The sequence below is a fragment of the Zea mays genome, chromosome 1 (assembly GCF_902167145.1).
Source record: "Zea mays cultivar B73 chromosome 1, Zm-B73-REFERENCE-NAM-5.0, whole genome shotgun sequence".
Taxonomy (NCBI): domain Eukaryota; kingdom Viridiplantae; phylum Streptophyta; class Magnoliopsida; order Poales; family Poaceae; genus Zea; species Zea mays.
The window spans coordinates 69,087,708-69,230,757 of record NC_050096.1 but is presented as its reverse complement, the minus strand read 5'-3'; the positions used below and the strand labels follow the sequence as shown (position 1 = coordinate 69,230,757).

General features: G+C 51.9%; 2 protein-coding genes and 1 pseudogene across 6 annotated transcripts; 1 reads left to right on the top strand and 2 right to left on the bottom strand.

Moving 5' to 3' along the window:
• The first annotated feature begins 46,686 nt into the window (after positions 1–46,686).
• On the top strand, positions 46,687–58,086 carry LOC100278465 (uncharacterized). Of its 4 annotated transcripts, none has more exons than XM_008673797.4 (6): positions 46,687–46,824; positions 46,907–47,026; positions 56,370–56,570; positions 56,672–56,852; positions 57,117–57,217; positions 57,747–58,086. In XM_008673797.4, the coding sequence occupies exons 2-6, from the start codon at positions 46,988–46,990 to the stop codon at positions 57,786–57,788; spliced, it is 564 nt and encodes a 187-aa protein (XP_008672019.1). In that variant the 5' UTR covers positions 46,687–46,824; positions 46,907–46,987; the 3' UTR covers positions 57,789–58,086.
• A 1,650-nt stretch (positions 58,087–59,736) lies between these two features.
• LOC103644705 (9-beta-pimara-7,15-diene oxidase-like) lies at positions 59,737–110,774 on the bottom strand (annotated as a pseudogene).
• Positions 110,775–111,238: 464 nt separating this feature from the next.
• LOC100274068 (uncharacterized) lies at positions 111,239–122,994 on the bottom strand. Of its 2 annotated transcripts, none has more exons than XM_008669959.4 (7): positions 118,120–122,994; positions 117,785–118,029; positions 117,560–117,707; positions 113,642–113,828; positions 113,252–113,560; positions 112,471–113,159; positions 111,239–112,342 (listed from the first exon to the last, which is right to left on the bottom strand). In XM_008669959.4, exons 1-7 carry the CDS (start codon positions 122,647–122,649, stop codon positions 111,650–111,652), a joined length of 6,801 nt encoding a protein of 2,266 aa, XP_008668181.1. In that variant the 5' UTR covers positions 122,650–122,994; the 3' UTR covers positions 111,239–111,649. The 2 variants fall into 2 exon arrangements, with proteins under 2 accessions (XP_008668181.1, NP_001335596.1); NM_001348667.1 differs by having other exon boundaries at positions 111,375–112,342; positions 113,252–113,566; positions 118,120–122,959.
• Between the last annotated feature and the right edge of the window lie 20,056 nt (positions 122,995–143,050).

Below are 143,050 nucleotides of genomic sequence, written 5' to 3'. Positions count from 1 at the left end.
TCATTCGACCCACGGATATCCCAGCTACGCTGGCCCTCTGTCCTCGGCACGTACCGACCAACGATCCACACCGCCCCATCCTCCACCTCACGCACAAAGGCGGCCGGATCGCGGTTTTGCAGATCCAGCGCGAAGGCAGGACTTCGCACCATCTTCCCACCATGGGAAGGCACCTGGCGAGGGCACACTTCGCCCAACGCCCAGCCATGCGCCAAGGGCCATACCCCGTACGCCACAAATTCTTCAACCAAGTCGCGCCCACTGCTCAGGCCGACGGCGCACCGAAGGGCCCCTTCGTCCGCATCCTCCTCCGCCACCTCAAAGGGCGGGTATGCTGAGTAAAAATGCGAACACATTTTGGACACGGGGAGCCCCTCATGGTCTTCGACGGTACCCTCCGCGACGTAAAACCAAAACTCATTCCAATTGCCCCACTTGTTGCGGGCGCAAGAAACCAACTCGACTACCTCCATCGTGGTTTTGCCGGTCTTCGGCGTAAACGTACAGGACCCAAACTGGGCAACTTCATCTCCAATCATCCTCTTCTGCTAGTGCAGGCAATAGTACTTCGCAAAGACTTCGACTGATGGTTGTCCGTCGTACGAAGTCATCGCCCAAACATACTTCGACAGAGCCACCACGGCATTCGGAGTCAGCTGATGGATCTAAACGTTGAATCTGCGCAGCACTTCGCCAACGAATCGGTGCGCAGGCAGGCGAAGACCGGCGGTGAAGAACGCCTCGAACACAACCAACTCCCCTTCCGGCTCGGGAACTTCCTCCGTCCCCGGGACGCGGGCAACTCCGCCGCCAAAGTAGCCCAGCCACTGCATATCTTGCACGCGGACCGATGACATCCGCGACAAACCAAAAGCCACTGTATCGCCGGCGCGCAACTCCTCCGCCACCAGAGTACTCGGCGTCCCCTCAGACGAGGCGTCGGCCGGCGGCGAGGCGTTGGCCGGCGGCGAGGCGTCGGCCGGCGGCGTAGCGGCAGCGGAAAAAGAAGTGGTCGGCATCGCTACGTACCGTCGACGGCGGCGGGCGGTCTGCTTCACTCGAGCCAGATCTCCGGCGAACAAGAGCACGGCAGGCAGACGAGCAGCAAGACGGTGGAAAAGGCGGCTAGGGTTTTCACGGAGCGCGGAAAGTGAAGTTCAAAAACCGCCGACCCCCGCCCCCTTTTATAGACAGGGCGCGGCTCTTCGGGAAACCCGCAATCCAACAGGGCGCAGCGCTTCGGGAAACCCGCAATCCAACAGTACGGTGTCAATCAACGGTCATGTCAAAAACCCCCGCGGAACCACTTCGAGCGAGGGCAGCGTCTCCGCCATCTAGCGACGTCTTCGGCACCAGGTGACTTTGTCGAACTGGTCCCTCGAAGGGCAAATGTTGGGGCGAAGGCAAAGACACCACCCTTCGCTCGAGGCCTTCGCCGCAGTCGCTGGTCCGACGGAGACAAAACGGGCAGGGACACCCTTCGCTTGATACGACATCAGACGAAGGCCTGTGACGCGGTCATCCCACCGTGCGGCCTCGTCCGGTTTAGAGGCCCACATATGATCCGGCCCATTGTAATGGGCCCTGCGTGGCCGCTGCGTGTTACGGGCCTAATTTATAAAGGCATTCCTGTAATTACAGTCTGTAACCCTGCTTTATGGGAATATTCTGGGGATAAACTAGGTGTCTGAGGGCACATGCGTCCTTAACACAAGGCGCTGGGCGCTCAGATACCTATAAATACCCCCGCACAGTGCCCGTGAGAGGCCAGATTAACAGAGCTATTGCCTTCTAGCACGTAACCCTGTTAACGTCACTGTTCACCCTTGTTGGCCCCCTTGCGACCGAGAGCAAGTGCCAACACCTTGACCTGAATCGCGCCCATCAGGCCTTTGCAGCTTTTGTGCTGATGGGGGTTACCAGCTGAGATTAGGAGTCTTGGGGGTACCCCTAATTATGGTCCCCGACAGTAGCCTCCGAGCCTCGAAGGGAGTGTTAGTACTCGCTTGGAGGCTTTTGTCGCACTTTTTTGCAAGGGGACCGACCTTTCTCGGTTGCATTTTGTTCCGGTGGGTGCGCGCGAGCGCACCCGCCGGGTGTAGCCCCCGAGGCCTCGGAGGAGTGGTTTGACTCCTCCGAGGTCTTAGCTTGTTTCGTGATGCCTCGACCGGTCTGGTTGTTCCCTCATGCGAACTGGTCGTAGCCCAGGTGCATAGTCAGGTTCCAAGTTCTCGGGCTGGTATGTTGACGCTGTCAACGGTTTGGCCGGAGCCGGGTTTGCGAGAGCAGCCCCCGAGCTTCCGCACAGAGCGAGAGGACGGTCAAGGACTGACTCGGCTTTTTTCATACGCCCCTGCGTCGCCTTTCCGCAAGGAGGAGGGGGGAAAGCGCCATGTTGCCCTCGGAGGGCGCCGAACATGGTGTCTCCAGTGAGTTGCTAACGGGTGATCCGAGTGGACGCCCGTGCCCCGTTCGATAAGGGTCGGCTAGTGGCCTAGAGGCGCGCTCCAAAAGTACCTGCAGGTGATTTGCTGGACCTGGTCCCATTTGATAGGGTCCGAGGGCTCGATGCCTCCCTCTGATGGGATTTCGTTACAGAATCGCTTCTGCTGGTCTCAGAAATGTCCTAGGGTACCTCGGGAGCGTAGCCCGAGCCTCGGCCATGTATCGGACGTACCCAGAGTCATCCCTCGCTCTGCATGCTCTGAGGCGGCTGTCGAACCCTTCGGTTGGCACTGTTGGGCCATGCGCGGGGTTGCCTCGAGTCGCAGCACTGGTTCCACAGTCGAGAAGGCGCAGTACTGGCGCAAGTGGCGGTGCAGTTTCCCGCACGTAGTAACCGGCGCGCCGGTTACATGACGTGTGGGCCTGGGCCCCCATGCTAGACGCGTCGGAGTCGAAAGGGTGCTCCCCCTTGGTGCGGTTGTATGCCGCCTGCATGGCGGTCCGCCCTTTCACCTGCCGGTCTGGGCGAAAGTGGAGGAGCGCTTGTAACCGCTGGGCAGTTACTTGCACCGCGCGCGGCGGTTTGGCCTTTTCTTTCCTGGGCCAGCTTGCATGACGCGTGGGACCCAGCCCCCGTGTCGTAGGGGGAAGACCTTGGAGCTTGTCGGTGAAGAATCCATCCGCGACGGCTGAGGACGCAAGTGGGGAGAGTCGCCTTTAAAAGGAGGGCGACCCCCTTGGATGGCAACCGTGTCTTCGCACTCTCCCCATGCATCGCGCCCTTCCACCTTCTGAGCCCCCGGATGGGGAGCGCCCACGTCGCTTTCGTTTTGTCGTCGTTGGAGGAACGCAACTTCGCGGAAGTTGGTACCTTTCAGCCATCGCTCGGCTTCAAGGATTTTCATCAGGCAGCCCGGCTGCATCCCCTTGCCGATGGTCACCCAAGACGATGACCACCAGTTCGATGGTGGGGAGAAGCAAACCGGGCTGTGGCCTCTGCCCCGCCCTCAGCTTCAAGGATCTTCATCATCCTGGCTGGGGCGGAGGCCGGGCTGAGCCGGAGCTCTACCTCCCACGCGGGTTCGTGGGTCACCTTCTCCCTCAGCACTCAGGGGAGAGGGTGCTCACTGGCTTAGCGGGAGGGGCAGACTTCAACAACGCGGGGCCGAGCGGCCGCAAGCGTCGTCAGCTCCCGCGTGCCCGGTTCGCTGGCTCAGCCGACTCTGGCATAGCTTCTAGTGCCACCTTCCACCGCTGGGCGGAGCGCGGCTATCTGCCCGACGTACGGGTGGCTATCGCGCCGCGCGCACCGGGGGGACCGCCCAAGATGTCGCGCGCTGCTAGGGCGGCGTTCGTGTTCTTGGGTTGTCCTGCTTTTGCTCCGGTACGACGCCCTTGCGCGGAGGTCGGTGTTTGCCCATCCAGGAGGACCCGAGTGGGGATCTGCCGGTGGGCAGACAGCTGCCGTCGTTGGCACCGAGGTGGTGGCGGCTGAAGAAGTCCTCGTCGCCGACGGGATCGCCGCCACCATCCGTGCTCCGGGCCTCTGGCTCTTTGGCTTTGATAGCTTGTCCTCGCCCCTCGAGTGGGGATGCGGGCGAGGACCTTATCGCAGCAGCGTCTGCCCTGAGGTCATCGCTGCTGCTGTTTGGCCGCCCGGAGCGAAGGTCGTTGGCGCTGCTACCGGAGCGGGCGACGGTGAGCCACCTGTCGGCGCTTCGTTGTCCCGCAGGCCCTCCAATGTGGGGGGTTGTTCGTACCTGCGGGAGTGGAACTGGAATTCTGTTTGTAATGGCACCTTGAGTGCCGGTGTCTGTTCATTGCGGCTGTCGGGGCCTGAACATTTATGTATTTTGGCGTAAAGCCGTGTTTCTTCCTCATTTCGAGCACTAGGACTCGCCTGTCGGCTAGCTGAACCGCTTAACTAAGTGTGAGTTGCCTCGTGCGGAAGGTGACGAGTGAGGTATCCGTATCCCGGAGGCGTAGGAGTCCCTCGGCTCGGTCGGCCTTGCCGCCTGAGTCTTCTCTTGCTTAGTTAAAGAAACCCTCGGCCGCTCTGCGATGAGCCGGAGCCGGAGGCAGCGGTGCCAGCACGGACAGAGGCAGAGTTGGCTCGAAAAGAAGCTTTGTCGGCCGAAGCCTGGCCGGGCCGTCCACTGGCGGGACCGACGCCGGAGTCGGGTTGCCGAGGCCACGAGCCGGGCTGATGTCCTCGGGGGACAGCTGGCTGAGGCTACGGAGTGGCCGGTCGAGCCGTCTGCTCGGGCCAGGTTCCTGGAGGAGACCTCGGCGACGATGGCCCAGGCGTGGTGCCAACAGGTTCCTTCGAGGTGGAGATCCTCCGGCCGTGTTGCCGTCCGAGGCCGGGTCAGATTCCGTCGAAGGTGGAGTCGACGCCGAGGGTGCTGCTGCTCCCCCACTGATGTCTGATCCTGCAGGAACAGTTTATCTGTAGTGTGTGTATGTTTTTTGGCGGCCGCCGAGGCCCAAACATACCGTCGTCGTGTTGTAGAGCTGTGTTTCTTTTCCCCTTGTTTCGAGTATCATGACTTGTTTGTCGGTAACAGAATTGTTTGTCCGAGCGAGAGTTACTTTTCACGGAAGGTGATGAGTGAGGTATCCGTATCCCGGAGGCGTAGGAGTCCCTCGGCTCGGTAGGCCTTGCTGCTTACGTGTACTCTTACTCGTCCGTTGGATTCTGTTATCGATATAGTCGAGAAGGCACGAAAAATCGTTTCGGCAGAACAGCTTTCGAACGTTAAGACTTGTTCGGCCAGCGGAATCGCTTATCCGAGCGTGAGTTACTTATCGCAGAAGGTGATGAGTGAGGTATCCGTATCCCGGAGGCGTAGGAGTCTCTCGGCTCGGTCGGCCTTGCTGCTTACGTGTACTCCGTCGTTTTCAGGATCCCACTTTCGAAGTAGTCGAAAAGCACGAAAGATGTTCTGGCAGAAAGACTTTTTCCGAGGAAAATTTTGACGCAGAGGGGGTGCCCCCTTCTAGCCCCCGAGGGAGGGTTGGGCTTTGCCGAGGCAAGGCTGACCCTTCCTTGTGTGGCGGAACTGCCCGAATTATTCCAACTTAAGTGCCTAAGTCCCGCCTTAGAGGCTAGACCACACTTAAATGGGAATAACCCGTCAATCCCTCGGATCTAGTCCGACACGGCCACTGACAGGATCAAGTACCACAATCTCACTCGATGGTGAGTCACAGAGCAAATACAATAAAGCATAAAACCATACATTAAGGAGTATTAAATTATTACATCATCATCGGAGTTTTTGCAAAAGTAGTCATCATTGTTCGAAGTGCAGCGGAATAAAACTAACGATAAATAAACAGAGAGATGGGGAAGCCTGTCCCATCACTCCTCATGCTCCTCCTCAGCCGAGGCGGGGTCCCACTCGACAGTCCAACCCGGTGGCAAGATGGACGGCCAAGTCACTCCAACAACCATTTCCTCCAGAGAACCTGTAAAAATTATGCCACAAGCAAGGCTGAGTATACTAATACTCAGCTAGACTTACCCGGTGTGAGGAGTCTACTCCTCTACCTCTAGACATGCAGCTGTTTGGCTGTGGGGTTTGGTTGCCAAAAGCACTAGCTGAGTTTCTAAGTCAAGTTTTATCTTTGTCAATTTAAGTGTGACTCTCTTAAGGCTAAAAGTGGACTATCTATTCATACATGGTAGCAAGCATTATTAGCAATCAACATCTTATATCAACTCATCATATTTCCACTTGTTACTCAATGCAGTACAATGGATCAAGCAGTCTCATTAGCTGCGAGAAGCAGACGATTCGAATCGAGTTTTTATCCTTGCAAGGTAAACCTAAACACACGACGTGTAGGGGCACTCCGTCCCCACACACATCAATCGTCCCCATCGATTCCCCGTCAGCAGATCAGGGCTCACCGCCTTGGCGTACAATGCCTCACTGACCCCGACTGCCGTCGTGCAGTGACCGCACTTGTACCCACCATAACCGGAATGGGAGACCATGTCTCAGGTCACGTGAGGGGATATGTCCACTGCCAGGTTCACTCAGGTACTAGGCTTACCGATTTACCATATTTCTCGGTATGTGCTTAGTACGTTCAATCGCTTGACACAGGTATCCGCACGTTAATCCTTATTCCAATTTCACCTCGTAGACCACGCATCCCCATGGATCCGTGTCCACCAACCAACTATCAATATGATAAGAAAAGTGGGTACAACCAGTTCCTGATCTCGCGCGAGTGCTAGAAAAATCACTCGTCTTCTACCGAGGTCCTAATTAAATAAAGCAACTACTCGACCTAGCATACTAGTATCCATCTCAAAGGAATCCTGAGTTCATGCAACTAGGGTTTCAGTCAACTCCTACAATTAAGTGCACAGTACAAGCCTACAAACAATAAGTGTAGTAAAATAGCATATATAAACGGTTATGCATAAAACCGGGGCTTGCCTTCCAAAGCAGTGGCAGGCAGGTCCTCTAGTGCAGGCTCTGGTGCTGGATCTGGGGCTACCTCCTGAGCAGCTCCTTGCTCCGGCACGAGGACGTACTCTCCGTCAGCAAGGTTACAGTCTATCGAAATGCAATGAACATGTATGTCATGATTATGCAGGATTTAATAATATTATGCTAAAAAGAAACTGAGTCAAGAAGTAACTTAGGGTTTCTTAGTCATGCGGGGCTTCCAGTGGGTTAGGCTTATTACTTTTTAGGCTTAGGTTTTCAGTGAGGATAACATAGTGGATTTGTATTGTCTTGATACATTTCAGTGGACAAATTACAAAGGTTTTGGATGAAATTAATTTACATTATTCATTTTTCCTTTCTTTAATTTCTACTTAGGGTTTCTAGTGTAGGTTTGAACTACGACAGGGGTTTAATATTTTCCAAAAATTCTGCAAAAATTACAGTGGGTGGCCATTTGTTATTTTAGCATGTTTTAAGAATTTGAGGCTTAAAATATAAAGGTTATGCTTTTAGACAAAAATAGCAAGAGTGGTGTAAAATGGGCCACTTACACTACATCTCCTAATTAAGGGTGGGTTCTACCCTAAAGGTTATTTTTGCCAGCATCTAACAGCAAGAATAGGCTTCTGTGTCAAAAATTACAGAAAGCTAAGGGGTGGTTATTTAGTTATGATTTTCTAAAGTTTAATGCCTAAAAGGCATTTTCTACTACATGGTTATTTGAAAAATGTCAAACAGCAGATTCCATATTTTTCTTAAGTTCTTAATAACAAAACATTCACTATCCCAAGGGTGGGGGTGTTTTTACCTTGGGGTTATTTTTGTAGGGTTTTTCTAAGTTTCCCTTGTTTTATTAAAATAAAAGATATCCTACTTATTTTATACTAAAACAGGGTATGATATATTTTTCCAGTGAACTCCCTTGAATAAGTATCCCAACAAAAATAGGGGTGCCCTCTGGTTCATTATTTAAATCACATTTCTTATTTTTCTTAACCTTAAGCATATTATAGAATAAGGGGTAGAAACTAACTTGATGGAGTGGACAGAGAGGTTTAACATTTTTAAACAGGTCAGTAGGTAGATATACACTTCTCCAAATTTTTCTAACCCTAGTCAAATAGCACAACTATTTTTCTTTCTATTATTGAGCTTTTGGCTAAAACTTTAATTAATTCAGAGCTTGCAAGTTTTCTATAGTACATAGGTGGTTTTATATTTTTCTTAAGTAGGTTACATTATTTAGAGTCTGACAAAATTGGTTTGACCAAATTTGGATGAACTAAACAGGAGTTATGAATTTTCAAAGTCTCTGTTCAAATTAAAAACAGATTTAATAAGAGTTTCCTGGAAAAACAGTTTACACCGAGGTCCCTGGGTTAAAGCTAAATCAATCTTCACAGTTCTACCCTTGCGCCACTGTTCCCCTGGGTCGCTGACAGTTCAAAAAGCCCCCTGACCTTTCCTTCCTCTCACCCGCAGTCCTTCCCCCAATGTAAACAGTACCCGCGGGAAAGAAAAGGGTGGCGCGGCTTACCGGCGGCGAGATGGGTCCGGCGAAGGGCAGGGTTGGCTCGGGGAGGTTCTGGCGGTCACAGCGAGGTGCGGCTTGACGGCGGGGATGGTCGGAATCGCCCGGTCTACGAGCGCAGGCGGGTGTTCTCGTCGGCGGCGAGTGTACCGGCCAAACCACGGCGATCTGGTTCAATCCAAGGGCACGGTGAGCTTCCTGGGGTGACGTATAGGCTATCTGTGCAGTGAATCGAGAAATGGCTCAGTGATTTACCCGGTCCACGTACTCCGGCGGGGTTGAGAGCTCCGGCGACCGTGGACTGGCCTCTCCGGCGAAGTAGGCTTCGATTCCTCGCTCGGGGAGCTTCACTGGGGCGTGTACATTTGTCTCAGAGGGTTGGATGGGGCTGGGGGAAGCTGGACTGGCCGGTCTACGGCGGCAGTGGCTTGGGTGGCCGCGGACACGCCGCGCACGAGCAAACGGCGGTGAACTGAGCTCCGGTGAGGTTTGAGCGTGCGCGGAAGAGTGTAGCCGACGCCTGGGTGGGCTTTATAGGCGCGGGCGCGGGACAGGGCGCCGGCTGGCCGTTGGCGCGACGCGGGGCGCGCGCGGGCGTGCTCTGGCAAGCTCAGGGCACGTCGAACACGTGGAGCTTTCAATCTGCCCGTGTTCCACAGCTCACCCAAGTCGCAAACGTGCGAATCTTGGCAAAAATCCGGCGCGAGTCTTTTCCTGGCACCTAGGGCTGTCTCTCATCCGTGAGCTGCCATGGCAGATATGGCCTAGGTAAGGAGATCTCTGGTCTCCAAATCGGGTGTGTCACACTGCCCACCTCGCGACAAAAACCATGCCAAGGCATGTCAAACGTCCCAGTCTCGGGCTCAGCTTTTTCCAGTGGGTGCCTTGGGTGGTATGCCACATTTTTGGTATAGGACATAGGTGGATTTGATGCCAGCTTCGAGGTGAACACAACTGATCTTTAGTGTAGGTGTAGTTTTTAACTTAGAGAGAAATAGAGAGCTCTAGCTCTCTCTCCACTTGGAGATTTGATTTGGGGTTTCTCCAGGGGTCCTTTTGCAATATTTCCTTCCCCTAATTGCTGGTTATAAGGTTACTTAAGGTTTGGGTAAATATTACTCATGTTTTGCACACTTGATCACTCTCTTTTCCCTCTTATCTAGGGTTTTGGGAGATAGGGTTTAAGAGAGGTCTAGGGTTCTTCTCCCCTCTTATCCAAGGTAGTAAGTATGCAAGGATTAGAGTAATGCTTTTGGTTACTCACAATCCTTGGTTAAAATCTAGCTTTCCAAGGCTCTCATGCTTTTGCTCCTTAAGTTCTTCCACATGTGATCATAGCCTTTAGTATCAAGGTGGGCTCTAGCCATGGTAACACCTGGGGTGTTACAGCCCTCCCCCCTTAAAGGAATCTCGTCCCGAGATTTTAGGTAGAGGCCCTTGGAGGGTGCTTGAAGGTGTGTTGGTGTTATTCTTCCTTTACACTCAAGTTTCTCTTATTAACTGCTCTTCGAATGTCATTCTCTTTGCAACTTCAGAAGGAAGCCCTTCTTAAGTTAAATCCACAACTTAGACTATCCTTGTTATCTAAGTTTTTCTTATAATTGAATTCAAAGGGCAGGTGGGGGTGGGGTTTTGGGGTTACGTACTGACTCCTTTGGGTAGAAAGTCGGGGAAGCGAGAGCGTATAAAATCCTCAGTCTCCCATGTAGCTTCTTCTGCTGAATGGTGACTCCATTGAACTTTATACATTCTGATTGACCTTGCCCGAGTTGATCTTTCCTTTTGATCTAATACCTTGACGGGGTACTCTTGGTAGGACAAGTCTGGTTCTACCACAATGTCTGGTTCTGGCAGTACTTCAGTGGGTAGGCGAACACATTTCCGCAGCTGAGATACATGGAACACATTGTGAACTGCTGACATGTGAGGTGGCAATTCCAATTGGTAGGCCACAGGTCCACAACTTGCTTTGATCTCATAGGGCCCGATGTAGCGAGGAGCTAACTTGCCCTTGATCCCGAATCTCTGGACACCCTTGGTTGGCGATACCTTGAGATAAACATGATCTCCCACCTCAAACTGTAGAGGCTTCCGCCTCTGGTCATGATAGCTCTTTTGCCTGACCTGAGCAGCTTCTAAGTTCTTGGTAATAACCCTGACCTTTGCCTCTGCCTCAAGTACCAAGTCTAGCCCAAAATCTTGGCGATGATGAATGGCCCTTCCCAGGGAGGCGTGAGCTTGTGGCGCCCTCGGGCGTCTTGTCGTAGCCGAAGCACCAAGTCGCCCACCTGGAGGTCTCAGGACCGAACCCCTCGGGCGTGGTAGCGTCGCAGGGACTGCTGATACCGCGCCGAGTGTAGTAAGGCCATGTCCCGAGCCTCTTCCAGCTGGTCCAGTGAGTCTTCTCGGTTGGTTCGATTGCTTCGGTCGTCATACGCCCTCGTCCTCGGGGATCCGTATTCCAAGTCCGTGGGCAGGATAGCTTCGGCCCCATAGACTAGAAAAAATGGCGTGAAGCCCGTGGCTCGGCTTGGCGTCGTTCTTAGACTCCAGACCACCGAGGGGAGTTCCTTCATCCACCGCCTGCCGAACTTGTTGAGGTCGTTGTAGATCCGTGGCTTGAGTCCTTGCAGAATCATGCCGTTGGCACACTCTACTTGCCCATTCGTCATGGGGTGAGCTACGGCGGCCCAGTCCACCTGGATGTGGTGATCCTCGCAGAAGTCCAGGAACTTTCTGCTGGTGAACTGGGTGCCGTTGTCGGTGATGATGGAGTTCGGGACCCCAAAGCGATGGATGATGTTGGTGAAGAACGCCACCGCCTGTTTGGACCTGATGTTGTTTAGGGGTCGGACCTTGATCCACTTGGAGAATTTGTCGATGGCGACCAGCAGGTGCGTGTAGCCCCCGGGTGCCTTCTGTAAGGGACCGACGAGGTCCAGACCCCACACAGCAAACGACTAGGTGATGGGTATTGTTTGCAGAGCCTGAGCGGGCAGGTGGGTCTGCCTTGCGTAGAATTGGCACCCTTGGCAGGTGCGTACAATCCTAGTGGCGTCGGCCACCGCGGTTGGCCAGTAGAAACCCTGTCGGAAGGCGTTTCCAACAAGGGCTCGAGGCTCTGCGTGATGACCGCAAGCCCCCGAGTGTATTTCTTGTAGTAGCTCCTGACCTTCGGCGGTGGATATGCATCGCTGGAGGATGCCTGAGGGGCTGCGGTGGTAGAGCTCCTTCCCGTCACCCAGCAAGACGAACGACTTGGCGCGCCGCGCCAGTCGCCGAGCTTCGGCTCTGTCGAGGGGTAGCTCTCCTCGGTGGAGATATTGAAGGTACGGGGTCTGCTAGTTTCGATTAGGCGGGACCCCATTCCGCTCTTCCTCGACGCGCAGTGCCTCACCCTCGGGGGCCGAGGGCACCTCGGGCTGAGCCGAGACCTTCTCGGGCTCGGGCGTGTCGTCGGTCTTGACTGAGGGTTGATGTAGGTCTCGGGAGAAGACGTCCGGGGGAACCGTTGTCCGCCCCGAGGCTATCTTAGCCAGCTCGTCCGCAGTCTCGTTGTATCGTCGGGCGATGTGGTTGAGTTCGAGCCCGAAGAACTTGTCCTCTAGGCGCCGAACCTCATCGCAGTAGGCTTCCATCTTCGGGTCGCGACAATGGGAGTTCTTCATGACTTGGTCGATGACAAGCTACGAGTCGCCACGAGCGTCGAGGCATCGGAACCCTAGCTCGATGGCGATGTGCAACCCGTTAACCAGAGCCTCGTACTCGGCCACGTTGTTGGATGCCAGGAAATGGAGGCGCAGCACGTAGCGGAGGTGCTTCCCGAGGGGTGAGATGAAGAGCAGGCCCGCGCCCGCTCCTGTTTTCATCAACGACCCATCGAAAAACATGGTCCAGAGTTCCGGTTGGATCGGAGCTGCTGGAAGCTGGGTGTCGACCCATTCAGCCACAAAGTCCGCCAAGACTTGGGACCTGATGGCCTTCCGAGGGGCGAACGAGATTGTCTCGCCCATGATCTCCACCGCCCACTTTGCGATCCTACCCGAGGCCTCTCGGCACTGGATGATCTCTCCCAGGGGGAAAGATGACACCACAGTCACCGGATGAGACTCAAAGTAGTGTCGCAACTTTCGTCGCGTCAGAATTACTGCGTACAGTAGCTTCTGGATTTGCGGGTAGCAGATTTTGGTCTCGGACAGTACTTCACTGATGAAGTAGACCGGCCTTTGGACGGGCAATGCATGCCCCTCTTCTCGTCTCTCGACCACGATCGCGACGCTGGCCACCTGAGTGGTAGCGGCAACGTAGATCAAGAGGGCTTCTCCGGCAGCGGGGGGCACCAAGATGGGTGCGCTTGTAAGGAGCGCCTTTAGGTTCCCGAGGGCTTCCTTGGCCTCGGGGGTCCAAGTGAAGCGCTCGGTCTTCCTTAAGAGGCGGTACAGAGGTAGGCCTCTTTCGCCGAGGCGCGAGATGAAACGGCTCAGGGCCGCAAGGCATCCCATGACCCTCTGTACTCCTTTCAAGTCCTTGATGGGCCCCATGTTGGTGATGGCCGTGATTTTCTCCGGGTTGGCCTCGATGCCCCGCTCGGAGACGACGAACCCCAGGAGCATGCCTCGGGGGACTCCGAAGACACACTTCTCGGGATTGAGTTTACGCCTTTCGCCTTGAGACACTTGAATGTCGTTTCAAGGTCGGAGAGGAGGTCGAAGGCTTTCCGCGTCTTGACTACGATGTCATCGACGTAAGCCTCAACCGTTCGGCCAATGTGTTCTCCGAACACGTGGTTCATGCACCTTTGGTATGTCGCACTCGCATTCCTCAAACCGAATGGCATGGTAATGTAGCAGTACATGCCAAAGGGTGTGATGAAAGAAGTCGGGAGCTGGTCGGACTCTTTCATCCTGATTTGGTGATACCCTGAGTAGGCATCGAGGAAAGACAGGGTTTCGCACCCAGCAGTGGAATCCATGATTTGATCGATGCGAGGCAGAGGGTAGGGAACTTTCGGACATGCTTTGTTTAGACCAATGTAGTCTACACACATCCGCCATTTCCCTCCTTTCTTTCTCACAAGCACAGGGTTGGCAAGCCATTCGGGATGGAATACCTCTTTGATGAACCCTGCAGCCATCAGCTTGTGGATCTCCTCGCCTATGGCTCTGCGCTTTTCTTCGTCGAATCGGCGCAGAGTCTGCTTCACGGGTCGGGCTCCAGCTCGGATATCCAGCAAGTGCTCGGCGACATCCCTCGGTATGCCAGGCATGTCCGAGGGACTCCACGCAAAAACCTCGGCGTTCGCGCGGAGAAAGTCGACGAGCACTGCTTCCTATTTGGGGTCGAGCTCGGAGCCGATCCGGACTTGCTTAGAGGCGTCGTTGCTAGGGTCGAGGAGGACGGACTTAACCGTCTCGGCTGGCTCGAAGTTGCTGGCGTGGCGCTTCGCATCTGGCGCCTCCTTGGAGAGGCTCTTCAGGTCGGCAATGAGGGCCTCGGATTCGGTGAGGGCCTCGGCGTACTCCACGCACTCCACGTCGCATTCGTACGCGTGTCGGTACGTGGAGCCAACGGTGATGACCTCGTTGGGGCCCGACATCTTGAGCTTGAGGTAGGTGTAGTTGGGGACGGCCATGAACTTGGCGTAGCATGGCCTACCCAGCACTGTGTGGTAGGTTCCTCGGAACCCGACCACCTCGAACGTGAGGGTTTCCTTTCGGAAGTTGGAGGGAGTCCCGAAGCAGATGGGCAGATCGAGTTGTCCGAGGGGTTGGACGCGTTTCCCAGGGATGATCCCGTGAAAGGGCGCCGCGCCGCCCCGGATCGAGGACAGATCGATCTGCAGGAGCCCGAGGGTCTCGGCGTAGATGATGTTGAGGCTGCTGCCTCCGTCCATGAGAACCTTGGTAAGCCTGATGTTGCCGATGACGGGATCGACAACGAGCGGGTACTTTCCTAGGCTCGGCACACGGTCGTGGTGGTCGCCCTGGTCGAAGGTGATGGGCTTGTCGGACCAGTCAAGGTAGACTAGCGCCGCCACCTTTACCGAGCAGACCTCTCAGCGCTCTTGCTTGCGGTGCCGAGCCGAGGCGTTCACCACTTGCCCACCGTAGATCATGAAGCAGTCGTGGACCTCGGGGAACTCCTCCGCCTTGTGATCCTCCTTCTTGTCGTTGTTGTGGGCTCTACCACCTTCCGCCGGTGGCCCGGCCTTGTGGAAGTAGCGCCGAAGCATGACGCACTCCTCAAGGGTGTGCTTGACGGGTCCCTGATGATAGGGGCATGACTCCTTGAGCATCTTGTCGAACAGATTGGCGCCTCCGGGAGGCTTCCGAGGGTTCCTGTGCTCGGCGGCGGCGACAAGGTCTGCGTCGGCGACGTCGCGTTTCGCTTGCGACCTCTTCTTGCCCTTCTTCTTGGTGCCGCACTGAGCGGACGCCTCGGGGACGTCTTCCGGCTGACGCCCCTGAGGCTGCTTGTCCTTTCGGAAGATGGCCTCGACCGCCTCCTGACCAGAGGCAAACTTGGTGGCGATGTCCATCAGCTCGCTTGCCCTGGTGGGAGTCTTGCGACCCAGCTTGCTCACCAGGTCGCGACAAGTGGTGCCAGCGAGGAATGCGCCGATGACATCCGAGTCGGTGATGTTGGGCAGCTCGGTGCGCTGCTTCGAGAATCGCCGAATGTAGTCCCAGAGGGATTCTCCCGGCTGCTGGCGGCAGCTTCGGAGATCCCAGGAGTTCCCAGGACGCACGTACGTGCCCTAGAAGTTGTTGGCGAAGGCTTTGACCAGGTCGTCCCAGTTGGAGATCTGCGCAGGAGGCAGATGCTCCAGCCAGGCTCGGGCGGTGTCGGAGAGGAACAGGGGAAGGTTGCGGATGATGAGGTTGTCATCGTCCGTCCCACCCATCTGACAGGCCAGTCGGTAGTCCGCGAGCCATAATTCCGGCTTTGATTCTCCCGAGTACTTGGTGATGGTAGTCGGGGTTCGGAACTGGGTCGGGAACGGCGCCCGTCGTATGGCCCGGCTGAAAGCTTGCGGACCGGGTGGTTCGAACGAGGGGCTCCGATCCTCCCCGCTGTCATAGCGTCCCCCACGCCTGGGGTGGTAGCCTCGGCGCACCTTCCCGTTGAGGTGGGCTTGATGGTCGTGGCGGTGCTCGTTGTCGAGGCGACCCGGGACCGCAGGCGCTGTGTTCCGCGTACGCCCGGTGTGGACCGAGGCTTCCTGCATGAATCGGGAAGTCGCGGCGCGATGCTCCGGGGGGTACCCCTGCCTTCGGGAGGCAGAGCTCTCGACCCGTCGGACCGCGGCATCTTCCAGGAGATTCTTGAGCTCTCCCTGGATACGCCGCCCCTCGGTGGTGGATGGTTCCGGCATCGCTCAGAGCAGTATCGCTGCTGCGGCCAGGTTCTGGCCGACCCCACTGGAAGCTGGGGGCAGCCTCGGCCTGGCATCGTCGGCAATGCGGTGCTGGACGTCCTAGGCCGGATGACGCGCTTCTCCGGCTGGTGCTCGGCCTGCCCACTCCTGCCCGACATTTTGCCGAAGCTGCACAAGTTGTCCTGCTTCCTCGTCGAGCCTGGCGTGCATCTCGTGGATTTGCTCGAGCTGTGCGTCCTGACCCCCCACAGGGACTGGGACCACAGCTAGCTCACGAAGGATGTCAACGCGAGGCGCAGGCCTAGGGGGATCACCGTCCTCTGGCATACCAAGATGGTTGCCTTCGTCGAGACCCCCTAGATCGACGTGGAAACATTCACGACTTGGGCCACAGTCCTCGTCGCCGAGGCTGTGGCTACTATCGGAGCAATCGGAGAGGTAGTAGTCACATGCGGTCAAGAAGTCCCGCATGGCACTAGGGTTATCGAGCCCGGAGAAATCCCAACTAGAGTCGGGCTCATCATCTTCCTCGGAACCCAGGGGCCCGTAGGTTGAGACGGCTGTCAGTCGGTCCCAGGGTGACCGCATATAATACCCCGGAGGGTTTGGACATGCCTTTATGAAAGCGTCCACCGAAGCGGGGTCGCTTGGTGGGTCGCAGCTGAATCTAAAAGGCATGGGATGGGAAACGGACGGTACCTCTTGGTCGACGGGCGGTGACGAAGTCGCGTCGGGGACAAACTGCACCGTTGTCTCAGGTACGAGGCTAACGCCCAGCAAGTCCTTCGCGAGCGTACTGGCGTCGTCCGTCTGCTTGGGGTTGGTGTGTTGCGGGGAAACGACGCTCGTCTTCGTCTCAGACGCGAGGTCAACGCCCGACGTGTCCCCCGTTGGGGCGCCGGCGCCGTCGACTCGCTCGACAGCCGACGAGGTGCCGCCTCCTGCTTGGCCATGCTTGCCCCGCCTCCTCCTCCGTCGGCGGGAAAGGTGACGGGACAGACCCGGATGTTGCTCTTCCGCCACGTGGGGAAGATGTCGTCGATTCCGCCGCCGGCGGGCGGGCTGACGGCCGCCATTGTCGTTGTCGTGCGGCGGAGGAAGGAGTATCATGTCGTAGCTGCCGGCGAGGGACATGAACTCAAGACTTCCGAAATGGAGCATCGCTCCGGGTTGGAGTGGTTGCTGGAGACTACCCATCTGGAGCTTGACGGGAAGCTGTTCATCAACACGCAGCAGGCCCCTACCTGGCGCGCCAACTGTCGGCGTTTCGACCCCGGGGGGTCCCTGGACCGACGAGTAAATTGTTGCTGTGTGTCCCAGCCCAGATGGGTCGGCGCGAGACGGAACACAAAGGGGGGAGAAACAGTAAGGGGAAACTGTGGCCTTCGTGTTGTCTTGCGTCCAGGGCGGATGCGCTTGCAGTAGGGGGTTATAAGCGTTCGCGTGGGAGAGAGAGAGAGCCTTGTGCGTCGGCCCGTTCTCCCGCGCGGCCAACCTTCTCGTATGAGAGCCCTGGACCTTCCTTTTATAGACGTAAGGAGAGGACCCAGGTGTACAATGGGGGTGTAGCAATGTGCTAACGTGTCTAGCAAAGGGGAGCCAGAGCCCTATGTACGTGCCGTCGTGGCTGTCGGAGAGGTTTTGGCGCCCTGTTCATGCGATGTCGTGGCCGTCGGAGGAGCGCTTGAGCCCCGTGGAAGAACAGCTGTCGGGGCTGTCGGATCCTTGTTGACGTCTCCTTGCTTCCGTAAGGGGCTGAGAGCCGTCGTCGTCATGGAGCACGCGGGGTGCCATCATTACTTGTTTACCGGGGCGAGCCAGATGGAACGCCGGTCTTGTTCCCCGTAGCCTGAGCTAGCTAGCGGTAGGGTAATGATGCCCCCCCCGTGATGTGGTCGGTCCGAGCCCGAGGTCAGGCGAGGTAGAGGCTCCTCCGAGGTCGTGGCTGAGTCCGGAAGCGGGGATCGGGCGAGGCGGAGACCGTCGTCCGAGGTCGAGGCTGAGTCCGAGCCCTGGGGTCGGGCGAGGCGGAGTCCGTCTTCCGAGGTCGAGGTTGAGTCCGAGCCCTGGGGTCGGGCGAGGCAGAGTCCGTCTTCCGAGGTCGAGGCTGAGTCCGAGCCGTGGGGTCGGGCAAGGCGGAGCTTCCTATGGCGCCCGAGGCTGGACTTAGCCTCACTCTGTCGAGTGGCACAGCAGTCGGAGCAGGGCAGGCAGAGCTATTTTCCTGTCAGGTCGGTCAGTGGAGCGGCGAAGTGACTGCGGTCACTTCGGCCCTGTCGACTGAGGAGCGCGCGTCAGGATAAGGTGTCAGTCGATCCTTGCATTAAATGCTCCTGCGATACGGTCGGTTGGCGTGGCGATCTGGCCAAGGTTGCTTCTCCGCGAAGCCTGGGCCTCGGGCGAGCCGAGGTGCGTCCGTTGCTTGAGGGGACCCTCGGGCGAGACGTGAATCCTCCTGGGTCGGCTGCCTTTGCCCGAGGCTGGGCTCGGACGAGGCGAGACTGTGTCCCTTGAGTGGACGGAGCCTTGACCTGAATCACGCCCATCAGGCCTTTGCAGCTTTGTGCTGATGGGGGTTACCAGCTGAGATTAGGAGTCTCGGGGGTACCCCTAATTATGGTCCCCGACACCTTCAGACTCGAATAAAAACCATACACGATGTGAAAAGCATGGTCGTGACGAAGGCTGATGTTGCTCCGAAGCTACGCGCAAGGGAGCTTCGGCTCAATGGCAGAAAAAGGAACCGACTTAATGGGGAAAAGGCTATTTAGTCCCCGTTGGGTTGTCCATAAGTCAATAGTAAATATGAAGGGCATGAATGTAAATTTACACAGACTACGCCCTGTGCCTATAAATAGATGAACAGTACCCCCGTACTGTTCACGCTGACTTGTACTCGCTTGTGCGTCACGCTTGTACTTTTGCCCTTTATCAAGCCGAAGGTACAAATGTAATCCTGTGTTATTCTTATTCATTCATGATTATATAATAAAATATATATTATGATGTCATATGATTATCCATGTTGTTTCCCATGCTTCATATGCTTCGTCTTTCATTAGTATATGGTGTGATTATGAAGGTAAGTCCTTCATAACCTTCGTCCGAAGATCATTATATCCTTAGGGAAATAATGCTTCGAAGGACGAAGGGCATTAGCCATTAATCTATTTTCGTGTTGCCTTGTTCTTAATTCATAGCATTTGAGAACAAGTCCCCAACATTGGCGCCCACCTCCGGTGTACTCACTTCCACGTCCTTCGGCAAAGCACTGACCTTCGTCATACCGCCGAAGAAGATAACAGCGCCAGGGGCTGCTGCACTGCAACCACTAGACACAAACCAGGAGACTCTCTCTCTCTCCGAGAGGCTCGAAGCCAGAAGAGAAAGGCCACCAGTCCAACACTCCAGGAGGAGGAGTTGGACCAAGAGATCAGGGACATGGAAATCATCCATCAACAAGTGCAAAGGAAAAAGGAGAAGATGGCTTGGTTGGCCGATCTTCAAACGAAGATCGATGAAGCTACTGAGGAAGTGCGTCAGCTTGCTCAAGATGACCAAGACCGAAGGCCCCAATACAGGGAGCTTCGTCAAGAGGGCCTATTCAACGAAGATAGATGGTATGATGATTTTCATCATGATACCTTTACTTTTGATGATGCTTCTCCCTTAGCAGCATAATTGTAGGCTATCCCATGGCCACAATCCTACAAGCCACCCCAGCTACCCATGTATGATGGGCACTCGGACCCAAAGCAATTTTTGATGAGTTTTGAGGCAACAATATCCTCATACGGAGGCAATGCAGCTATCATGGCAAAGTCTTTCGTCATGGCAGTCCGGAACGTAGCCCAGACATGGTATTCTTCTCTTCGGCCAGGGACAATCACGTCGTGGTAGAAGCTCAAGGACATGCTGGTTACCAGTTTCCAAGGCTTTCAGACGAAGCCAGTCATAGCTCAGGCCCTGTTCCAGTGCACACAAGACCATGAGGAATACCTTCAGGCGTATGTCCGAAGGTTCTTGCGACTGAGGGCACAAGCGCCCACAGTGCCCAATGAAATTGTCATTGAGGCCATGATTAAGGGTCTTCGGCCAGGACCTACGGCCCAATACTTCGCCAGGAAGCCCCCACAAACACTGGAGAAGTTGCTTCAGAAGATGGATGAGTACATCCGGGCTGACAATGACTTCCGCCAAAGAAGGGAAGAAGCTTACAGATTCTCGGAGATGACCAGGGGCTTCGGAGGAAGAATCCACCTGAGGCATGTCAGGTCAATCCACAGCTCCAGTCAGAATGAGGACAAAGGAAGCCAGCTTCAGAGGCCACAGTACTCCTCACAATCTTCGGGGCAACAGCAAAGCTCTTTCAGGCCACCAGCTCCAAGGGGCAGAGGCGCCAGGGGCTTTGGAGGAAGATATGGGGATCAGCCTAGAAAAATTTATTGCCTATTCTGTGGTGAGGATAAGGGCCATACTACAAGAATGTGCCAAATCACTATTCTGAAGCAAAAGGAGATCGCAGAAGCCGAAGCTCAGAAGAACCAGCCGAAGCAGGTCTTGCACACTGCTTCGTGCCATTCTCCCTACATACCAGAATATGTGGGCAATCATCCTGCAGCTTCTGTTGCTTCGGCTAGCCATTCATATGCTTCCTAGCCACAGCTCCCACCCCCACCACCACTGCAACCGACCTATTCCTGAAGCCAGCAGCCAGAAGGGCGCCAACACTCCCAACAACAACGTGAATTCAGGGAGGAATCCGAAGCTCGCACAGTCAACAGTACTGTGCCAGAATCAAAGCACATTTATTGAGCGATATCCTACCTCTGAAATACTTTTATGTTTTATGTCATTTTGATTTTCAATAAGGAACAAGTAATGTAAATCTAGTTTTAATTCCTTGTAATAATTTCGCTTCTATTAGAATGGAATATATCTTCTTCACAGACTTACGAAGCTCAAAAAGTGTCGAAGCTCAAAAGTCGTTCCTAAGGGAATGCAGAGCTAAAAACTGCCGAAACTACAAAAAAAGTCGTCCTAAGGTAGCGAAGCGTAGGTTTTGCCGAAACTACAAAAAAAGTCGTTCCTAAGGGAGCGCAGTGTAAGTTTTCTGCTCAAAAGTCGTTCCAAAAAGAATGCAGAGCCAAATACCGCCGAAATATAAGGCGAAGAAGTTCAAAAGACGTTCCTAAGGGGATGCAGAACTTATACCACCGAAATAGAAGGCGAAGAAGTTCAAAAGACGTTCCTAAGGGGATGCAAAACTTACACCAAAAAATAAACGGTGAAGCCGAAAAATAAATGGCAAAGAGATTCTAGTCGTTCCTAAGGGGACGCAGAGATTGTGTGTTTCAGTGTGGGCGTGTGGGTGTGTGTCTTCGGTATTAGCATCATTTTTTGCATCATATCATCACATCATCCCGCATAGCATCACATCATATATCATATCGCATCAATGACACGAATTGAATACGAAGTCGATCTTCGGAGAATGCTTTGTAAAAATGAAAATGTGCTAAGGCACAAAGTAAGCTGAGAAATACAGTTTCATTAGCCCTGTTACAAAAGAAGGGATCCCTTGTTTACGAAGCATGGATATTTTCATGAAGCATGGATGTTTTTACGAAGCATGGATATTTTCATGAAGCATGGATCTTTTTCTTTACGAAGCATGAAAAGAAGGGAAGGTGTTTTTTCGCCGAAGGCTCAAAAACGGTATGTATATAAAGTTTCATACATCGCAAAGAAGTGAATTACAAATAATTTACATATTAGATTCAAAGATATACACATCAAATATTACAGTCTTGTTACAATAAAGCTACATTGACCATTTAAAAATGTTTTTACAATAAGTGCTAGTCTTCTTTCAGGATCTTCTCCGCAACTTCATTTAGCAATTTATTGACAACTTCGTCAACAATAGATTCAGCCATATTAATGATCTCCAGTGCTTCCTTCGTTTCTAGATCGTCCAGGGGATGGAACGGTTCCGGTGGCGGAGATAATTTAGCTACAGTGGAAAAAAATAATCAGTCTGAAGCCACAAAAACAAATTCTGAAGCTGAACATCAAAATATATTACCTATACGTTTTTCGCGCTCTGCAGCTTCTTCAGCTCGTCTTGCTTCTACTCGAGCGTCATGGATGTCTTTTTCACTTTTCTTCATAATTTCATGAGCCATCTCTCGGCCACCATTCACCCAGACATCATTATAGAATTTTCTGCCCATCAAGGTTGCTTCAGCTGAAGGATCCTTCGTGACATCTGTGGAGAAGGCAGCTTCGGCCTGGGCCATGGTCTTGATGTGATCGCATCCCGCATTCTCCAAGATAGCCGAAATCCCCCACGCACCGGAAAATGCACAGACATCCCCGCGATCACTTAAGATTTCTTCGAAGCTCTCAGCCTCCCCACTTATCCATTCAATAACACCTTCAGGGTCGCCTCGTATGAAGTTTTCTTCGGTAGAATAGGCGCCCACGTTGGCGAAACTAGTTTTTATTTTCTTCACACAGTCCAAGTATTTTTCAAAGCATCTTTCCTTGGATGTGCGAAGTTCTTCAACGTTTTTCTCTAAATGATTTTTCCAATATTCGCTGATTTCTCAGTTAGCTTCTGCGAGTGCACATTTTTATTTAGCTTCGGCGAGTTGCCTCCGAAGGTCTTCAATTTCAGTTTTTGGGCTTCGGCCTAGGTTTTGAAGCTAGCTTCATCTTCTTTGACTTTGTTAATCAGAGATAATAGTATTTTGTCTTTCTTGAGACCTTCGTTTCTCAGTTCAATTACCTCTGAACGAAGGTTATTCAGGGCCATTGTATAGCCTTCATCCTCTATATTTTTCTGTGCCTTGAGGGCATTACTAAGAATCAAGCCCTGCAAGTGGAGGAAAGAATAAGTATGGCAAATAAATTACCCCATTTTTAAATTCAAATGTAACTCTTATACCTTTATGCTATTATATGCTAAGCTGTCAGCAAGTTCATCCTTCGATAAAATTGAAAGGCCATCTTCCAGCTTCGGGAATCCCATGCTTTTACCTATCTCCCGGCAGACGGATATTTCTTTGTTGTCTGGGAGACAGTATAGGAAATCATCTTCATTGCTTCCATTAAACACTAATGCCCCCTTCAGATATTTCAATTTTTGGGCATAGTGCCGTGCTTCTAGCATTTCTTCTTGAGATAGTTCCTTTCTCGAAGCATGACGAATGATGTACTTAGTGCTTTCTTTTGAAGCTTCGGGAGCATGAGTTTTGACCTTTTCAGATGCAATTTGCTCTATCGCCTTTTCTTCAACTATGGTAGGATCTGTCTCAGTGGGCACTGAAGGCCCAGCTTCGGCTTCAGCTTGAACTTGCGCAGCTTCGGCTTGCCTAGTTTCGCTTTCAGCCTACGATTTAGTTTCGGCTCGAACGACTTTCTTTACGAGAACAGGACTTAAGACTTTCGTCGTTTCCAGCACAACATCCAGCACGTTTGCCATCCTTCTCCTCTTAGGAGTGGCAACAAAAGTCTTTTGTATCTTCGACAGATCTGCCTCTATTGGAAGGCTCAAAATCTCTGGCATCTTCATTGCTTCTTCAATTTTTGGCTTTTCAGCCTCATCAACCTTCGTTTCAACCAGCTTGACTGTAAGCACCTTCGGCATTACAGTCGGCTCTTCAGTCCTCTGTGCAGTCGGGACAATTTCTTTTATTTTGGTAGCAGAAGAGGTCCCTGCGCCAAACTCAGGCACCACGGCCGGTTCAATGTAACGCGACCGGTGCGTAAGAACCTTCACCTTTTTGCCCTTCGGCACATGTTCAACTGGGGTGGCCGAAGCAGCAGTTTTCCTCTTTTCCCCTGTCCCCGCAGCAGGTAGCGGTAATCGGGGTAAACGAAGCCAATGGCATCAAAAACTCTATTCAGTCTCTTCTTTCCCCAACCTCCGAAGGCTGTGGACAGTGCATTATCTTCCACCTTGGAATATGCTCCAAGCAGTTCATCACTTGTAGCTTCAATACACTTCAGCTAGTCGTCGTTTGGCTCATCAAACTTCTCCCTGAATCTGAAGGTATACTTCAGCCGGACCAGACCACCTTCGCTAGAGTCGGTGGTGGTCTCCTTCGGCATTTCCCAGCTGTCTATAAGCGGCCATACCCTGAAGGCTATATGTTCTTGAATCAAATCTCTTGTCCCAATAAAGGAGAAAACAGTGCTGAAGGCCCTTTGACATGCTTCAACTGTCTCATCAATTTCTATCTTCGACTTTCGAAGGCCGAAGCGGGACCAAATGGGGCGCATGATGACTTCCTTAATGTCTTCCCTCGCTTTCAAATCATTCTTCACATAAAACCATTCTTCCATCCAAGCTCCGGGCCATCTCTTCCGAAATGTTGGCACCAGGTGGCTTGCGTTGGGGCGAGCGATAAATCCATAACAATCGAAGTTGTTGTGGTACTGTTCTTTACCCATGGCCTTCGTCTCATATAGAAGTTCGTGCATACTGCAGAAGCACTTCGCGCTTGGCTCTAGCCCTTGACTCCTTATTGCCCAGACAAAAATCCCCATCCTTATTATAGCTTCGGGGGTAATCTGATGGAGGAAGATCTGGTAGGTTTTCAACACTTCAACTACAAATTTGCTCAAAGGGAACCGAAGCCCAGCCTTGAAGAAGCTTCGGTAAATTACAACTTTGTTTTCCTCAGGGGCAGGGACGTTGTTGTCTCCTCCAGCTCTCACAATAAACATGTCCCGAAAGTACCTTCCTCTCATGTTCTCAAGATGACTCTGTTTGATGGTTGATTTCCCGAAGATTGAATGACTTGGCCGCCAAGGCCGATCCTCAGAATCCTCATCCCCACTTTCCACATCGTAGCTATCGTTGTCACCAGTATCTTCAGATAAACCTTCCAGTATCTCTTTAGTAATTTTCTCTGTATTTGTTTTTGCCACCGACTCAACAAATCCAGCAATATAAGGATCCATAGCCTTCTTCTCCTCAAACAGCTTCGCTTCTTCAGTCAGCTTCGTCTCCGCAACAGCCTTCTTTTCCTGAGACATTTTTTCTCCAGACATGGTGAAAACGCCTCTTTTAAATCGAAGCTCAGAGAGCTTGAAAATCTAGCAAGCGCTAGTGAGCAAGAGCTATAAGATTGAGAAAATAATGCAAATGGCAGAAACAGCGTATCAAATGCAGCTGGTATGAGTTCCTATTTATACGCGCGGTGCGCTACAAAATGGAGGGCCCCATCTGTCATTGTTTATTGCTATTCTAGTAAAGGGAAGGTGTTTATTCGGACCTTCGGCTTAAGGCCTTCGTCCATGTCACAGTCTAAATTCGTTATCTTAACAAATTAATACTGCGAGGGGCTACTGTTGGGGGGCCTTCGTCTTCCGAAGGTCCTCAAAAACATGATTTAACAATGTTTTCCAAGTGTAACATATGAACAGGTACCTTCGGACTTGGGTTAAAACCATACACGATGTGAAAAGCATGGTCGTGACGAAGGCTGATGTTGCTCCGAAGCTACGCGCAAGGGAGCTTCGACTCAATGGTGGAAAAAGGAACCGACTTAAAGGGGAAAAGGCTATTTAGTCCTTGTTGGGTTGTCCATAAGTCAATAGTAAATATGAAGGACATGAATGTAAATTTACACAGGCTGCGCCCTGTGCCTATAAATAGATGAACAGTACCCTTGTACTGTTCACGCTGACTTGTACTCGCTTGTGCGTCACGCTTGTACCTTTGCCCTCTATCAAGCCGAAGGTACAAATGTAATCCTGTGTTATTCTTATTCATTCATGATTATATAATAAAAGATATATTATGATGTCATATGATTATCCATGTTGTTTCCCATGCTTCATATGCTTTGTCTTTCATTGGTATATGGTGTGATTATGAAGGTAAGTTCTTCATAACCTTCGTCCGAAGATCATTATATCCTTAGGGAAATTATGCTTCGAAGGATGAAGGGCATTAACCATTAATCTATTTTCGTGTTGCCTTGTTCTTAATTCATAGCATTTTAGAACAAGTCCCCAACAATGGGATACATCATATTGGATCAAGTTTATTGCCAAGTGGGTTAGTAAATATTTTGGACCCAAATTTCCCCACCCGTGACTAAGGTAACTAGATTTAATGTATTTCTTGTTTTTAGATATACGTATCTATTCTCATGTATCTAGTTTTACCTGGCATACCTAGTATTTCAATTGGTATTTACTTTTGATTAGAAATGCATGCATACTAGGTAAACCATATGGTAGGATTGCTTATTTTCAATTCATACTCTTGAGCAAACCTACATGGTTTAAAATGATAAGCACGGCACATAGCTTACTTAACATTCCTAAGAAAATGATACATCAATTGATATGGTGAAATATTTCAAGTAGTATAACACTTCAATTACACTTCATTTGGTATGCTTCAATTGGTATCATTTAACTTATATGTGCCAAAGCTCGGATTATGGATAATCTGCCCCTCTTGATATCAAATCAAAGTGCATGTCTCCTACAAGTATTCAAAACTTGTATGCACACTTTCAGGGGGAGGTTACTCTATAATCTAAGACTTTGAGACTAATACCTGTTTTCAAGTCTATTTCATGTACTAGTCTCATTGTAAGGAAAATGAAGTCCCCGGAGAAAGACAACAAGCTTCCACTGCAAAACTACAAGAACTCTTATGTCTTTAAAGCTTCCATTGCTCTTCAAATGGGTCGCCATTGATTCTCAATTGGTATCTTTGAGACTACATTTGACATCATTTATATGTCTTCTCCAACATTTGGTTAGACTATATTTAATATCTTATACTTCCCATGTTGCTATAAATGCATATGTTGTTAAATCATATTTTGTTACCTATGCATAAGGGAAGTTAGTTTAATCAAATCATGTCTTGCACCTCTCATTTTCACATGTTTTTCCTAAATAGAAGATCTATGTCAGGGGGAGTATTTCTTCGTCTCTAAAAGGGGAGAAGTTCCTTCCAAATGGAGAACACTCTTTTAGGGGAGTAATAATGTTGAGTGCTTCAATTGATATTAATTTATAAATCTTTTATGAGGGCAAGACTTATATGCTTCCAATATGTTTTTAATGTCATCCTTTTCGGTGGTTGATGCCAAAGGGGGAGAAGTTGTGGGGACCAAAGGAGTGAAATGTTATCAAACACCAAACACCACAAATTTAAAATTTTGATCCTTCAAGTGGTGGTTCTTTGGTCTAAAATAGGAAGTAAGTGAATTATGGAGTTAGGGAGAGGCTTAAGTCCATAATATCACTTTGTGGGGGACAAACATGCATCCTAGCAAGTAGATTGCATATTTTCATTCAAATGTTTGTTATATTTTTTTGCTTTGGTTGTGTTGTCATCAATCACCAAAAAGGGGGAGATTGTAAGGAAAATGGACTTCGGGCCATTTGGCTCAATAGGTTTTGGTGTTTGATGATCAACATAACATGTGGACTAATGTGTTTGCTAGTGTTTGTGTTTGTAGTTCACAGGATGCTAAAGTTACTTGGACAAAGGCATTGAGGAAAGCACCTCAAAAGAAGACATTATGAAGATCAAGTGAAGTCCAAGAAACGAAGGAAGTGTTGCCACGGTGGACTGTCTGGTCTAGAGCACCGGACTGTCCAGTGGCACACCGGACTGTCCGGTGCCACACGCCGAACTGTCCGGTGCACCAAGGAACAGTAGCCCAATGGCTAGTTCCAAGTGGCACTGTGGAGAGAAGACCACCGGACTGTCCGGTGTGCCGTCTGAAGTGTCAGGTGTAAAAAGCCTATGCGCCAACGTTCACCTGCGGTGTCAGTCCAATGGCTAGGCACACCGCACTGGGGGCACCGGACTATCCGGTGCACCACTGGACTGTCCGGTGTGCCGCAGAGAGCAGCATCTTTTCTCCAACGGCTAGTTTGTGTTGGAGGCTATAAATACACCCCCAACCAGCCATTCCAAGGTGTGGGAGCCCAAGCAACATACCAAGGCATATTGTAGACATTTCCAAGTGCTCATACACCCAAGCGCTTAATATAATCACTCGATGATTAGCGTAGGTGCTTTGCGAAGTGCTTAAGTTAGTTAGAGCGCATTAGCGCTTGCTCTAGGTGAATCCTAGTTAGTTGAGTGAGTTTAGAAAAACCACACAACCCCTCGAGTCTTGCGCGAGCCGTTGTAATTGTACCGAGTGGGGTGAGAGTCTTGCGAGACCATGACAACCGCATTTGTGTCAAGGCCGCCACCATGTACCAGAGGGAACGAGGCCCGCGGTGTTTTTGGCCGGAAGCTCGATAGTGGAGACGTCGGGGAGCGTCTGAGAGGAGACAGAAGCGGAGCACCACTTGCGCGTGGAGAAGGCACGTGACTCTCTACGGAGTTACTCGACCGAGGTGCTTGGGCCTTGCGTGGGCTTCCCTTTGTGTAGGGGCACCAACGAGGATTAGTCGGGACCTTGCGTGGTTCCGGATACCTCAGTAAAAATACAGGTGTCATCCATGACAGTTTGCATCTCTACCTTACTCTTTAGCTTCCGCATTTACATTAAGCATCTAAGTTTCAATCTTGTATTCATACCTACATTGTTTAGGATTGAAACTTAGACATTGCGGTAGAGATAGCAACACTTAGACAAAACCCAGTTTGCACATTCTGGTTTGATTAATTGCATAGGTTTTTCTCTAGGGATTTATTTGTGGCCTAGTTTAGAGAAAGCTTTAGAAGTCCTAATTCACCCCTCTTAGGCTTCACATGTTTCCTTCATTGCACTCACCCTATACTATGTTTCTTGCACCTTGGTTTCGTTTCTAACTCTCTTGTGCAAGAAAAGTAACTTTGGACATATTGCATACCGTAGTGAAATGGAAGATAAAAGATATGATTTCTACACTTGGTCAATTGTTTTATGAGCTAACTATGTTTGTCTATGTCATAGGGAACCACTCAAAAAACCAAAAGAAGTTGGAGAAGTTAGGCCCAAAAAAGCCTAACTTGGTATGGTCTGGGGAGCATTGGACCGGTCCGGTGGCGCACCGGACTGGCTCTGTGCCACCCAGCTGAACTAGGCGTTCTCAGGATTTTTCTTCAAAATTCACCGGACTGTGAACAGTGTTTGGTCCGGTGAACCGGACCACCTTCTCCAATGGCTACATCGGTGACCAACAGCTACATGATGTCACTGGATGGTCCGGTGGTGGACTGGACTGATCCGGTGCCGACCCGGTTTGGAAATTGCCCAATCAAATCCCCTAACTGGGGCTATAGGACTTGGTCTAGTGTGCACCGGACCGGTCCAGTGCCCCCGAAGAGTGCAGATTTTTGGCAATTTTTAGAAGGAAGGAGCAATAGCTCCTAGGCCCCTTGGGACTATAAAAGAGACCCCTAGGCGCCTTCATTTAGTACTCAAGCATCTCAAGAGCACATCAACACTCTGACACTCTGCGACCGCGCCTTCTAGTGATTTGAGAGAGATTCGAGCGCCAATTTTGAGTTGTTCTGGTGTGATCTTGTACTCACGCTCTTGTCTTGTGCGTGTGTTGCTGCGTTGTGCTTTTGTGTGCGTGTCATTTCTCCCTCCCTTACTCTAGTATTGGTTGTGATCATCTTTGTAAGGCTGTGAGAGACTCCAATTTATGGAGTTTCCTCAGAAACGAGATATTGATATAAGGAAGAAAAATTGTGGCAATCAAGTTGATCTTAGTGATCATTTGAAAGGGATTGATTGCAATCCTTGTACGAAGGAGGACACCACAACGTAGAGGTAGGGTTTGATCGAACCACGGGAGAAATCGCTGCGTCCATTGCCTCATTTACTTTATTGTGATTATTACTTCTTTCTAAGTTCTATATTCTCACTTGTGATATTGCTCTAAGTTTAATTAGTATTTTGATAGAGCAATCAAGTGAAAGAAATTTATCTCTCTTCTGACTCTCAAACTTGGTTTAGTTTGTACTAGTCTTAAATTTTATGCCAAGATTGTGTGTTTTAAGTCGTATTTTGCAGGATTTTCCGGCGACGGCTCAGAGAAGCTCAGCTACGTAGAGGAGCTCCGCTGGAGAGGACGACCACCAGAGATAGGCGCTTTGTTGCGGTGGCGCAGACTCGCTCGACGACGGCGGCAGTGTGGATCTCGGTCGGGGAGTACGCGCGGAGGCGCTCTGCTGCAGTGCTGCAGATTCGCTCGTCGGCTGCGGCGGCGGTGATGTGGATCTCGGCCGGGGAGTACGCGCGGAAGTTCTCTGCTGCAGATTCGCTCGTCGGCCGCGACGTGGAGAAGGTCGACGGCAGGGCTTTGAATCTCTGTTGGTGCGAAATCGCTCGGCGGCGACGGAGTCGCTGTTCCAACTAGCTGGACGAGAGCTGTACGAACAAGAAAAATCCCATTTTCTCTGAGAAATTTAGAATTTGCTATTATGGCAAGTGGGTTTCGTCACTTTGCAATCAATTTAAATGGTTTTGTTCATATGCCATTTTCAACGAAGACGCATACGCTAAAATGTCTTTTGGCTATTTAATAAAACGAAAAATCCATTGAATATAATTTGGCTGGCTGTTTCCTCGCCCGACGCAGCGTCCTCTGCTCCTCGCCGCCCGACTGCCTCGCTTTCTACAGCAACATTATTGCCAAGATCCACAATAGCATTATTGTCCGTAGCAGATGATGGCACTTCGCTGCTAGCACTAGCTGAAGCTTCCTTGACTTGAGCGGGAATTGGAGATGTCAGTGATTCCTTTGGGCCTTGGGTTTGCGCATCCTTCATCTAAACTGGGATGACAGCTGTTAGTGACCCACAAGAGGCTAGCGTTGTGTATCATTTACTAGGACAGAATTTGAGAAGTTGAGCTCTTTCTTGGTTGATCTTGCCTGGCCGTGTGCGCCGTGGAGGGCAGGCCGGAGTCTTGGACGATGTCTGATGTTCTTCTTTTAATTGATTTTTCGTTTCATTAAATAGCCAAAAGGCATTTTAACATATGCGTCTTCTTTGAAAATGGTATATAAGCCAAGCCCTTTAAAATAATGGTAAAGTGACGAAACTCACTTGTCATAATGGCAATATTCCAAATTTCTCCATTTTTTCCACAGCGAGCAAGGCTAGTTGTAAAAATATTTATTAGTACGAATAAACAAATTCGTACGAATAAACAAACGGTTTGGAAAACTTATATTAAATTGGTAGTGAAAATTTAGAAAATAGGATATAAAGAATGAAATTTAGAGAATGTTGTTGGAGATGATGAAGATAAAGAAAACAAAATCTTTTAGATGTTGCTATAAAAGGCAGGGAATATTTTTAGGTGATATAATTTAGAGAACGTTGTTGGAGATAACTTTAATAGTGTGACTAGGATGTCCACTTAGTTCAGGTGTCAACTGTTTTGAAACCATACTTTGTGTGCAAACGTGTAATCATATATTATAGTCCTTTAGATGTCTATCCAACGGTGGATCAATAACTTCTAATTTGTTCCTCCCATCAACACGTTCCATAAATGTGTTCCATTTTTATAAATAACCCCTATTTGATCAGATGTTGAATAGACATAGGAGGGACTAGGGGTATCTAATTGCATAACAGTAGGGGTGTAAATGGTATGAATATTATTCGAGCATTCGACCGTCCGAAGAGGCTAATTATCCGGCTGGATAGTTTTTTTGGATATCCGCAGCATATCCGGATTTTTGGATTCGGATCCAGATAGTATAGTTCAGATATCAGATACGAATATGGGATGACTGATATCCGGATAAATTTTGGATATATCTTCGCGGATATCCTAATATCTTTTCGGATACATCTTCCCGGATATTCGGATAGCTGTGTGCATTTTGATGATTTCCTGAAGAAAAAATTAATAATACACAAATAGCCTAAAAATTCGTGAAATTTTACGGAGGCACAACATATGTCCATATTTAATCCTGAAAAATGTTTGGACCATAGAATCTACAAGATGACATCATTTCTTCTATTTCACTTTAACTTATGCATAAGTGTCGGCGTTTCGAGACAGGGGGGTCCCTAAGCCGACGAGTGAGTGTGCTGCGTGCCCCAGCCCAGATGGGTCGAGCGCGTGGGCGAGCGCGAAGGGGGGAGAGGCGAGGTGGCCGGAGTCGGGCGTGAGAGAGGTGGAAGTCCCGCGGCCTTCGTGTTCGTCCCGCGCCCAGGTCGGGTGCGCTTGCAGTAGGGGGGTTACAAGCGTCCACGCGGGTGAGGGAAGCGAGCGGCCCCAAGAGAGCGCCTGTCCCGTCCTCGGTCCCGCGCGGCCAACCTTCTCTAAGAAGGCCCTGGTCCTTCCTTTTATAGTCGTAAGGAGAGGATCCAGGTGTACAATGGGAGGGGTGTAGCAGAGTGCTACGTGTCTAGCGGAGAGAGAGCTAGCGCCCTAGGTACATGCCAATGTGGCAGCCGGAGAGGTCTTGGCACCTTGCTGGCGTGATGTCGTGGCTGTCGGAGGAGCGACGGAGCCTGGCGGAGGGACAGCTGTTGGAGCGGTCGAGTCCTTGCTGACGTCGCCCTGCTTCCGTAAGAGAGCTGAGGGCCGCCGTCGTCACAGAGCTCGTGGAGCGCCATCATTGCCCATCCGGCAGAGCTGGCCAGATGGGACGCCGGTCTTGTTCTCCGTGACCCGAGTCGATTCGGGGTAGGACGATGATGGCGCTTCCTGTTGACGTGGCGGGCCTGTGCCCTAGGCAGGGCGACGTGGGGGCTCCTCCGAAGCCGAGGTCGAGTCTGTCTTCCGTTGCCGAGGCCGAGCCCGAGCCCCCGGGTCGGGCGAGGCGGAGATCGTTTGGCCGAGGCCAGGGCGGAGTCCGAGCCCTAGGGTCGGGCGAGGCGGAGTTTCGTCGTCTTCCGGGTCTTAGCCCGAGTCCGAGCCCTGGGGTCGGGCGGAGCGGAGTTCGTCGTCTTCCGGGTCTTAGCCCAAGTCCGAGCCCTGGGGTCGGGCGGAGCGGAGTTCGCCGTCTTCCGGGTCTTAGCCCGAGTCCGAGCCCTGGGGTCGGGCGGAGCGGAGTTCGCCGTCTTCCGGGTCTTAGCCCGAGTCCGAGCCCTGGGGTCGGGCGGAGCGGAGTTCGCTTATGGCGCCTTTGGCAAGGCCTGACTGCCTGTCAGACTCACTCTGTTGAGTGGCACTGCGGTCGGAGTGGCGCAGGCGGCGCTGCCCTTCTGTCAGACTGGCCAGTGGAGCGGTGGAGTGGCGGCGGTCACTTCGGCTCTGCCGGGGGGCGCGTGTCAGGATAAAGGTGTCAGGCCACCTTTGCGTTAAATGCTCCTGCAACTTGGTCAGTCGGTGTGGCGATTTAGTCAGGGTTGCTTCTGAGCGAAGCCAAGGCCTCGGGCGAGCCGGAGGTGTGTCCGCCGTAAAAAGGGGGGCCTCGGGCGAGACGGAAGTCTCTCGAGGTCGGCTGCCCTTGGCCGAGGCTAGGCTCGGGTGAAGCGTGATCGAGTCACTCGTGTGGACCGATCCCTGACTTAATCGTACCCATCAGGCCTTTGCAGCTTTATGCTGATGGGGGTTACCAGCTGAGAATTAGGCGTCTTGAGGGTACCCCTAATTATGGTCCCCGACAGTAGCCCCCGAGCCTCGAAGGGAGTGTTAGCACTCGCTTGGAGGCTTTCGTCGCACTTTTTTGCAAGGGGACCAGCCTTTCTCGGTTGCATTTTGTTCCGGTGGGTGCGCGCGAGCGCACCCGCCGGGTGTAGCCCCCGAGGCCTCGGAGGAGTGGTTACACTCCTTCGAGGTCTTAATGCCTTGCGTAATGCTTCGGCTGGTCTGGTCGTTCCCTCATGCGAACTGGCCGTAGCCCGGGTGCACGGTCGGGGCCCAAGCTCTCGGGCTGGTATGTTGACGCTGTCAACGGTTTGGCCGGAGCCGGGTTTGCGAGAGCAGCCCCCGAGCCTCCGCACAGGGCGAGAGGACGATCAGGGACAGACTCGACTTTTTACATACGCCCCTACGTCGCCTTTCCGCAAGGAGGAGGGGGGGAGTGCGCCATGTTACCCTCGATGGGCACCGAACATGGTGTCTCCGGTGAGCTGCAAGCGGGTAATCCGAGTGGACGTCTGTGCCCCGTTCGTTGGGGGTCGGCTAGGGGCCCAGAGGCACGCCCAAAAGTACCTGCGGGTGATTTGCCGGACCCGGTCCCCTGGCGACGGGGTCCGAGGGCTCGATGCCTCCCTCCGATGGGATTCCGTTACAAGATCGTTCCCGCTGGTCTCGGAAATGTCCTAGGGTACCTCGGGAGCGCAGCCCGAGCCTCGGTTATGTATCGAACGTACCCCTGGTCATCCCTCGCTCGGTGTCTGAGGCGACTGTGAACCCTTCGGGGGCCAGCCTTCGAACCCCTGATCAGTAATGGGCGCGGAGCCCGAGTAGCCTGAGGCGGCCATGGAACCCTTCGGGGGGCTGGCCTTCGAACCCCTGACCAGTAGTGGGTGTCGGGCCCACACGATCTGAGGCGACTGTTGAACCCTTCGGAGGGCCAGTCTTCGAACCTCTGATCAGTAGGGGGGGCTCGGAGCCCGGTTCCTTCGCGGAAAAGGATCCTTTTCGGGGTATCCCCCTTTCCCGGTCCCTGTTGCAAGAGATAGAGAAAGAGGAAAAAGGAAAAGGATACGAAATCGAACGGCGTGGCGTACCTTTTTTGACGCGGTTATTACGGCGAAGGCGAAGCGTCGTCCGCTTCTCCTGCCATAATCGCCGCCTGTCCCGCCGCGGAGTTAATGCGACGGGGCGAGTGGTTGGCGGGGCGGCCGTTGCGCGTGCGCGAGCCGTTCGAGGAACGGTTCACGGGTGCACCGTCTTCACGCCGTGGGAGGAGGCTCTCTTGCTGTCCCAGGATGGGACGTGAGCCTGGCTGACGACGTGACTGCTGCGTCCGCCCGCCTGCCACCGCCATTACTGCCGGCCCACTTTCGGCCGCTCTGACCAACGCGCCAGGCTGGTGCCGCTGGGTCGTGCGCTGGTTGCCTTGAGTCGCGGCACAGGCTCCGCAACCGAAGAGGCGCGACGGTGGCACAAGTGGCGGTGCGGTTGCTTGCATGCAGCAACTGGCGCGCCGGTTGCTTGACGCGTGGGCCTGGGCTTCCAAGCTGGCGTGTCAGAAGTCGGAGAAGCGCGTCCACCTGGCGCGGTTGCATGCCGCCTGCATGGCTGCCCGCCCCTTCCGCCTGTTGGTCTGGGCAAAAGTGGGGGGTCGCTTGTAACCGCTGGGCGGTTGTGCGCACCACGCGCGGCGGTTTAGCTTCTTCTGCCCTGAGCCGGTTTGCATGACATGCGGGACCCAGCCCCCGAGTCGCAGGGGAGGGCCTTGGAGCGTGTTGGAGAAGACTCAGCCCGTGGCGTCTGGGGGCGCACGTAGGGAGAGTTGCCTTTAAAAGGAGGGAGACTCCTTTCAGAAGGCAACCATGTCTTCTTCCTCCCTTATGCGTCGTGTCTTTCCATCTTCCAAGCCCCCGGATGGGGGGTATCCGCCGTCTTTCCGCCTCCTCGTCGGAGGAACGCAACTCCATGGGAGTTGGTACCTCTCAGCCATCGTTCGGCTTCAAGGATTTTCATCATGCAGCCCGGCTGCACCCCTCCACCGGTGGTCACCCAGGATGGCGACCTCCGGCTTGATGGTGGGGGAAAGCGAGCCGGGCTGCGGCCTCTGCCCCTCCCTCAGCCTCAAGGATTTTCATCACCAGGGCTGGGGAGGGGAGTGCGCCGAGTTGAGGTCGGCCCCCGCGTGGGCGGCGGCCCGCTCCTTCACTCAGTGATGGGGGGGGAGGAGCGGTTGTTGCCCGTGGCGCTGGCAGCTGCAGCGTGCCCGGTCTTCAGACGCGAGTGGCTTCGGAGCCGCTCGCGGCGCCGGCGTCTGCCACGGCAGCTGGAAGAGGTTCTTCCGCCGGCGCGATAGCCGGGGTCGGCCACGGACTGACCTCCAACTCTACGGCCTTCTGCCCGTCCTTGCCTTACGAGTTTTGGTGTGGACGGGGGCCTCCTGGCAGCAGCATCCGCCCTGAGGCCAGTGCTGCCGCTGTTCGACCCCCCGGAGCAGAAGTCGTCGTCGTCGTCGCTGCTGGAGCAGGTGACGGCGCGCCGTTCGTCGGCCTTCCGTTGCTCCGCAGGCCTTCCCCTTCGGAGTGGGGTTGTTCGTACCTGCGGAGGGGGAACCGGAGTTCCGTTTGTAATGGCATCTTGAATGCCGGTGCGTTTGTTCATTGCGGCTGTCGAGGCCTGAACATGTAATTTTGGCACGGAGCCGTGTTTTTTCCTCATTTTTGAGCACTAAGTCTCGCCTGTTGATTATCTGAACCGCTTTACCAAGCATGAGTCGCCCCGTGTCAAGGTGACGAGTGAGGTATCCGTATCCCGGAGGCGTAGGAATCCCTCGGCTCGATCGGCCTTGTTGTCTGGGGCTCCTCTAGCTTAGTTAAAGAGACCCCTCGGCCACTCTTCGATGAGCCGAGGCCAGGGGTAGCGATATCAGTATGAACAGAGGCGGAGTTGGCTCGAGAATGGGAACCTGGTTGGCCGGAGCCTAGCCGGGTTGTCCGTCAGCGGAGCCGACGCCGGAGTCGATCAGCCGAGGCCTCGGGTCGGGCCGGCGCCCTTGGGAGATGCTTGGCCGAGGTCTCAGGGGTAACCGGCCGAGCCGCCTGCTCGGGCCGGATTCCCGGAGAGGTCCCTGGACCGCGTCGCCGTCCGAGGCTGGGTCGGACCTCGCTGAAGGCGTCGTCGATGCCGAGGGTGCTTCGGCTTCCTTCAGCGTGAAGACCCGAGCCTGCAGGATTAGATCGTCTTGTAGCATGTGCCTTCTGCGGCCACCGAGGCCAGAAAAACACACCCTCGCCGTGCTTGCAAAGCTGCGTCTTTTTTCCTCTTGTTTCGAGCATCTGGACTCTCTGTCGGTAACAGGGATGTTTGTGTGAGCGAGAGTTGCTTCTCGCGGAAGGGACGAGTGAGGTATCCGTATCCCAGAGGCGTGGGAGTCCCTCGGCTCGGTCGGCCTTGCCGCTTACGCGTACTTTCACCCGTCCATGAGGCCCTGTCCCCGACTTAGTCAAGAAAGCTTGAAGGACTGCTTCGGCAGGAGAGCTTCCGAACGTGAAGACTTGTTCGGTCCACGGAGTCGCTTTATCCGAACGCGAGTTACTTATCGCAGAAGGTGATGAGTGAGGTATCCGTATCCCGGAGGCGTAGGAGTCCCTCAGCTCGGTCAGCCTTGGCTGCTTACGTGTACTCCGTCGTTTCCAGGATCCGCTTTCCGAAGTAGTCAAGAAGCACGAAAGAAATCCTGCTAAAAAGAGATCCTTTTTCGAGGAAAAATTCGACGCAGAGGGGGTCTCCCCCCTTTTAGCCCCCGAGGGAGGGTCGGGCTTTGCCGAGGCTGGGCCGACCCTTCCTTGACGACTAAACTTTGCGTAGGTGCGAGGTATATGAACAACTTGGAAACATCTTAAGGGTAGAAGCGACGTAGCTGTTTGATGTTCCAAGCGTTGCCGTAGATGTCGCCTTGATTGTTGGCCAGCTTGTATGTTCCGGGCTTCAGAACTTTGGCGATGACGAATGGCCCTTCCCAGGGGGGCGTGAGCTTGTGCCTCCCTTGGGCGTCTTGCCGCGGCCGAAGCACCAGATCCCCCACCTGGAGGTCTCGGGACCGGACCCCTCGGGCGTGGTAGCGTCGCAGGGACTGCTGGTACCTTGCCGAGTGTAGTAAGGCCCTGTCCCGAGCCTCCTCCAGCTGGTCCAGCGATTCTTCTCGGCTAGCTTGGTTGCTTTGATCGGTGTAGGCCCTCGTCCTTGGGGAGCCGTATTCCAGGTCAGTGGGCAAGATAGCCTCGGCCCCGTAGACCAGGAAGAACGGCGTGAAACCCGTGGCACGACTCGGCGTCGTCCTTAGGCTCCAGATCACCGAGGGGAGTTCCTTCATCCACCGCTTGCCGAACTTGTTGAGGTCGTTGTAGATCCGAGGCTTGAGCCCTTGTAGAATCATGCCGTTGGCACGCTCTACTTGCCCATTCGACATGGGATGAGCCACGGCGGCCCAGTCCACCCGGATATGGTGATCCTCGCAAAAATCCAAGAATTTTTTGCCGGTGAACTGGGTACCGTTGTCGGTGATGATGGAATTTGGGACCCCGAAGCGATGGATGATGTTGGTGAAGAACGCCACCGCCTGCTCGGACCTGATGCTGTTCAGGGGTCGGACCTCGATCCACTTGGAGAACTTGTCGATGGCGACCAGCAGGTGCGTGTAGCCCCCGGGCGCCTTCTGCAAGGGACCGACGAGGTCCAGACCCCATACAGCGAAGGGCCAGGTGATGGGTATCGTCTGCAGAGCCTGAGCGGGCAGGTGGGTCTGCTTCGCATAGAATTGGCACCCTTCGCAGGTGCGGACAATTCTAGTGGAGTCAGCCACCGCCGTTGGCCAGTAGAAGCCTTGCCGGAAAGCATTCCCGACAAGGGCTCGGGGCGCTGCGTGATGGCTGCAAGCCCCCGAGTGTATTTCTTGCAGTAGTTCCCGACCTTCGGCGATGGAGATGCATCGCTGGAGGATGCCCGAGGGGCTGCGATGGTAGAGCTCCTCTTCATCGCCCAGCAAGACGAACGACTTGGCGCGTCGCGCTACCCGCCGAGCCTCGACTTGGTCGGGGGGTAGCTCTCCTCGACGGAGATATTGCAGGTACGGGGTCTGCCAATCTCGATCAGGCGTGGCCCCGCTCTGCTCTTCCTCGACGTCCAGTGCCTCGCCCTCGGGGGCCGAGGGTACCTCGGGCTGAGCCGAGGGTGCCTCGGGCTGTGCCGAGGGCGCCTCGGGCCGTGCCGAGGGTACCTCGGGCTGTGCCGAGGGTACCTCGGACTCGGGAGCGTCGTCGGTCTTGACAGAGGGTCGATGCAGATCCCGGGAGAAGACGTCCGGGGGGACCGTCGTTCGCCCCGAGGCTATTTTAGCCAGCTCGTCTGCGGTTTCGTTGTAGCGCCGAGCGATGTGGTTGAGCTCGAGCCCGAAGAACTTGTCTTCCAGGCGCCGAACCTCGTCGCAGTAGGCTTCCATCTTCGGGTCGCGGCAGTGGGAGTTCTTCATGACTTGGTCGATGACGAGCTGTGAATCACCGCGGGCGTCGAGGCGTCTGACCCCTAACTCGATGGCGATCCGCAATCCGTTGACCAGAGCTTCGTACTCGACCACATTGTTGGACGCCGGGAAATGGAGGCGCAGCACGTAGCGCAGGTGCTTTCCAAGGGGCGAGATGAAGAGCAGGCCCGCGCTGGCTCCTGTCTTCATCAGTGACCCGTCGAAAAACATGGTCCAGAGCTCCGGTTGAATCGGAGCCGTCGGCAACTGGGTGTCGACCCACTCGGCCACGAAGTCCGCCAACACCTGGGACTTGATGGCCTTCCGAGGGGCGAACGAGATCGTTTCGCCCATGATTTCCACCGCCCACTTTGCGATCCTGCCCGAGGCCTCTCGGCACTGGATGATCTCCCCTAGGGGGAATGATGACACCACAGTTACCGGATGAGACTCGAAGTAGTGTCGTAACTTCCGCCTTGTCAGGATCACAGCATACATCAGCTTCTGAACTTGTGGGTAGCGGATCTTGGTCTCGGACAGCACTTCGCTGACGAAGTAGACCGGCCTCTGAACGGGCAATGCATGCCCTTCCTCTTGCCTCTCGACCACAATCGCGGCGCTAACCACCTGAGTGGTCACGGCGACGTAGACCAAGAGGGCTTCTCCATCCGCCGGGGGCACCAAGACAGGCGCCTTTGTAAGGAGCGCCTTCAGGTTCCCGAGGGCTTCCTCGGCCTCAGGGGTCCAAGCGAAACACTCGGCCTTCCTTAAGAGGCGGTACAGGGGCAGACCTCTTTCGCCGAGGCGTGAGATGAAGCGGCTCAGGGCCGCGAGGCATCCCATGACCCTCTGTACGCCTTTTAAGTCCTTGATGGGTCCCATGCTGGTGATGGCTGCGATCTTCTCCGGGTTGGCTTCGATGCCTCGCTCAGAGACGATGAACCCCAGGAGCATGCCCCGGGGCACCCCGAAGACACACTTCTCAGGATTGAGCTTGACTCCTTTCGCCTTGAGACATCGGAATGTCACTTCAAGGTCGGAGAGGAGGTCAGAAGCCTTCCTTGTCTTGACTACGATGTCATCGACGTAGGCCTCGACTATGCGACCGATGTGTTCGCCGAACACATGGTTCATGCACCGCTGGTATGTCGCGCTCGCATTCCTCAAACCGAACGGCATGGTGACATAGCAGTACATGCCGAACGGCGTGATGAAAGAAGTCGCGAGCTGGTCGGACTCTTTCATCCGGATCTGGTGATACCCTGAGTAGGCATCGAGGAAGGACAGGGTTTCGCACCCAGCGGTTGAATCCACGATTTGATCGATGCGAGGCAGAGGGTAGGGAACCTTCGGACATGCTTTGTTGAGACCAGTGTAGTCTACACACATCCGCCATTTCCCCCTTTCTTCCTCACAAGCACAGGGTTGGCAAGCCATTCGGGATGGAATACCTCTTTGATGAACCCTGCTGCCATTAGCTTGTGGATCTCTTCGCCAATCACTCTGCGCTTCTCCTCGTCGAATCGGCGCAGAGGCTGCCTGACGGGTCGGGCTCCGGCCCGAATATCCAGCGAGTGCTCGGCGACATCCCTCGGTATGCCGGGCATGTCCGAGGGACTCCACGCAAAGACGTCGGCGTTTGCGCGGAGAAAGTCGACGAGCACTGCTTCCTATTTGGGGTCGAGCCCGGAACCGATCCGAATCTGCTTGGTGGTGTCGCCACTGGGGTCAAGAGGGACGACCTTAACCGTCTCCGCTGGCTCGAAGTTGCCGGCATGGCGCTTCACGTCTGGCACCTCCTTGGAGAGGTTCTCCAGGTCGGCGATGAGGGCCTCGGACTCGGCGAGGGCCTCGGCGTACTCCACGCACTCCACGTCGCATTCGAACGCGTGTTTGTACGTGGGGCCGACGGTGATGACCCCGTTGGGGCTCGGCATCTTGAGCTTCAGGTAGGTGTAGTTGGGGACGGCCATGAACTTCGCGTAGCATGGCCTCCCTAGTACGGCGTGGTAGGTTCCTCGGAACCCGACCACCTCGAACGTCAGGGTCTCCCTTCGGAAGTTGGAGGGCGTCCCGAAGCAGACGGGGAGGTCGAGTCGTCCGAGGGGCTGGACGCGCTTCCCAGGGATGATCCCGTGGAAGGGCGCAGCGCCTGCTCGGACGGAGGACAGACCGACGCGCAGGAGCTTGAGGGTCTCGGCGTAGATGATGTTGAGGCAGCTGCCCCCATCCATCAGGACCTTGGTGAGCCTGACGTTGCCGACGACGGGGTCGACGACGAGCGGGTATTTCCCCGGGCTCGGCACGTGGCCGGGGTGGTCGGCCTGGTCGAAGGTGATGGGCTTGTCGGACCAGTCAAGGTAGACTGGCGCCGCCACCTTCACCGAGCAGACCTCCCGGCGCTCTTGCTTGCGATGCCGAGCCGAGGCATTCGCCACATGCCCTCCGTAGATCATGAAGCAGTCGCGGACCTCGGGGAATTCTCCTGCTTGGTGATCTTCGTTTTTGTCGTCGTCGCGGGCCTTGCCACCCTCGGCGGGTGGCCCGGCCCTGTGGAAGTGACGCCGAAGCATAACACACTCCTCGAGGGTGTGCTTGACGAGCCCCTGATGGTAGGGGCACGGCTCCTTGAGCATCTTGTCGAAGAGGTTAGCACCTCCGGGGGGCTTCTAAGGGTTCTTGTACTCGGCGGCGGCGACAAGGTCCGCGTCAGCGGCGTCGCGTTTCGATTGCGACTTCTTCTTGCCTTTCTTCTTGGCGCCGCGCGGAGTAGAAGCCTCGGGAGCCTCTTCCGATGGGCGGCCCTGGGGCTGCTTGTCCTTTCGGAAGATAGCCTCGACCGCCTCCTGGCCAGAGGCGAACTTGGTGGCGATGTCCATCAGCTCGCTCGCCCTGGTGGGGGTCTTGCGACCCAGCTTGCTCACCAGGTCGCGGCAAGTGGTGCCAGCGAGGAACGCGCCGATGACATCCGAGTCGGTGATGTTGGGCAGCTCGGTGCGCTGCTTCGAGAATCGCCGGATGTAGTCCCGGAGAGACTCTCCCGGCTGTTGCCGGCAGCTTCGAAGGTCCCAGGAATTCCCGGGGCGCACGTATGTGCCCTGGAAATTGCCAGCGAAGGCTTGGACCAAGTCGTCCCAGTTGGAGATCTGCCCCGGAGGCAGGTGCTCCAACCAGGCGCGAGCAGTGTCGGAGAGGAACAGGGGGAGGTTACGGATGATGAGGTTGTCGTCGTCCGTCCCACCCAGTTGGCAGGCAAGGCGGTAGTCCGCGAGCCACAGCTCCGGTCTCATTTCCCCCGAGTACTTCGTGATAGTAGTCGGGGGTCGGAACCGGGTCGGGAACGGCGCCCGTCGGATGGCCCGACTGAAGGCCTGCGGACCGGGTGGTTCGGGCGAGGGACTCCGATCCTCCCCGCTGTCGTAGCGCCCCCCACGCCTGGGGTGGTAGCCTCGGCGCACCCTTTCGTCGAGGTGGGCCCGACGGTCGCGTCGATGGTGCTCGTTGCCGAGGTGGCCCGGGGCCGCAGGCGCGGTGTTACGCGTGCGCCCGGTGTAGACCGAGGCTTCCCGCATGAATCGGGAAGTCGCGGCATGAGGTTCCGAGGGATATCCCTGCCTTCGGGAGGCAGTGCTCTCGGCCCGTCGGGCCGCAGCGCCTTCCAGGAGATTCTTGAGCTCTCCCTGGATTCGCCGACCCTCGGTGGTTGATGGCTCCGGCATCGCGCGGAGGAGCATCGCTGCGGCTGCCAGGTTCTGACCAACCCCGCTGGATGCGGGCGGCGGCCTGACCCTGACATCGTTGGCGACGCGATGCTGGAGACCTTGGGGCAGGTGACGTATTTTTCCGGCCGGGGGTTGGCCCGCCCATACCTGCCCGACGTCCCGACGGATCGGCTCAAGCGCTCCTGTTCCCTCGTTGAGCCTGGCCTGCGCCTCGCGGACTTGCTCGAGTTGTGGGTCGTAACCCCCCGCCGGAGCGGGGACCACAGCTAGCTCCCGTGGGATGTCGGCGCGAGGCACCGGCCTAGGAAGATCACCGTCCTCCGGCATGCCGAGATGGTTGCCTTCGGAGGGATCCCCTAGCTCGATGTGGAAACATTCGCGGCTTGGGCCGCAGCTCTCGTCGTCAAGGCTGCGGCTTCCGTCGGAACAGTCGGAGAGGCAGTAGTCACATGCGGTCATGAAGTCCCGCATGGCACTGGGGTTGCCAAGTCCGGAGAAATCCCAACAGATGTTGGGATCGTCATCTTCCTCGGACCCAGAGGGCCCGTAGGTCGAGACGTCCGTCAACCGGTCCCAAGGCGACCGCACACGAAACCCCAGTGGGGTTGCACTCGCCTCAATGAGAGCGCCCGCCAAAGCGAGGTCGCTTGGCGGGTCGAGGCCGAGTCGAAATGACGTAAGATGGGAGTTAGTCGGTACATTTTGGTCGACGAGGAGCGACGTAGTCACATCGGGGATTGGTTGCACCGTCATCTCAGGTACGAGGGCGACGTCCTGCAGGCTTTCCGCGAGCGCGCTGGCGTCGTCTTCTTGCTCGGGGCCAGCGTGTCGCGGGGGGACGGCGCTTGCCTTCGTCTCGAACGCGAGGTCGACGTCCGGCGTGCCTTCCGTCGGGGCGTCGATTCGCTCGACGGCCAACGAAGCGCGGCCTCCCGCTTGGCCTTGACGGCCCCGCCTCCTCCTCCGTTGGCGGGGGAGAGAACGAAGCGAGCTCGAATGTTGCTCTTCCACCACGCGGGGAAGGTGTCGTCGATTCCGCCGCCGGCGGGCGGGTTGTCGGCCGCCATTGTCGTCGTCGCGCGGCGGTGGAAGAAGTATCATGTCGTAGCTGCCGTCGAAGGACATGAACTCAAGAGTCCCGAAACGAAGCACCGTCCCGGGCCGGAGAGGTTGCTGGAGGTTGCCCATCTGGAGCTTGACGGGGAGCTGTTCGTCAGCACGCAGCAGGCCCCTACCTGGCGCGCCAACTGTCGGCGTTTCGAGACAGGGGGGTCCCTAAGCCGACGAGTGAGTGTGTTGCGTGCCCCAGCCCAGATGGGTCGAGCGCGTGGGCGAGCGCGAAGGGGGGAGAGGCGAGGTGGCCGGAGTCGGGCGTGAGAGAGGTGGAAGTCCCGCGGCCTTCGTGTTCGTCCCGCGCCCAGGTCGGGTGCGCTTGCAGTAGGGGGGTTACAAGCGTCCACGCGGGTGAGGGAAGCGAGCGGCCCCAAGAGAGCGCCTGTCCCGTCCTCGGTCCCGCGCGGCCAACCTTCTCTAAGAAGGCCCTGGTCCTTCCTTTTATAGTCGTAAGGAGAGGATCCAGGTGTACAATGGGAGGGGTGTAGCAGAGTGCTACGTGTCTAGCGGAGAGAGAGCTAGCGCCCTAGGTACATGCCAATGTGGCAGCCGGAGAGGTCTTGGCACCTTGCTGGCGTGATGTCGTGGCTGTCGGAGGAGCGACGGAGCCTGGCGGAGGGACAACTGTTGGAGCGGTCGAGTCCTTGCTGACGTCGCCCTGCTTCCATAAGAGAGCTGAGGGCCGCCGTCGTCACAGAGCTCGTGGAGCGCCATCATTGCCCATCCGGCAGAGCTGGCCGGATGGGACGCCGGTCTTGTTCTCCGTGACCCGAGTCGATTCGGGGTAGGACGATGATGGCGCTTCCTGTTGACGTGGCGGGCCTGTGCCCTAGGCAGGGCGACGTGGGGGCTCCTCCGAAGCCGAGGTCGAGTCTGTCTTCCGTTGCCGAGGCCGAGCCCGAGCCCCCGGGTCGGGCGAGGCGGAGATCGTTTGGCCGAGGCCAGGGCGGAGTCCGAGCCCTGGGGTCGGGCGAGGCGAAGTTTCGTCGTCTTCCGGGTCTTAGCCCGAGTCCGAGCCCTGGGGTCGGGCGGAGCGGAGTTCGTCGTCTTCTGGGTCTTAGCCCGAGTCTGAGCCCTGGGGTCGGGCGGAGCGGAGTTCGCCGTCTTCCGGGTCTTAGCCCGAGTCCGAGCCCTGGGGTCGGGCGGAGCGGAGTTCGCCGTCTTCCGGGTCTTAGCCCGAGTCCGAGCCCTGGGGTCGGGCGGAGCGGAGTTCGCCGTCTTCCGGGTCTTAGCCCGAGTCCGAGCCCTGGGGTCGGGCGGAGCGGAGTTCGCCGTCTTCCGGGTCTTAGCCCGAGTCCGAGCCCTGGGGTCGGGCGGAGCGGAGTTCGCCGTCTTCCGGGTCTTAGCCCGAGTCCGAGCCCTGGGGTCGGGCGGAGCGGAGTTCACCGTCTTCCGGGTCTTAGCCCGAGTCCGAGCCCTGGGGTCGGGCGGAGCGGAGTTCGCTTATGGCGCCTTTGGCAAGGCCTGACTGCCTGTCAGACTCACTCTGTCGAGTGGCACTGCAGTCGGAGTGGCGCAGGCGGCGCTGCCCTTCTGTCAGACTGGTCAGTGGAGCGGTGGAGTGGCGGCAGTCACTTCGGCTCTGCCGGGGGCGCGTGTCAGGATAAAGGTGTCAGGCCACCTTTGCGTTAAATGCTCCTGCAACTTGGTCAGTCGGTGTGGCGATTTAGTCAGGGTTGCTTCTGAGCGAAGCCAAGGCCTCGGGCGAGCCGGAGGTGTGTCCGCCGTAAAAAGGGGGGCCTCGGGCGAGACGGAAGTCTCTCGAGGTCGGCTGCCCTTGGCCGAGGCTAGGCTCGGGTGAAGCGTGATCGAGTCACTCGTGTGGACTGATCCCTGACTTAATCGTACCCATCAGGCCTTTGCAGCTTTATGCTGATGGGGGTTACCAGCTGAGAATTAGGCGTCTTGAGGGTACCCCTAATTATGGTCCCCGACAATAAGTTACACGTGAAATCATTATAAGTGTCCAAGTTTTAACATAATCAATACTTCTATTTGTCATTTTCATGTGGGAACATAAGTTTATCTTATTATAGAATGTTTATTAGTCTTATAACTTATTTGCATTTCTTGGCCGACACTAAATATTTTATGAATTTAAATTTTTTGTTGTTTCTACATAAAGAAATTAATAATACACAAATAGCCTTAGAAATTCACAAAATTTTACGGAGCCACAAGATATGACCACATATAATTCTAAAAATGTTTCATAATGAAATCCACGATACACCATCATTTCTTCTATTTCACTTTCACATGTTACATAATTTACACATGAAATCACTCTAAGTATCCAAGTTTTAACATAATCAATACTTCACTTTATCATTTTCGTACATGAACTTGATGTTATCTTCTCGTAGAATGTTTATTACTATTGGTAGCTTATTTGTATTTTTTTTTGTCGACACTAGAATATTTTATGAATTTAATTGTATTTTAATATTTTTCAAAAAAATTAATAATACACAAGTAGCCTCATAAATTGATGAAATCTTACAGAGACATAACATATGTCTACATAAATCCTTAAAAATGGATTCAAAGAGTGGTTAAATGATCACAACAACCGTGGTATGTGTGAAATGGTGTCTTACACGGCATCCGACAAAAAGTCCGTTATCAACGCTATCGTGTTCGATTAATTCCATATCCGATGCTCGACTATCCATATTTGCATTAAAAAACATCCGCATTTACATTCATATCCGAAGCTAACCGCATTCAAATTCAAATTTGAATAAAAATATAAAAACAAATATAGTTTTAATGATATCCATTCATATCCAATCCCATTATATCACTCCGATAGTCCGACTCCGACAGGCGACGGCGTGCCTGACCACGGAGGGGGCCCCAGCCTCCAGGTACTGCGGCCTGCTGGCGCCAGCGCTCGGCCCGCCCGTCCTGTCCATCCGCCCGTCAGATATTATCTGCCAGGTGTCTATCGCAGCGTCGTACGTCCACGTGGAAAAGCGCCCATGCCACGCTGGATAAAAAGGGTGTCCGGCCAACACCCTTTTCTGTCCGTTCCCCTCTCCGTCGCCAACCCAGTAACGGCCCGCTTGGCGTGCGTCGCCGTCCACCGCCGCGACCTCGAGGGTTCGCCGGATCCCCTTCCTCCACCTCCGCCCCCGACCCCGCCGCTGCCTCAGGACGTTCTGACGCTCGCGTTCCTTTGCAGTGTAGGGCCGGGTTGCTGACCGCATCGCCCGGCGTGTCGCTCGGCGTCGGTTCGGGCAGGCCGCGGCCGCGCGCGTGATCGATGGGGAAGAGACCGCCGACCGATCCGAAGCGCTTCGGGGTGGGTAATCGAGGCCCAGCTTCTTACCCCTTTTTCCCCTTCTCTTCTTTTTCCATCGAGGGGTCCGGGCGTCCAGCTCGGCTGCTTCCAGCCCGGGCCTGTTCTGTTTATTTTTGCTAGGTTTATGACCTTGCCTTGCAACTTGCGATACATGACCGACTAGGATGAGGTCGGTTCAGCTCCGTTCAGGCAAGGCACGGATTGGAGCTCCGGAGCTTGTTAGCTACCTTGATTGTGTTCCAAGAAGATGGATGAGTGGAAGAATTGATGGATGAGTTTAGTGTGTCTTTGTCCTTGTTTGTTCAACGACGTGCTGCTGATTTTGATTCAGTTTTATTGATATATAAATACAAGTAGATACATTCACGATAAACACATATACGATGCAGGTACAGAAGTTTTGGGTTGGTTAGTGAGATGGTTACAAGTATGGTTCGTAGCTTTATCCACATCCAACTCCTAGAGTGAAGGTTTTTAGATCTGAATGTAGGCTTACGTTATTGTCTGCCTGTGATTTTGAGCATTTCCGGCATTACTGAGTTAACAGCTATGGTTTTTCCCAGAGCAATTCTGGCTACCTGGTTCATATATATTACCTAACGATGGCTGATTTATTAGTGATGGTTGCTACTTGCTACCTCAGGTCAGAAATTACTTTTGTACAGGGTTTTGTTGCAGATATTTGATAGCCTTTTGGCGGGAATTGACGCTCACAGCTACAGAATGTTTCGTGTGGCTTGCCTGTGAAACCTAAAGCATAGGACAAGTCGAACATGAAGACAATATTGGCTTATTGAGATCCATGTTTGCATGGCAATCATTTAGGAACAAGTACGAGTGTCGGGCTGTGATTGGATAACAGTAGGAAACGGATAGCGTTACAAATCAAGTGTCTGAACTAGATTACTATAGTTGACCTGTCTACACCGGTGCGGCCGTTATTGTTAACCTGTGGTAACAGGCGCTTTCCACTATTGTTTAGGCCTATCCTGGTTACCAAGTTTAACTTTGGTTGTTCTTGCACATTATCTACTTAAAATATTATGTTTATAGTATTTCACAAACATTTAACACTAAGGATCTAAATAGGTATCTCACCTTGTACGAAGGTACCACCAGTTTTCATTTCCTGTTACAAATAGAATATACTCTGTAACAGATATTAAAAAACTCGACTCCCCCGGGCATTTTTCTTAAGAAGAAGATCTTCTCACCTCTGTAACAACTAACAACACATGGGGCAAACAAACAACGAGCTTTAGTCAAAGAGTGATGGAATAACTTTTACCTTTTGTTTTGTTTGAAGGAAGAGATCTTTTAGTTGGATGTAAGTATGGGATATATTATGCTTCATTGTTTCCAATTGTTCTATTCCAAAACGGTATCATAGTTCTATTCCAAAATTGGTGTTATAGTTTGATTGTTGCTATGCAACTTAGTGATGTTACATGTTTGATTAGAATAAATGAACAATGACCACCAAAGGTTGCTTAGTATTAGATACAGTTTTCACTTGCTTTTCTAATAGCGAAGTTTAAGATTTGATTTGCTGTTTGCTGAGAACCTTAGTTAGATTTGTTATTTTGTCAATGCATACGTGGTGGTCACTTGACATTCTATTCTTGTAGTTTTGTGCAGTTCTTTTGGCTAGTTTGGCGAAAGGGCCTCTAGCCTAGTGGTTAAGGGCTTCCGAGTAGCACCTCTATGTCCTGGGTTCGATCCCCCTCGGGGGCGAATTTTTAGGCTTGGTTAAAAAATCCCCTTGATGTGTCCCATCTACTATTGGGTTACGATGTCCTGTGCGCCACCCTCCGGTTGGACCGTTGCAGAGTGGACGATTGACGTCGCCCCATTAGTGATGGGAAGCCAGGGTTCGGGGATTTTCTCGGCCGGGACCATTGTTTCGGCCTCTTCTTAATATAATACCGGGAGGGTGGTCTTTCCCTCCCCGACCGAGTTTTTTTTCTTTTGGCTAGTTTTGCAGGGTACTCACTGGGATAGGAGCTTTGGTCGTTTATTTGTGGAGTGTGCATGACACAAAACATGAGTTCAAGAATAGGTCCAAGTCCAACTAAGAACAGTGACCAAGTTAATCTGTCTGAGTCTCTGAGATGCCCAGAAATTATTAACAGCTCATTAGGAACCAAGAAGTCAATATTGGCATGTAACTTAACCACCTGGTTATTACCTTAGGGGTATAAGAAGCTAATGCACTGACAGATTGGCTGCTACCCACACTTGATCCAGTGGTTCTTACTAATAATTTTCACCATAACGTTGGAAAGGATCTTGTGCCATTCATACAGCCCTCCTTGTTCTATTCTTATTTAATTTTCTTGCTTATTTTGGGTATAGTATTACTTTGCTTATTTTGAGGAACACTCAAGGTACAATGGTTAACAAACATATACAAGGTACCTATGCAAACCATGCAGAAACTGTTTTCGACAGAATGCTCCAAATGTAGGCCGTGTTTGGTTCGGCTTCTACACGATTCTGTCCGCCAAAATCCGTGGTAGCTACCCAAACGCAGAGCTTCTACCGCAGCTTTTGGTGAAAGCGCGTCGCGCAAAAGCTCTTCGTCAACTGCCAGATAGAAGCGGCTCGTGACCCGCGTCCTCGGGAAGCCGAGCCACTTTTCACGTGCCCGTGACCCATTCTCCATTTATCTCTACTTAAATTATTTTGAACTATGCAAATCCGTGTTTATTTCCCAAATGGCCAAATCTACATTTGAAACCCGTGTTTGGAACAGTTGCGCTGCTGCCATTGCAGTTGTTAAGTGTACCTTTAATCCTCATTGTTAGAAACTGTATCCTGGCTGTCGCCTGGCAGATATGCCGGCCGCCCTATATGGAAGTATTGTCTGATATAGATAGAGAGGATTAGGGGAGGATCTCAATCACTATGATTGAGGATCTGATTGAGGATCTCAATCACTATGATTGAGGATCTGATTGTACTCTAGATCTTTCCTTAGGTGTAGAAGGCTTCCTTTTACCTCTCACCTTCCTCCCCTATATATACCTGTACATGTGCTGTCTATCTTCATCAATATACAAACACACGCTTCCAACTCTCTTACATGGTATCAGACGCCTAGGTCCTGATTCCTGCCCTCCATCCCCGCGCGCCTCCTCTACGGCGCTGCTTCTCCCCATGGCCGACCTCCAGCCAACCTCTCCGGCCATCACCGATCTTGACGGCGACGCCTCTGCTGATTCTGAGCGCGCGGCCCTGGCTGCCCGTGAGGCTGCTTTGGCTCGCGCCGCCGCTGCAGAGCAGGACGCCGCCCTCGCCCAGCGCGAGCGCGACGCCGCCGACGCCCGCATCCGTGCGGCCCTCGCCCGTGCAGCTCACGAGCGCGCGGCGGCGGCCCTCTCTCCCCCCATCACCGACCTCACCTCCGACGGCACTGGTGCTGACTCCGTCGCCCAGCTTTCTGCCGCTCTTCTCCAACACGAAGCGGCTGCACTTCTCAATCTGCACGCTCAAGCCGTCGCCGTGCAGAACATCCGGGCCCTCGTTCCACTCCTCCTCGACGTCAACTCCACCTTCTACTCTCGGTGGCGTGAGTCCTTCCTCCTAACCCTCACCAAATTCTCTCTGGATTGCCACGTGCTGTCTGATGCTGTCCACCACTCGCCCGACTGGACTCGCATGAACGCCGTTGTTCTGTCTTGGATCAACGGCTCCATCACCGACAACCTCGCCGATATGATCTCCGAGCGCGGTGCATCTGCTCGCGTCCTGTGGCTCGCTATTGAGTCCCAATTTCTTGGGAACCGCACGACGCGCACTCTATACGCCGACCAAGCTTTCCGCTCCTTCACTCAGGGCGACCTCTCCGCAGCTGATTACTGCCGCCGCTACAAAAAGCTTGCCGAAGATCTTCGCGATCTTGGCGAGCCGGTCTCCGACAAGACCCTTGTCCTCAACATCATTCGCGGCCTCAACGAACGCTTTCAAGCGCTCGGCCTTCACCTCCGTCGCACCTCCCCTCTCCCCACTTTTTTGCAGGTCCGCGATGATCTTACTCTGGAGGAGCTCACCATGACTAATGCTGCTCCTGCAGCAGCTCTCGCTGCTGTTACTACACCACCTGGCGAGAACAGCAGCTCCAAGTCATCTACACCCACCGCTCCTGCTGGGCGTTCTTCACATCAGCGCCCGCCCTCCCACCATTCCGGGGGCGGTTCCGGTCATGGCTCCTCCTCCGGACAACGCGGCAAGCGAGGCAAGCGCGGTGGTAGAACCTCCAGCAACAGCAGCAGCGGCATCATTGGCCCTGCACCCTCCTCCAACTACAACTACTACAACCCTTGGACGGGGGCCATCTACATGTGGCCTGGCCAACGTCCACCTTCGACTCCTCGTCCGCCTGCTGCCTCGCCCCCACCACCACATGCCTTCGTCGCCGGCACTCCTGGTCAGTGGGCTGTCCCTGCTGCAGCATATGGGCCGCCCCCTGCCTACGCCGATCCTTCTACGCCTGCACCCGTCTGGGATCAACACACCCTCGCTGCCAACTTCCAAACTGTCACTCTTCAGCAGCCACCCCAACAAGAGTGGCACTTTGACACTGGTGCCTCCAGTCACATGACATCTGACGCTGGTATAATATCTCATCCCCCCTCTTCCCAGCATCTTCCTACTCATATTGTCGTTGGCAACGGCCATCTTATCCCTGTTACCTCCACTGGCACCACTCGTCTTCCCTACAACCTTTCTCTTCATAATGTCCTAGTTTCCCCCTCGCTCATTAAGGATCTGATTTCTGTCCGTCAATTTACCACTGATAATAATTGCTCTGTTGAATTTGATCCTTTTGGCTGCTCTGTGAAGGATCTTCCCACTCGGCGCGAGATCTTCAGATGTAACAGCTCTGGTCCACTATACCCCCTGCGGTTCCCGGCCTCTGCTCTTCTTGCATCTACCCTATGGCACCAACGACTTGGACATCCCGGTCACGCCGTTTTATCACATTTAGCGCAGTCATCCGCAATTTCCTGTAATAAAAACACTAGTACTCATCCTTGTCATGCCTGTCAACTCGGACGACATGTTCGTCTACCATTTCCTATTTCTTCCTCCCGCGCCACCTGTAATTTTCAGTTAATTCACTGTGACCTCTGGACATCACCCATCACCAGTGTGTCTGGCCACAAATATTATCTTGTTATTTTGGATGACTGCTCTCACTATTTATGGACATTTCCCTTACGTCTCAAATCTGACACCCTTTCCACCTTAACCAATTTCTTTGCCTACGTTCGTACGCAGTTTGGTGTCCCTATCCAGAGCATCCAGTGCGACAATGGTCGCGAATTTGACAACCTTCAAGCCCGCAACTTTTTCTCCTCCCATGGAGTCCATCTGCGCATGTCTTGCCCCTACACTTCAGCTCAAAATGGTAAGGCTGAACGTGTCATCCGTTCCATCAACAATATCATCCGCACCCTCCTCGTTCAATCCAGTGTTCCCCCCAATTTTTGGGCTGCGGCTCTTGGGACTGCAACATACCTCCTCAACATCCTACCCACAAAAACACTCGCACTCTCTACACCGCATTTTGCTCTCTTCGGTCACAACCCATCCTATGACCACCTTCGCGTTTTTGGCTGCAAATGCTACCCCAACCTTTCTGCCACCACTCCACATAAATTATCCCCTCGCTCAACCCTTTGTGTCTTCCTTGGCTATTCCCCCCACCACAAAGGCTACCTATGCTTTGATCGCCACTCCAATCGCACCATTATCTCCCGTCATGTGGTTTTTGATGAAACCTCGTTTCCCTTTTCTGAGGGTTCCCATCCACCCCCACCAGCAGCCTTCGATTTCCTTGACAATTACACTAACCCGGTTGCAGCTCCTTTTGGACTGTCGCCCGTGTCTTCTTTTTCAGGTACTCGTATGCCACCACCACCCCCACCGGTGGCCCCTTCGCCGGCTGTGCCCCTCGTCTCCTCAGAGGTGGCATTTCAGCCACCTGCCGCGCCAGCTGGGCCTGCCCCGATGTCCCAGTCTCCTGCCCGGATGGCTGGTCTCCCAGGCGCATCGGCACCAACAATACTGCCGCCTGGGTCTACTACCGTGCCCGACGTCCATAGAACGACAGCTCCTGCTGATCGTTTCTGCGGACGGGTCTACTCTCGACGCCCGCCCACCGCTACTGCTCCAGCACCTTCTCCGACAACCGCCACTGCACCACCTATTCCTGCTGGTGCAGTCCCTGTCGATCCAGTGATCAACCACCACAGGATGACAACCCGTGGCAAGAGTGGTCTTCGGTTTCCTGCTCTTTTTGAAGCCGCCGCACTGTCCCCCATTCCGAGGACATATCGCGCAGCCCTTACTGATTCAAATTGGCGCTCCGCTATGGAACAGGAATATTCTGCTCTTATTGGTAATCACACTTGGGATCTTCTGCCTCGACCGCCGACTTGCAATGTTGTGACTGGCAAGTGGGTTTTCAAACACAAGTTCAAAGCTGATGGTTCTCTTGAGCGCTACAAGGCCAGATGGGTTCTTCGGGGTTTCACTCAACGCCCTGGTATTGATTTTTCAGAAACTTTCAGTCCAGTGGTCAAGCCAGCTACAGTCCGGACCGTTCTTTCCCTGGCTCTCTCCCACAGATGGCCGATTCACCAACTTGATGTCAACAATGCTTTTCTTCAGGGGACCCTGTCAGAAACTGTTTACTGTGTTCAGCCCACCGGTTTTGAAGATTCCACTCATCCTGATTATGTGTGCCGTCTCAATCGGTCACTTTATGGCCTCAAACAGGCCCCTCGTGCCTGGTACAGTAGATTTGCTTCTCACTTGATTCAAATTGGATTCGTTGAGGCCAAGTCTGACACTTCATTATTCGTCTACCACAAGGGCACAGATATGATTTACCTTCTTCTTTACGTGGATGATATTGTGCTAACTGCTTCGTCCATGAATCTTCTCCGGCGGACTATTACTGCTCTCCAACAGGAATTCTCACTGAAGGATCTTGGCCCCCTTCATCACTTCCTGGGCATGCATGTTCAACAATCTGCTTCTGGCATCACTCTTTCTCAGCGCCAGTATATGATTGAGATACTTGAGCGAGCTGGTATGAGTAACTGCAAACCCTGTACAACTCCTGTTGATATCAACCCCAAACTTTCAGCCGACGGTGACCCTGTCTCCGATCCCACGGAATTCCGCAGTCTTGCCGGCGCATTACAGTACCTCACCTTCACCCGTCCGGATATTGCATATGCTGTTCAGCAAGTCTGTCTCCACATGCACGATCCTCGGGAACCTCATTTGGCTGCTCTCAAGCGTATCCTGCGCTATATCCAAGGCACTCTTCAGATGGGCCTTCACCTCAGTTCCTCTCCGCAAATGGAACTTGTGGTTTACTCTGATGCTGATTGGGCTGGCTGTCCAGACACTAGGAGATCTACTTCCGGTTATGCTGTTTTCCTCGGTGCTAACCTCGTCTCATGGTCTTCAAAGCGCCAGAACACGGTCTCCCGCTCCAGTGCCGAAGCCGAGTACCGCGCTGTTGCCAATGCAGTCGCTGAAGTATCCTGGTTACGCCAGTTGTTGACAGAACTGCATGTTCCTCTCCCCAAGTCCTCATTGGTCTACTGTGACAACATCAGTGCTGTTTATATGTCCTCCAATCCTGTTCAGCATCAGCGCACCAAGCATGTGGAAATTGATCTTCACTTCGTTCGTGACAAGGTCGCCCTCGGTGTTGTTCGCGTGCTACATGTCCCGACGACTTCCCAGTACGCCGACATCTTCACCAAAGGCTTACCATCAGCAGTCTTCACTGAATTTCGGACCAGTCTTACCGTTCGCTCCACGGACGCTAACACTGCGGGGGGGTGTTAGAAACTGTATCCTGGCTGTCGCCTGGCAGATATGTCGGCCGCCCTATATGGAAGTATTGTCTGATATAGATAGAGAGGATTAGGGGAGGATCTCAATCACTATGATTGAGGATCTGATTGAGGATCTCAATCACTATGATTGAGGATCTGATTGTACTCTAGATCTTTCCTTAGGTGTAGAAGGCTTCCTTTTACCTCTCACCTTCCTCCCCTATATATACCTGTACATGTGCTGTCTATCTTCATCAATATACAAACACACGCTTCCAACTCTCTTACACTCATGTTCAGATGTTAACAATACGATAATTTAGACATTTAAGCATATACACTTCAGACACTGATATTTAATAATCCAGTCAGTCTCGTAATGCACTAGTTGGTAGTATGTATTTATGTGTTTTCTTTTTTTAATCAGAATCTACAATATCATAATCTGCATATCCAAACACTCAGATTCTGCCCACCAGCTTCTGTCCACAGCAGCCGAACCAAACACCTAGATTCTAACCACCAGCTTCTCCCCACAGCCAGCTTTTCCCCACAGCCAGCTTTTCAGAAAAGCTCTTCAGGAAAAAGCCGAACCAAACAGGCCCGTAAAAGGCTGCTGAAGAAATCACTTTGAGAATCTGATTATTGTGGTTTAGCTCTGAACCATAAATATCTTTGTTAGCGTGAGGGAAAAATGTGTCAAAACAAGAAATAGAAGTCTCTGGATTTTACATGAAAAGGGACCTTGTGATAGTCTCTTAGTTCTATCAGCAATTAATTCTGGATTTCTGGTGTCAATTATGCATGTTCCTGAGGGTACTTATAAAGCGCTTCTTTCTTTACTGATCGCCTGATTTCAATCAAGGAATCAAATTTATTTTTACTTGCATATTTAGGGCCCCTTTGGCAGGGCTCTGGCTTCTCCAAAAACGGCTTTGGCTCTGGCTCACGAGGTGAAACCACTTCTTTAGATGAGCCAAAGCCATTCTGAAAAATCATTTGGCAAAACGGCTTATAGGTTGTTTTTCAGAAAGACCCTTGTATAGTTTATCTCTCCTGTACGTGGCTAGGGATTGAGGGCAGGACCAAAAAAAATAATTTGGACTGGTGGGAGGGCTATTGTGCAAAAATGACGTGAGCTGAAGCCGGGTGAGCCACTTTTTTTTGGCTCATGCCCTCTAGTTCATTTTGGAAAAGCACTTCACTGGTGAAGCCATTTGAAAAAGAGGTGTTTGGCACAACTTTTGCATGAGCCAGAGCCGAAGCTGAAAAATAAGCCCTACCAAAGGGGCCCTTAGTGTTCTATCCTTCAATCATGCTTGCCTCTTTATTTGATATGCATCTCATGTATTTTTATAATGCCACAAGGCATTTTTGAAGGAAATTCCTTGTGATGTCAATACTACAATAGCGCAATCATTGGAGGATATTGTTGAATTTAATAGATTATTAGGTTTACTCCTATTCTCTTCTGCCAGGATACGTCGAATGCAGGTTCATCGTCTGGATGGACCGATGAGAAGCACATGCTCTACATTACCTTTTTGGAGGAATCATTTGTTAACCAATTGTACAGTAGTAAGGGGGAAATGAATTCGGCAGAATCATTCTATGCAACTCCAGGTGCATGGCAAAAATCTTCTTATAGTGGAAATGGTAGAAACACAAAATATGATGAGGTAGTGCCAACAAGTTCTCGCTACTCTATCAATATCAACTTATCAAGGTTTTTTTTTCTATGTATGAAATTGTTCTTCCTCTATTTTAAACAAAACATTAGGGACATGGATATTGGGGGACTGTCGAGGTTGACGGAGATGGAGCTGATTATATGGATGATGATGCATCAACTAATGGTCCAAGACAAGAGAGAGATACTAGTTACCATGCAAGGCAAAGGAATTCCAGGGGGTCAGCTGCTTTCCGTTTGCGCCAGCATGGGCATTCGTTTTCTTGGAGAGGTAGGTGCATGATGCTTCCATGGTAGGTAGTGCTTTGTAAATATGTTCAAGGGGGAAACAATGCAGAATCGATCTGTGTTTTTACCTAGAGTTAACAAACTTCAATATGGTAAAAGTTCACATTCATGACAATAAAAGTTATATTAGCATGTCTGTTCAGACTGACGTTGTATTTGAAGGGACATTAGCATTTTCTACTGGAGTAATACATGTATTGCTGCGCTTTACTGTTACGCTATAAAGAAAACTGTCCGTCTTCTTCAGAATCATCAGACCAGAACTTCTTGGATGGGGAGACTCAAGGTAGCAAGGAACAAGGAAGAGGGTCTAGCAAAAACCAGCAAAAGCATGCTGATACGACCAAGGTAAAACATGATTCTTCTACAGTTTTCACCTTGCATATGTTCTTTTTTTTAAAAAAACGACCCTGCATATATTCTTTGTATGTCAACATGTTCAAAGCCGCCTGTGTTTTTATTAGGTCGGCCCACATGATTCATGAAATCACAGGTTTACGCTAGCAGCTCTTTTGTGATTCAGGAGATCAGTCATCCTCATGGGGAAGCTTAGGGGCCAATGGGATTGGTTCATGCAAGCTAATAAGTTTGTAAGAATAGCAGTGATGGAGGTGGGCAGATGTATATAAATCTGTTCATTCATCTCCAGATAGCCAAAAGATAGGTGTTTCCTGTTGGTAGTGTATCTATTAGGAATGTCGTAGATTGCTAATGACTTCCTGTAAAATCGTCCAGGAAGGTTTCAGATATTGAGGTGGACCAGCTGGGTAACTGTTGTTGTGTCCCGTAATGTACAAGTACAGATGTCTGCAATGTTCATTTGACTTGTTGACAAAATGGAATTTTATGATATTTGAAACCCCGTGCCTTTGAACAGGTTGCCAAATTCTCTATTTCCCTCTCAGTCAGCATGTCGTGATTGCTTCAGATGCCATCTACGATCGCATCAAGTCTAGAAAGAAACAGGTGCGCTTTTCAAAGCCATCTTAGAGGCTGTTTGACATGGTTCCGCTTCAATAGAAGAACTCTGTAAGGCCTTGTTCGTTTGTGTCGGATTGCACCTGCAATCGTTCCAGCTAATCAAAGTTTATATAAATTAGAGAAGCAATCCGGTTAGGAATCGTTCCGACCCACCAATCTGGCACAAACGAACAAGGCTTAAAAGCAGCTCTCCTCTGGAGTATATTGTTTCCTCGTAATTAGTTTAAATAACTTTAAACTCTATATCCAGGATGCTTTTTAAGTATTGTAGAATTTTATATCGCAGCTCTCAAGACTCTATAGAGAATTAGGATTTACAACTTTAAAAGTCAGGATGTTTGGGTTGGCTAACTCTTTCTTGAAGTTTTATTCTGAAACTATATCAAACACACCTTAACATCAAACGCCTTAACATCAAATGGTGCCCATGAGATTCCAATTCACACAACGTTTCCTAATCAAAGCTAAAATTGAACTGGCATATCAAATTTTTAATTGGTGTTCACGTCAGGATCCAAGCGGCCCCTCGTTACTTACTACATTTTTAGAATATATTGTACAACAGAGTAATTACAATATAGTATCAGCTTGCGCCTAATCACACCAAAATGTCTGCCCACTTGAGAATCTGGACGGCGGGCCCGATATGGGCCTAGCAGGTGAACCCTCTTCGTACTGTGGCTCTGTTCCCGTTTGTTGCTTCGAGGACTCCAACTTGAGGGTCGAAGTCCTGGTGCCTTCGACCTCTGGTCGGCGTCGAGTTCCGGAGTCTTCACAAGTTCTCGCTGGCTTGGCTCGTTTGAAGGGTTCAGGGAGAGTGGGAGACCGTGACCCGAAGTGAGACTTAAATCGGTGCCTCAAATTAAAATATAGCGCTCTATATAGAAAAAACTGTATCTTTATTTTATAAAATTTGGTTAAAAAATTATAAGACACTATTTCAATTGTTTAAAGATACTACAACTTAGATCCTTTAACGTGACATATAAAAATGTCCTATAATTTAAAAATTAGTATATTTTATAGAATTTAAGACAACAACAAAACATTTCGTTCTAACACTAAAACTTCATATCTAGATTATAGTATAACCCACTACGGTGTACTCCTTCCATCCCCATGATTTAGTCTTTTTAGATTTGTCCTAAGTTAATCAATATCAACTTTAACGGATTATACCACATATTGTATAAACATAAAGGTAAAATTACTGGATTTATTATGATATGAACCACCATAATATATAATTCTTTTAGTTTAAAATAATTTAATTATATATATATATTGTTGATAAAATAGTTTGGCTTAGGATAAATCTAAAACGACTAAATCATATGGACAGAGAGAGTAGTATATTTGAGGCACTTGAGAGAGCGTACTATAATTTTTTGACTAAATTTTATGATACTAGGAACCTGCCCGTGCGATGCCACGGAATATAAATTGTGACCCTCCAATAGATTTAGGACCCTGACGACGGGCGGTGTGAGTACAATAATGACGGCAAAATATGTGATTAAACATAGATACAGAACGATATAAATATGTCTACCCAAATAGATTGAAATGGAATCGCACAAATAATTTCTAAAGAGTAAATATATAATGCTTAATCATAAGTAAATATGTTGACACCTTGTACACTAATCTAATCTTTTTTAACAATATTGTTAACTCTCTGTTATATATTTGCCGGGATGGCATATCTGCACGAATTGTCCTCGTAACTTAACAGTTCGATAATAAAGTTCCTCCGAAAAATCTTTGCATCCTACACATAAGACATATAAGAGAACAAAACGCCATTTTTTTATTATGTAACTGGAATGTATGTTTGAATATGAAAGGAACGTACTCCACTCACCCTAACAAATTTCATTCGACTATCATTCCCCCACATGGCCATAGCTGCAGAGGCGGGGAAGCAAGAGCGGGAGCGACGGGTGCAGCCTCATCGTCTCCTTGATCACCATGCCGGTGTAGCTCAGGCAGCCCAGGAGCGACTCGTGGTCACCTAGGTTCTTGCTGTCGAGTGCTCGCTGAACCTCTACTTGGGCCTTGGCCATGGCTTCTGGGTTCCTCATGAGCTCGGACATGACCCACTCAGCCACAGACGAAGTCGTCTCGGTGCCTCCTATGAATAAATCCTACATATATAGGATAGGAGGTTCATCTTTGATTTATAAGGTTCCATTCAAAGGAAAGGGAAGAACACTTAGGCTGCCTCCAACAAGGTCCTGTAAAGGGTCCTGTCCGGTAAATGTAGGGGACGGTCAGGTCCCCTACGCCTCTAACAAGGTACTCTAAAGCGTCCCCTAAATTATAGAGGATGTGGCAGAGACCCTAAATGTGGAGGCCTCCGAGCGTGCGCTATCCGCGCGACTCCTCCACCAGCCACCGCGAGGAAACTTCCGCCTCCTCCAACCCCGCGCTGGCGACTGCATCTCCCGGGGCCGAGCCCTCGATCCGGCGTGCTTCGCCGCCGGCATCGAGGCATGTGGGGGAGAAGAGGGCGTGCGGTGGCGGGTCTGGCGGCGTAGAGGTCACAACACTTGCAATCGACGAGGCGCGACCCACCGCAATCCAAGTTCCAAGCGAGGTTCCCCCAGCTCGTCGCCGAAGAGTCACCATCAGCAAACGGCTTCGTCGTCCGTCGACTTCGTCCAAGGTTGCCGGCAAAAGGAAGCGAAGCTCGTCGCCGCCGTCGTCTTCCTCTTCCATTCGCTCCACCGAGCCAGATCCGCGAAGAACGAGGTACGATCTACACAAATCCATTGCGTACACTACTGATTCATTATCGTAATTTGTATTCTATGTATTTATTATACCGGATTTGTGGCAAGGCATTTAGGGTTTGCGGGGTTTTTTCTCCCAGATCCGGAGCATTCAAATTCATGAACATGAATTTGATCCATGAATCCCTTATTGTTTTGTCCGGTCTCCCAGATCATGAGGCCTTTTTATGTCAACATGGTCAGTAACTTGTAATTGAAAATAGGTGCACATTTCAGATAATTGTTTGCACAAAAATACATAGAGATTGGATGTGGCCACACTGTGTTCTCCCTGATTTCTGTTGTGTTTATTGTACTGCGAGTTGGAATGTACATTCATGGTTTTAGGGTTCATGAGAACTGTGTAGTCATAGGGCATATGCACTAGTTTGTTTAAGATAGTTAATTTGTAGGCGGTGTTAACTAATAGAACACTGTGTTTGATGTAGCCATGGAATCGGAGAACGAAAAGCTCCGTAAAGCACTGGCTACTCTGCTCAGAGTTGTTCAAAAGCGTAGTTGTGACATCGTTGATGTCGTCAAATCAGCCTTTCAACTCACCTTTGGTGGATGAAATGAACCGAGCATTAGTTGAGATTGACGACCTCGCCAAGGATCTTGAAGACGTAGCAGTGCAAACTCAGTGGGAGGTACAAAATATGCCTAACTGTGAAGTAAACGAAAATCGACGAGAAGAGGAACTAGTAGAGGAGCTTCTGATAGAAGATGCTTCAGAAGACGAGCTACTGATAGACGATGAGTCACCAATTAACTATGAAGAACTTGTGGGCTACGACGATGGTCGTGACTACTCAACCGATGACACATATCCCTACTAGTGTCTAGGTTTAACTTTAGTAGTAGTATTGTAGTATGTACGGTAACCATGTCTGTTTGACAAAAACTTGAAAAGGTACCAGGATTGGTATGTGAAAGGATCACGATGCCCAAGAGGGGGGTGAATTGGGCTTCTCTAAAAATCAACACTAATTAAAACCTAAGCAAGAGCTAAGCAAGAGCCCAACTTTACCCTAACAACTAGCACTAAGATAATAATACTAGAAATACAACAATGCTAAGACAATACTTCAAATACTTGCTAGACAAATACACAATGTAAAGTGCTTGAATTAAGTGCGGAATGTAAAGCAAGGTTTAGAAGACTCCTCCAATTTTTCCCGAGGTATCGAAGACTCGGCACTCTCCACTAGTCCTCGTTGGAGCACCCGCGCAAGGGTATCGCTCCCCCTTGGTCCTCGCAAGAACCAAGTGCTCACTATGAGATGATCCTTTGCCACTCCTGCGCGGTGGATCCCTCGAGACCACTTACAAACTTGAGTCGGGTCACCAACAAGATCTTCACGGTGATCACCGAGCTCCCAACACCACCAAGTCGTCTAGGTGATGCCGATCACCAAGAGTAACAAGCCGTAGACTTTCACTTGACCAAGAGAAGCCTAATGCAAGTGGTGTGTGCTCTAGGTGGCTCTCGCTAGCGCTAATGAGGAACAAATGCGGAATTAAGATTCTCTAATCTCCTCACTAGGCTTTTGGTGCTTGCAATGCTCTAGCAATATGCTGGAATTAATGTGGGCAGCAATACATTGAATATGGTGGGTGGAGGGGGTATAAATAGCCCTCACCCACCAACTAGCCGTTACCACCACTTTTCTGCGCATGGGCGCACCAGACAGTCCGGTGCGCCACCGGTGCGCCAACGGTCGACTCCAACGGCTAGTTCTGACAGCTAGCCGTTGGGCTGATGGCACACCGGACAGTGAACAGTCACTGTCCGGTGCACTCCGGACAGTCCGGTGCGCCACTAAAATTCATTTCTGAAACTGGTGCTCTCGGGTTTCTTCGGGGGAAAACTCTTCTCTAGGGCCAGCTTGGCCCCACCTGGCAGATGGTGCACCGGACAGTCCGGTGCACACCGGACAGTCCGGTGCCCCACGGCCAGAAACCCTATTTTCTTTTATATGCTGGTTTTCAAATCAGTTTTCGTTCTAACTTGAGTGTATGTTCTAGAGTGTCACCTAACACTATATGTGAGTGTGAATGTGCACCAACACTACACTAGAACTCTCTTGGTCAAACTACTCATCGACAACCCCTCTTTATAGTACGACTAAAAGAGAATAAAAGACCTAACTAAATCACGAGTGTCCACATCTCCTTGACACTCGGACTCCGTAGTCCTTCACCTTTTGTTTCGTCGTTTTAGCCGTCGCTTCGAGTTCTTATCTCCGGGATTGTTTTCACCGTTGTAGTACTTCTACCTGTAATGCGACCTAACTTACCATTTGTCTCTGCAAAACACACGTTAGTCACATATAACATTACGTTGTCATTAATCATTAAAACCAACCAGGGGCCTAGATGCTTTCAATCTCCCCCTTTTTGGTGATTGATGACAACCCTACAAGATTTGTGAGAGTAGTTTGTTTTGAAATTTCTGTCAATATAAAAGATGGTTAGTTATACTCAGTAATCTTTGACAGAAAGAATGTGTACCATAATAAGTTTTTTGTTCATATAAAAGTGAAATCAAATCGATGAACAAGAACTAAAAGACTGGTGATAACATATAAGGTGAAAACATAATACACACAGTCAACATAAGCATCGAGAGTATATATAGAGTTTGTGAGCCAAAAGCACCAAGCTAGTACAGAGAGTAACAAGCACATATATTACATCAAAATGACTCTCTACTAACTCCCTAACTCCCCCTAGCTCTCACAACTCATATCTCTCCCCCTTTGGCGTCAAACACCAAAAGGGTACCCGAACCTACACATCAGAAGTGGGAGGAGGCGACGGGGGCGCATCCGGTCACGGTAGAGGCAGTAGAGCGAACGCCAGCTAGGGGTCAGAGTTAGTCTCGGATCCAGGATCTGCTGTAGAAGCTGGAGCTGGTACTGACTTGGACTGAGGCTGCGCTGCAGGAGCTGCCAGATCTGAAGTGGTCACAGACACCGCCATAGCAGCAGTGGGAATAGCATAAGTTGGTGGCACTGGCGGCTGAGGGCAGACGGAGCTGAAGACCGGTGACGTGAAAGCCAGGGTGACCGGCCGGAGCGGAGAGGAAGAAGGACCAACTGAAGAAAGAGGGGGTCCTAGCTGAATCGCTGGCACAACAGGAGCGTGAAGAGGTGGAGGCGGTACTGACTGAACCGGGGGAATCGATATACCAGAATGTTGTAGCATAAGAGTCATGAATGCCCTGCTCTCAGCCCGGTCCTGAAGAAGCTGCTGCTGAAGAGAATCCTGCCTGTCCTGAATTGTCTGAAACATCGAGAGCATTCTCTTGGACAACTGTTGGTGGGCCGCTGCCTGACGGGTCTGCTCAGCCGCCAAGTGAGCCTGCTGCTGAGTAAGTGTCTGGAGGATCGAAGCAAGAGCAGGGTCAATGGCAGGAGGGGCAGCAGGGGCAACACCACTGTAACTCCCAGCCTCATGATCATGAGAGTGTGGAGGCATAGGAGGCGGAGGTGGAATCCCAAAATCATCATCATCATCATCAACTGCTGCGTCCTGAGCTTCGAACTGACGAAGAGCAGTATCCTTGGCCTGAGAGTCAAATACTGGAGCAGGTGCTGGCACAGGATCCTCAGGCGCTGGACGGTAGGACCCAAAGACGAGGCGTGAGTCCTCAAGTGTGCCCTGGAACTATGGAGGCCGAATCAGCTGAGCAAAAATATGACACAGATAGTGAGCATAAGGCAGCTATCGACGAGCACGCAGACCATCCAGAACGGCGTCCTCGATCTCACAAATAAGGAAATCCACAACATCAAACTCTGAGTGAGAGACCAGGGCACCAAGGAGCCAGAGCTAGATATGAGTGGTAGCCTCCCTGTACCCCATCCACGACAGAAGTGTCAGTCTCATAAGCTGATATAGAAACTTTGCTGCTGTGGTGAAGTCTGCCAGAGAGCGTCACGACCCATCTGAGAAGGGCAGTCAGAACAGAGCCGCGACGTGAGCTGTACCAGGAGCAACACCGCCGTGAGGGCGACGAGGAGGGTCAGAGGTGCCATAGCATAAGCTGTGAAGACGAGTCGACGACTCGTGAAATCCAAATAGCTGGCGAATCTGGCTGGCATGAATAGTGACATCCTCTCGCTCAAAACGGAATCTCATCCAGTGATGATCAGGGTCGATCCATATAGTAGCGTAGAAAACTCGGACTCATTCCTCAACATATCTGCCGCTGGTAGTCAAGAGTGAGAAGACCAGGCAGATAGGAGAGGTGTACCTCAGAGTCAGCACCAGCGGCAAGCAGAAATGCAGGAAGGTCCAGAAGCCAGTGAACTCGCAGAGCAATCTGTGCAGACATCTGAGCTCTAAAAAAGGACTCCTGAATACGGGTGCTGAAGAGGTCAACTGCAGCAGGGTCCCTCTGAGCCGGTAACCAAGACTCCACGGGTACGTATCTGAACCGACGTACCCGTGCCGCTGTAGCACGCTGAAGGTCAAACAACCTAGGATCTACAGCCAGAGGTCACACCTCAGTCTCATCACGCTTCGAGAAGCGAGCAGGTGGGATAGGTGGAGCGGAAACGGGAGCGGGAGGAGGAGCAGTGGAAGCTGGTGTAGTGGAGGTGGTGGATGGCGCAGTAGGGGTGACGAGAGCATGCAAAGTGGGTGGTGGAGTGGAAGCAGTGGTGGGAGTGGAGGAGCGAGGCCGGGAGGCGAGGCGACGAACTCGGTACGCAATCTGATCTGAAGGAGTCTGAGACTCATCTCCTAGCTCGGCCTGCTCAGCGGCGGCTGCTGCTACTGTCGCTGCTCGAGCTGCTCTGTCCATACGCCACTTCTTGCGGCCTTCCTGCTGCTCCAAGTACACGGTCTTTCCCTTGACCTGCCTGAAGGGGCGACGAGGATCCTCATCATCGCCTCCCCCTGGCGCCGACACATTCTTCGTGCGTGGCATCCTGACCTGATGACTGCAAATGAGAGAGAGAAGCTAAGCACAAGTCGATAATAGCCGATAGAATATCAAAAGAGGAGATGTCTACCTGGAAAGCTCACACGAGAGGTGAAAATCTAGGCAGGATAGGAGACGGCTCACGGGCAGGCAAGGTCACTGAAATGACAGAAGAGGTGAGCACGTATTAGTCACATAGTCATAAGTATATGAAATGTGAATAAATACATACACAGAGAAATATGGCACAGAAAACGAGAGATATGGCGATTGTAACACCCCGTCCAATCCCTGGACCGGCGGTACTTACTCCTGGCAGCTCTCTAGGATCATATATTGTCCCCACAGACCAACACGAGTCTTTTGTGCGCACTTTGTCCTCACTCATGCGCACCCGAGAAAACTTCCCGGTCGGTCACCCATCCCAAATTGCTCCAAGCCAAGCACACTTAACTTGGAGGTTCTTTCGAGATAGGCTTCCGAAAAAGAAGATGCACCTTGTTGATATGATTACTCTATTAATTCTATTAAGCCTTGGGCCAGGATATCACAATCCACCCCCCTTAGAAGACCGACGTCCTCGTCGGTCAACCCCAATCCAGGAACCTCCCCTCTTAGCCACGTCTGTGTGTCTAGTGTCGTCATATGCCATGCCATGTGACCACTCCGGGCCCACATGCGCCATGCGCCATATACCCGAACCCCCTAGCCCACACACGCCCGTGAAACCTCGAGGGTCGGCTCTGATACCACTTGTAACACCCCGTCCAATCCCTGGACCGGCGGTACTTACTCCTGGCAGCTCTCTAAGATCATATATTGTCCCCACAGACCAACACGAGTCTTTTGTGCGTACTTTGTCCTCACTCATGCGCACCCGAGAAAACTTCCCGGTCGGTCACCCATCCCAAATTGCTCCAAGCCAAGCACGCTTAACTTAGAGGTTCTTTCGAGATAGGCTTCCGAAAAAGAAGATGCACCTTGTTGATATGATTACTCTATTAATTCTATTAAGCCTTGGGCCAGTCCCATCCCAGGGGCCAGGATATCACAGCGATCGAGAGGTCAAACGACGCGAAAACGGCGTTTGAACGAGAAATTGTGCCATAGGAGGTTTGGAATTTGAGTTGAGGCATGAAATGACATGGAATTGAGCCAATACTTCACGAATAGGTTATATGGGTGAATATGAGTGAAGTGTGTGCTTGGTTTGAATTTAGGCGAAGAAAATGGAATTTGGGCACTCGACTTGGAAACGATCGCTCGAAACGGGGAATTTGGTGAAAATGAAGCCTGGTATATCGGATGGGCGTGAAATTTGGCGAATATGTTACTGGAGGTGTTGTGAAGGTGCCTGTAAAATTTGGGTTCAATTGGAGCATTTTTTGCTGGTTTGGGCATTTCACCCAGCATGTGGTGTGCGGAGGTTTAGGGTTTCGGTGAAAAGGCTATTTGAGGTGGTGAAACCCTCCCGAAGGAGCTAAGAACCTGCAGGGGATTCAATGGAGCACATAGGAACACTTCCAACCAGAAGGATTCACAGGAATTCACAAGAATTTGAATTTAGCACTAGAGGTGGGCAGGAGCTCCATTTACTGAGTAACAGAGGAAATAGAAGAGAGAGGGAAGATGAGGAGCTCACCAGAGAGGAGTGAAGAGCTCAGCCGAGGGAGATCACCGGAGGATCGTCGGAGGGGAGCAGTTGTCGCCGGCGGGGGAGAACAGATCGCCAGAGAACAGAGAGCAGAGAGCACAGAGGGAGAAGAGAGCCTCTGGCTCGGTCGCGGGCTGGAGGTGATTTTTTAAAACGCGATATGGGCGCACCAGACAGTCTACAGTGCCTGTCCGGTGCACACCGGACAGTGCACAGTAGCTGTCCGGTGAACCACCGGACATCGCACAGGAGAGGGAGTTCTTGTGCGCGCGCGGCCGGTGCACAGGACAGTGCACAATGCAGTGTCCGGTGCACACCGGACTGTCCGGTGAGCCCAGACAGAGGGAAAACTTGGATTTTTTTTTGAATTTTTCTATCTAGTTTTCAACCAAACCAAATCCCAACTTATAATCACACAAAATAACACTTGTTGGGACAGGTATTCGCACCCTCATATATTTTCTCATAATTTTCAAAATATTTTGCCATAGGCTAGATAATTTTTTAGAGAAAATAGACAAATGGTGAAATTTGCATTTTGGCCTTACACTAGGGGTTTTCATGAGTGATTTGAGTTTTGAATACTCCCCCTAAGTGCAAAACCTCATGCATATTTCAAGAACCAATAATTGCATAAAAAGTAAGAATTTAAGTGCTAAAAGCTTAAAACTAAGACTTGTCAAGTTTGACCCGAGTTAAGCTTTTCACTCGCTTTGTTGGCGGTTATCTCAACTAGGTTAGACAAGCCCTAGATGCAATACAAATAATTTAAATATGCAATGCAAGCTTGACAACACCATTTGATATCTCAAATAAAATTTCTGAGATCAAGTATATTTAATTCATTCCTCAACATGCAAAAGCGGGTCTTATCAAGTGGCTTAGTGAAAATATCCGCTAATTGATCTTCCGACCTCACTCCTTCTAAAATGATATCTCCTTTAGCAACATGATCTCTAAGGAAGTGATGACGGATATCAATGTGCTTGGTGCGAGAGTGTTGTACAGGATTATTAGCAATTTTAACAGCACTCTCATTATCACACAACAAAGGTACCTTTTCTAGAACTACGCCATAGTCTAGAAGAGTTTGTTTCAAATATAAAATTTGTGTGCAACAAGTACCCGCGGCAATGTATTCCGCTTCGGCGGTTGACAAGGCAACACTATTTTGCTTTTTGGATGTCCATGATACTAGTGATCTACCAAGCAGATGGCATCCCCTAGAAGTACTTTTCCTATCAATTTTGCAACCGGCATAATCCGAATCGGAATAGCCAATTAAATCAAAAATAGCTCCTTTGGGATACCATAGACCAACGCTTGTGGTGTGCCTGATATACCTAAGAATTCTTTTAACAGCACGAAGAGGATTAGATTGAAATCTAGCACACATGCAGACACTAAACATGATATCGGGCCTAGATGCGGTAAGGTACAATAAACTACCAATCATACAACGGTAGAGAGTTTGATTAACCGGGTTACCTCACTCATCTAGGTCGAGATGTCCATTTGTTAGCATAGGTGTCTTGATTGGTTTGCACTTCTCCATGTTGAACCTTTTCAACAAGTCTTTGGTATACTTCTCTTGTGAGAGAAAGTTACCATCTTTCATTTGCTTGACTTGAAAGTCGAGGAAGTACGTCAGCTCACCAATCATTGACATCTCGAACTTCTTCGACATCAACTCACCAAATTCCTTGCAATGATAGTCATTTGTCGAGCCAAAGATTATATCATCAACATATACTTGACAAATGAAAATATCACTGTTATGTTTCTTTGTGAATAGAGTTGTGTCGACGGTCCCGATCTTGAAGCCCTTTTCGATGAGGAAGTCGCGAAGACGCTCATACCAAGCCCTTGGAGCTTGCTTTAGCCCATATAGCGCCTTGGACAACCTGTAAGCATGGTTAGGATATCTAGGGTCTTCAAATCTAGGTGGTTGCTCAACATATACAAGTTCATTTATGAAGCCATTTAAAATGCACTTTTTACATCCATTTGATAAAGCTTTATATCATAGCATGATGCATATGCGAGTAGGATACGGATGGCTTCCAGTCGAGCAACCGGTGCAAAGGTCTCTCCAAAATCTAAGCCTTCAACTTGAGAGAATCCTTTTGCAACAAGTCTTGCCTTGTTCCTTACAATCACACCTTGATCATCTTGTTTGTTTCTGAACACCCACTTTGTTCCAATGATTCTTGCATCTTGTGGGGGCTTCTCCAGGGTCCAAACTTGGTTACGGGTGAAGTTGTTAAGTTCTTCATGCATGGCGTTCACCCAGTCCGGATCCTGTAGCGCCTCATCTATACATGTAGGCTCAACACAAGAAACAAAGGAGTGATGTTCAATAAAAAGAAGCATGTCTATGTGATCGAGTAATAACCCCTTGTGAAGGACTGCCAATGATTTGGTTTTGAGGATGAGCTTGAAGTAGTGATGAGTTTCTCCTGTCAACCACTTGGGAAGAAGATCCTGGAGCATCAACATCTTTGGCTTATACCCTTGCTTGTTCATGAGAGACAAATGTATCTTCATTTGCATGCCTCTCATCTTTTTCATCATCTTGTGGTATATTTGATGAAGAAGGCCTGTCAATGTTTTGCACCTCTTCTTCATCTTCTTTTGGTTTGATAGCTCCAATTGGCATGTTCTTCATTGCTCCCCTAAGTGGCTCATCACCTACATCATCAAGATTTTCAAGTGCTCCTTAGGAGCCATTAGTCTCATCAAATTCCACATCATATGTTTCTTCTACCACGCCAGTCACTACAGGAAACACCTAAATTTTCGTGGGCCGGACTATTTTCGTCGGCTGGCCCACGAAAATACAATGTTATTTTCGTCGGCAAGAGTGACCGACGAAAATGTGTCCTATTTTCGTGGGCCAGCGAAGATTTTCGTCGGCAGGCCCACGAAAATACGAAAGGTATTTTCGTCGGCCTCGGGGACCGACGAAACTGTGTGCTATTTTCGTCGGCCGTAGCTAGGCCGACGAAAATAAGTGGCGTATTTTCGTCGGCCGCATCCAGGCCGACGAAAATAAGTCATTAACCGGCCTGTATTTTCGTCGGCCTCATTAAGGCCGACGAAAATAAAGGCCCGTTAACCTCCATCCGGCTTCAGCGCGCATCTTCTCTCTCGCTCACTCGTCTCTAGAAGCGCCGCCGCCGCCCGCCGTCGCCGCGCTCGCCCCGCCGTCACCGCGCCCGCCTCGCCGCGCCGCGCCCGCCCGCCATCGCCGCGCTCGCCGGAGCGCCCGCGCTCGCCGCGCCGCCGGAGCGCCAGCGCTCGCCGCACCGCCCTCGGCCCGCGCTCGCCGCGCCGCCTGAGCGCGCCCGCCCTCGCCGAGCAGCCCGTGCCCCGCCTGCGCGCGCCCTCGCCCGAGCCGCCCGCCCGCCGCCTGAGCGCGCCCGTCCGCCCTCGCCGAGCCGCCCGCGCCCCGCCTGAGCGCGCCCTCGCCCGAGCCTCTCACTGCCCGCCTGAGCGCGCCTGCCCGCCCTCGCCGAGCCGCCCGCCCGCGAAGAAGGGAGCACGCTGCCGCACGCAGCCCGCGCGCCCTCGCCGCGCTCGACGCGCCGCCCGCCCGTGAAGAAGGGAGCTCGTGGCCGCCGTCGCGAAGAAGGGAGTCTGCCGTCCGTCCACGCCGCGCTCGCCATCCGTCGACGCCGCCCTCGTTCCCCGCGGTGAGCCTCCCCGTCTCCCTTCTTAATTTGATGCACATGGCGGCCGTGGCGTGCCGTGCGCGCGGCCGTGGCGGTCGTGGCGGCCGTTAACCGTTATACAGATTGTTAAGGCGGTGGTGAATTGGTTTTGTATAGTGAAGAGTGCATGCTAGATCAGTGGTGATCAGTAATCATCAGTGATCAGTGCCTCATTATCCTCAATGTCTCATTCTATTATCTTAATTTTAGAGTTTAGTTTAATGTTTAGAGTTTAGTTTTGATCGTTAACCGTAGCGAACCGTATGCGTCACCCGTTCGGGAACGGCGAACGTCACATTGGCTTGTGAGGTTCGCCGTTCCGGAATTGTCCACGTATTTTGGACAGCCTGAGAGTGTAGGCCGATGCTTGTGATTTGTGACATGTGCCTTATGATTTACGCGGAATTTCGGTTGTGTAACCCAGTTGTTCTCCAACACACCATGTTCAGGCGTGTGCTTGGAGAGCAGCGAGGTTATGCTGCCGAAATTTCGCGGCAATCGTAGGATACATGTCACAAATCACAAGCATCGGCCTACACTCTTGGGTGGGTTTAGGGCCTTTACCTAATAGGGAGTTCACCTAAGCCACGGACGATCGTTGATGTTCTTTGTGTTTTGTTTAGCCTTTGAAATGGACGGTGATCGGAGGGTGATGTATGACGGGTGGAGAAAGGATGGGGCACATTCGAATGAATGGATGGGTGTAACAAAGGCTTTTCTTGAGCACGCTTTCAAAGATGCAACTGGTCGTCTAGTGAAGTGTCCTTGCAATCGCTGCGAGAACAAGTGGCCTCAGAAGAAGGAAGAAATGGAGAAACACCTTTGCAAAAGTGGGTTTATGCCGAACTACCTTGTATGGTACCGGCATGGAGAGTCTATTAAACACGTTGACGCGGAGGTGGAACTTGATGACGATCATGATAGGATGGACGACATGTTGCATGATCTTGGTAGGGATGTTGAAATGAACGCTGAGGAGCCGGGGCAGCTTCCACGCGATGCTCAGGAATTCTTCAGGCTACTCGCCGCGGGGGAAGAGAGACTGCACGAGCACACTCAGATGTCAGTTCTTGGGACTCTCACAAGACTAATGGCGATAAAGTCGAAGCACAACATTTCAAACAGTGCTTACAACGACATCGTCCAACTGATGGGCGAGGTTCTCCCGGAGAATCATAAGTTGCCAAAGAATATGTACTTCGCAAAGAAGATGTTGGCTGGTCTTGGGATGACATATGAGAAGATCGACGTGTGTCCCAACAGTTGCATGCTATTCTTTGAGGAGGATGACAAGCTGGACCGTTGTAAGCATTGTGAAGCTTCTAGATATGTCGAGGTGACAAATGATGAGGGTGAATTGGTAGTTACGAAGGTCGCAGCTAAGCAACTTCGTCGGTTGCCCATCATTCCTCGGCTTTCAAGGTTGTTCCTCAACAAGGAAATAGCTCTGCATATGACATGGCCAAAGAATGGTGTACGTCTCGTCACTGATCCAGACATAATGGTCCATCCGTCGGACGGTGATGCGTGGAAGGCAATTGACGAGTTTGATCCCGAATTTGCAAACGACCCTAGGAGTGTACGGCTTGGTCTATCGACGGACGGATTCACACCTTTCAATACCAGTGCAAGCCCTTACTCGTGTTGGCCTGTCTTCATTGTGCCATATAATCTTCCTCCTGAGTTGGTCAATAAAGAAGAGTTCATGTTCCTTGCACTAGTCATCCCAGGCCCCGAGCATCCAGGGCCAAAGCTGAATATGTTTGTTCGCCCTTTAATTGAAGAGCTGAAACAATTGTGGAGAGGTGTGAAGGCTTATGACAGCCATACTGAAAAGGAGTTTACCATGCGCGCTGCTTATTTGTGGTCAGTGCATGATCTGCTGGCGTATGGAGATTGGTCTGGATGGTGTGTTCATGGTCGGTTGTGCTGTCCCATATGTATGAATGATACGGATGCATTCAGATTGAAGCATGGTGGGAAAGTGTCATTCTTTGATGCTCATCGACGTTGGACTCCATTCAAGCATGATTTCAGGAATTCGCTTACTGCATTCAGAAGTGGAGCCAAAATCAGAAATGGGCCACCAAAGAGGCAAACTGCACCGCAGATAATGGCATGGCATGCTTGTCTGAAGCAAGGAGAAAATGATAGGTTTCAAGGCTACGGGGAGGACCACAACTGGACCCATATTTCATCAATATGGGACCTTCCGTATGCAAAAGCCTTGATCATGCCGCACAACATAGACTTGATGCACCAAGAGCGTAATGTTGCTGAAAGCATCATAAGCACATGTTTCGATGTGACTGATAAAACGAAAGATAATATGAAGGCAAGAAAAGACATGGCTGAAATTTGTAAGAGACCGATGCTCGAGTTGAAAGTAAGCGATAAAGGGCATGAGAGTAGGCCGCGAGCTGATTACTGCCTCAAGCCAGATGAAAGGAAAGAAATATTTAAGTGGTTGAAGAATCTGAAATTTCCAGATCGATATGCGGCAAATCTGAAACGGGCAGTCAATCTGAAGACCGGTAAATTGATCGGTTTGAAAAGCCATGACTACCATATTATTATGGAGAGGCTGATGCCCGTGATGTTTCGAGGCTATTTTAAGGATGAGCTTTGGAGCATATTTGCAGAGCTGAGTTTCTTCTATAGGGAAGTATGCGCAAAGACGGTATCGAAGAGGTTGATGCAGAAATTTGAGAAAGAAATTCCAATTCTTATTTGTAAATTTGAAAAGGTTTTCCCGCCAGGATTCTTCAATGTGATGCAACATCTAATTGTGCATTTGCCTTGGGAAGCTTTGGTAGGCGGACCAGTGCAATTCAGGTGGATGTATCCTATAGAAAGGGCGTTGAAAAAGCTTAGGGCGTCTGTTCGCAACAAGGCTAGAGTCGAAGGGTGTATTGCGGAGGCTTTTGCCCTTAAGGAGATATCTCAATTCTCAACCAGGTATTTCGCTCGAGCCAACAATGTGTTTGCTCCTTCAGTGCGACTTCATGTCGAAAATGAATCGCCCCAAAGCACCCTTCAAATTTTTGCGAATCCGGGTAAAGCAGTTGGAAAAGGGAGTGTACGTCACATTGAAGGATCAGATTTGAACACGCTAATGCTATATATGTATAGCAATATTGACAGCACACAGGAGGCGTTCGAGTAAGTTTTCCTCATAGTTACTTCCATTTTCTCATCTCATAATTTCTATAGTGTGTAATCTCCATGTTTCTAATATGTCCAGCATGTTTGATGAAGAATGTTGGAAATCTACTAGTAAACCTACGGCCATCCAATTAGAAAATCTTCGACGTGATGGGTTGAAAGGTGGACCAAACTTCGTGCAGTGGTTTCGTAATTATGTTAGTAATTGTCGTTCTCTCATTGTCCATACTTAAACTTTGAATTTTGGACTTCGAAGATATAATGCATATACTAATTCCTTGTATAGGTTTCCAAAAACTCTGTGCACCCGGACTTGCAGCAAATGGCACATACCTCTGTGTCCGTCCGGAACTATACTCGCTATGATGTAAATGGATATCGCTTCCGAACCGCGAAATTGGAGAAGAGTCGACCATTGGCAGCCACAACCAATAGTGGTGTGTTGGCAAGTTCATATGTTGACGATGACAAAGTAGTGGACTATTACGGTGTTCTTCAAAACATTGTAGAGTTGATTTTCGATGGCCCCAAGGAACTTAAAGTCGTGTTTTTCGAGTGCGACTGGTTTGATGCTCATAGTGGGACTCGTGTCGACAAGTATGGTAATGTCGAGGTGAAGCATAGCTCTAGGATTCCGAGCAGTATGAGCGATGTTGTCCTTGCAAATCAGGCAAAACAAGTGTACTACCTGCCATATCCTCACCCAAGCCTTAGGGCTTGGTGGGTTGCAATCAAAGTCAACCCACAAGTCGTCGCTCCAGAGAGTGCTGACTACGTGAATACGAGCAGGGACAACGATGACGCTGTTTTTCAACCAGAAGCGGTGTCGAATCAAGACATAGCTCACCGATTCCATGTGACCAATGGAGAAGGCCTTGAAAATCTCTGTTACAATTCAAGCGACTTAATTGAAGAACCTAGGTCAAAGCGCAAACGACCTGTCGTCGTTAGAAGATCAGTAAGGATCCAAAGAAATCAAGAGCGTATGAATAAACAACGAGCCGAAGAAGCATCATCGGATGCGGATGACTTTTGATTAGTATGTTTCTTTTATTTAATCAATTAAGCTATGTATTCCAATTTTCACATTATTAATTTTCATATTATTTGTTTCATATACTGTGGTTTGACATTAATTTATCTACAGTTGAACATGTTCAAGCATAGGAGATCGAGGAGGAGTGGGGGCAGCGCGGCCAGCGAGGACAGCTCGGGCAGTGGGCTTTTTCAGGGCACCTCACAGAGCCGACAGAGGCAGCAGCAACTTCTCGACTGTCTAGATGAAGTGCATGGTGAGGAGGGTGAGCAGGAGGCTCCTCAGCAGGATGAGGAGGGTGAGCAAGATGAGGAGGGTGAGCAGGATGAGGAGGGTGACCCTATGGGGGCAGGCAGCGCGGGCGACGCGTCAGATGGTTCTACATCCTTCAGGTATTATTATGCATATTAGTTTAATTGATATTAATTTTAAATCATTTCATCATATTTAATTTACTTGTATACTTAGGTATAAGAAGAGCAATGCGCTTGGTCCGAGGCCTGCTGAGAGGAGGCTCATCCGGCCGCATGGAGAATGGTGGGGCTTATTTCTGTTGTGTTAATTTTTTAATATGAACGTGATTGCACTGGTTTACTTGTTTTATTAATGTTTGTAGGTCATGGGAAGACTTGACTTGGGACGGTACAGGCAGACGTCCCAAGGTGAACGCGGTGTTGGGTAGCCTCTGTCGCTTCTACTACCCTGGCATGGTGGAGCTCAATGGCGAGAGGTTCGCGGCTATGCAGTGGGCCGACTGGGGTCTGAAGGACTATGTCCAGCCAGGGGAAAGCAGTAGCGGAGGGGGAAGTTCAGAACAAAAACCAAGGACTTGTCAGGTGGCTGTGTGGGACGAGTTCTGGGTGAGTTTACTTTCGTATATAAGCAATTCACTGCATTATTGCTTCTCCTAATCTTACTTTAACTTAACTTCTCCATTGATATGTAGGGGAGGTTCCAATTGCCGGATGACATCGAGGCGGATCAGCCTCAGTGGGCACGTGTGAAGAGACACTTTCGGAAGTGCGCTGATAAGGTCATCAAGGATGCCATGTACAATGCTCGCATCGCGGCCGTCAACTACTACTACAAGAAGATAAAGGGGCAGAAAATGAGCAAAGCATTAGGGGCCAATGAGATCTACCTCACAGAGGAGCAGTACTTGGAGAGCGTTGTGGATTGGCTGGCGAAGGACATGGAAGCCTGGAGGTGGTTGGCTAAGAGATGGGCGTCGCCTGAGTGGATTGCAGAGTCCAACAAGCACCGTGCCAACCGTGGCACTGAAGGACCGGGGCATAGGTACGGCGCCGATGGACACCTTGGTACCGCACGCCGCATGGTAAGTGTATAAATCAAACTTGTATGTTACATCTATTACAATTCTATGGTTTAACTCTTCTTTTTCATGCAGGAAGCTGAAAGTGGAGTTGCTCCAAGTTTTATGGAGGTTTACGTCCGTGGTCACCGTGGGCCTGATCCAGCGAACCCTGATGAGCTATGCAGCGAGGCGGCAAGGGAGAAAATGGTAAACAAGTTTGTATTTACGAATTAAATTGCATGATTTGTGTCTAACTCCAACTCTAACTTTCTTTGCAGAATGCATATGGGGAGGAAATGACTCAACGCCATGGGCCTGATTTCGACTGGATGCATTCAGACTTAGATGCCTCGGCGTTGTACCACAGTGGTGGGGGTAGAAAGCATGGCAGGTGAGGTGGTTGTCTTTGATTCGACAATTTCATTAACAAGAATGTGTCCACTTAATGGCTCAACTATGTGTATCATGCAGGTTTGCCTTTGGCACCGGCGTTGTGGAGTACAACAGGACCATAGGTCAAGGGAAGGCATCGTCTTCGGCAGGGAGTTCTCGCTCCAAGTCTGCTCGAGAGGCTCAGCTGGAGGAGGAGACTCGGGCAGCACAGGAGCAGGCTCGACTCGCACAGGAGCAGGCTCGAGCAGCGCAGGAGCAGGTCGGACAGCTGACGCAGTATATGACTTCTTATTTTCAGGTAATTCGTCTATCTCATCACGTGTCATTGAATTCAAAGTATAGTGTTGCGATTCTAACGTTTCATCCATTTGCAGGAAATGACTACTCGACTCGGCCCTGATATGAACTTGCCCGCTTTTCGCCCTCCCCAGGTAACACTATCTGAACACTTCAATTCCATAGCAACTCTTTTTTTATTATCAAAAATGGATCGCAGGCACAAGGATGGGGACAATGGCCAGGACAAGCTCCAGCGTCGCAGCCACAGTGGACCGGTGTTGGGTGGACGCAGGCACCTCCAGGCACTTGGACGCCTCCACCACCCCAAGGATCGCAGCCATTTCAAGCGTGGATGGCACCGCCACCGACGGGGTGGGTGCCACCACCTCAGGGGTGGCCAGCACAACAGTACCCGTGGATGCATGCACAGCCTCCTTATCACCATGGATCACAGGTGACGTTCCATGTTTAGTTTTATGCAAATAGTGACCAAACATAGCCAGTATAGGTATAGGGATAGCAAAACACAGCCTTATTTGAATGATTGATGAATTGCAGGGTTCAGCGTCACATGCTCAGGAGGGTGCTGCTGTCAACGTCCACGACTTCCTCGTCCATGGTTCTGGAGGGAGTGGCCACCTTCCTGGTGGTGGAGGAGGGAGTGGCCAAAACTCTCATAGCCCGCAGGAGTGATTAGTGAGTAGTGAGTTTGTTTGAAACTATGGACTTATGGTATTGAAACTATGTATGGACTATGGACTTATGGACTATGGACTATGGACTATTTATGTATATGTGAATGTGTTTTGTGATATGTATATGTCAATGTGTTTTGTGATATGTATATGTGAATGTGTTTTGTGAATTATGTATTTTGATTGTGAATCTGTATATATGTGAATTGTGATATTGTGTATTTTGCTGTGAATTATTAATAGGTGCAGAAAAATCTGTTTTGGGGGGGGAACCATCAATTTTCGTCGGCCTCGCTGGTGGCCGACGAAAATATCCTGGGAACATATTTTCGTCGGCCATCAGCGGGCCGATGAAAATATCGGGCATGTATTTTCGTCGGCCCCACCTGGCCGACGAAAATAGCCTGGGCGGCGTATTTTCGTCGGCTTTCCCAAGGCCGACGAAAATAGTCAGTCCGACCAATTATTTTCGTCGGCCTTGGGAAAGCCGACGAAAATAGGTATTTTTCGTCGGTACCGACGGAAATAGGTGCCTATTTTCGTCGAACTTATTTTCGGCGGCTATTTTCGTCGGTCTGCCGACGAAAATAGTCTATTTTCGTCGGTTTAGGCTTATTTTCGTGGGCTTTTGGCCCACGAAAATTTAGGTGTTTCCTGTAGTGAGTGGCATGGTTGAATACTCGATATGCTCTGGACTTTAATGAATAACCCAATAGAAAACCAATATCACAACGTCTTTGAAACTTCCCTAGGTGATGGCGTTTCTTGTAGATGTAGCATTTGCATCTAAACACCAGGAAGAAGGAGACGTCTGGCTCTTTCCCATTTAGCAGTTCATAGGGAGTCTTCGCAAGCAGCCGGTGAGGAAATAGCCTGTTTGATGCATAACATGCAGTGTTGACAGCTTCAGCCCAAAACCTCTCCGGTGTGTTATACTCATCAATCATTATTCTTGCAAGTGTGATCAAGGTCATGTTTTTCCTTTCAACAGCTCCATTTTGTTGAGGTGTATATGTTGCAGAAACTTCATGCTTGATCCCAATTTCATCACAGTACTCATGAATGTTGGTGTTGTCAAATTCTTTACCATTATCACTTCTAATCTTTTTGATCTTGCAATCAAATTCATTTTGAGCTTTCTTGGCAAACTTCTTGAATATAGATGCAACTTCAGATTTGTCATGGAGAAAGAACACCCAAGTATATCTTGAGAAATCATCAACAATCACTAGACAGTAGAGGTTGCCACCAGCACTTACATAATTTGTAGGTCCAAATAAATCCATATGAAGTAGTTCCAGTGGCCTTGATGTTGACATGAAAGCTTTAGTAGGATGTGTATTAGCAACTTGCTTCCCAGCTTGACATGCACTACAAGGCTTGTCCTTTTCAAATACCACATCCTTTAATCCTCTAACCATGTCCTTCTTTAATACCTTCTTGAGTGTGCTCATCCCAACATGTGCAAGCCTCCTATGCCAAAGCCATCCAAGTGAAGCTTTGGTGAAGAGACAAGTTCTTAAGTCTGCATCTTCTGAAGTGAAATCCACTAAGTAGAGATTGTTGTATCTAAATCCCTTGAACACCATTGATTCATCATCTATCTTTGATACAATAATCTCTGTTGGAGTGAATAAGCATTGAAGTCCAAGATCACAGAGTTGACCCACTGATAATAAATTGAAGCTCAAAGGTGCAACCAAGAGAACATTTGAAATTGATAAATCATTTGAAATTGCCACCTTGCCAAGTCCTTGCACTTTCCCTTTTGAATTGTCTCCAAATGTGATTTTGTCTTGTCCATCAACATTCTCATCAAGTAAGGTGAACATCCGTGGGTTGCCTGTCATATGTTGTGTGCATCCACTGTCAATAACCTAATGGCTCCCACCGGTCTTGTAGTTCACCTACATCCATAGACAAATCAAGCTTGAGTTTTGAGGGCCTATATTACATAGGACCAGTGACTCTCAATCAAGGACTTTGCAACCCAAATTTGTCTAGGTCTACTCTTGTTTGGTGGACCTAGGAATGTAACTTTGACCTTTCCATTTGCAACTTTTCTTAGAACATAATGAGCATTGAAAGCAAATGGTCTTGAGTGCTTAGGCAAGGGAGTTGGTGGTTTGGCTTTGCAGTTGTGGACAAAGTGACCTTCTTTTCCACACTCAAAGCATTTGATAGGCTTGTGAGTCTGCTTTGGCTTGTATTGAGTAGTAGCTTTCTTTTGCACAAAAGCATTGTATCCAATACCACTCTTGCTTTTCATGACAGTGTTCATAAGCAACTCATTTTGGAGGTATTGGCCCTTGTTGAACTTTTGCACACTTGTTGCAAGATGTTCATTTTCACTCTTAAGTTTCTTGACCTCATTTTTAAGCCTTTCATTATCCACTGCCAACTCATTGTTGAAATCATTGTTCTCAATAGCAACCTTTCCTCTAGTAGTTGCATCAGTCAAGTATCTCTTCAATTTTTGGTTGTCTAAAGTCAAGACTTCAACTTTTTCGGTCAGTTCATCATGTAGACTAGTTTGCTCTCCTTGACTCAAATCATCACATGAGGTTGCTACATCAATCTTAACAACAGGGTTAATAGCCTCATATGTTTTGCAAGATAAAGGTTCATTTTCAACAAGAAGATTATCATGATCAAATTTAATCTTAGTATAGTCTTCCTTGATTTTTACTAGTCTATCTTGCAACTCCCTATTAGCTTCATTTGACTTGTCACATTTATCCTTAGCATCTTTTAGGGAGGTTGTGAGTTCATTTACAGTGGATGACATAGTTTTGTTTTCTTCTTTCATTTCATCACTAGCTTTCATAACTATGTCATATTTGTCATTTAAAGATTTATTTTCATTCTTCAACTTATCACATTGAGCTTTTGACTTCCTAATGATTTGAGTATATTCTTTAAGCAAGTCAGCTAGTTCATCATATGAAGGTGAAGCAAATTCCTCATCACTATCACTATCACTATCATCAGTAATATCAATATCATTTTGTACCTTTCGTTCACCTCTAGCCATGAGGCATAGGTGAGAAGTCGATGATGGCGATGGTGGTGGTGAAGAGAAGTCCCCGGCGATGGCGGCAACTTTTTCATCATTCTCTTCTTCACTTGAAGAAGATCCACTTGAAGACTCAATGTCAGTGAGCCAGTCACCAACAATATATGTCTTTCCATTTTTCTTTTTGTGAAACCTCTTTTGCTTCCCATCCTTTCTCTTGAAGAATCTCTTTTCTTTCTTCTCATCATCGTTGTCATCTTCTTTCTTGCCCTTGAACTTGTTCTTTTTGGGCTTGTTACATTGATGAGCAAGATGACCAAGCTCTCCACAGTTGTAGCAATCCATCTCAGAAATGGGCTTTCTTTTGCTGGAAAAGAATTTCTTCTTTCTTGAATCAAATTTGATGCCTTCTCTGTTGAGCTTCTTTAACATCTTGGTGGTCTTCCTCACCATCAAGGCAATGTTAGTATCAAGGTCATCATCACTTGAGGATTCTTCCTCAATTTGTATTTTAGCTTTTCCTTTTATTTCTTGATTTGCTTTGAGAGCCAAATCTTTTCTCTTGGAGATGACTCATCTTTGTCATTGATGTGCATGTACATCTCATGAGCATTGATCTTTCCCAATATCTGTGTAGATGTGGTAACTGAAAGATCCATTTGATGTAGCACAATGACAATGTGTCCATATTTGTCAATTGGGAGGACACTGAGAATCTTCCTCACAACATCCGGTTGTGAGATTTGAGTAAGCCCCAATCCATTTACTTCCTCTACAAGAATATTGAGACGTGAGTACATAGCATTGGCATTTTCATTAGCAAGCATTTCAAAAGAATTCAACTTTCTCATAGCAATGTGATATCTCTCCTCACGCTCACTTCTAGTTCCTTCATGTAGAGCACAAATGTTCATTCACAAATCATGAGCATTTTTATGATTTCTAACTCTATTGAATACATCTTTGCAAAGGCCTCTAAAAAGGGTGTTTTTGGCCTTAGCATTCCATTTCTCATAATTAAACTCATCACCTACAAGATTTGTGCGATCTCTAGGTTCGGGGAATCCTTGTGTGGCGGCTTTATAGACACCAATGTCTATAGCCTCTAAATATGCTTCCATACGAATTTTCCAATATGGAAAATCGTCACCATAAAAAACGGGAGGAGGACCATCCCCACCGGACATCGTAACTCTAGCGGTTAAGCTAATCTAAGAGCAACAAGGCTTTGATACCAATTGAAAGGATCACGAAGCCCAAGAGGGGGGGTGAATTGGGCTTCTCTAAAAATCAACGCTAATTAAAACCTAAGCAAGAGCTAAGCAAGAGCCCAACTTCACCCCAACAACTAGCACTAAGATAATAATACTAGAAATACAACAATGCTAAGACAATACTTAAATACTTGCTAAACAAATACACAATGTAAAGTGCTTGAATTAAGTGCGGAATGTAAAGCAAGGTTTAGAAGACTCCTCCAATTTTTCCCGAGGTATCGAAGAGTCGGCACTCTCCACTAGTCCTCGTTGGAGCACCCGCGCAAGGGTATCGCTCCCCCTTGGTCCTCGCAAGAACCAAGTGCTCACTACGAGATGATCCTTTGCTACTCCGGCGCGGTGGATCCCTCGAGACCGCTTACAAACTTGAGTCGGGTCACCAACAAGATCTTCACGGTGATCACCGAGCTCCCAACGCCACCAAGTCGTCTAGGTGATGCCGATCACCAAGAGTAACAAGCCGTAGACTTTTGCTTGACCAAGAGAAGCCTAATGCAAGTGGTTTGTGCTCTAGGTGGCTCTCGCTAGCGCTAATGAGGAACAAATGCGGAATTAAGATTCTCTAATCTCCTCACTAGGCTTTTGGTGCTTGCAATGCTCTAGCAATGTGCTGGAATTAATGTGGGCAGCAAGACATTGAATATGGTGGGTGGAGGAGGTATAAATAGCCCTCACCAACTGAAAGGGAATTAGGCTTACACCTTTTTCCTAAATGATTTTGGTGGTTGAATTGCCCAACACAAATAATTGGACTAACTAGTTTGCTCTAGATTATGAGTTTTACAGGTGCCAAAGGTTCACAACAAGCCAATAAAAAGACCAAAGATGGGTTTAAACAAAGAGAGCTAAAGACATCCTAAAGGCACCCTGGTCTGGCGCACCGGACTGTCCGGTGCATCACCGGACAGTGTCCGGTGCACCAGGGAACTTGACGCTGAACTCGCTACCTTCGGGAAAATGGGAGGCCGCTCCGCTATAATTCACCGGACAGTGTCCGGTGTCACACCGGACTGTCCGGTGTGCCAGCGGAGCAACGACTACTTCGCGCCAACGGTCGACTGCAACCGCATTAAATGAGCTACAATGCGTGCTAGAGTCAGAGCACGCGCAGAAGGGGCACCAGACAGTCTACATGACTTGTCTGGTGCACCACCGGACAGCCTAGAGGCCCCACCAGTCAGAGCTCCAACGACCAGAACCCAACGGCCGGCTGACGTGGCTGGCGCACCGGACAGTGTCCGGTGGCGCACCAGACTGTCTGGTGCGCCATGCGACAGACAGCCTCCCAATGGCCACTTTTGGTGGTTGGGGCTATAAATACCCCAACCACCCCACCATTCATTGCATCCAAGTTTTCCAACTTCCTACACCTTACAAGAGCTATAGCATTCAATACAAGACACACCAAAGAGATCAAATCCTCTCCCAAGTCCATAGTTCATTCCAAATCAAATAGTGACTAGTGAGAGAGTGACTTGTGTTCATTTGAGCTCTTGCGCTTGGATAAGCTTCGTTTTCTCATTCTTTCTTGTGATCAACTCCATTGTAACCGAGGCAAGAGACACCAATTGTGCGGTGGTCCTTGCGGGGACTTTGTGTCCCGTTTGATTGAGAAGAGAAGCTCACTCGGTCTAAGTGACCGTTTGAGAGAGGGAAAGGGTTGAAAGAGACCCGGTCTTTGTGACCACCTCAACGGGGAGTAGGTTTGCAAGAACCGAACCTCGATAAAACAAATCCTTGTGTCTCAATCTTTATTTGCTTGCGATTTGTTTTCCACCCTCTCTCTCGGACTCGTTCATATTTCTAACGCTAACCCGGCTTGTAGTTGTGCTTAAGTTTATAAATTTAAGATTCGCCCTATTCACCCCCCTCTAGGCGACTTTCAATTGGTATCAAAGCCCGGTGCTTCATTAGAGCTTAACCGCTCCAAGTGATGTCGGGAGATCACGCCAAGAAGATGGTGATCGGCGGTGAGAAGTCCGCTACAAGCCACGGGAAGGCTCCATCGAGGGAGTCCGCCAACAACAAGAAGGATGGATCCCCTTCACGCATTCGATCGCACAAGAGTGGCGAGAAGAAGAAGAAAATGAAGAAAGTGGTCTACTACGAGACCGATTCTTCCTCGCCCTCTACATCCGGATCCGATGTCGCGTCCGTCACTTCTAAGCGCCAAGAGCGCAAGAAGTATAGTAAGATCCCCCTACGCTATCCTCGCATTCCTAAGCATACTCCATTACTTTCCGTACCATTAGGCAAACCACCGACATTTGACGGTGAATATTATTCTAGGTGGAGTGATATGATGAGATATCACCTAACCTCACTCCACAAAAGTATATGGGATGTTGTTGAGTTTGGTGTACATGTACCATCTGTAGGGGATGAAGATTATGATGAGGACGAGGTGGCCCAAATCGTGCACTTCAACTCCCAAGCCACCACTATACTCCTCACCTCTCTAAGTCGAGAGGAGTATAACAAGGTGCAAGGATTGAAGAGCGCCAAGGAGATTTGGGACGTACTCAAGACCGTTGTCGGCGTTTCGACCCCGGGGGTCCCTGGACCGACGAGTAAAATTGTCGCTGCGTGCCCCAGCCCAGATGGGTTGGCGCGAGACGGAACACAAGGGGGCAAAACCGTGGCTCGTGTTATCCTGCGCCAAGGGGGGATGCACTTGCAGTAGGGGTTACAAGCGTTCGTGAGGGAGAGAGAGAGAGCGAGCCGGTTCGTCAGCCCATCCTCCCGCGCGACGACCCTCCCGCATGAGGGCCCTGGACCTTCCTTTTATAGATGCAAGGAGAAGGTCCAGGTGTACAATGGGGGTGTAGCTATGTGCTAACGTGTCCGACAGAGAGGTGCCAGAACCCTGTGTACATGCCAACATGGTCGTCGGAGAGGTGCTAGAGCCCTGTGCACGTGGTGTCGTTGCCGTCGGAGGAGCGCTTGAGCCCTGTAGAAGCACAGCTGTCGGGGCTGCTGGGACCTTGCTGACGTCTCCTTGCTTCCGTAGGGGGCTAAGAACCGCCATCGTCATGGTCGCACGCGGGGAGCCATCATTACTTGTTACCGGGGCGAGCCTGGATGGGACGCCGGTCTTGTTCCCCCGTAGCCTGAGCTAGCTAGGGATAGGGTAATGATGTACCCCCTGTGGCGTGGTCGGTCCGAGCCCAAGGTCGGGCGAGGCGGAGACTCCTCCTGAGGCCGAGGCCGGGGTTGGGCGAGGACGCGATTCCTCCCGAGGTCGAGGTTGAGGCCGAGCCCTTGGGTCGGGCGAGGCGGAGACCACCTTCCGAGGTCGAGGTTGAGGCTGGGCCCTGGGGTCGGGCGAGGCGGAGACCACCTTCCGAGGCGGAGGCCGAGCCCTAGGGTCGGGCGAGGCGGAGACCACCTTCCGAGGTCGAGGTTGAGGCCGGGCCCTGGGGTCGGGCGAGGCGGAGACCACCTTCCGAGGCTGAGGCGGGGGCCGAGCCCTGGGGTCGGGCGAGGCAGAGACCTCCTCCTGAGGCCGGGGCCCAAGGTCGGGCGAGGCGGAGCTTTCTGTTGCGCCTGAGGCTGGACTCAGCTGCTGTCAGCCTCACCCTGGTGGGTGGCACAGCAGTCGGAGAGGGGCAAGCGGCGCTGTTTTCCTGTCAGGTCAGTCAGTGGGAGGGCAAAGTGACTGCGGTCACTTCGACCTTGCCGACTGAGGCACGCGTGTCAGGATAAGGCGCCAGGCGATCCTTGCATTGAATGCGCCTGCGATACGGTCGGTTGGTGAGGTGATTTGGCCAAGGTTGCTTCACAACGAAGCCTGCCCGAGCTGGGCTTTGGGCGAGTCGAGGGTGCGCCCGTTGCTTGAGGAGGCCCTCGGGCGAGGCGTGAATTCGCCTGGGACTACAGTTCCCGCCCGAGGCTGGGCTCAGACGAGGCGAGATCGCGTCCCTTGAGTAGACGAAGCCTTGATTTGAATTGCGCCCATCAGTCTCTGCAGTTTGTGCTGATGGTGATTACCAGCCGAGTTTAGGAGTGTTGGGGGTACCCCTAATTATGGTACCCGACAGTAGCCCCCGAGCCTCAAAGGGAGTGTTGGTACTCGCTTGGAGGCTTTGTCGCACTTTTTTGCGAGGGGACCAGCCTTTCTCGGTTACACTTTGTTCCGGTGGGTGCGCGCGAGCGCACCCGCCGGGTGTAGCCCCCGAGGCCTCGGAGGAGTGGTTTGACTCCTCTGAGGTCTTAATGCCTTTCGCGATGCCTCGGCCGGTCTGGTTGTTCCCTCATGCGATTTGATGGTAGCTCGGGTGCATGGTCAGGTTCCGAGTTCTCAGGCTGGTTTGTTGGCGCTGTCAACGGTTTGGCCGTAGCCGGGTTTGCGAGAGCAGCCCCCGAGCCTCTGCACGGAGCGAGAGGACGATCAAGGACTGTCTCGGCTTTTATCATACGCCCCTTCGTCGCCTTTCCGCAAGGAGGAAGGGGGGAGCGCCATGTTGCCCTCGGAGGGCGCCGAACATGGTGTCTCCAGTGAGTTGCTAACGGGTGATCCGAGTGGACGCCCGTGTCCCGTTCGATAAGGGTCGGCTAGTGGCCCAGAGGCGCGCTCCAAAAGTACCTGCAGGTGATTTGTCGGACCCGGTCCCGTTCGATAGGGTCTGAGGGCTCGATGCCTCCCTCTGATGGGATTCCGTTACAAAATCGCTCCTGCTGGTCTCGGAAATGTCCTAGGGTACCTCGGGAGCGTAGCCCGAGCCTCGACCATGTATCAGATGTACCCAGAGTCATCCCTCGCTCTGCGTGCTCTGGGGCGACTGTCGAACCCTTCCGATGGGCCAGCCTTCGAACCCCAGATCAGTAGTGGGCGCGGAGCCCGAGTGCTCTGAGGTGGCTGTCGAACCCTTCCGAGGGGCCAGCCTTCGAACCCCTGATCAGTAATGAGCCTGAAGCCCGAGTGCTCTGGGCGGCTATCGAACCCTTCTGAGGGGCCAGCCTTCGAACTCCTGATCAGTAGGAGGGCTCGGGGCCCGCTTCCTTCGTGGAGCCCCTTTCGAAATATCCCCTTTCCCGGTCCCTGTAGCAAGTGAGAGGAAGGGGAAGAGGAAAAGGATATGAATTTAAACGGTGTGGCGCACCTCTTTTGACGCGGTCATCATGGCGGAGGTGAAACGACGCCCGCTTCGCCTGCCAAAGGTGTCGCTTGCCCTGCCGCGGAGTCAATGCGACGGGACGGGTGGTTCGCGGGGCGGCAGCGTGCGCGAGTCGTTCGAGGAATGGAACACGGGCGCGTCATCTTCACGCTGTGGGAGAGGGTTCCCCTGCTGCTCCAGGAAGGGACGTGAGCCTGCAGATGATTTGATCGCCGCTTCCGCTCGTCTGTTGCCGACATTACTGTTGGTCCACTTTTGGCCATATCGGCCGTCGCGCCTCCTCCCGCGGCTGTCTGACCCATGGTCGATGTGCTCGATTAGCACTGTGGGGCCATGCGCAGGGTTGCCTCGAGTCGCGGCACTGGTTTCGCAGTCGAGAAGGCGCGACATTGGCGCAAGTGGCGGTGCAATTTCTTGCACGTAGTAACCGGCGCGCTGGTTACATGACGTGTGGGCCTGGGCCTCCATGCTAGACGCGATGAAGCCGGAGGGGTGCGCCTCCGCGGTGTGGTTGCATGCCACCTGCATGGCAGTCTGCCCTTTCGACCGCTAGTTTCGGCGAGGATGGAGGAGTGCTTGTAACCGCGGGGTGGTTACACGCTCCGCGTGCGGCGGTCTTTGGCTTCTTCCGTTCCGGGCCAGCTTGCATGACGTGTGGGACCTAGCCCCCGTGTCGTAGGGGGAGGACCCTGGAGCACGTTGGTGAAGACTTTGCCCGCGACGCTTGAGGACGCGAGTGGGGAGAGCCGCCTTTAAAAAGGGATCGATCCCCCGGGCGGTAGCCATGCCTTCGCACTCCCCTCATGCACCGCACCCTTCCACCTTCCGAGCCCACAGATGGGGAGCGCCCGCGTTGCCTTCGTCTTGTTGTTGGAGGAGCGCAACCTCACGGAGGTTGGCACCCTTCAGCCATCGCTCGGCTTCAAGGATTTTCATCAGGCAGCCCGACTGCATTCCCTCACCAATGGTCACCCAGGATGGTGACCACCAGTTCGATGGTGGGGAGAAGCAAGTCGGGTTGTGGCCCCTGCCCCGCCCTCAGCTTCAAGGATCTTCATCATCCTTGCTGGGGAGGATGGCGAGGCGAGCCGGAGTTCTACCTCCCGCATGGGCCGGCGGGCTACCTCTTTCTTCAGCATTCAGGGGAGAGGGCGCTCACCGGCCTAGCGGAGGGGCGGACTTCGACAACGCGGGGCCGGTCGGCCGCAAGCGTCGTCAGCTCCAGCATACATGGCTCGCTGGCTCAGCTGGCTCTGGCGCTGCTTCCGGTGCCACCTCCCACCGCTAGGGCGGAGCGTGGCTGTCCGCCCACCGTACGGACGGCTGTTGCACCGTGCGCACTGAGGGATCGTCCAAGACGTCGCACGCCGCTAGGGCGGCGTTCGTGTTCTTGGATTGTCTTGTCCTCACTCCGGCATGACGCCTCCGCGCGGATGTCGGTGCCTGCCCGTCCGCGAGGACTTGAGTGGGGATCTGCTGGTGTAGGCTAGGGCGGCCGCCATTCGTTGGTGTAGCGCCGGCGCGCAGGTGGCCGCTGTCGTCGGCGCGGAGGTGGTGGTCGCCAGAGGCGGTTTCTCCACCGACGAGACCATTGGAGCCACCCGCGGACAGACCTCTGGCTCTTTGGCTTTGATAGCTTGTCCTCGCCCCTCGAGTGGGGACGTGGGCGAGGGCCTTGCTACAGCAGCATTTGCCTTGAGGTCATCGCTGCTGCTGTTTAGCCGCCCGAGGTGGAGGTCGTTGTCGCTGCTGCTGCAGTGGTCGGCGGCGAGCCACCTGGAGTTTGTTGTCCCGCAGGCCCTCTGGTGTGGAGGTAGTTCATACCCGCGGGAGTGGAACCGGAGTTCCGTTTGTAATGGCATCTTGAGTGTCGGTGTATGTTCATTGTGGTTGTCGAGGCCTGAACATCTGGGGATTTGGGCGTGAAGCCGTGCCTCTTCCTTATTTCGAGCGCTAGGACTCGCCTGTCGGCCGGCTGAACCGCTTAACCGAGTGTGAGTTGCTTTGTGCGGAAGGTGACGAGTGAGGTATCCGTATTCCGGAGGCGTAGGAGTCCCTCGGCTCGGTCGGCCTTACCACTCAAGGCTTCTCTTGCTCAGTTACGGAACCCTCAACTGCTCTGTGATGAGCCGGAGCCGGAGGCAGCGGTGTCAGCGTGGACAGAGGCAGACTCGGCTCGAGAAGAGGCTTCGTCGGCACGGGGGCACGTGGCTTCCATGGCCGAGGAGGCGCAGCAGCGGTGGCTGGAGCCTGGCCAGGTCATCCGTGAGCGGGACCAACTTCGGAGTCATGCTGCCGAGGCCGTGAGCCGGGCTAATGTCCTCGGGGGACAGCTGGCTGAGGCTACGGATCAGTCGGTCGAGGCGTCTGCTCGGGCCGGAACCCTTGCGGAGACCCTGGTTGCGATGGCCCAAGCACGGTGCTGACGTCTTCCTTCGAGGTGGAGATCCTTCCGCCCGTGTCGTTGTCCGAGGCCGGGCCAGATTCCGCCGAAGGTGGAAACAACGCCGAGGGTGCTGCTGCTCCCTCTGTCGATGTTTGAACCTGCAGGGACAGTTTGTCTGTAGTATGCGTATGTTTTTCGCGGACGCCGAGGCCCAAACATATTATTGTCGTGTTATAAAGCTGTGTTTCCTTTCCTCTTGTTTTGAGTATCAGGACTTGTTCGTCGGTAGCAGAATCACTTATCCGAGCAAGAGTTACTTATCGCGGAAGGTGATGAGTGAGATATCCGTATCCCGGAGGCATAGGAGTCCCTCGGCTCAGTCGGCCTTGCCGCTTACGTGTACTCTTACCCGTCCGCAGGATTCTATTATCGATATAGTCGAGAAGGCACGAAAATCATTCTAGCAGAAAAGTTTTCGAGTGTTAAGACTTGTTCGGTTAGCAGAATCGCTTATCCGAGCACGAGTTACTTATCGCGGAAGGTGATGAGTGAGGTATCCGTATCCCGGAGGCGTAGGAGTCCCTCGGCTCGGTCGGCCTTGCCGCTTACGTGTACTCTCGTCGTTTTCAGGATCCCGCTATCGAAGCAGTTGAAAAGCGCGAAAGATATTCTGGCAGAAAGACTTTTTCCGAGGAAAATTTTGACGCAGAGGGGGTTCCCCCCTTCTAGCCCCCGAGGGAGGGTCGGGCTTTGCCAAGGCAAGGCTGACCCTTCCTTGACGGTTAGACTTTATTTGTATATGTATAGAAAACGAGGTATATGAACGACTTGAAAACATCTTAAGGGTAAAAGCGACGTAGCTGTCGGATGTTCCAAGCGTTGTCGTAGACCTCGCCTTGATCATTGGCCAGCTTGTATGTTCCGGGCTTCAAAATCTTGGCGATGATGAACGGCCCTTTCAAGGGAGGAGTAAGCTTGTGGCGCCCTCGGGCGTCCTGCCGCAGCCGAAGCACCAAGTCTCCCACCTGGAAGTCTCGGGACCGAACCCCTCGGGCGTGATAGCATCGCAGAGACTGCTGATACCGCGCCGAGTGTAGTAAGGCCATGTCCCGAGCCTCTTCCAGCTGGTCCAGTGAGTCTTCTCGGCTGGTCTGGTTGCTTTGGTCGTCGTGCGCCCTTGTCCTCGGGGAACCGTATTCTAAGTCTGTGGGCAAGATAGCCTCGGCCCCATACACTAGAAAGAACGGCGAGAAACCCGTGGCCTGGCTTGGCGTCGTCCTCAGACTCCAGACCACCGAGGGTAGTTCCTTCATCCACCGCTTGCCGAACTTGTTGAGGTTGTTGTAGATCCTTGGTTTAAGTCCCTGCAGAATCATGCCGTTGGCACGCTCCACCTGCCCATTTGTCATGGGGTGAGCCACGGCGGCCCAGTCCACACGGATGTGGTGGTCCTCGCAGAAGTTCAGGAACTTCTTCCCAGTGAACTGGGTGCCATTGTCGGTGATGATGGAGTTCGGGACCCCAAAGCGATGGATGATGTTGGTGAGGAACGCCACCGCCTGCTCGGACCTGATGCTGGTTAGGGGTCGGACCTCGATCCACTTGGAGAATTTGTCGATGGCGACCAACAGGTGCGAGAAGCCCCCGGGTGCCTTCTGCAAGGGACCGACGAGGTCTAGACCCCACACAGCAAACAACCAGGTGATGGGTATTGTCTGCAGGGCCTGAGCGGGCAGGTGCGTCTGTCTTGCGTAGAATTGACACCCTCGGTAGGAGCGTACAATCCTAGTGGCGTCGGCCACCGCGGTCTGCCAGTAGAAGCCTTGTCGAAAGGCGTTCCCAACGAGGGCTCGAGGTGCTGCGTGGTGACCGCAAGCCCCCGAGTGTATCTCTTGCAATAGCTCCTGTCCTTCGGCGATGGATATGCATCGTTGGAGAATGCATGAGGGGTTGCGGTGGTAGAGCTCCTTTTCATCACCCAGTAACACGAACGACTTGGCGCGCCGCGCCAGTCGCCGAGCTTCGGCTTTGTCGAGGGGGAGCTCTCCTTGGTGGAGATATTGCAGGTACGGGGTCTGTCAGCTTCGATTAGGCATGACCCCATTCTGCTCTCCCTCGACGCGCAGTGCCTCACCCTCGGCGGCCGAGGATGCCTCGGGCTGGGCCGAGGCCTCCTCGGGTCGGGCCGAGGCCTCCTCGGGCTGGGTCGAGGCCTCCTCAGGCTGGGTCGAGGCCTCCTCGGGCTCGGGCGTGTCGTCAGTCTTGACGGAGGGTTGATGTATGTCTCTGGGGAAGACGTCCGGGGGAACTGTCGTCCGCCTCGAGGCTATTTTAGCCAGCTCATCCGCAGTCTCGTTGTACCGTCGAGCGATGTGGTTGAGCTCGAGCATGTAGAACTTGTCTTCCAGGCGCCAAACTTCGTCGCGGTAGGCCTCCATCTTCTGGTCGCGGCAGTGGGAGTTCTTCATGACTTGATCAATGACAAGCTGCGAGTCGCCATGAGCGTCGAGGCGCCGAACCCCTAGCTCGATGGCGATGTGCAACCCGTTAACCAGAGCCTCGTACTCGGCCACGTTGTTTGACGCCGGGAAATGGAGGCGCAGCACGTAGCGGAGGTGCTTCCCGAGGGGTGAGATGAAGAGCAGGCCCGCGCCGACTCCTGTTTTCATCAGCGATCCATCGAAGTACATGGTCCAGAGTTCTGGTTGGATCGGAGCTGTTGGTAGCTGGGTGTCGACCCATTCAGCCACGAAGTCCGCCAAGACTTGGGACTTGATGGCCTTCCGAGGAGCGAACGAGATTGTCTCGCCCATGATCTCCACCGCCCACTTTGCTATCCTACCCGAGGCCTCTCGGCACTGGATGATCTCCCCCAGGGGGAAGGATCACACCACAGTCACCGGATGAGACTCGAAGTAGTGTCGCAACTTTCGCCGCGTCAGGATTACTGCGTATAGCAGCTTCTGAATTTGCGGGTAGCAGATCTTAGTCTCGGATAGCACTTCACTGATGAAGTAGACCGGCCTTTGGACGAGCAGTGCATGCCCTTCTTCTCGTCTCTCGACTACGATCGCGGCGCTGACCACCTGAGTGGTTGCGGCTACGTAGATCAAGAGGGCTTCTCCTGCAGCGGGGGGCACCAAGATGGGCGCACTTGTAAGGAGTGCCTTTAAGTTTCCGAGGGCTTCATCGGCCTCGGGGGTCCAAGAGAAGCGCTCGGTCTTCATTAAGAGGTGATACAAGGGTAGGCCTCTTTCGCCGAGGCGTGAGATGAAGCGGCTCAGAGCCGTAAGGCATCCCATGACCCTTTGTACTCCTTTCAAGTCTTTGATAGGCCCCATGTTGGTGATGGCCACGATTTTCTCTGGGTTGGCCTCGATGCCCCGCTCGGAGACGATGAACCCCAGGAGCATGCCTCGAGGGACTCCGAAGACACACTTCTCGGGATTGAGTTTCACGCCCTTCGCTTTCAGACACTTGAATGTCGTTTCAAGGTCAGAGGGGAGGTCGGAGGCTTTCCTCGTCTTGACTACGATGTCATCGACGTAAGCCTTGACTGTTCGGCCAATGTGCTCTCCGAACACGTGGTTCATGCACCTTTGGTATGTTGCACCTGCATTCCTCAAACCAAATGGCATAGTAGTATAGCAGTACATGCCAAAAGGTGTGATGAAAGAAGTCGCGAGCTGGTCGGACTCTTTCATCTTGATTTGGTGATACCCTGAATAGGTGTCGAGGAATGACAGGGTTTCGCACCCAGCAGTGGAATCCATGATTTGATCGATGCGAGGCAGAGGGTAGGGAACCTTCGGACATGCTTTGTTTAGACCGGTGTAGTTTACACACATCCTCCATTTCCCACCTTTCTTTTTCACAAGCACAGGGTTGGCTAACCATTCAGGATGGAATACCTCTTTGATGAACACTGTAGCCATCAGCTTGTGGATCTCCTCGCCTATGGCTCTGCGCTTTTCTTCGTCGAAACGGCGCAGAGGCTGCTTCACGGGTCGGGCACCGGCTCGGATATCCAGTGAGTGCTTGGCGACATCCCTCGGTATGCCGGGCATGTCCGAGGGACTCCACGCAAACACCTCGGCGTTCACACGGAGAAAGTCGACGAGCACTGCTTCCTATTTGGGGTCGAGCTTGGAGCCGATCCGGACTTGTTTGCAGACGTCGTTGCTGGGGTCAAGAGGGACGAACTTAACCGCCTCTGCTGGCTCAAAGTTGCCGGCGTGGCGCTTTGCATCAGGAACCTCCTTAGAGAGGCACTCCAGGTCGGCGATGAGGGCCTCGGACTCGGCGAGGGCCTCAGCGTACTCCACGCACTCCACATCGCATTCGTATGTGTGTCAGTACGTGGATCCGACAGTGATGACCCCGTTGGGGCCCGACATCTTGAGCTTGAGGTAGGTGTAGTTGGGGGCGACCATGAACTTGGCCAAGCACGGTCTCCCCAGCACCGTGTGGTAGGTTCCTCGGAACCCGACCACCTCGAACGTGAGGGTTTCTCTGCGGAAGTTGGAGGGAGTTCTGAAGCAGACGGGCAGATCGAGTTGTCCAAGGGGCTAGACGCGCTTCCCGGGGATGATCCTGTGAAAGGGCGCCGCACCGGCCCGGATCATGGACAGATCGATTTCCAAGAGCCCGAGGGTCTCGGCGTAGATGATGTTGAGGCTGCTGCCTCCGTCCATGAGGACCTTGGTGAGCCTGACATTGCCGACGACGGGGTCGACGACGAGCGGGTACTTTCCTAGGCTCGACACCCTGTCGGGGTGGTCGCCTTGGTCGAAGGTGATGGGCTTGTCGGACCAGTCTAGGTAGACTAGCGCCGCCACCTTTACCAAGCAGACCTCCCGGCGCTCCTGCTTGCGGTGCCGAGCCGAGGCGTTCGCCACTCGTCCACCGTAGATCATGAAACAGTCGTGGACCTCGGGGAACTCCTCTGCCTTGTCGCCCTCCTTTTTGTCGTTGTCCTGTCCTTTGCCACCTTCCACCGGGGGCTCAGCCTTATGGAAGTAGCGCCGAAGCATGACGCATTCCTCAAGGGTGTGCTTGACGGGACCCTGGTGGTAGGGGCACGACTCCTTGAGCATCTTATCGAACAGGTTGGCCCCTCTGGGAGGCTTCCGAAGGTTCCTATGCTCGGAGGCAGCGACAAGATCTGCGTCGGCAGCGTCGCGTTTCGCTTGCGACTTCCTTCTTCTTCGTGCCGCGCTGGGCGGACGCCTCGGGGACGTCTTCCTACTGGCGTCCCTGAGGCTGCTTGTCCTTCCAGAAGATGGCCTCGACCGCCTCCTGACCAGAGGCGAACTTGGTGGCGATGTCCATCAACTCGCTCGCCCTGGTAGGAGTCTTGCGACCCAGTTTGCTCACCAGGTCACGACAAGTGGTGCCGGCGAGGAACGCCCCGATGACATCCGAGTCGGTGATGTTGGGCAGTTTGGTGCGCTGCTTCGAAAATCGCCGGATGTACTCCCGCAGGGATTCCCCTGGCTGCTGGCGGCAGCTTCGGAGATACCAGGAGTTCCCAGGGCGCACGTACGTGCCCTGGAAGTTTCCAGCGAAGGCTTGGACCAGATCGTCCCAGTTGGAGATCAGCGCAGGAGGCAAATGCTCTAGCCAGGCTCGGGCGGCGTCGGAGAGGAACAGGGGGAGGTTGCGAATGATGAGGTTGTCATCGTCCGTTCCACCTAGCTGACAGGCCGGCCGGTAGTTCGCAAGCCATAGTTCCGGCCTTGTTTCCCCCGAGTACTTGGTGATGGTAGTCGGGGCTTGGAACCGGGTCGGGAACGACGCCCATCGTATGGCCCGGCTGAAGGCTTGCAGACCAGGTGGTTTGGGCGAGGGGCTCCGATCCTCCCCACTGTCGTAGCGTCCCCCACGCCTAGGATGGTAGCCTCGGCGCACCTTCTCGTCGAGGCGGGCTCGATGGTCGCGGCAGTGGTGCTCGTTGCCGAGGCGACCCGGGGCTGCAGGCGTCGCGTCTCGCGTGCGCCCGGTGTGGACCGAGGCTTCCCACATGAATCGGGAAGTCACTGCGCGATGCTCCGGGGGGTACCCTTGCCTTCGGGAGGCAGAGCCCTCGGCCCGTCGGACCGCGGCATCCTCCAGGAGTTTCTTGAGTTCTCCCTGGATACACCGCCCCTCGGTGGTGGATGGCTCTGGCATCGCTCGGAGTAGAATTGCCGCTGCAGCCAGGTTCTGGCTGACCCCACTGGAAGCCGGGGGCAGCCTTGCCCTGGCATCGTCACTGATACGGTGCTGGACGTCCTGGGCCTGATGACGCGCTTCTCCGACTAGTGCTCGGCCTGCCCACTCCTGCTCGATGTTTTGCCGGAGCTGCACAAGTTGTCCTGCTTCCTCGTCGAGCTTGGCCTGCATCTCGCGGATTTGCTCGAGCTGTGTGTCCTGACCCCCCGCCTGGACTGGGACCACAGCTAGCTCCCGCAGGATGTCAACGCGAGGTGCAGGCCCAGGGGGATCGTCATCCTCCGGCATACCAAGGTGGTTGCCTTCGTCGTGACCCCCTAGATCGACGTGGAAACATTCGTGACTTGGGCCACAACCCTCGTCGTCAAGGCTGTGGCCATCATCGGAGCAATCGGAGAGGCAGTAGTCACATGCGGCCATGAAGTCTCGCATGGCACTAGGATTACCGAGCCCGGAGAAATCCCAACCAGAGTCGGGGTCGTCCTCTTCCTCGGAACCCGGGGGCCCGTAGGTTGAGACGGCCGTCAGTCGATCCCTGGTCGACCACATATGGTACCCCGGAAGGTTAGGATATGCCTTTATGAAAGCGCTCACCAAAGCGGGGTTGCTTGGTGGATCGAAGCTGAATCTAAAAGGCACAGGGTGGAAAACGGACGGTACCTCTCGATCGATGGATGGTGACGAGGTCGCGTCGGGGACGGACTGCACCGTTATCTCAGGTACGAGGCTAACGCCCAGTAAGTCTTCCGCGAGAGTGCTGGTGTCATCTGTCCGTTTGGGGTTGGCATGTTGCGGGAAAACGACGCTCGTCGTCGTCTCAGGAGCGAGGGCAACGCCCGACATGTCCCTCGCTGGGGCGCCGGCGCCGTCGACTCGCTCGACAGCCGACGAGGTGCCGCCTCCCGCCTGGCCACGGTTGCCCCGCCTCCTCCTCCTGCGGCGAGGAAGGTGGCGAGACAAACCGGATGCTGCTCTTCCGCCACGGGGGGAAGACGTCGTCGAGTACACCGCCGCCGGGCGAGCTGACGGTCGTCGTTGTCACTGTCGCGCTGCGGGGGAAGGAGTACCATGTCGTAGCTGCCGTCGAGGGACATGAACTCGAGGCTCCCAAAGCGGAGCAGCGTCCTGGGCTGAAGAGGTTGCTGGAGACTACCCATCTGGAGCTCAACGGAAAGTTGTTCGTCAACACGTAGCAGGCCCCTACCTGGCGCGCCAACTGTCGGTGTTTCGACCCCAGGGGGTCCCTGGACCGACGAGTAAAATTGTCGTTGCGTGCCCCAGCCCAGATGGGTTGGCGCGAGACGGAACACAAGGTGGCAAAACCGCGGCTCGTGTTATCCTGCGCCAAGGGGGGATGCGCTTGCAGTAGGGGTTACAAGCGTTTGCGAGGGAGAGAGAGAGAGAGAGAGCGAGCCGGTTCGTCAGCCCGTCCTCCCGCGCGACGACCCTCCCGCATGAGGGCCCTGGACCTTCCTTTTATAGATGCAAGGAGAAGGTCCAGGTGTACAATGGGGGTGTAGCTATGTGCTAACGTGTCCGGCAGAGAGGTGCCAGAACCCTGTGTACATGCCAACATGGCAGTCGGAGAGGTGCTAGAGCTCTATGCACGTGGTGTCGTGGCCGTCAGAGGAGCGCTTGAGCCCTGTAGAAGCACAGCTGTCGGGGCTGCTGGGACCTTGCTGACGTCTCCTTGCTTCCTTAGGAGGCTGAGAACCGCCGTCATCATGGTCGCACGTGGGGAGCCATCATTACTTGTTACCGGGGCGAGCCTGGATGGGACACCGGTCTTGTTCCCCCGTAGCCTGAGCTAGCTAGGGATAGGGTAATGATGTACCCCCTGCGGCGTGGTCAGTCCGAGCCCAAGGTCGGGCGAGGCGGAGACTCCTCCTGAGGCCGAGGCTGGGGTCGGGCGAGGATGCGATTCCTCTAGAGGTCGAGGTTGAGGCCGAGCCCTGGGGTCGGGCGAGGCGGAGACCACCTTCCGAGGTCGAGGTTGAGGCCAGGCCCTGGGGTCGGGCGAGGCGGAGACCACCTTCCGAGGCCGAGGCGGGGGCCGAGCCCTGGGGTCGGGCGAGGTGGAGACCACCTTCCGAGGTCGAGGTTGAGGCCGGGCCCTGGGGTCGAGCGAGGCGGAGACCACCTTCTGAGGCCGAGGCGGGGGCCGAGCCCTGGGGTCGGGCGAGGCGGAGACCTCCTCCTGAGGCCGGGGCCCAAGGTCGGGCAAGGCAGAGCTTCCTGTTGCGCCTGAGGCTGGACTCAGCTGCTGTCAGCCTCACCCTGGTGGGTGGCACAGCAGTCGGAGAGGGGCGAGCGGCGCTGTTTTCCTGTCAGATCAGTTAGTGGGAGGGCGAAGTGACTACGGTCACTTCGACCTTGCCGATTGAGGCACGCGTGTCAGGATAAGGCGCCAGGCGATCCTTGCATTGAATGCGCCTGCGATATGGTCGATTGGTGAGGTGATTTGGCCAAGGTTGCTTCACAACGAAGCCTGCCCGAGCTAGGCTTTGGGCGAGTCGAGGGTGCGCCCGTTGCTTGAGGAGGCCCTCGGGCGAGGCATGAATTCGCCTGGGACTACAGTTCCCGCCCGAGGCTGGGCTCGGGCGAGGCGAGATCGCGTCCCTTGAGTAGACGAAGCCTTGACCTGAATTGTGCCCATCAGTCTCTGCAGTTTGTGCTGATGGTGATTACTAGCCGAGTTTAGGAGTGTTGGGGGTACCCTAATTATGGTACCCGACAAGCGCGCACGAAGGAGACGAGGTGACCAAGATCACCAAGCGGGAAACGATCGAGGGGGAGCTCGGTCGCTTCCGGCTTCGCCAAGGGGAGGAGCCACAAGAGATGTACAACCGGCTCAAGACCTTGGTGAACCAAGTGCGCAACCTCGGGAGCAAAAAATGGGATGACCATGAAATGGTCAAGGTTATTCTTAGATCACTCGTTTTTCTTAACCCTACGCAAGTACAATTAATATGTGGTGATCCTAGATACACACTAATGTCTCCCGAGGAAGTAATAGGAAAATTTGTGAGCTTTGAATTGATGATCAAAGGCTCAAAGAAAATCATCGAGCAAGATGGCCCCTCCACGCCCGAAGCACAACCAGTCGCATTCAAGGCAACGGAGGAGAAGAAAGAAGAGTCTACATCAAGTAGACTCCCCATCGACGCCTCCAAGCTCGACAACAAGGAAATGGCGCTCATCATCAAGAGCTTCCGCCAAATCCTCAAGCAAAGGAGGGGGAGGACTACAAATCCCGCTCCAAGAAAGTGTGTTACAAGTGTGGTAAGTCCGGTCACTTTATTGCAAAATGTTCTTTATCAAGTGACAGTGACAGGGATAACGACAAGAAGGGAAAGAGGAGAGAAAAGAAGAGATACTACAAGAAGAAGGGCGGCGATGCCCATGTGTGACGCGAGTGGGACTCCGATGAGAGCTCCACCGACTCCTCCGACGACGAGGACGCCGCCAACATCGTCATCACCAAGGGCCTCCTCTTCCCCAACGTCGGCCACAAGTGCCTCATGGCAAAGGACGGCAAAAGGAAGAAGGTAAAATCAAGATCCTCCACTAAATATGCATCCTCTAGTGAGGAAGATAATTCTAGTGATGAGGAGGATAATTTGCGTACCCTTTTTGCCAACCTAAACATGCAACAAAAAGAAAAATTAAATGAATTGATTAGTGCTATTCATAAGAAGGATGAACTCTTGGACACCCAAGAGGACTTCCTAATTAAGGAAAATACGAAGCATGTTAAGGTTAAAAATGCTTACGCTCTAGAAGTAGAAAAATGTGAAAAACTATTACCAACCTTTGAAATGAGAATGCTAAAATAATTGCTAAGGTTGATTCAGATGTTCGTGATGTTTCAATTCCCAATCTTATAGATGATAATGTTCGTTTACTTGCTAAGATTGAAGAATTGAATATCTCTCTTGCTAGCCTTAGAAATGATAATGAAAAATTAAATGCTAAGGCTAAAGACTTAGATGTTTGCAATGTTGCAATTTCCAATCTTAGAAGTGAAAATGACATTTTACATGCTAAGATTGTTGAACTAAAATCTTGCAAACCCTCTACATCTACCATTGAACATGTTTCCATTTGCACTAGATGTAGAGACATTAATGTTGATGCTATTCATGATCGCCTAGCTTTAATTAAGAAACAAAATGATCACATAGCTCAACTTAATGCCAAAATTAATGAGCATGACTTGGAAAATGAAAAATTTAAATTTGCTACAAGTATGCTTTATAATGGGAGACGCTCTGACATCAAGGATGGCATTGGCTTCCAACAGGGAGAAAATGTCAAACTTAATGCCCCTCCTAAAAGATTGTCTAACTTTGTTAAGGGCAAGGCTCCCATGCCTCAGGATAACGAGGGTTACATTTTATACCCTGACGGTTATCTCGAGCACAAGATTAGGAGAATTCACTCTAGGAAGTCTAACTCTGGCCCTAATCATGCTTTTATGTATAAGGGTGAGACATCTAGCTCTAGGCAATCAACCCGTGCAAAATTGCCTAAGAAGAAAACTCCTATTGCATCAAATGATTCCAACATTTCATTTAAAGCTTTTGATGCATCTTATGTTTTGACTAACAAATCCGGCAAGGTAGTTGCCAAGTATGTTGGGGACAAACACAAGGGATCAAAGACTTGTGTTTGGGTACCCAAAGTTCTTGTATCTAATGTCAAAGGACCCAAAACCGTTTGGGTACCTAAAATCAAGAACTAAATTTGTTTTGTAGGTTTATGCATCCGGGGGCTCAAGTTGGATCATCGACAGCGGGTGCACAAACCACATGACAGGGGAGAAAACGATGTTCTCCTCCTATGAGAAAAACCAAGATCCCCAACGAGTTATCACATTCGGGGATGGAAATCAAGGTTTGGTCAAAGGATTGGGTAAAATTGCTATATCACCTGACCATTCCATTTCAAATGTTTTTCTTGTAGATTCTTTAGATTATAACTTGCTTTCAGTTTCACAATTGTGTAAAATGGGCTACAACTGTCTTTTTACGGATGTAGGTGTTATTGTCTTTAGAAGAAGTGATGATTCAATAGCATTTAAGGGAGTGTTAGAGGGTCAGCTATACTTAGTAGATTTTGATAGAGCTGAACTCGACACTTGCCTAATTGCTAAGACTAACATGGGATGGCTCTGGCATCCCCGACTACCACATGTTGGAATGAAGAATCTTCACAAGCTTCTAAAGGAAGAACACATTTTGGGACTAACAAATGTTCATTTTGAGAAAGACAGGATTTGTAGCGCATGTCAAGCAGGGAAGCAAGTTGGTGTTCATCATCCACACAAGAACATCATGACGACTGACAGGTCACTCGAGCTCCTACACATGGATCTTTTCGGCCCGATTGCTTACATAAGCATCGGCGGGAGTAAGTACTGTCTAGTTATTATGGATGACTATTCTCGCTTCACTTGGGTGTTCTTTTTGCAGGAAAAATCTCATACCCAAGAAACCTTAAAGAGATTCTTGAGACGGGCTCAAAACGAGTTCGGCTTAAGGATCAAGAAAATAAGAAGCGACAACGGGACGGAGTTCAAGAATTCACAAATCGAAGGCTTCCTTGAGGAGGAGGGCATCAAGCATGAGTTCTCTTCTCCCTACACGCCACAACAAAATGGTGTAGTGCAGAGGAAGAATAGAACTCTACTGGACATGGCAAGGACCATGCTTGATGAGTACAAGACTTCGGATCGGTTTTGGGCGGAGGCGGTCAACACCGCGTGCTACGCCATCAATCGGTTGTATCTACACCGAATCCTCAAGAAGACATCATACGAACTCCTAACCGGTAAAAAGCCCAATGTTTCATATTTTAGAGTCTTTGGTAGCAAATGCTTTATTCTTGTTAAAAGAGGTAGAAAATCCAAATTTGCTCCTAAGGCTGTAGAAGGCTTTTTACTAGGATATGATTCAAACACAAGGGCATATAGAGTCTTTAACAAGTCCTCTGGACTAGTTGAAGTTTCTTGTGACATTATGTTTGATGAGACTAACGGCTCTCAAGTAGAGCAAGTTGATCTTGATGAGCTAGATGATGAAAAGGCTCCGTGCGTCGTGCTAAGGAACATGTCCATTGGGGATGTGTGTCCTAAGGAATCCGAAGAACCTCCACAAGCACAAGATCAACCATCTTCCTCCATGCAAGCATCTCCACCAGCTCAAGATGAGGATGAAGCTCAAGATGATGAAGGAGAAGATCAAGAAGTTAAGTCACCTCAAGAGGAGAGCAATGATCAAGGGGGAGATGCCCATGATCAAGATGAGGAAGATGAACAAGTTCCAAGACCGCCACACCCAAGAGTCCACCAAGCAATCCAACGAGATCACCCCGTGAACACCATCCTCGGCGATATTCAAAAGGGGGTAACTACTAGATCTCGTGTTGCTCATTTTTGTGAACATTACTCCTTTGTTTCCTCTATTGAGCCACACAAGGTAGAGGAAGCACTTCAAGATTCGGATTGGGTGGTGGCAATGCAAGAGGAGCTCAACAACTTCACAAGGAATGAGGTATGGCATTTAGTTCCATGTCCTAACCAAAATGTTGTAGGAACCAACTGGGTCTTCCGCAACAAGCAAGATGAGCATGGTGTGGTGACAAGGAACAAAGCCCGACTTGTGGCCAAGGGATATTCATAAGTCGAAGGTTTGGATTTCGGTGAAACCTATGCACCCGTAGCTAGGCTAGAATCAATTCGCATTTTACTTGCCTATGCTACTTACCATGGCTTCAAGCTTTATCAAATGGACGTGAAAAGTGCCTTCCTCAATGGACCAATCAAGGAGGAGGTCTATGTTGAGCAACCTCCCGGCTTTGAAGATAGTAAATATCCTAATCATGTGTATAAACTCTCTAAGGCGCTTTATGGGCTCAAGCAAGCCCCAAGAGCATGGTATGAATGCCTAAGAGATTTCCTTATCACTAATGGCTTCAAAGTCGGAAAAGCCGATCCTACTTTATTTACTAAAACACTTGCAAATGATTTGTTTGTATGCCAAATTTATGTTGATGATATTATATTTGGGTCTACTAACGAATCTACATGTGAGGAATTTAGTAGGATCATGACACAAAAATTCGAGATGTCTATGATGGGAGAGTTGAAGTACTTCTTAGGATTTCAAGTGAAGCAACTCCAATAGGGCACCTTCATTAGCCAAACGAAGTATATTCAAGACATTTTAAACAAGTTTGGGATGAAGGATGCCAAGCCCATCAAGACACCCATGGGAACCAATGGGCACCTCGACCTCGACAAGGGAGGTAAATCCATAGATCAAAAGGTATACCGGTCGATGATAGGTTCTTTACTTTATTTATGTGCATCTCGACCGGACATTATGCTTTCCGTATGCATGTGTGCAAGATTCCAAGCCGATCCTAAGGAAGCTCACCTTAGGGCCGTAAAACGAATCTTGAGATATTTAGTTTATACTCCTAAGTTTGGGCTTTGGTACCCTCAGGGATCCACATTTGACTTAATTGGTTATTCGGATGCCGATTGGGCGGGGTGTAAAATTAATAGAAAGAGCACATCGAGGACATGCCAGTTCTTGGGAAGGTCTCTGGTGTCTTGGACTTCAAAGAAGCAAAATTCCGTAGCTCTTTCTACTGCCGAAGCCAAGTATATTGCCACAGGCCATTGTTGCGCACAATTACTTTGGATGAGGCAAACCCTTAGGGACTATGGTTACAAATTAACCAAAGTTCCTCTTCTATGTGATAATGAGAGTGCAATCCGCATGGCGGATAATCCCGTTGAACATAGCCGCACTAAACACATAGCCATTCGGTATCATTTCTTAAGGGATCACCAACAAAAGGGGATATCGAGATTGCATATATTAACACCAAAGAACAATTAGCCGATATCTTTACCAAGCCATTAGATGAACAAACATTTACCAAACTTAGGCATGAGCTAAATATTCTTGATTCTAGGAATTTCTTTTGATGTTTTGCACACATAGCTCATTTCTATACCTTTGATCATATCTCTTTCATGTGCTATGACTAATGTGTTTTCAAGTGCATACTATGCTAAGTCATAGATTGAAAGAAAATTGGAGTCTTCGGCGAAGACAAAGGCTTCCACTCCACTCCATCAAATTACTCACCCTTCGCCGTCGCTCCACGCCGCTCTCCAACTTTGGTATAATCTTCACTCATATTTTGATCGCCAAAGGGGGAGAAATTAGTAATAAGGGCTTATATTTCACTCAAGTATCCTTTTTTGGCGATTCATGCCAAAGGGGGAGAAAGTATTAGCCCAAAGCAAAAAGACCGCACCACCACCAATTTTCAAAAATTTGAGTTAAGAAAAGATTTTTCAATTGATGATTTTTCAATCGGTATCTTATTAGAATTTCAAATTGGTACAACCCCTTTCAAAACTAATATCTAAAACCCTCTTGAACACTAAGAGGGGAATTTGATTGAGGGGGGGAGTTTTGTTTAGTCAAAGGAAAAAGCATTTGAAACAGGGAGAGAAAATTTCAAATCTTGAAAATGCTTCTCAAAATCTTACTCATTTGTTCCTTGACTATTTGCAAAAGAACTTTGAAAAGAATTTGCAAAAACAAAACATGTGGTGCAAGCGTGGTCCAAAATGTTGAAAATGAAAAAGAAATCAATCCACATGCATCTTATGAGAATATATTGGTTTCATTCCAAGTAACCTTTGCACTTACATTATGCAAACTAGTTCAATTATGCACTTCTATATTTACTTTGGTTTGTGTTGGCATCAATCACCAAAAAAAAGGGAGATTGAAAGGGAATTAGGCTTACACCTTTTTCCTAAATGATTTTGGTGGTTGAATTGCCCAACACAAATAATTGGACTAACTAGTTTGCTCTAGATTATGAGTTTTACAGGTGCCAAAGGTTCACAACAAGCCAATAAAAAGACCAAAGATGGGTTCAAACAAAGAGAGCTAAAGACATCCTAAAGGCACCCTGGTCTGGCGCACCGGACTGTCCGGTGTGCCACCAGATAGTGTCCGGTGCATCACCGAACAGTGTCCGGTGCACCAGGGAACTTGACGCTAAACTCGCTACCTTCGGGAAAATGAGAGGCCGCTCCGCTATAATTCACCGGACCGTCCGGTGAAGCACCGAACAGTGTCCGATGTCACACCGGACTGTCCGGTGTGCCAGCGGAGCAACGGCTACTTCGCGCCAACGGTCGACTGCAACCGCATTAAATGAGCTACAGTGCGTGCCAGAGTCAGAGCACGCGCAGAAGGGGCACCGGACAGTCTACAGGACCTGTCCGGTGCACCACCGGATAGCCCAGAGGCCCCACCAGTCAGAGCTCCAACGGTCAGAACCCAACGACCGGCTGACGTGGCTGGCGCACCGGACTGTCCGGTGCGCCATGCGACAGACAGCTTCCCAACGGCCACTTTTGGTGGTTGGGGCTATAAATACCCCAACCACTCCACCATTCATTGCATCCAAGTTTTCCAACTTCCTACACCTTACAAGAGCTATAGCATTCAATACAAGACACACCAAAGAGATCAAATCCTCTCCCAAGTCCATAGTTCATTCCAAATCAAATAGTGACTAGTGAGAGAGTGACTTGTGTTCATTTGAGCTCTTGCGCTTGGATTGCTTCTTTTTTCATTCTTTCTTGTGATCAACTCCATTGTAACCGAGGCAAGAGACACCAATTGTGTGGTGGTCCTTGCGGGGACTTTGTGTCCTGTTTGATTGAGAAGAGAAGCTCACTCGGTCTAAGTGACCGTTTGAGAGAGGGAAAGGGTTGAAAGAGATCCGCTCTTTGTGACCACCTCAACGGGGAGTAGGTTTGCAAGAACCGAACCTCGGTAAAACAAATCCTTGTGTCTCAATCTTTATTTGCTTGCGATTTGTTTTTCACCCTCTCTCTCGGACTCGTTCATATTTCTAACGCTAACCCATCTTGTAGTTGTGCTTAAGTTTATAAATTTCAGATTCGCCATATTCACCCCCCTCTAGGCGACTTTCACCCACCAACTAGCCGTTACCACCACTTTTCTACGCATGAGCGCACCGGACAATCCAGTGCGCCACCGGTGCGCCAACGGTCGACTCTAACGGCTAGTTCTGACAGCTAGTCGTTGGGCTGATGGCACACAGGACAGTCCGGTGCACTGTCCGGTGCGCCACTAAAATTCATTTCTGAAACTGGCGCTCTCGGGTTTCTTAGGGGGAAAACTCTTCGCTAGGGCCAGCTTGGCCCCACCTGGCAGATGGTGCACCGGATAGTCCGGTGCACACCGGACAGTCTGGTGCCCCACAGCCAGAAACCCTATTTTCTTTTATATGCTGTTTTTCAAATCAGTTTCCGTTCTAACTTGAGTGTATGTTCTAGAGTGCCACCTAGCACTATGTGTGAGTGTGAATGTGCACCAACACTACACTAGAACTCTCTTGGTCAAACTACTCATCGACAACCCCTCTTTATAGTACGGCTAAAAGAGAATAAAAGACCTAACTAAATCACGAGTGTCCACATCTCCTTGACACTCGGACTCCGTAGTCCTTCACCTTTTGTTTCGTCGTTTTAGCCGTCGCTTCGAGTTCTTATCTCCGGGATTGTTTTCACCGTTGTAGTACTTCTACCTGTAATGCGACCTAACTTACCATATGTCTCTGCAAAACACATGTTAGTCACATATAACATTACATTGTCATTAATCATTAAAACCAACCAGGGGCCTAGATGCTTTTAGTATGATCATGCTTTTGTGGGTTTTCAATGTTCTGGTCTTTGTAAACTGAAACCATTTCAGCTAGTACAATTATTTTTCAGTTATGTTGCAGTTTGTTTGTGTTACTTCATTACCAATTGTTCTGTTCATTTATATCATGTTTCATCTGCCTATGTTGCATAGAATGGGAAGTGATTGGAACCAGGTGATGTCTCAATATGGAAGCTTCCTTAGCCAGATTGATGAGCAGCCTATGGGAACTCAACATTCTGAATTTCCAGTTGATGGCCACGTCGAGGGCTCAAGGACACCAGCTACACCTAAAAAGCCTACTCAAAGAACAAAGCTAACAAACTTCACTGCTGATGAGGACACTAGGGTTTGCCATGCTTGGCTTGCTGTCAGTTGTGATCCCATTATTAACACAGGGCAGAAACGTCAAGGATTTTGGAGTCGAATTACTGAAGCATACAACTCAAGACGAGGAACATTGCCTAAAAGGTCCACAAAATCTTTGATGAGTAGATGGGATACTATCAAAACACAGTGTTCCACTTTTGCTGGTTACATGATGACAGTCCTCCGACAGAATCCTAGTGGACTCACTGACGTAGACAAGGTACATCTTTACTATGTAACATTATTACATAAGTATTATAGGTATTTACAAATATGTTCCTGCTCTAACCAGTTTTTATCTCCCAGACATCACTTGCAGCCTCTAGGTTTGCAGCTATTGAGAAGAAGCCTTTCCACTTTTTACATTGTTGGGCCATACTTAAGGACCAACCAAAATGGATGGACAACCACATGGGTCAACAAAATCAGCATGGCAACGCTAATCCCACCCATTCTAACACTGTCGATGTGGATGCAGAAGAATCTGTACCAACTAGCTTCACATCGAAGAGGCCACTAGGTCGAGATTCTTCGAAGGAAAAGGCAAAGCGAACTAAATCTATGGACACGTCTTCATCAGATTCTGAGTTCATGACACGGATGGGAGATCTTTCTTTGGAGCGCCTTTCTGTGTACAAAAGAGTTGTTACAACTGAGGAAAAGAAGTTGGAGTCAATGAACAAAAACGAGAGGCAAAAACTGCTCCTAGAAAAGAAGTTGAACCTAGAGAAATTAAGGCTGAAAAGGCAGAAAGGCAGAAACTAAAGGAGGACAAGGAAGAGGAGATCATGATCTTAAGCATGGATCTCAGTAAATGTAACCCTCTTCTCCGCAAGTACTATGAAGCCAAGCAACAAGAGATATTGGCTAGGGTTACTGGGTCAACCTCATCGACCCAGTGATGATCAGTTTATCAATTTGTTTGTTTATCATTTCTGAATGAGGCGTACTCGGACTTCTTTGTGTGAGGTTGTTGTCATCAGACCGAAATCTGGTTTGTACCAGAATGTTTTTAGTACTTGTTTCAACTATTTGTTTTGAACTATTTGTCATGGTTTGTACCAGAATGTTTTTACTATTTGTTTTGAACTATTTGTTTTGAATAACTGTGAGAATGATGTACTTTTTGTTTCAACATTTTTACACATATGTGCATGCATGACAACACTAGTTCATGTTATTGAATTGAAGGAGTAGTTACATGAGACACTAAGACAGGAGACAGTACGACGGACAGTAAAACAAGATAAACTAAGAAACATGACACATAACAGAAATGACACGACTCTGTTGATTGCCTCCTATGCAACTCCTGATCCAAGACGCGCCCAGTGATGGTGGATAAGATCTACCTGAAGCTGAGTATATTTGTTGCGGTCTTTCAGTTGGTTGTACCTTTGATTGACGAACTCGTTGCGCTCTTCCATTGAACCTTGACTTGTGTCAGCCACCACTCTGATGTTTTCAAAAGTTGTGTTCAACGCCAATGGACCTTCGTCTTCTACTATCATGTTGTGCAATATTATGCAAGTTTTCATTATGTCCCCAATGTGTTCAGGACTCCAACCGTAAGCAGGGCCACGTACCACACCCCATCGTTTCTGGAGTACACCGAAAGCTCGTTCAATATATTTTCGAGCAGACTCTTGAATTGTGGCAAAGTGTTGCGTTCTAACGTCGTAGGGATTACGGATTGTCTTTACAAATGCGGGCCAGTCAGGGTATATCCCGTCTGCTAGGTAATATCCCATATTGTACGTGTGACCATTCACAGTGAATGAAATAGGAGGTGTGTCACCGCTCAGATGCCTTTCGAAAAGGTTTGAACGGTGGAGAACGTTTATGTCGTTGCAGCTACCTGGCAGTCCAAAATATGCATGCCATATCCAAAGGTCATACGACGCAACAGCTTCCAAGATTATGGTAGGATGTTTACCGCGCCCTGTAAACATGCCCTTCCATGAACTTGGGCAGTTACGCCACTCCCAATGCATGCAATCAACACTACCAAGCATACCAGGAAACCCACGTGACTCGCCAACTTAGAGGAGGCGTGCGATATCTTCCGCATTGGGTGCACGGAGATAGTACGAACCAAACACGGTTTGGATGGCCGTGCAAAAGTGTTTCAATGCCTCATGAGTCGTGGACTCACCAATGCGTACGTATTCGTCGACGGCATCAGCCGGAATACCGTAAGCAAGGATTCGAACAGCCGCAACAACTTTCTGTAGAGCAGAAAGACCAATCTCACCCGCACAGTTTAGGCGCTGAATAAAGTATGGATCCACTTGTTGCACAACATGAACGAGGCGCTCAAACACATGGCGACGTATACAGAACCTACCATAAAATTAATGTGTCATACTAAGAGTCATGAAGTTATGTACTGGGCAAAATGAATGTGGGCATTTCAAATACCTCCTACGAAATTGAGCATTCGTGTACACAGGTTGCGCTCCAAAGTAGTCCGCTCGGATTCTTGCATCGCCGCTCATGTGATCACGATGAATCCGAACACGCCCTGGAATCGAACCACCATGACGACGCTCGTTGCGTGCATGCCGCCTCCTATTGAGCATGTGCCTCGCTAAATCCAACTCTTCTTCTTCCTCTTCCATTTCTTCCATCAACCTAACAAGAAAATTCGATTCTAAGTAGGGGTTCATTGTTGTCGAGTTTGTACAGGGAAGGTTGAGTGAAGTATGCAAGCCTCACTCGCTATTTATAAAAGAAGTAGGCTTCGGAGACAAGCCATCCGCGTGTCGTGCAGAGGAAGCTAGTCGATGGCTTCTCGAAGAAGAGTTGTGGCTTACGGTAGAATCTTGTCAATTTGAAAACATTTTTTCGTACCGATAAAATACTATGCGACGTTTTATCGACAATAATTGCACACAACATAACAGCCAATGGTACATAATGTTGACAATTCGAAATAATTAATTAAAAAAATTAATAAATACACTTTTTTGCACATCATTTGTATAGCGCGAATTGGGAAGAAAACAAAGAAAACTGAAAAAGAAATGGAAAAAGGGAATCTGTTAACAGTGTAGCTTTAGGAGACGGAATTTAGGAAACGCTGCTGGAGACTGAGAATATATAGAGGGCAGAATCTTTTAGAGTGTTCTGTAAAGGACAGAGAATATTCCTTTAGGGGACGGAATTTAGGGGATGCTGCTGGAGACAGTCTTACAATGATGACTGCCTTGATGTGTGTGATGTTGAACGGGAAGTTGAACTCCTCCTCATCTTTGATTCTAAGCATGGTGCTCAGAATATCGTCGTCTTCCGCCACCTCAGCATCCTTGACCTTCTGCCTCGCCTCTCACGCCTCGATGATCTGGTCCAGCACCTGGTCGAGCTGCTCATGCGCCACCTGCAGGCGGCGTCGCATCCCAGTGGCGATGTCCAGGAACCGCATCGACGGGAAGAGGTCAGAGACGCAGAAACCAGAGCCGCTGCTCAGCACGACCGCCATCGCTGACAGGAATTTCGCCTTGTGCTCGTTGCTGAAGCGGTCTCCGAAGGTCGCCAGCCCAGTGATGTAGTTAGCACAGGAGACCAGCAGGCTGCCGAGGTTGACTGCTGCTGCTGGCTCGCCGCGGGCGCCACATGAACGGCGGCGGATCTCCCTGGCGAGGGACATGGTCTCGCTGTCCCCGATGGGCGCGAGCTGCCTCAGCTTGCGCAGCGCCCTCCGATAGGCCCCGTAGGGAGCAAAGGCGAAGTCGTGGCCGCCGTAGCCGATGATCTCCGTGGCGAGCAGGTACATAGGAAGGTCGGATCCGACGTTGTCGTAGGCGACGCACATGGTTGTTGGCCGCTATGCGCGAGCGAGGATCCCGCATGGTTGTTGGATGGAGGCGGCTGCGCGCATGGCGAGGGCGGTGGCGGGAGCGAGGATGGATGACAGATGAGGCATGCGGGGGCGGATCCGGCGCTAGGCGCGAGCGAGGATGGCATCGCAATCGGACGGTGGAGATGGAGGCGGGGGCATGGTTATGCCAAGTCTACACTATCGTCTTAAGGATTAGTAGAGATAAGATATAGTTTCAAAAGTTTGTTTTTCCAACATAAAGTCTACACTAGTCTATAATCTAAAATTAGGGTTTTATTGTTGAGCAGAACATTTTGTTGTTGGTGCCCTAGATTATGGTCTGGTTCCGCGTTCATCCCAACAAATACCAAACAAACCCTTTGATTCTCGCATCAAGATTTAAGGAATCCTATTTTGCAGTACTAACATAAATTGAGAAAACAGGATAGGGATGCATGTGTTCCGACAAAGTAGCATATGAGGCATTTATTAACATACCCCCCCACGTTACATTTCCTCGCCTGTCCAGACGTTGAGCCAGCCAACAAATAGTAACAATAAACAATAGTAATCCTTACATCACACCAGTGACTTACACGGGCAGCCGATTCCATCGGCTGCAAAATTTATCATGCATGATATGGTATCGCTTCGAATGTCTTTTTGCAGTGCAACAGCACACTCTATTTTCTTCTATGCAACAAAATGAACCAAAAACATACACAACCAGCACCATGCCACAATCACCAAAACAAACCAGAATAGACAGACATGGAGCGAAAATATGTTTCACATGTGTCTGATGCCAAGGATGCTCTGAGCTGTGTACCAGCGTGGAGCAGGCTCAGTGAAGTCAGCACCACCACTCTCTAGCCTGACGAGGCATGGCCACTTGTTGCAGAGGGCTTCGCAACGTAGATCTGCTTCATCCTACCAGTGCCTGAACTCCTGTCGGAACCAGAACCTTGATTCCTACCCTGGTACCCTGATCGTCGCTGCCACTCGTTACCAGTACCAGCCTTCTGAGTCGCACGGGCACGGCGATCCTGATTGTTAACCAGATGCTGGTATTGCGGGTCTGATGATGATGACGAGGACTGATGGGTCTTGGAAGGTATGCTGGTGACCTGGGGGGCGTTCGTGCTGCCAGCCGCCCCTGCTGCAATTCCAGGGTTGACTTTGGATGGGGTCACCCTAACCATGGCTTTGGCACTGGTTGGGACTTCATTGCTGATCAAGCCCGCCTGGCCAAACGAAGGCTGAACAGTTTGGGAGCTTGAGCTGGTTGAGGCTGGCTGTTCGACAAGACCTAACTCATCCCTGTACTGAGAAACGGCTGCATTTGGGAAGGTTTTGTTGCCGTCTGATGGCCCAGCAGAAGCAGAGGACTCCTGAAATCGGTTATTTGTACCAGACTTGTCTATTGGCACGTTATGAACAAACTGTTGTGTGGCTGTACCCTCTACTGGATGCTGCTTAAGTGCAACTGATAATGGAACTGAGTGTAGAGGAGGTACAGGCATATGTGGCCAGCACGTTTGCATCTGTATGTCTGTAGATGTCTGGAAAAATAGCAAACAAATGAAGAAAGCGTTGTATTAGCATAAAAATGCAAGAGTTAATTACACTATTTTTTTTCACTTGCAATCTAACTGTCTTGGCATGTATCTACAACAATTAAAATGCATACCTGGAAAGGAGCAATGTCGAACATGGTCAATGGAGACGGGATTGGCATGATAGAAGTTGGGCGTAGATGTGGAACTGGAGCAGGAACACTAGGAGCGTTTACTTGACCAGACACCATATTTTGGCTGTTTGGATCACTCTGGCTTACACCAACAATAGGTGGCCCTTGACTTTGCTTCCAGTCAGGCTGCTTGTCACCAGGGATATAAGTGGCTCCCATAAAACCAAGTCCCATCTGACCAAATTGACCTACTGGGGCGAAGTGGTTATAGACCACCATATGTGGGGGGGCTTGCACGCCTGGGATTCCTCCCGGAGTGATGAAAGGACCAGCGTACCCAGTTGGAGGGCGGTAGAAAGAGTCTACCCCAGAATGACACTGTGGCCAAGCTCCCAATGGTGCTGAAGGCAATGCATTGCTTCTTTGAGGGTGCTGACCTTGAGAACCAGCAGATTCGTCACTTGGGCCAAATGCAAAAATGTGCCCTCCTAACATCGAGTTCATATCAAAGCAGGAAAAGTGGGATGGCTGTGCACCATGAAACTGAGAAAGCATTGGCCCTGATGCTTGTGGACTGGCTATAGGAGGCCACAAGGACATGGATGGAGTATCAACCGATAAGTCTGCAGGAAGAGCAACTGCGAGTGGCTCTTCTGTGGATGATTGACCAGCTTGACCTGTTCTTGCCCCTGCTTCAGTTTTGTCCATAACACAATAAATATAGCTACATAATCATATAGCAATGTCTTAATTAAAGTAGTTGACAATGCAAAGATCATACCTCCTGATGTTAACCCACTGAGATCCTTGCTTGTAAAGCTCTTGTCTGGAGCCGATGCAGTAGTTGCATCAGCTGGAGATCCCTCATCAGTGCTAATAGCTGCCACAGCCACAGCAGAAGCAGCTGCTTCAGCCTCTGCTTCCGCATCCTCGGTACTCGGACATAATTCCTTGGAATTTGCCTTATCAGGACCACTGTTATCGCTAGGCAAGCCTCGATCGATCTTCATATCAGGCCTAGATGAACCTGGAGCTCCAAGACCACTTGAAACAGTTCGGCTGACTGGGGGTAGCATGGTTGGTGACGTTACTGCCCCTGGTCAATATTGTTATTCATTGTAAGTCAAGTCACAATAAACATCGTATAATACTGATGAAAAGTGCAGCTTACCAAATTGAATCTTCTCTCCAGCCAGAAGGGAGTTAATAGGACTAGCAGATGAAGGCAACACCTTTTCTGTGATTACTGTGGGAGACAAAGCATTGTTGGACTCCAACGAAAAGCCAGGCCCAGCCTGCTGTTCAAATTTAGCTGGTCCCATAGCTTCTTCAAGTTGAGTTTGAGTTAATGGCATGACCTACATGTGAATAAGTTGCAAATAAATAAATATATATATGAAGACTAGAGGATTAAGATAAAAACCATATTTCAGTGGCTAGATGTGAGGGACTAAAAAGTTTCTTCCTGAAAATCCAAATAAAATGTACAATTGCATTCAATAGAAAATGAATGTATAAATAAGTACAATAATTTGAAGGTAGGGACACTCATTAGAATGTACAATAAGAACTACTTAAACTGCATGCTACCAACACAGCAACATGAGCATTTAAAAAGGTCATGTTTAGTTTATGATTGTCGATCTTTTACCTAGATAACTACTTGAAACTGCAATTTCTCAATAGGAGCACATGTCGCACTTCATGTGGACAAACCATAACCTAATTTATCGATCTCCTTACTATCACTACATTGCTATTACTCATACTTGTCTTACTTTTATATACTTCAGGGGCAGCCCTTGTTGGGTTCATCTCTAGCAAAAAACTTTGTTCTGTGCTCACTCTTGGTGCAGGATTTCAAGAATTTTCATCAACATTTTATTTCTTTTTAGATTTTAGAAAAAAACATATAACAACAACAAAGCCTTTTTGTCCCAAGCACGTTGGGGTAGGCTAGAGATGAAACCCCGTATGAAAACCGCAGAGCTCAACCCCCAAAGAAAAGAAAAGGGAGACAAAGGCAAAAGAGAACTGAAAAACGACGAAACGGGGAAACACATAAAAAGAGATAAAACCCACAAGAACCAGCAAGATCTAAAGGGGCACAAGAAAAGGTCAAACGATTAAGGAGGAAAAGCGAAACTACAAATCAGGGTTCTAGCACGTGAATTGCACACTTCCACCCCTTCCTATCCACGGCGAGCTTTTTATCAATATTCCACTCCTTCAGGTCCCTCTTCACAGCCTCTGTCCACGTCAAGGTTGGTCGACCTCTACCTCTCTTCACATTCTCGGGACGCCTAATTATTCCGATATGCACTGGTGCCTCTTCAGATCTTCATTGGATATGTCCAAACCATCTCAAACGATGTTGCATAAGCTTCTCCTCAATTGGCGCCACTCCTACTCTCTCTCGTATATCATCATTCCGGACTCGATCTCTCCTTGTGTGGCCACATATCCAGCGCAACATACGCATCTCTGCCACACTTAGTTGTTGGACATGTCGTCTTTTAGTGGGCCAACATTCTGCTCCATACAACATAGCCGGCCGGATTGCTGTCTTGTAGAATTTGCCTTTTAGTTTGTGTGGCACCCGGGGGTCGCATAAGACACCCGCAGCTTGTCGCCACTTCAACCATCCAGCTTTAATTCTATGACTGACATCCTCATCGATGTCTCCCTCCTTCTGAAGCATTGATCCTAAGTAACGAAAAGTGTCTTTCTTGGGTACCACTTGCCCATCAAGACTAACATCGCCATCCTCATACCCCATGGCACTGAAATCACACTTCATATACTCTGTTTTAGACCTAATAAGCCTAAAACCTTTTGCTTCCAGCGTCTGCCTCCACAATTCCAACTTTTGCGAAACACCACTCCTACTCTCCTCAATAAGTACCACATCATCGACAAAAGCATACACCACGGTATATCTCCTTGTATGTCCCTTGTGACCTCATCTATCACCAAAGCAAAAAGATAAGGGCTCAAAGCCGACCCTTGATGTAGTCCTATGTTAATTGGAAAGTCATCGGTGTCTCCATCACTTGTTCGGACACTTGTCACAACATTAGTGTACATATCTTTGATAAGATTAATGTACTTTGTTGCTACTTTGTGTTTTTCTAAGGCCCACCACATTACACTCCTAGGTACTTTGTCATAAGCCTTCTCCAAGTCTATGAAGACCATATGCAGGTCTTTCTTTTGTTCTCTGAATCTCTCCATAAGTTGTCTGAGTAAGAAAATGGCCTCCATAGTTGATCTCCCAGGCATGAAACCAAACTGATTTTGGGTCACGCTCGTCATCTTTCGCAGGCGGTGTTCAATGACTCTCTCCCATAGCTTCATTGTATGGCTCATGAGCTTAATTCCACGGTAATTAGTACATCTTTGAACATCTCCTTTGTTCTTGAAGATTGGTACTAACGTACTCCGCCGCCACTCGTCGGGCATTCTGTTTGTCCGAATGATGGTGTTGAAAAGCTTAGTCAGCCATACTATCGCTATGTCTCCAAGGCATCTCCATACCTCGATAGGGATACCATCAGGGCCCATCGCCTTTCCTACCTTCATCCTTTTTAGCGCCTCCTTAACTTCATATTCTTGTATCCTTCGTACAAAACCCCTGTTATTGTCATCGAATGGTTCGTCCAATTCTATTGTAGAACTCTCATTCCCTCCATTGAACAATTTGTTGAAGTACTCCTTCCATCTGTTCTTGATCTCTTCATTCTTCACTAATAGTTGGTTTGCTTCATCCTTGATGCATTTGACTTGGTTGACATCCCTTGTCTTCCTTTCACGAATCTTGGCCATCATATAGATATCATTTTCTTCCTGCTTTGTGTCCAACCGTTGATAAAGGTTGTCATAGGCTTGACCCTGGGCTCTACTAACCGCTCGCTTTGCAGACTTCTTCGCTATCCTGTACTTCTCTATGTTGTCTGCACACTTGTCATGATGTAAGCGTTTGTAGCAATCTTTCTTCTCCTTGATAGCCTTTTGGACATCTTCGTTCCACCACCAAGTGTCTTTAACTTCCCTTCTGTTTCCTTGACTCAACCCAAACTCTTCTGAAGCTATCTTTCGGATGCATGTCGCCATCTTCCTCCACATGATATTTGTGTCTCCCTCTTCTGCCCAAGGGCCCTCCTCGATAACTCTCTCCTTGAAAGTTTGGGCCACATCCCCTTTAAGCTTCCACCACTTTGTTCTAGTGACCTTGTTATGCTTAATCCGTTGTAAACGAATCTTAAAACGGAAGTCAGCTACGACAAGCTTATGTTTAGAAAAAAAAAACATAAAACAACAAAAAAGACACTATCGTGATACAGTTCCCATGTAATATGTTGAAATATGGTTATCTAGCATTGTAGTCTTATGTTGTTTGTCACGGGCAAGGTTGGTTCCCAAGCAAACACAGCCTCACCTCGCTAGTCTAAGCAAGCTTACCTTGCCAGCACAGGCAAGACGAATTTGCTCGCCTGCAGAAGCAAGCAAAAAGCTCGCTAGCTCAGATCCCAAGGAAGCCTGACCCAGCAATCCCTGACTTCTGATGAACCAGGCTGTACAATACTCAGCCAGGCAACCAAATGTACCCACAATAACAATATTGCTGTCTAATTCCTCTTCTGGTGTTCGGATTAATAATTTGTACAAATTCAGAAGAAAACAGCAATCGAATTATCAATTATGCAAGTACAGTAGGCATAATAACTGTTTAACTTTGCATAATTTGTTGGATAGCGAGGTTATCTGGTTTGCATCCATGAAAAAAAATGTAAATGCTCGACCTGCAGGGGTTAAGACAGTCCCCGAGTGCTGTATTAAGAAGACCTTCTCACGAGCACAGGTAAAAAAACCCAAACCCCTGCCCCCCCAATTCACAGCGGCACTGTAGCCCATGTAATATGTACATACAGCAGGATGGATTGGGAGTGAATATATGTGGAATTCATTCTCACAAGAAAAAATCTACAACCAAAGATCAAGAATGAAAAATATGGATGCAACGATAACAGAATATAGGTTTGCTGCCATTGGAACACAAACAAACTTGAGAAAAAAAAAAGCAATCTACCTGTTGGTTTATTTGTGAATTATCCCAGGAAACCATGTTAAATGGAGTACTAATAGATGGCCCTTTATTGTCGCCATCAGATAAGCCACTCACAAGCTTTGCAGGACTCGAGGTGACCAAGTCAGAGGATGCCTGGATCTGGATAGGCCTGTAAAAGCAGTTGTGAGTGACCCTCGAGCATAGCCTTAATTGATTCAAGAACTTAAGCATAATTAATCTACATACTGATTGGCAAAGCAGTTTGTATGAGTTTCTGCATTGGTTGAGGGTGGCCCTATGAGGTTCATGGAGGCTGTATCACCCATCAATGGAATTGAAGATTCAGCATAGTCAACAATTCTTCCTTCTACTGTGATGGCGGAACCAGAAGAAACTTTCTTTGTAACTTCTCCACTAGAAGGAGCTGCTCGCTTATTCACACTAGGACCAACTGAGCTTTGTAGGGAAATACTATGCTGTTTGCGGGGAGCCTGATACAACCAACATAAAAGCATTAATTAATTGAAATAAGGCAAAAAAAAGATAAAAGTTTAAGCAAATCAAACATGACAGATTGGCACCTTTGCCATCCTTATTTTGGATCTGTTTTCTTTCTCCCTCTGCTCTCTCCTGACACTCATGATCTGCCTTTTGGATCTTACTTCAATGAAGCCATCTGCATCAACAGGGACCTCAATGCCTTGCTGCTTCACAACACGGACAGCTCCAGCTTGCAATGAGGTAGTATCTCCATCAGGAACAGCACCCGTTCTAGACTTCTTGTTCCCACCATGAGATCTCTCATAAGGGACATTGTGTGTACTTCTAAACGAGAGACTCTGATCACTTGCTCCATTTATCCTAGATGCCTTGCTCATATCAAGTTCCCTTCTATTAGTATTTCTCGCTGGAATATCTCTTGTTCCATTGGAGCTTGTTATCTCATCTTGTTCACCATGGCAAAATGATTCAGAAGTTTCATTTTGATTCTTCTCGATGTTTTCCCGAACTCTAAACTCAGTTCGTCTTACATTCCTACGAGCCCTTCTCTGGAATCCTCCTTTGGAATCCTTATGAGAAGGCTCAACAATTGAGCCAGTAGATCTCATGTTAATGTCTTTAACAGCATATCCATATCTCCTCCCCCTTCTATCAGAGACAACACCAAGAGCCTTTGGATCACCCATGGCTCTCCCCTCCAAACCATATTGAGAAGATTCTACATTGTTGGACGTAGGCCTGTAATTCCTCTTCAAAGAGAGACCTTGATTCCTCCCACTTGGAGTTGTACCCTCAGCAAACTCTCTGTCCACTTGACTACTAAATCCGTCCACACCAGCCATCTGATTGTTTGCAGGAGCATTGAGATACTGGGAATTTGAATTGTCCATGCCAAGGGGAACCTTGGTTGTAGGTGCTGCTGATTTGTTGATAAAGGTGGATGAGCTTGCCTGAGCTGGGATGTTCTGGTTTGTACCTCCATCCATTAGCTCAGGTAGAACACTGGACACATTCTGATTCAATGTATGTTGAGCTGATATGGAAGAATGTGCAGGGCGGGTGGCCTGAGAAGGCAGCGATCGAACACTCGGAGCGATAGGACGTACATACCTCAACTGGCCAAATTGATACAAAGGGGTTGTTGAAGGGTGCATATGAGGCAGGGATGGGTTAAACTGATTGTGGAGATGGATTGGCATCTGTATGGAACCAATTTGAATGGCTGGAACCGGAGTTGGTATTAGAGGAGGACCTGTAAACAAACCAAACTGGAGGCTGACAGGTACTTCATTCTGCCCAACTACTGTTGAAGCTGACGAAAAAATAGGACCCACAGAAGATGCCTGAGGTAACTGGGAACTTGAAGCAGGTGTCCTTGAGCTATTGGATGGCTCCCCATTACTGTCTTCTGTCAGGCCATTTACACCATCAAGAGTCAATGCCTGCAGTGCTTTCTCTGCTTCAGTAACAGGATCAGAATGGACAACTGAACCACTGACATTCTCTTGCTCTGCAACTCCTGAGTTTAGATGTACTCCAACTGTCCTTTCCGTGCTCCTCACAGAAGCTAATTCAAGTTGACTATTCGGTGGAATTTCAACCTGCACGCCCTCATCAAACCCAAGTATAACTGGTTCCAGTTCTACGGGTGTATCCTGCCCCTCTAAGAACTCATCATCCAAGTCTATGTTCTCATCATCAGCTTCATTCATTTCATCTTCCTGGTAGCTATCATTGTCTTCATCATATTCATCCTGTTTTCGCCTATCATCATTGTTTACACTTGACCATTCATCCTCCTCCAAGTGGGGCACTCCTGAGGCAGCAATTCTGCTTGTATTGTCTGCATCTACAGTCAGAGCTGCATGATGGTTGTCAGAGAGCGCCGTATGTTCACCATCAGCAGAAGTCGGTAACACAGGAGAATCACCAGATACGTCCATCTCATCATGTGAAACATGTGGAGGTGAGCTAGGAGGGCTTGAAACAGAAAGAGAAGATTGTGAACCCAATACAGGGCTTTTTCTGTCCACAATTTGTTGCTCATTGACAGAAATGTGGTCAGATCGTATCCCATGCTGGCGAGATGCCTCTTGGTATACACTTCCGTACTGACCCTGCATAATCTGCACATCATCTCTACCAGAACACTCTCTGTTCCCACCATCCACAAAAGATGAATTGAAACGTTGTGCTGAAGCACCAATTGAACTTCTGTGCACAGAGGTCACAATTGGGGGTGGGGGAACACGTGGTTGCCTCATAGAGTAGCGTGGTCTGGTAAAAGAAGACAATTCATTAACATCAGGACTCTGAAACATCCTATCTCCTTGTTGAGCATTGAGGCTTCCATGAGAACTACTAGGCAGCCAAGCTGTATCTCCAAACCTGTCGCTGTTAAAAAACTCATTATCAAATTCAGATTGTTTGCTGAAACGGTCAATCTCCCTAGGCGCATCCCATCGTGGAACCTTTTCATGATGGAAATCTTCAAGTGCCCATGAAGAATCAGTTGTTCGGCCTGTTGAAGATTGCCTAACCGAAACACTCCCAAATCCATCATTAAGATCCTTCTTGGGGAAATTTCCCCTCTTTGAAGCAAAAGGGTCATGCTGTGGCCTATGATGCACATTCTCTTGTTCTGGAAATGCAGGCCTTGAACTATAGTGTGCAGTTTCTCTATCAATAAATGAAGGGCGTCCATCTGTAAGAGTGCGCACCCTTGGAACTGTCTCACTGAACCTGTTAATACTAGAGGATTCCAATGGTGTTGAGGTATTGATGCGCTCATTCATTTTGTCAATATCCTTTCTGTCACCAAAGTTAGCAGAGTGTGACAGGTCTCTGTCCTTGACATCTCCAGGAATAAATTCATCATTGACAGCTCTTGTGCTGTCAATGTTTGTTTTTGCTTCCCTTTTAGCAATTCTTGCCTCCAATTCTAAGAGCTTCTGATGTGCTGCCTCCCTGCGCCGCTCCTCCTCCATAGCGATCCTCTTTCTTTCCTCTTCCCTTGCGATTCTCTGCTCTTCAGCCCTTCTAGCAGCTTCTAGCCTCTCTTGCTCAGCTTGCCAAGCTGCCTGCTTTGCCTGCTCCTCCGCCAGCCGTTGCCTCTCCTCCTCTTCTCGTATCATCCTCTCCTGTTCCTCTTCTTGCTTCCGAGCAACTTCTCTGGCCCTTTCCTGTTCTTCCATTACCCGTTGTCTCTCCTGCTCCTGTACCCTCAAGATCCTATCAAGCTCTGCCTCAAACGACTCCCTTGCTGGGTCATGAAAATCAGCTGGTTTAGCTGCTTCTTTTTTCTTCTTTATTGCAGTCAAGTTAACGGCAGAAATGCTGTCAAAACCACTATCATCTATTAAAGGCTTTGCAGGGGAACCAGTCAGCCGCTTCTCCCTGCCAAATTTTGCCACTGGATCATTATTTAAAGGCCCTTTATTACCACCAAAGGGCTGCACTTTGGAACCAACATTATTCTGGAAAGAATTCAACCTAGGCCAATTATTTGAACTGTCGCCGTAACGCTCGCTAGCAGCTTCCACCCCATTCTGTCCATAGGCACTCATAGGAGGCTCCTTACCATTACTCCACACATCCTTGGATCCACTGGCAGCTATGTTTTCTCGGTATGATTGCCCACTGCTTCCTCTGCCACCACTGTAAGGTCGACCATCTGTTCGCTCCCTGTCGTGTTGGTTTGACACGGGAGATCGCCACAGCCTGTCCTGCCCACCTTCTTTATTTGTTGCAGCCACATCTCTCCCAAACATCTCCTTTTTGAAGGGATCCCTCATCGATACATAAAGGTCGCGCCCTGGAAGCATGGCCTCAGTCCTGCCAAATCCCCTCTCCCTGCTGTCCCGCTCTGGAAGGCTCAGCCCTGTGTCACGCTCGTCATCAGCCCAGTCAGAATCATACCTAAGCCGGACCATCGGAAGCGGCCCCAGATCAGGCTTCTGCACCCTCTCAGCGGAAGTGCGGCCACCAGGTCCCAAGCTGACACCAGAGGCCAGCGTCTCAGTGGTCCGCGAGGTTGTCACCTGTGGCCGCATCCCAAGAGATCCTGGTCGCGCCTCTGGCGTGACGACCCGGACCCCATCAGCATCCTTCTGCCGCTGCGCAGGCTGCGGGGGTGTTGGCGGGGCAACAGCTGCTTTCAAGGACGGGAAGTCCTCCCCACGCAAGACGCCGGCTTTCTCCGCAAACCCATATGACGGTGGCCTGGGGACGCCGCCAGGAAGCGCTGCGGAGCCGGGAGGCTTCTCGGACGCCGAGGCGGGCTTGGTCCAGCCAGCAGCAGGCCCGCCGGATCGAGGCGGGGCCGAGGCGACCCCGCCCCCCGCAGCGGCCGCCGAGCCGTCAAATCTCTCGTGCTCCTTGCGGAGCGACGGTAGATTGAGAGGCGGCGGGACGGAGAGCTTGGGCGCTTGCGGCTTGGCAAGGGAGGAGGCTCCGCGCGGACGAGAGAGCACCACCATACCGCCGCCGGCTGAGGAACCGGCGCCGGCAGGGCGGGAGGGACGGCCGCCGCCGCCATGGTGTGATGAGGGAGCGGACTGGCCGTAGGATCGGTTGAGGTTGACGGAGACAAACTTTCCGGGGTGCGACATCGGCGGCCGGCGAGGCGCATGAAACCCTAACCCACGAGCTCGTAGGCGAAGCCCGTTGCGAGGGGGCTCTCACGCGCGGGGCGGGCCCCCCGGAGGACCGGAAGAGGCGGGTATGAGGCGTCGCGCCCTCGCCGCCGGCCGACGAGGAGGCGGCGGCGGGGGTGTGGGGGAGGGGATGGGAAGGTTGGTGGTGTCGGGTCGGTGTACGGGAAGGGGGAGGGCTGCCCTAGCTAGGCGTGGTGAGATGGAGGGTGACGGCGATGGCGTCGATGGGCGGGGAGGCTGCGCGGCGGCACGAATCTTCAGGCGGGCGCTGGTATTGTCGCGTCGGCTGTGCCCGCTGGTGCGGCGTGGGCTGTTGCTGGGGCCCGTTGTTCAATTGAGTCGGTTGTTCGCTCGTTAATTTTATTTTGCACTATACCATAAAATGTATTTTACATAAGGGAACGTATCTGGTGCTCAAAGGGGTACGGTGCTCATGTGCACATTTTAAATCTGATGCATCCATTTCGCATCTAACAGTAGCACCAATTTTGTGAAGCACCCCTTCCACCTTCCTCCCCTGGTGGGAGGGGTTCTTCGTAAAATTAGCTGGTGCTGTTGAATACAAGATGGATGCACCAGATTTAAAATGTGCACATGAGCACCATACCCCTTTGAGCACCAGATACGTTCCCTTTACATAAATATATGCATGATCTGCTGAACACAGTCTTACACCTAACCTATTTAAGGTGTTATGGCTAGTAAAATTTAGTAGGTGATTAAAACTAACGACTGAATTTAGGTGGTGTTTGATTCACGAAATGTAAAGTAAAGGGTAATGGTAATGGTTTACACTCAATTACTGGCGGTAACAAGTTTGAATAGTCCAATATCAATTTTTAGTATGGTATCTGATTACGGTTTACTAAAACAAACATGATTTAACGTTATCACTTATCCATTACGTTACAAATATTTTAACCAAACGGTACTGTCGGGGACCATAATTAGGGGTACCCTCAAGATCCCTAAATCTCAGCTGGTAACCTCCATCGGCACAAAGCTGTAAATGCCTGATGGGTGCGATTAAGTCAAGGATCGGTCCATTCAAGGGACATGATCGTGCCTCGCCCGAGCCTAGCCTCGGGCAAGGGAAGCCGACCCCGGAGAACCTACGTCTCGCCCGAGGACCTCCCTCCAGCAACGGGCACACTATCGGCTCGCCCGAGGCCCAGTCTTCACCAAGAAGCAACCTTGGCCACGTCGCCACGCCGACCGACCAAATCGCAGGGGCATTCAATGTAAAGGTGGCCTGACACCTTTATCCTGACGCACGCCCTCCAGTCGACAGAGCCGAAGTGACCGCAGTCACTTCGCCGCTCTACTGACCGGTCTGACAAGAGGACAGCGCCGCCTACGCCGCTCCGACTGCTGAGCCACCCGACAGAGTGAGGCTGACAATAGCCAAGGCCGGCCTCGGGCGTCAGAAGAAACTCCGCCTTGCCCGACCCCAGGGCTCGGACTTGGGCTCAGCCCCGGAAGACGGCGAACTCCGCTCCGCCCGACCCAGGGCTCGGACATGGGCTCAGCCCCGGAAGACGGCGAACTCCGCTCCGCCCGACCCAGGGCTCGGACATGGGCTCAGTCCCGGAAGACGGCGAACTCCGCTCTGCCCGACCCAGGGCTCGGACATGGGCTCAGCCCCAGAAGACGACGAACTCCGCTTCGCCCGACCCAGGGCTCGGACATGGGCTCAGCCCCGGAAGACGATGAACTCCGCTCCGCCCGACCCAGGGCTCGGACATGGGCTCAGCCCCAGAAGACGGCGAACTCTGCTCCGCCCGACCCAGGGCTCGGACATGGGCTCAGCCCCAGGAGACGACGGACTCCGCTTCGCCCGACCCCAGGGCTCGGACTCAGCTCTAGCCTCAGCCGACGGTCTCCGCCTCGCCCGACCCAGGGGCTCGGACTCGAACACGGCCACGGGAGACAGACTCGACCTCCACCTCGGAGGAGCCTCCACATCACCCAACCTAGAGCGCGGACCGACCACGTCGACAGGAGGCGCCATCATTACCCTACCCCGAGCTGACTTAGGCTACGGGGAACAAGACCGGCGTCCCATCTGGCTCGCTCCGCCAAATAGGCAATGATGGCGCCCCGCACACTCTATGACGACGACGGCTCTTGGCCCCCTTACGGAAGCAAGAGGACGTCAGCAAGGACTCGACAGTCCCGACAGCTGCCCTCTCGCCAGGCTCCAGCACTCCTCCGACGGCCACGACACCACATGAACCGGGTGCCGAAACCCCTCCGGCTGCCACGATGGCATGTACTTAGGGCGCTAGCTCTCCTCCGCTAGACACGTAGCACTCTGCTACACCCCCCATTGTACACCTGGATCCTCTCCTTACACCTATAAAAGGAAGGACCAGGGCCCTCTAACAGGGGGTTGGCTCGCGCGGAGAAGGACGGGACGGCGTTCGCTCAAGGCCGCTCGCTCCCACTCCCGCGTGGACGCTTGTATCCCCCTACTGCAAGCGCACCCGACTCAGGCGCGGGGCTAACACGAAGGCCGCGGGATCCACTCTCTCACGTCTGCCTCCCTCCGGCTGCTTCCTTTCCCCCCTTCGTGTTCCGCCTCGCGTCGACCCATCTGGGCTGGGGCACGCGGTGACAATTCACTCGTCGGTCCAGGGACCCCCGGGTTTCGAAACACCGACAGTTGGCGCGCCAGGTAGGGGCCTGCTGCGTGTTGACGAACAGCTTCCCGTCAAGCTCCAGATGGGCAGTCTCCAGTAACCTTTCCAGCCCGGGACGGTGCTCCGTTTCAGGAATCTCGAGTTCATGTCCCTCGACGGCAGCTACGACATGATACTCCTTCCCCCGCCGTGCGACAGCGACAATGGCGGTCGACAACCCGCTCGCCGGCGGGGAAATCGACGACGCCTTCCCCACGTGGTGGAAGCACGACATTCGGGCTTGTCCCGTCCCCTCGCCCGCCGACGGAGGAGGAGGCGGGGCAACCAAGGCCAAGCGGGAAGCGGCACCTCGTTGGCTGTCGAGCGAGTCGATGGCGCCGGCGCCCCAACGGAGGGCGCGTCGGGCATCGATCTCGCGTCTGAGACGAAGACGAGCGCCGCCTCCCCACAACACGCCAATATCAAGCAAACGCACGACGCCAGCACGCTCGCGAAGGGCTTGCTGGGCGTCACCCTCGTACCTGAGACGACGGTGCAGTCAGTCCCAGACGCGACCTCGTCACCGACCGTCGACCGAAAGGTACCGACCGATTCCCATCTCGCGTCTTTTGGATTCGGCCTCGACCCACCAAGCGACTCCGCTTCGGTGAGCGCTCTCCTGGAGGCGAGTCCAAACCCTCTGGGGTATCGTGTGCGGTCACCCTGGGACCGACTGACGGCCGACTCGACCTACGAGCCCTCGGGGTCCGAGGGAGATGGCGGGCCTGACCTCTGTTGGGATTTCTCCGGACTTGGTAACCCCAGTGTCGTGCGGGACTTCATGACCGCATGCGACTACTGCCTTTTCGACTGTTCCGACGGCAGCCGCAACCTCGACAATGAGGACCGCGGCCCAAGTCGTGAATGTTTCCATGTCGATCTAGGGGGTCCCGGCGAAGGCAACCATCTTGGTATGCCGGAAAACGGTGATCCCCCTAGGCCCTCGCCTCGCGTCGACATCCCTCGGGAGCTTGCTGTGGTCCCTGTCCCGGCGGGGGGTCCTGACCCACAGCTCGAGCATATCCGTGAGAGGCAGACCAGGCTCGACGAGGGAGCAGGAACGCTTGTGCTGATCTGCCGGGACATCGGGCAGGAATGGGCGGTCCAACCCCCGGCCGGAGAAGCGCGTCATCTCCCCCAGGACATCTAGCACCGCATCGCCGACGACGTCAGGGTGAGGCCGCCGCCGGATTCCAGCGGAGTTGGCCGGAACCTGGATGCAGTGGCAGTACTCCTCCGCGCGATGCCGGAGCCATCAACCACCGAGGGGCGGCGTATCTAGGGAGAGCTCAAGAATCTCCTGGAGGACGCCGCGGTCCGACGGGCCGAAAGCTCTGCCTCCCGTAGGCAGGGGTTCCCCTCGGAACATCGCGCCGCGACTTCCCGATTTATGCGGGAAGCCTCGGTCCACTCCGGGCGCACGCGCAACACAGCGCCCGCGACCCCGGGTCCCCTCGGCAACGAGCGCCATCATCGTGGCCGTCGGGCCCACCTCGACGACAGGGCGCGCCGAGGCTACCACCCCAGGCGTGGGGGACGCTACGACAGCGGGGAGGATCGGAGTCCTTCGCTCGAACCACCCGGTCCGCAGGCTTTCAGCCGTGCCATACGACGGGCACCGTTCCCGACCCGGTTCCGAACCCCGACTACTATCACAAAGTACTCGGGGGAGACGAGACCGGAACTGTGGCTCGCGGACTATCGGCTGGCCTGCCAACTAGGTGGAACGGACGATGACAACCTCATCATCCGCAACCTCCCCCTGTTCCTCTCCGACACCGCTCGAGCCTGGCTAGAGCACCTGCCCCCGAGGCAGATCTCCAACTGGGACGACCTGGTCCAAGCCTTCGTCGGCAATTTCCAGGGCACGTACGTGCGCCCTGGAAACTCCTGGGATCTCCGAAGCTGCCGCCAGCAGCCGGGAGAACCTCTCCGGGACTACATCCGGCGATTCTCGAAGCAGCGCACGGAGCTGCCCAACGTCACCGATTCAGATGTCATCGGCACGTTCCTCGCCGGCACCACCTGCCGCGACCTGGTGAGCAAGCTAGGTCGCAAGACCCCCACCAGGGCGTGCGAGCTGATGGACATCGCCACCAAGTTCGCCTCTAGCCAGGAGGCAGTTGAGGCCATTTTCCGGAAGGACAAGCAGCCCCAGGGCCGCCCACCGGAAGATGCTCCCGAGGCATCAACTCAGCGCGGCGCCAAGAAGAAGGGCAAGAAGAAGTCGCAAGCGAAACGCGACGCCGCCGACACGGACCTTGTTGCCGCCGCCGAGCACAAGAACCCTCGAAAACCTCCTGGAGGTGCCAACCTCTTCGACAAGATGCTCAAGGAGCCGTGCCCCTATCATCAGGGGCCCGTCAAGCACACCCTTGAGGAGTGTGCCATGCTTCGACGACACTTCCACAAGGCCGGGCCACCCGCGGAGGGTGGCAAGGCCCTCGACGACGCAAAGGAGGAAGATCACAAGGCAGGAGGGTCCCCCGAGATCCGCGGCTGCTTCATGATCTACGGCGGGCAAGTGGCAAACGCCTCGGCTCGGCACCGCAAGCAAGAGCGTCGGGAGGTCTGCTCGGTAAAGGCGGCAGCGCCAGTCTACCTAGACTGGTCTGACAAGCCCATCACCTTCGACCAGGCCGACCACCCAGACTACGTGCCAAGCCCGGGGAGATACCCACTCGTTGTCGACCCCATCATCGGCGACGTCAGGCTCACCAAGGTCCTCATGGACGGAGGCAGCAGCCTCAACATCATCTACACCGAGACCCTCAGGCTCCTGCGGATCGATCTGTCCTCGGTTCGGACGGGCGCTGCGCCTTTCCACGGGATCGTCCCCGGGAAGCGCGTTCGACCCCTCGAACAACTCGACCTACTCGTCTGCTTCGGGACGCCCTCCAACTTTCGAAAGGAGACCCTCACATTCGAAGTGGTCGGGTTTCGAGGAACCTACCACGCAGTGCTGGGGACGCCATGCTACACCAAGTTCATGGTCGTCCCCAACTACACCTACCTCAAGCTCAAGATGTCGGGCCCCAACGGGGTCATCACCGTCGGGCCCACGTACCGACACGCATTCGAATGCGATGTGGAGTGCGTGGAGTACGCCTAGGCCCTCGCCGAGTCCGAGGCCCTCATCGCTGACCTGGAGAGCCTCTCTAGGGAGGCGCCCGACGTGAAGCGCCACGCCGGCAACTTCGAACCAGCGGAGACGGTCAAGTCCGTCCCTCTCGACCCCAGCAACGACGCCTCTAAGCAGATCCGGATCGGTTCCGAGCTCGACCCCAAATAGGAAGCAGTGCTCGTCGACTTTCTCCGCGCAAACGCCGACGTTTTCGCGTGGAGTCCCTCAGACATGCCCGGCATACCGAGGGAAGTCGCCGAGCACTCTCTGGATATTCGAGCTGGGGCCCGACCCGTGAAGCAGCCTCTGCGCCGATTCGACGAAGAAAAGCGCAGAGCCATAGGCGAGGAGATCCACAAGCTACTGGCGGCAGGGTTCATCAAAGAGGTATTCCATCCCGAATGGCTTGCCAACCCTGTGCTTGTGAGAAAGAAAGGGGGGAAATGGCGGATGTGTGTAGACTACACTGGTCTAAACAAAGCATGTCCAAAGGTTCCCTACCCTCTGCCTCGCATCGATCAGATCGTGGATTCCACTGCTGGGTGCGAAACCCTGTCTTTCCTCGATGCCTACTCAGGGTATCACCAGATCAGGATGAAGGAGTCCGACCAGCTCGCGACTTCATTCATCACACCCTTCGGCATGTACTGCTATGTTACAATGTCGTTTGGTTTGAGAAATGTGGGGGCAACGTACCATCGATGCATGAACCATGTGTTTGGCGAACACATCGGCCGAACGGTCGAGGCCTACGTCGATGACATCGTAGTCAAGACGAGGAAAGCCTCTGACCTCCTTTCCGACCTTGAAGTGACATTCCGATGTCTCAAGGCGAAAGGTGTGAAGCTTAATCCCGAAAAGTGTGTCTTCGGGGTCCCCCGAGGCATGCTCTTGGGGTTCATCGTCTCCGAGCGGGGCATCGAAGCCAACCCAGAGAAGATTGCAGCCATCACCAGCATGGGGCCAATCAAGGACTTGAAAGGCGTACAGAGGGTCATGGGATGTCTCGCGGCTCTAAGCCGCTTCATCTCCCGCCTCGTCGAAAGAGGTCTGCCTCTGTACCGCCTCTTAAGGAAAGCTGAGTGCTTCACTTGGACTCCCGAGACCGAGGAAGCCCTCGGGAACCTGAAGGCGCTCCTCACGAACGCGCCCATCTTGGTGCCCCCCGCTGCCGGAGAAGCCCTCTTTATCTACGTCGCCGCAACCACCCAGGTGGTTAGCGCCGCGATTGTGGTTGAGAGACGAGAAGAAGGGCATGCATTGCCCGTCCAGAGGCCAGTCTACTTCATCAGTGAGGTACTGTCCGAGACCAAGATCCGCTACCCACAAATCCAGAAGCTGCTGTACGCGGTGATCCTGACACGGTGGAAGTTGCGACACTACTTCGACTCCCATCCGGTGACTGTGGTGTCATCCTTCCCCTGGGAGAGATCATCCAGTCCCGAGAGGCCTCGGGAAGGATTGCGAAGTGGGCGGTGGAAATCATGGGCAAGACGATCTCGTTCGCCCCTCGGAAGGCCATCAAGTCCCAGGTCTTGGCGGACTTCGTGGCTGAATGGGCCGACACCCAGCTCCCGACGGCTCCGATCCAACCGGAGCTCTGGACCATGTTTTTCGATGGGTCGCTGATGAAGACGGGGGCCGGCGCGGGCCTCCTCTTCGTCTCGCCCCTCGGGAAGCACCTACGCTACGTGCTACGCCTCCACTTCCCGGCGTCCAACAACGTGGCAGAGTACGAGGCTCTGGTAAACGGGTTGCGAATCGCCATCGAGCTAGGGGTCCGACGTCTCGAAGCTCGCGGTGACTCGCAGCTCGTCATCGACCAAGTCATGAAGAACTCCCACTGCCGCGACCCGAAGATGGAAGCCTACTGCGATGAGGTTCAGCGCCTGGAAGACAAGTTCTACGGGCTCGAGTTCAACCACATCGCCCGACGCTACAACGAGACTGCGGACGAGCTGGCTAAAATAGCCTCGGGACGAACAACAGTTCCCCCGGACGTATTCTCTCGAGACCTGCATCAACCCTCCGTCAGGATCGAGGACACGCCCGAGCCCGAGGCACCTTCGGCTCCGCCCAAGGCACCCTCGGCTCAGTCCGAGGTACCCTCGGCCCAGTCCAAGGTACCCTCGGCTCAGCCCGAGGTACCCTCGGCCCCCAAGGGTGAGGCACTGCGCGTCGAGGGGGAACCAAGCGAGGTCACGCCTAATCAAAGCTGGCAGACCCCGTACCTGCAATATCTCCACCGAGGGGAGCTGCCCCTCGACCAAGCCGAAGCTCGGCGGTTGGCGCGGCGCGCCAAGTCTTTCGTCTTGCTGGGAGATGGGAAGGAGCTCTATAACCGCAGCCCCTCAGGCATCCTCCAGCGATGCATTTCCATCGCCGAAGGCCAGCAGCTCTTGCAAGAGATACACTCAGGGGCTTGCGGCCATCACGCAGCACCTCGAACCCTCGTTGGAAACGCCTTCCGACAAGGATTCTACTGGCCGACGGCGGTGGCCGACGCTACTAGAATCGTCCGCACCTGCGAAGGGTGTTAGTTCTACGCGAGACAGACCCACCTGCCCGCTCAGGCTCTACAGACCATACCCATCACCTGGCCGTTTGCTGTGTGGGGTCTGGACCTCGTTGGCCCCTTGCAGAAGGCACCCGGGGGCTACACACACCTGTTGGTCGTCATCGACAAATTCTCCAAGTGGATCGAGGTACGACCCCTAAACAGCATCAGGTCCGAACAGGCGGTGGCGTTCTTCACCAACATCATCCATCGCTTTGGGGTCCCGAACTCCATCATCACCGACAACGGTACCTAGTTCACCGGCAGAAAGTTCCTGGACTTCTGCGAGGATCACCACATCCGGGTGGACTGGGCTGCCGTGGCACACCCCATGACGAATGGGCAAGTGGAGCGGGCCAACGGCATGATCCTGCAAGGACTCAAGCCTCGGATCTACAACGACCTCAACAAGTTCAGCAAGCGGTGGATGAAGGAACTCCCCTCGGTGGTCTGGAGCCTGAGGACAACGCGAAGCCGAGCCACGGGCTTCACACCGTTCTTTCTAGTCTATGGGGCCGAGGCCATCTTGCCCACAAACCTAGAATACGGTTCCCCAAGGGCAAGGGCCTACACCGACCAAAGCAACCAAGCCAACCGAGAAGACTCACTGGACCAGCTGGAGGAGGCTCGGGACATGGCCTTGCTACACTCGGCGCGGTACCAGCAGTCCCTGCGACACTACCACGCCCGAGGGGTTAGGTCCCGAGACCTCCAGGTGGGCGACCTGGTGCTTCGGCTGCGACAAGACGCCCGAGGGCGGCACAAACTCACGCCTCCCTGGGAAGGGCCGTTCGTCATCGCCAAAGTACTGAAGCCCGGAACGTACAAGCTGGCCAACAACCAAGGCGAGGTCTACAACAACGCTTGGAACATCCAACAGCTACGTCGCTTCTACCCTTAAGATGTTTTCAAGTTGCTTGTATACTTCGTTCACACACCAAGTCTGGTCGTCAAGGAAGGGTCAGCCTTGCCTCGACAAAGCCCGACCCTCCCTCGGGGGCTAGAAGGGGGCAACCCCCTCTGCATCAAAATTTTCCTCGAAAAAAGAAAAAAATCTTTTCTGCCAGAATGCCTTTCGTGCTCTTCGACTACTTCAAAAGTGGATCCTGAAAACGATGGAGTACACGTAAGCAGCCAAGGCTGACCGAGTCGAGGGACTCCTACGCCTCCGGGATACGGATACCTCACTCATCACCTTCTGCGATAAGTAACTCGCGCTCGGATAAGTGACTCTGCGGACCGAACAAGTCTTCATGCTCGAGAGCTCCTCTGCCGAAATGATTTTTCGGGCCTTCTCGACTGCGTCGGTAACAGAACCCTATGGACGAGTAAGAGCGCGCATAAGCGGCAAGGCCGACCGAGCCGAGGGATTCCTACGCCTCTGGGATACGGATACCTCACTCATCGCCTTCCGTGAAAAGCGACTCTCGCCCGCACAGACAATTCTGTTACCGACAAATGAGTCCGGATACTCGAAATAAGAGGAAAAGGAACGCAGCTTTACAACACGACGACGGTGTGTTTAGGCCTCGGCGGCCGCAGAAAACATACGCACACTACAAGACAACTTGATCCTGCAGGCTCGGACGTCGACAGCCGAAGGGGGCAGCAGCACCCTCGGCGTCAACTGCACCTTCGGTGGGGTCTGACCTAGCCTCGGACGGCGACGCGGTCGGAGGCCCCCCACTCTGAAGGACGACATCAGCACCACGCCCGGGCCATCGTCGCCAGGGTCTTCTTCGAGAATCCGGCCCGAGCAGGCGGCTCGGCCGGCCACCCCGAGGCCTCGGCCAGCTGACCCTCAAAGACATCAGCTCGGCTTGTGGCCTCGGCAGCTCAACTCCGGCGTCGGCTCCGCCAGTGGACGACCCGGCCAGGCTCTGGCCAACTACACCTCCTTTTCAAAGCCAACTCTGCCTTCGTCCGTGCTGACACCGCTACCTCCGGCTTCGGCTCATCGAAGGGCGGCCGAGGGGTTTCTTTAACTAAGCAAGAGGGGCCTCGGACAGCAGGACCGACCAAGCCGAGGGACTCCTACTCCTCCGGGATACGGATACCTCACTCGTCACCTTTGCACGAGGCAACTCACGCTCAGTGAAGCGGTTCAGATAATCGACAAGGCGAGTCTTAGTGCTCGAATCGAAGAAAAAACACGGCTCCACGCCGAAAATACATACACGTTCAGGCCTCGACAGCCGCTATGAACAAAACACCGGCACTTAAGGTGCCTTTACAAACGGAACCCCGGTTCCACCTCCGCAGGTACGAACAACCCCACACAATTGCGGGGGGGCCTGCGGAGTAACAGAAGACCGACGAACGGCTCGTCATCGCCCGCCCCAGCAGCGGCGACGACGACGACTTCTGCTCCGGAGGGCCGAACAGCGGCAGCGATGACCTCAGGGCGGATGTTGCTGCCATGAGGCCCTCGCCCATGCCCCCAACTCGAGAGGCAAGGACGGGCAGAAGGCCGTAGAGTTGGAGGTCGGTCCGTGGGCGGCCCCGGCTATCTCGTCGGCGGAGGAACCTCTTCCGGCTGCCGTGGCGGAAGGCGGCACCAGGAGCAGCTCCGAAGCCGCTCGGCTCAGAGAGTCGAGCACGCGGCAGCTGCCCATGCCATGGACGGCGGACGCCCTTCCCCCCGATCATTGAGGGAAGGAGCGGGCCGCCGCCCATGCAGGGACCGACCCCAACTCGGCACACTCCCCTCCCCAGCTCTAGTGATGAAAATCCTTGAGGCTGAGGGAGGGGCAGAGGCCGCAGCCTGACTCACTTTCCCCCTCCATCGAACTGGAGGTCACCGTCTTGGGTGACCACCGGCGGAGGGGTGCAGCCAGGCTGCAAGATGAAAATCCTTGAAGCCGAACGATGGCTGAAAGGTACCAACTTCCACGAAGTTGCATTCCTCCGATGACAAGACGGAAGGGTTCCGGGCGTCTCCCGCCCGGGGGCTCGGAAGGTGGAAAGACACGATGCATGAGGGGAGCGCGAAGACATGGTTGCCCTCCAAGGGGTCGCCCCCCTTTTAAAGGCGACTCTCCCTACCTGCGCCCTCAACCGTTGCGGGTCGAGTCTTCTCCAACACGCTCCAAGATTCTCCCCCCACGACGCGGGGGCTGGGTCCCACACGTCATGCAAGCCGGTCCAGAGCAGAAGAAGCCAAACCGCCGCGCGCGGTGCATGCAACCGCCCGGCGGTTACAAGCACTCCTCCACTTTTGCCCGGACCAGCGGGCGAAAGGGCGGGCAGCCATGCAGGCGGCATGCAACCACGCCAAGTGGGCGCACCTCTCCGACTTCCAACGCGCCCAGCATGGAGGTCCAGGCCCACGCGTCATGCAACCGGTGCGCCGGTTGCTACGTGTGAGCAACTGCACCGCCACTCACGCCACTACCGTGCCTCCTCGACTGCGGAGTCGATACCGCGACTCGAGGCAACCCTGCAGTGCCAGCCAAGCGCGACGGTCAAATGCGGTCAAAATTGGGCCGACAGTAATGGCGGTGACGGGCGGGCAGAAGCAACAGTCACGTCGTCAGCCAAGCTCACGTCCCATCCAGGGGCAGCGAGGGAGCCCTCTCCCACGGCGTGAAGACGGCGCGCCCGTGACCCGTTCCTCGAACGGCTCGCGCACGCGCAACGGCCGCCCCACGAACCGCTCGCCCCGTCGCATTAACTCCGCGGCGGGACAGGCGGCGCCTCAGGCGGGAGAAGCAAGCGACGCTTCGCCTTCGCCATAATGACTGCGTCGACAAAGGTACGCCACGTCATTCAATTTCGTATCCTTTTCCTTTTCCTCTTTCTCTCTCTTACAACAGGGATCGGGAAAGGGGATACCCCGAAAAGGACCCTTCTCCGTGAAGGAAACAGGCTCCGAGCCTCCCTACTGATCAGGGGTTCGAAGGCTGGCCCCTCAGAGGGGTTCAACAGTCGCCTCAGAGCACGTGGGCTCCACACCCACTACTGGTCAGAGGTTCGATGGCCGGCCCTCGAAGGGTTCAACGGCCGCCTCAGGCCGCTCGGGCTCCGCGCCCACTACTGATCAGGGGTTCGTAGGCTGGCCCTCGAAGGGTTCACAATTGCCTCAGACACAGAGCGAGGGATGACCATGGGTACGTTCAATACATAACCAAGGCTCGGGCTACGCTCCCGAGGTACCCTAGGACATTTCCGAGACCAGCGGGAGCGATCTTGTAACGGAATCCCATCAAAGGGAGGCATCGAGCCCTTGGACCCCGTCGGCAGGGGACCGGGTCCGGCAGATCACCCGCAGGTACTTTTGGGCGCGCCTCTGGGCCTCTAGCCGACCCCTAACAAATGGGGCACGGACGTCCGCTCGGATTACCCGCCAGCAGCTCACCGGAGACACCATGTTCGGCGCCACCCGAGGGCAACATGGCGCTTTCCCCCCTCCTCCTTGCGGAAAGGCAACGCAGGGGCGTATGTAAAAAGTCGAGTCTGTCCCTGACCGTCCTCTCGCCCTGTGCAGAGGCTCGGGGGCTGCTCTCGCAAACCCGGCTCCGGCCAAACCGTTGACAGCGTCAACATACCAGCCCGAGAACTTGGGACCCGACCGTGCACTCGGGCTACGGCCAGCTCGCATGAGGGAACAACTAGACCAGCCGAAGTGTTGCGAAGCGCACTAAGACATCGAAGGAGTAAAACTACTCCTCCGAGGCCTCGGGGGCTACACCCGGCGGGTGCGCTCGCGCGCACCCACCAGAACAGAATGCAACCGAAAAAGGCTGATCCCCTTGCAAAAAAGTGCGACAAAAGCCTCCAAGCGAGTTTTAGTACTCCCTTGGAGGCTCGGGGGCTACTGTCGGGGACCATAATTAGGGGTACCCTCAAGATCCCTAAATCTCAGCTGGTAACCCCCATCAGCACAAAGCTGCAAAGGCCTGATGGGTGCGATTAAGTCAAGGATCGGTCCATTCAAGGGACATGATCGTGCCTTGCCCGAGCCTAGCCTCGGGCAAGGGAAGCCGACCCCGGAGAACCTACGTCTCGCCCGAGGACCCCCCTCCAGCAACGGGTACACTATCGGCTCGCCTGAGGCCCAGTCTTCACCAAGAAGCAACCTTGGCCACGTCGCCACGCCGACCGACCAAATCATAGGGGCATTCAATGCAAAGGTGGCCTGACACCTTTATCCTGACGCACGCCCTCCAGTCGACAGAGCCGAAGTGACCGTAGTCACTTCGCCGCTCTACTGACCGGTCTGACAAGAGGACAGCGCCGCCTGCGCCGCTCCGACTGCTGAGCCACCCGACAGAGTGAGGCTGACAACAGCCAAGGCCGGCCTCAGGCGTCATAAGAAACTCTGCCTCGCCCGACCCCAGGGCTCGGACTCGGACTCGGGCTCAGCCCCGGAAGACGGCGAACTCCGCTCCGCCCGACCCAGGGCTCGGACATGGGCTCAGCCCCGGAAGACGGCGAACTCCGCTCCGCCCGACCCAGGGCTCGGACATGGGCTCAGCCCCAGAAGACGGTGAACTCCGCTCCGCCCGACCCTGGGCTCGGACATGGGCTCAGCCCCGGAAGACGACGAACTCCGCTCCACCCGACCCAGGGCTCGGACATGGGCTCAGCCCCAGAAGACGGCGAACTCCGCTCCGCCCGACCCAGGGCTCGGACATGGGCTCAGCCCCAGGAGACGACGGACTCCGCTTCGCCCGACCCCAGGGCTCGGACTCAGCTCTGGCCTCAGCCGACGGTCTCCGCCTCACCCGACCCAGGGGCTCGGACTCGACCACGGCCACGGGAGACAGACTCGACCTCGACCTCGGAGGAGCCTCCACATCACCCAACCTAGGGCGCGGACTGACCACGTCGACAGGAGGCGCCATCACTACCCTACCCCGAGCTGACTCAGGCTACGGGGAACAAGACCGGCGTCCCATCTGGCTCGCTCCGCCAGATAGGCAATGATGGCGCCCCGCACACTCTGTGACGACGGCGGCTCTTGGCCCCCTTACGGAAGCAAGAGGACGTCAGCAAGGACTCGACATCCCCGACAGCTGCCCTCTCGCCAGGCTCCAGCACTCCTCCGACGGCCACGACACCACACGAACCGGGTGCCGAAACCCCTCCGGCTGCCACGATGGCATGTACTTAGGGCGCTAGCTCTCCTCCGCTAGACACGTAGCACTCTGCTACACCCCCATTGTACACCTGGATCCTCTCCTTACGCCTATAAAAGGAAGGACCAGGGCCCTCTTACAGGGGGTTGGCCCGCGCGGAGAAGGACGGGACGGCGCTCGCTCAAGGCCGCTCGCTCCCACTCCCGCGTGGACGCTTGTATCCCCCTACTGCAAGCGCACCCGACTCAGGCGCGGGGCTAACACGAAGGCCGTGGGATCCACTCTCTCACGTCTGCCTCCCTCCGGCTGCTTCCTTTCCCCCCTTCGCGTTCCGTCTCGCGTCGACCTATCTGGGCTAGGGCACGCGGCGACAATTCACTCGTCGGTCCAGGGACCTCCCAGGTTTCGAAACACCGACAGGTACCTTACTTTGTATGCTTAATGAATAGTGAACGTTATTTCCACCCTACCTATTTATCAACTAGCTTCTCCAAACTTTCTATTTGCTTATCCTGAAAACTAAGGATCGATACAATGTACAATACATACAAATTGACAATAATATTTCAAATTGTACAAGTTGTGATTTCTATATTCATCCATACTACCCTAATCATCATGAATCTCATAGGTGTCACGTTATCTTGAGCGGCTGAAAGATAGAAAAACCAGAAAGAGTGCTTGTTTTCCCATCATTTATTTTGGTATTATATCTCAGAAGTTTTACAGATTTTACAAATAAAGATTAAGTCTCTCATACAACACTCCCAACTCTCTCAATGGTGTATACACTACTGCAAAGATTGTTTTTAGAGATGGGCAAAACGACTTTTTAGTGATGAGCGGCATTGAACAAAAGCCAAGCGATCTCACGGAGGGAGGGGAGATTAAATCCATTTATATTTAATTTTCATTAGCAAGAGATTTAATTCCCTTCATTCTCATCAATTCACTCCTAACCAAATAAGTCTAAGGATTTTTTTTCCTAAACCCCAAAAAATGTTGGCACCTCCAACGGGTCTGTTGGGAACCAGATTGAGCACCGAACGGTCCGCGCCTGTGGGCCGGACGGTCCGCGCGCGCGCAGAACAGATTAGGGTTCCGAGTTTCTTGCTGTGTTTGTTGGCGAAATTTGCGGGATTAACTCGGGAGATCAGTTTGTAACGAGTCCAGCCTCCCTCCTCTATAAATATAGAGGATTACGGCTGATTAGAATCAGTCAATCGAATCCCCAATCAATACAATTTACATTTATTCTTAGGAGTAGTTCTAGTCTAGTTCTAGGTTAGTCTTCCAATCCCCAAATTCTCCGCCTCTCTTCGACTCTACGTCGATTAGAGGAGTTTAGGTCAATCTACCCGAGCATAGACATCACCTAGGATCTCTACTCCCCGACGGAGTCCCTCCCGGGAGCGAGATCCAGGCGCAGCCGGCGAGCTTCCGCCGCCCCTACGCACGCGCGGACCGTCCAGCCCTAGGGCGCGAACCGTCCGACCGTCACGCAGGAAACCCTAGCCCTGCGCCAGGCCGCAGACCGTCCGGCCCCTGGCCGCGGACCGTCCGCCCCTGCGCAGAGAGCACCGCCACGGTTCTTGTGTAGTGTTTGGCGCCAGAAAAAGGTGCCAACATACTTTTGGCGACTCCGCTGGGGAGCTGATTTCATATAGACCTATCGAGATTGGCCCTCAATGGTCGGTTCAAAGGATAGCTCTGAAGTTTTCACCAGCAATATCATCACGCCGACATGGGAACCTTGCCGGCTGAAGAACAGCTCATGTTTGAGGAGCGCTAGGAGCAGCTGATCCAAGAAGCAAAGGCGAAGTTCCTGGCCGACTTCAAGGTGGAAAGGATCAAAGGAACAACAAAGTCGTTCGGCAACGGGCGACAGATCTGACTTCGCTCCGACCTACTACGATTACCCCCAATGTAAGTAGCACCTGAAAGTCGCCTAGAGGGGGTGAATAGGGCGAATCTGAAATTTATAGACTTAAGCACAACTACAAGCCGGGTTAGCGTTAGAAATATGAACGAGTCCAAGAGAGAGGGCAAAAAACAAATCGTGAGCAAATAGGAAGTAAGACACGATGATTTGTTTTACCGAGGTTCGGTTCTTTCAAACCTACTCCCCGTTGAGGTGGTCACAAAGACCGGGTCTCTTTGAACCCTTTCCCTCTCTCAAACGGTCACTTAGACCGAGTGAGCTTCTCTTATCAATCAAACGGGACACAAAGTCCCCGCAAGGACCACCACACAATTGGTGTCTCTTGCCTCAGTTACAATTGAATTGATTACAAGAAAGAATGAAGAAAAGAAGCAATCCAAGCGCAAGAGCTCAAATGAACACAAGTCACTCTCACACTAGTCACTAATTGATTTGGAATGAACTTTGGACTTGGGAGATGATTTGATCTCTTTGGTGTGTCTTGTATTGAATGCTATAGCTCTTGTAAGGTGCAGGAAGTCTGAAAACTTGGATGCAATGAATGGTGGGTGGTTGGGGGTATTTATAGCCCCAACCACCAAAGTAGCCGTTGGTGGAGGCTGCTGTCGCATGGCGCACCGGACAGTCCGGTGCGCCACCTGACACTGTCCGGTGTGCCAGCCACGTCACCCGGCCGTTAGGGTTCGACCGTTGGAGCTCTAACTGGTGGGGCTATCGGACAGTCCGGTGGTGCACCGGACAGGTGAAGCGTCCCCAATCCTCTGGGACTCAAATGTGTATATACAATTACTAGTCCCAGGAGGCTAGTAAACACATTTATACATCAGATGATTCCAGATCTACTTAAACGAGACAAACCTATAAAGGTGGCGATCAACTTTAAGAGTTGGTCCACAACTCGGGACATCATCAGAGTGGGGCTGAAGCAGCCCGATATACGCAGTGAAGCAATTCAGCGGTCCAACAGCCACAGGCAAGGTTGGGAACAGTCGTAACTCTTACCCGATCTCCTTTTTCTGAAAAACAACAAATAAGCAAGGGTGAGTACAAACGTACTCAGCAGCCCACCTTCACCCGCGGAATGGGGAAATCAGATATAATGCATGGAATATGTGGAGCTCAGAATATTTTGCAGAAACAGCAATATTTGATGCAGGGTTGTTTTGAAAAACATTTTGTACTTTTGCAAAGCGCATCCTCTCCAAAAGGAGAAGGAAGTTTTTCAGTATTATAACAAAATCCCCTGGACTAAACCATCCAGGTATCTCAGCAGTTTCCCACTGGTTTTCATTTCCAAAAACAGCTACTGGACTTCCCGTCCACCATAGCTCACGGCTCAACCGCCGAACCTTTTTAGAAACCACTTTTCTCAAAAGCATCTCTTTTTTTGGAAAACAAAACATTAATTGCCATACCATACCAGACTCGTCCATTCCTGTGGACACAGACTATTCGAATAGGTTTTCAACTCTGCGCAGACGTGTACACTTTACCCACTAGTCCGGCTCTGCGATCTCATGATCAATGAGATCCGAATCCGAATCTCTTTCTTTCCTCGCACGTCCTAACCTTAACGGTTATCCGGAAGGAGTCAGGCCACCGCCATGTCCAAACCGGACAAAACTTTCCCCCTCCTTATCCTCCCGGTGTTCCCCAGCCTTCATAACCCTGGGGTCGGACCGCACGAGTTCAGATTGAGTGACTGCCCACACAGTCTCGAGTGGTTGTACTATTAAAGAGTACATGTAGTGAAGATGACAAACCGGTCCTTATATGAGGGGACAATCCTTCTGCTCACGCCTAAACCAGCTGAGCCAACACCTTAGGCCCTCCCCTAAACCAGGGAGTCCCTGATTATCCCACTCACAAGGTGATAAGGGTGAAAACCCTTCATCACACACATTTTGAAAAGCATTTTCTTTTGAAAACTCACACCTGTTCTCAAATCATTTAGAACATATATATCAGGGATTGATTGCGGCAAGCGGCTGGGTGGCCATAATAACTTGTCTCAAAATCATATCATGCATAAAATAACAGGCTGAGGGTTGTGGTTGAAAAATCATAGGTAATTTATGCATCAAAGGGATCCAGTGAGCTTGCCGTGCTTATTCGACGAAGGGGAGCTCGCGGAACTAGCTTCTGGCTCCACCGCCTAGCGTAGACTTGTAGATCTGGCCTCCACGAGACGGCACGAACGCTCCGATAACCATGCAACATGAACAAGCAAACATACAAACCAACAAGTATAGAAACAAATATTTAGTATAGTGGTCAGAATAGTGATATATGGATGGGTAGAGTCTTGAGTAGAATCTGTGTCATGTGGTGTTGTGATATTACTGGTGGTGGAGCGGAGGTTCTTACCAGGAGGGTGGACTGGAGGCGAAGCGACACTATGCGTGTAGCCGACAGAGCAGAGTAACTGAGTGGGTGGGGTGTTTGCCTTGGCTGAGGGTGTTGAGTGTGTGTGGAGAGGGAGAGGGTAGCTGGGTGTATTTATAGTTGGGTGTATGTGGTGTAGCACAGTGAAATTCACTGTTGGTGAGAATAGTGACGAATGAATCGTCTGACTTAGTATGAACAAGAGAGTTATAGGCAGAATATGGGACAAGAGTATTTTGGGAGTCTTCTGGAATATGAACCATGCTTAAGAGATGACATGGTTGGATAGGGAATAGTTTGATAAGAATTTAGAAACAAGAATTATTGGAATCTGAGTTTGGAAGCCTGGTTCGAAGGAATCTCAAAGTCAAGCGTGCTCAACTTGGGGAAACCTGGGATGGGTGACCAGATGGGAAGTTCCCACTGGAAGGAAAACCACAGTCACCGGAGTTCGTATGATTGGAACATGGGTCTGGCTGGTCTTAGGTGGACTGGACAACATGATGGATGAGTAGTTGAAATTTGGGATGACTAGATGACCGATGAATAGTAACGATGATTAGTAACGATGAATAGTGGCGATTGTCGGTGTTTTGGGTCCGACCGCACACCCGGGGATGCCCCTCAAGGTGTTTTTAGGAGTAGGACGGCGTCAACGACTGTAGCAAAATGGTTCGTGCCGATCGCACGAGGAACAATGGACAAGATTTGCAGGTTCGGGCCGCTTAGAAGTGCGTAACACCCTACGTCCTGGTGAGTATATGAGCGTGGTTACAAGAGGGCTCTCTGGATTGAAGGCACAGAGAGTTTACGTGGGTGGCTAAGTAAAGTAGGGTCGATCGTTCTGAAGGGGTGCCCCCTAGGCCTTATATACTCGACCGTGGGGCAGTACACGTGGATATGATAACAACAAGTAGCTGAAAGGTAGTGAACCTCTTGAGTTTATCCTTACGCAACCCTCGCCGACTTATCCTCGCATGGCTCCGTTGCATGGGGGCTTCAGCGCGGGAAAGTCGGGTCTCTGTTGCGATTTTGACGTTGTGGGCCGTCCGGGTTTGCTCCAATCCAGTCTTACGTCTTCTCTGCTTTGTTGATTGTCTCTCCCCAGGCCCACGAAAGAACGACCTTACGATTTATTGGGCCCTTGGGCCTTTCGTGAGGTCTTTTATCTCTTTAGTGGACCCGGGGGATATCTATCCCCCACAAGCCCCCGATCTTTGGGTTGATTTAGAGGTAATCAACCCAAAGATCCAAGGTCCAAGAAATGGCTTCCTGCTGTCTTCTCTTGCTCCGATCACTCGTTCGACCAAAGTTTAGTTTTGTGCTTGTGCCTTAGAAGTCGGCATTTTGAATTGTAGAATTCTGGACTTCATTGGGTGCACCAGAGGTGCACCCAATGGGTGTAGCCCTCGACCTTTGAGTAGATTTTAGAAGATAATCTACTCGAAGGTCTCCCCCAAAGATTATCTCCATTCGTGTTCCTGCATCTCGGTTGAGGATTGGTCTTTTCAATCTTGTCCCACGCCTTAGAAGTCGGCGCTATATCGGTTTAGAATGGTAATCCATGGAGTGCGCCGGAGGTGCACC

Excerpts from the sequence above, each read along its gene's own strand:
- LOC100278465 (XM_008673794.4), top strand. The coding sequence starts at position 46,988 with ATGGGGAAGAGACCGCCGACCGATCCGAAGCGCTTCGGG. Across the intron at positions 56,571-56,671 it reads GAAACACAAAATATGATGAG|GGACATGGATATTGGGGGAC; the intron begins GTAGTGCCAACA and ends ACAAAACATTAG. Across the intron at positions 57,218-57,362 it reads AGCATGCTGATACGACCAAG|GTTTACGCTAGCAGCTCTTT; the intron begins GTAAAACATGAT and ends ATGAAATCACAG.
- LOC100274068 (NM_001348667.1), bottom strand. The coding sequence starts at position 122,649 with ATGTCGCACCCCGGAAAGTTTGTCTCCGTCAACCTCAACCGATCCTAC. Across the intron at positions 117,708-117,784 it reads ACAAACTGCTTTGCCAATCA|GCCTATCCAGATCCAGGCAT; the intron begins GTATGTAGATTA and ends CTGCTTTTACAG. Across the intron at positions 113,160-113,251 it reads CAGTGGGTTAACATCAGGAG|GGGCAAGAACAGGTCAAGCT; the intron begins GTATGATCTTTG and ends AAACTGAAGCAG.